This window comes from Amblyomma americanum, chromosome 3, assembly GCF_052857255.1.
Source record: "Amblyomma americanum isolate KBUSLIRL-KWMA chromosome 3, ASM5285725v1, whole genome shotgun sequence".
Taxonomy (NCBI): Eukaryota; Metazoa; Arthropoda; class Arachnida; order Ixodida; family Ixodidae; genus Amblyomma; species Amblyomma americanum.
In genome coordinates this window covers 168,493,220-168,637,398 of record NC_135499.1, presented here as the reverse complement: position 1 = coordinate 168,637,398, position 144,179 = coordinate 168,493,220, and the positions used below count along the sequence as shown (strand labels likewise).

Sequence of the window (144,179 nt, the reverse complement as noted above, 5' to 3'; positions counted from 1 at the left end):
GTCGAAACGTCTCTGTCATCTTGACTACACCTTTTTGGTTGGCGCTTCTTTATTTTCACACGTGCTCTCCCGACCAGACGAGATTTCGTAAAAACCTTAGATTTCAGGAGAAATCATATTTAAAGGCATGTTTTTTCTCAATTCATGACACAGACCTGAGACAAGCAGTCCCCACGCTCTATTAGTGTGCTCGATGGTAAGCACAGCTCACAGTGAAACGAAGCGTTGGCCCTTCTAACGTAGAATAAATGTACCGACCCCACTGACAAGAAGACTGAAAAATGGCTGCCTGCTTCGGGTATGGGAGCGTCTCAGATCCCTTGTCAAAACTGGAGGGGGGTCTGAGACCTCTCGAGACCACCCTGACTTCAAGCTCTGGTTCCAAGCGGGAACAGTTTCGCATGCGGAAGCACGGAGTGCCATTTAGCGATTGGCGTCATGTTTCATCGGCGCGGGGAAAAGCTACAAGCGGAAACGAGTGAATAAAGTGACAGCATTCACGGCTGCCATCGCAAAAGGAGTTGAGTAGGTGACAAATAAGTTCCGGAATTTATGGCCTTACTTTCAAAGTGGCTAAAAAAAAAATCTCGTTGTGTGATGGGAACCAGTTGCCGCTTGATATAGCAGTGATGTCATTAGTGAGAGAATTTCCAGTCAAGCCAAGGTAGCTTTTGGTCAAGGCGCAGTGGCTGCCATTTTGGCGCGCAGTTTTTTGTCAAAAGTTTGGAGCCCAGGGGGGTTTGCTTCTGGGCCGTGTAGGGTGGCGCTTGTAGCATCCGTTGAAGTCAAACTTCGCAGGGACGAAGACCACAGTTCCTCTTACCTCTGAAAGATTTAGAATGCTGTCAATGCGTAACCAGCCACACGGCGTGGCCCAGAAGCGAAACCCCTTGGGGCTCTAAACTTTTGACAAAGACTGTACGTGTGGCACGGAGCGACAGGCCGCACCCGTGACCATCAGTCGCCGTCTGCTCAAACCTGCATCTTCGAAGCTGCGCGCTGTACGCCAAAATGGCGCCCGTCACCCCTGGTGCATAACGCCTTGCCACTGCAGGAAAAGTTTCAGATCTGCCTCGCGTCGTCCCAGGACGATGGCGAGCATCATACGGCGACGCCTTTCATTTCGTTCAGGAAGGCTCGCCTCTTTTTTCCGTCGTTCGCGCCCGAGGTTGGCCCGTCACGTCTTGGCTGAGTTTGTCCCGCCTGTTCTCATCATCGTGTAACTGCTCGTTCGAAATCTCGAGCCACAGTTTGAGAGTATAGAGCAACTCGTGGTCCTTGCATCAACTCGCAGTTGCCGGCAAGGTTTTTGCGCCGTTGGTGGCGAGCAGAAAAGGTGGGAAAACCGCGGGCATCTTGTGTAACGTCAGCGCTCGCGATAGTTGCCGTTCGGTGTTTGCCGAGGCCTGTTAGTCCTCCTGTCAGCTCTCGCGGCGTCCTTTGCTGGCGAAACCATTGTTTACTCTGGCCCAGTTTGGCACACCTGCGTTTCCTCTTTTTTTGTTGTCGTTTTCTCCGCGCCTGCTGGTCGACTGGAAAGGTTCATCTTATCATGCCATTGAGAGCCGGGGTCACTCTGTCCACGGTGCTAGTCGCGGTTCTGCGATGTAGTGCACCTCTGTAGGAGATTTCTCAGACGTGGTTGTGCGTGCGTGGCCACATTGAAACCCAGTTGCTTTAGAAAGACTGTTCTGAAGAAATGTGCGTTGCCCTCGACTTTCTTCTCTTTGTTTTTATGGAAGACATTCACCGTGTCGGCTCTCTTGACAGCAGTTCCGATTACAGAATCTCACACCAGTCGAGACGCGCTGCTTTTGAACCGAACGGCACGCTTTTCTGCCCACCAGTTGGGCTATGGCGTTTGGGCTTTGAACAAAGGTTTGCGGGATCGATAGCGGACCCATTCTTTTGGAGGCGAAATTCTAAAACGCCCATGTGCACTGAATTTTGAGTATTTTCGAATTCAGCGCACGTCAAGGAACTTCGATCCTCCACCGCATGCCTGATAAACCGCAGTGCGGCGCAACAATTATTTAAACATTAACGAGCTTCTCACACTGAGTCATGTTCCCGTCGAAGCTGTCTTGATAAGCACCTTTTGATTAGTCACACCCGACCGCGGCGGCTGCGTTTTTATGAAGGAAAAACGCTAAGGCGCCCGTGCGCTGTGCGATGTCAGTGCACGTTAAAGATCCCCAGGTGGTCGAAATTATTCCGGAGCCCTCCACTACGGCACCTCCTTCTTCCTTTCTTCTTTCACTCCCTCCTTTATCCCTTCCCTTACGGCGCGGTTCAGGTGTCCAACGATATATGAGACAGATACTGCGCCATTTCCTTTCCCAAAAAACCACTTATATATAATTATTAGTCACACACGTTCGGGCAGTTGCTGACATCTCTGGCTGACCTGCCCAGGACGATCCAAGCAGACATATGTACTTCGAAGCGTGTGCAAAGATCAGTGAACATGGTCTCGATGTGTGCCGTCTTCTCTAACGTGAAAGTATTCCGCGAGCAATGCGCATTGCCGAGTGAAAGACACTGTAGCGTTGTTGAGAGAGTTCTTGGAGCACCCGCAGCTTTGGTAAATGTTCGCTGCAGGAATACACGTTTTGTCGTAATGTAGTTTCCTGTCAGAATAGTAGGGTGCTTTAGAGTAACGGAGACGCCGTTAAGTACTATTGCTTAGACATCTACCGGACCTGGAAAAGCTCTCCCAAAGATAGAACGAGTAGAATTGAGAAATGGGTCTTTGAACCCTCCTTGAGAAAAAGAAACTTGTGCCATGGCGTTCTTTGGCCAGAGATGCATTGCGCCATAAAAATTCACCATCATGACAATTGTCAAAGCTAAATAGGCTGGAAGAATAAAAAAGTCGGAAGAGTAAACAATGAATAAAAAGCTATAAGAGTAAAAAAAATTCGGTGTTAAATGATCGGGCCGTGAGACAAAAATGTAAACTGAAGTCTACTTCTAAAAACTTGGCACAACACGTGGGCGTGCTGACGGCAGCAATGCAACTCCAGCCTAACCGTCGGGGAAGTCAGGACGCGACTCTTTCGGGCCATTTATGCATGGTTTCGCGTTGACGGTTTCTTATTACGGTTCCACAAGTTGTCACTGTCCTTACATGCCGTGGAAATGCGAATTTAACCAAGTGACGGCCCTAAGCCGGTGATAAGTCTGATCAGGCGGCGCTACACGCTTCTCGACAGCGCGCTAACTAGTAGTTAGCGCGCTGTCGATACCGTCTCGGTTTAATACCTGTCAATACCGTCTCGGTTTAATCAGAACTCGGGGTCTGAATCCAAATCGCCCTTTGAAATACATTTTTCGTTTTCATGGAGCAAGAATACTTGCTCCAGGTCACTGATTTGAATTGAATACAGGATCAATCCGCCGCGGCGGCTCAGTGGTTAGGGCGCTCGACTACTGATCCGGAGTTCCCGGGTTCGAACCCGACCGCGGCGGCTGCGTTTTTATGGAGGAAAAACGCTAAGGCGCCCGTGTGCTGTGCGATGTCAGTGCACGTTAAAGATCCCCAGGTGGTCGAAATTATTCCGGAGCCCTCCACTACGGCACCTCTTTCTTCCTTTCTTCTTTCACTCCCTCCTTTATCCCTTCCCTTACTTCGCTGTTCAGGTGTCCAACGATATACGAGACAGATACTGCGCCATTCCCCCCCCCCCCCCCCCAAAGAATCAATTATTATTACTATTATCATCAACAGCAGCAGCCTTACTACGCCCACTGCATGACAGAGGCATCTCCCATGTCTCTCCAATTTACCTGGTCTTGTGCCAGCTGAGACCACCATATCCCCGCAAACTGCCTAATCTCATCCGCCCACCTACAGCTTTCTGCCGCTCCCTGCTACCCTTGCCTGTCTCTCGTAATCCAATTCGTTACCCTAAACTACCATCGGTTACCTTGCCTTCAATTACATGCCGTGCCCAAACCCATTTCTTCCTCTTGATTTCGACTAGGATGTTATTAACCCGCGTTTATTCACTGGCCCATGCACTCTGCCCTCTTCGGGTCTCTTAACGTTGCACTTACCATTTTCCTTTCCATAGCTCGCTGCGTTGCCCTGTATTGAAGTTGAATCCTTTTCTTTAGCCTCTAAATTTCTGCTGCATAGGGTAGTGCTGGTAAGATACAACTGTTGTATACTTTTCTCTTGAGGGATACTGGTAAACTGCCATTCATGGTCTGAGAGAGTGGGCCAAATGCGCTCCACCCCAGTCTTATTCTTCTAGTTGTTTCGTTTTCGTGGCCCGAATCTGCGGTCCCTACCTGCCCTATAGGTAGGTGCATTCCTTTCCGACTTGCAGCGCTTCGCTACCTATAGTAAACCGTTGCTTCCTTCAGAGGCTGTTGAACACTACTGTAGTTTTATGCATGTTAATTTTTAGACCCGCCGTTCATCTTTGCCTGTCTAGGTCATGCTTGACAGGTCGTTCCCTGAGCGACTTAGCGAGGCAATATGTCATCAGCGAATCGCAGGTTACAAAGTTATTCACCTCTTATCCCCAGCTGTTCGTAATCCAGCTCTCTGAATACCTCATGTAAACAGGCGGTGAATAGCATTGGAGAGATCGTGTCTTCCTGCCTAACACCTTTCCTGGTGTGCTCCATAAGAGAATCCAAACGTATTAGTGGGCGGCAGAGAGCTGGGGAAGTGGAAGTAGTTTGCGGAGATGTGGCGGCTGTACCTGGCGCATGACAGGGTTCATTTTAAATCTTTGGGTGAGGCATTTGTTGTGCAGCAGCAGACTTAGGTGGGTTGATGATGATGTCGGACCAACTGGGCACCAGCTGCGCAGTGTTGGGTGTGCGTCCTCACTCGACCACCGCGCATGCGCAGCATGTGCAACATGCTCCTCTGTGCTTATTATTGTTGTGGAGTAGTAACAAGAAGGGTCGTCTCGGGCTTTGTTCTGGCACGTATGCGGCGCGCCCAGTGCCTTGAAAATGTTAATAATAAAAACCACGTCACCGTGTAACCTCCGGAGCAGAGTACACAACTTTCTACTGCGAAAAAATACGTACTAACTGCGGCAAACAGAGAGTTGGATCTGCAGCAGTTAACCACTCGAACAGCCTGCCCTTCACCGTTAAATGCTTACCATCTCTTACTTCGTTCAAACGGTCCTTGCATACGTTCTTTCATTTGTACCTAGTCCTCTTTTTCTAACAAAGAACATCATTATGGGTTGTTTTCTTGCTGGGTTATTACTACTGTGTTTTTAAATCTTTTTGCTGATGATGTATTAATATTTGGTAATTGTTGCGGCGGCTATTGCTTGTTCTTTCGCCGTAATTGATGTTTATTCCCTGCATAGCTGATGTTTGCAAGTTTATCTACTTTTTCACAAGAGGTCCCACATAGCTTTCCGCTTCGGGACCTCTTTCTGTAGTACAAGAAAAACAAACTAACGGAATCTGCGTTGCATAACAGTGAATACCTTTTAAGTTACACAACAGTACGCAGAGGAACTTTCCTAGTAATTGTTAGAACCTGAGACGGCGCGGTGAATCACAATATTCTGTACCATCTGTGGAAGGTTGCTGGGCGAGCTCTTAAACGCGACGTCGAAACGGATCCCCTGTCTGGAACATTCCATCGGGCCTTAGCATTTTTGCAGTGTCGCAGAGACGTGCGTGGCGACGTTGCCTCTCCGTTACGTGGCGTAGTCATGACAGAACGCGTTTTATTTTTTATTTTTGTAACTTTTATTTTTTCCATCTCCGGACCTTGCAGGCTAGCGCCGTAGATGGAACCACTGTGCTGGTGTACGGCGTTCTTTTCACAGTCGATCATTCCTCCACCGGTGCATTCCTTTCTGCACATCTTGCGCAGCACTGTCTCCTCTGGGAGATGGAGAGGTGCTCTATACCTACGGTACTCGTCGTGTCCGGAATGCCCAAGTGGGCGTTGCATCCTCGCCCTTGACTGCGCAGGTGTCGCACTGTGCCGGCTGCATGCGTCGTCCTAACAAGCGTTGCTCTGTTGCACCAGCCGCCTCTCTTATTAGGTCTTTTCTTTGTTTTTCTTTTTGTTCTGCATTTCGCGTCTGGTTTTCTGGAGGAAGAGCAGCGGTGCCGCCTGTGAAGTGGCTGCCGTTTCTTTTTAACCCCCCCCCCCCCCCCCCTCCCCCCTCTCCCGAGGTCGGTTCCCACCGCCTTGGGAGTCTTATTGTTGCGAGTGTTGGAAAGTGAATGAAGCCGAGCAGTTCTCTCGGATCGAGTGGTGGTTCTGTGAGAAAAGGAAGAGGCGGTGCTTCTTCGCTATAGGGAGAGTGTGCGCTCGTGTGTCGCTTTTTTTTTTTCGCTGAACACGGTAGCTTTGGGTGAAACAGGAATGCAGTGGACGGGAGTGCGAGCGGTCTTGTTGCTCCTGCAGCAGCAAAGGTTCGTCGAAAGGAGTTAAAAGAGAGAGCGCAATTAGTTGTTGCCGCCCGTCTCCCGGTGGATTGCTGACTGTCCTGCGCCTGTCTGGTTGAGCAATCTGCTTCGAACGTTCGTAACTAGGGGTCTTGCCTAATACTCTCGCTGTTGATTTGGTATGCGAGTCGCCAATTAGCACCCTGCGGTGCTGTGCCGGTCGGTAGCTGTGCATTAACTTGCCCCGGAACGTGTTCTACTCCGGTCGGTAAAACTTGTCCCGTTGCAAGAATTGAATCGGAGGACAACAGAGGAACTAAGTGAACGAATAAGTGCTATGTTCTCTTCACTTCATCTACCTGTTTTCAACTTCGGTGCTTCTGTCCGCAGCTGCCGCGGTGGCTCAGTGGTTAGAGCGCTCGGCTACTGATCCGGAGTTCCCGGGTTCGAACCCGACCGCGGCGGCAGCGTTTCGATGGAGGCGAAACGCTTAGGCGCCCGTGGGCTGTGCGATGTCAGTGCGCGTTAAAGATCCCCAGGTGGTCGAAATTATTCCGGAGCCATCCACTACGACACCTCTTTCTACTTTCTTCTTTCACTACCTCCTTTAACCCTCCCATTACCGCGCGGTTCAGGTGTTCGCCGATATGTGAGACAGATACTGCGCCATTTCCTTTAATAATAATAATAATAATAATAATAATAATAATAATAATAATAATAATAATAATAATAATAATAATAATAATAATAATAATAATAATTCGTTTTTGAGGAAAGGAAATGGCACAGTATCTGCCTCATATATCGGCGGACACCTCAACCGCGCCATAGGGGAAGGGATAAGGAGGGAGTGAAAGAAGAAACGAAGAAAGAGGTGCCGTAGTGGTGGGCTCCGGAATAATTTCGACCACCTGGGGATCTTTAACGTGCACTGACATCGCACAGCACACGGGCGCCTTAGTGTTCTGCCTCCTTAAAAACGCAGCCGCCGCGGTCGGGTTCGAACCCGGGAACTCTGGATCAGTAGCCGGACGCTTTAACCACTGACCCACCGCGGCGGGTCCATTTCCTTTCCCCCAAAACCAATTATCACATACAAATTATTCCGGAGCCCTCCACTACTGCACCTCTCTCTTCCTTTTTTCTTTCACTCCCTCCTTTATCCCTTCCCTTACGGCGCGGTTCAGGTGTCCAACGATATATGAGACAGATACTGCGCCATTTCCTTTCCCCAAAAAACCAATTATTATACACCAATTTCTGTCCGCTTTGGAATAATCTCTCCCGCCGTCATCATCACGTTCATCTTCATTCACATCCAGAGCAACGTAATTCAATCGTCCTCGGAGCACTTTTGCTGTTGTATGAAAAATAGATTAGCGGTTGAAGAAACTGCATATATGCATCCCTCACTAGTACTTGCGTTGCGCGCAGTTTTGCTTCTATGACTGATGACGTTTGAATGAATAAATTTTTCGCTTGCGCGCCAGCAGCTCGCTATATAGCAGCCAGATCGTATATCGGAGGCACTTTGCATCATTATTCCGCTCTCGGTGATGTCTGCCAAGAGCTTTGCATGTGTGTCTTATTTTGTTCCGCCGGGACATCAGTCAACAAGAGCGCTGCCAAGAAAGCGCTGATTACTTTAATTCGTTCTTTTTTGTTCTCTGCTTTTCCTTCATCCTTGTGGTGAAGTACTGGGGCTGCGACTTTCTTTTTCTCTCTCCTTTTGGGTTGCAGTTGTCGCTTTTTCATTCAGTGCGCGCCTTGTTGTAGTCTCCCCCCTTTACCCCCCTTCCCTCCCCCGTGAAAAAGCAGCGGTCGGCGTGAGAGAAATGGCAATGGGGAGATCTAAGAGCACACACGTACGCGCGCGCGAGTCGGCACGTATACGGGTATCTCTCAATACCGGTGCTCCCACTCACTCGCACTGGGCGCTAATTTACCGTTACACGGACCGGCTTACCCGTCCGTCTTTCTTGCGCTTATTACTTTCATTCCACGCCGACGCAGCCACTGGCGCTTTTGCTGCTGCTGCTGCTGCTTCTCTGAAAGCAAACAAGTTTTCCCCAAGGGCGCGGCGACAGCGGCGATACTGATTCACGGCATTCGGCGCGGCTTTGCTGCGCGTAATGTAGCCGCTCTGTCCGGCCGTTTTTTCTTTAGTACCTCGTCGCGCCTCGTTTTAGTATCGCTATCAATCTCCAGCTGTTAGATATATCTAAGTTCCTCGTTTTGGGGGCCTGAGTTTGAAGGGCGCAGCACTTGTTGCGACGACTGATTGCGCGATCGATTTCTCCCGCGCTCTCGCGTCGCGTTTACACCCCTGTGCGACGCTATAATTGATCACGTTCGGCGCGATACTGGAAATACGGGGGCTTTATACTGCATCGTGCTGTGTGTTACGATTCGTGCGGATAAATCGCAGCTGTAGGAGGCGTGTTTTATTGATTATTGCGTTATTTTTTTGAAGGCGGAATGTTTATTGCGGCTGACATACTGGTGACAGATGTAACCGACTTGCGCTCGTCACGCACTTCGCGCTTGGTACTTGTTGTCCCGCATGCAGGCGCTAAGCGTCCAGCCATATCGTGCCGGATGCCGATCGATAAAGGTTCAGAACTCTGCGCCTCTTTGGGATATGGTTTCTCTCCCTCGCTTTCTCTGTTTGCACTCTCTGTGGTCGAGAAATACGAGACGCGTAAGCTCGTGCCTCCTGCCGTGTGTCTGTTGTGCGCAATGAGATTGATTTTTTTTTTCAGCCTGCGGTCAGATATCAGTATCCTTGACCTTTCTCTTAACGGGAAGCTGATACCTGTTGTGTCTGTATAAAGCGTAAAAACAGTTCTCCGCCGCAACAGTTGCCACTCGAAGAACGCATGATCAAGTATAGATTTTCCTCTTATACTGATTAGCCCATATATTCTTGCGCAGCTGCTTTTGCCTGTACCTCAAAGGCAGGAGGCAAAAACAATCCGAAGAAAAGCACATTATGAGTATTCAACCAGTGATTACTCCTTATTATGAGGAACAAGTACTTTGACTTTTTTTTTCTAGACTGTTTCATGTCCGTACGAATAAAACCCTAAGACGTAATAATAATAATTGGTTTTTTGGGGGAAAGGAAATGGCGCAGTATCTGTCTCATATATCGTTGGACACCTGAACCGCGCCGTAAGGGAAGGGATAAAGGAGGGAGCGAAAGAAGAGAGGAAGAAAGAGGTGCCGTAGTGTAGGGCTCCGGAATAATTTCGACCACCTGGGGATCTTTAACGTGCACTGACATCGCACAGCACACAGGCGCCATAGCGTTTTTCCTCCATAAAAACGCAGCCGCCGCGGTCGGGTTCGAACCCGGGAACTCCGGATCAGTAGTCGAGCGCCCTAACCACTGAGCCACCGCGGCGGGTACCCAAAGACGTACATTTGCAAGTTCAGTGCAAAAAGAAAAAAAAGAACTACTTCATGTGTACAAAGCGACTTTTTCCTTTCGTGCTGTAGCCGGCTGTACGGATAGGAAATTGGAATTGTGCTTTTCATTCACGTCACAGCAGTTTCTGCATCTCGGCCCGTGTGGGGCCTGCCCAGAAGCGAGTCGTTCTCGCGGACTCCGTAGAAGGGCCAGCCCCGCAGCAGTTGTAAGCGAGCGGTCCAGTTCTTTGCGCCAGCATCGATTGCGCTTTCGAAAGCAGCCTTTGTCCCGCCCTGCGTATCGCGTGCAATATTGCGCCGGCATTGTGATGCAGCGACGGCACCTATGGCTGCTCCTTTGAGCCATTCTTTTCACCGTCGCCACCTGGGAAATCCACACTTGCTACTTCCTCCGCGAAGTTCAGGAACTGCTCAGCTAGCATGAAGTGTGTACAATCGCTCTCGATATGAGCTGCAACTCACAGTGTGTGGCAAGCGCTCAGTTCACGACACAGTGAGAGCCCAGAGATGCTCGAAGGTTAAGCACTTATCTGATAATAAAAAAAAAAGAAAAGAAGAGTACCTCGAATGTTTGTGCACGTGTGAGTTTGTATAAATGCCTATTGATCTACAGAAAAGCGGAAATTTCAGCTGGGTCACCGAGGTCGCGTTGCAGGTCATATACTGAGCGCGATAGTACGCACAGTGACTGGTAAACAACCTTCAGTGGGCTGCTTATTAAAAAAATAAGCTAATTTTCGAATCTGTAACCTCCTCAGACCTGAGCTAAATTTCCGTTCTTCAGCGTTAATTAAATTATATTTCTCATGTCTGCAGGTGCTCGCATGAACGTATGGACAAAAAATTTTGCAGCCGCACTTTCAACGGGCCTTTCTCTGTGACCTGCTTTCAGCTTCATGTTTTAATGACAATAATTATGGCGATTATTTAGCTAAATACGTACGCGGCGGAATACACGTTTCAATGAAACTTTACTTGTTGAACTCATGGTTATGCAAAGGAATTAGCGTGAAAAACAAAGACAAAGGAGAAACCACACGAGACAGTTAACAGGCGCTAACAGTGTAGCGCTTGTTAATCGTCTCATGTGTTTCCTCCGTTGTCTTTTGTCACTGTTTTTCGCGCTAATTTCTTTACGAAATGCATCACCAACGAGCCCTTCAGCACGTTCTTCTCAATAATATCGTGAAGCGCGACAAACTTGAAAGTTATTCGGCGGGCTGGGGTCAAGAAGCTGATTTGGGCACAGCAACCGACTTGGAAGGAAGGCTGGTGAGAGCGCGCTTACCGTTTCACAATTCTTGCAAAAGAATTCACTACGTGGAAGCCATTACTCTTTGACCATGCTACGGTGCTGAGGCTGCAGAACTGACGCACTTCCTTTTCTTTCTTTTTTTAACACCGTAAAAGACAGATGTGCATTATAATGCACGCCTGGTCTGACGAGGATATGTGACGAAACACGACGCTGCCGAATTCATTCATAGGCGTTGTCCTGCACATTTACCCGCATTTCGATGGAGGCGAAATGAAAAAAAATAAATTAAGAAACGCTCATGTGCTGTGCGATGTCGGCGCACGTTAAACAAGGACCCCGGGTGGTGTAATTAATCCGCAGCTCTCCGCTATACGGCGTCCCTCACAGCCCATATGTCGCTTCGGGACATTAAACCGCGCATATTGTTATCTGTAGACACACGTGTCGACGCTGCTTCGTTTCTTAAATGGCCGTTACCACCCAATTGCAGTCCAGTCACGTCTTACAGGATCGTGAGGGGCTGAGGAAGGTGTCATGCATCGTGTGCGTATTCGACGTTGTGCGTACTTTTGCCTGAGTGAACTCCCTTTTTTACTTCTTTCTGTTTAGTGTGTGCCCGCATTTTCGCACTACTTGGACGCGCTATAAAAGACTGTGTGTAGTCTGGTAATCGCGCGTAGCTCCTTCTCTCGAGACGGCGAAAAGTCTTTGTGGGGTTGCTGGTCGCCTGAGCCGATGTGTATACGCGTTATCTGTGACACTGAGTGAGTGGTACGCGCATCTTCGTATTTGTGGGCAAAGGAATTGCCTTCCGAATAGATACACCACTCGTGATACGGGGCAAACTGGACCAGAAGCACAGCCCCCGACGCTTTCATCTCGCCTTTCGCAAACGTCCATCATTGTGCCCGCTGTTTTATTTCACTCGCAGCCGTTGGAAGCGCAGATATACTTGTGGTTTCCTCAGTACCGCCCTGGCATGCAGTGACAGCCCTCTTCGCATACGCTGCGCGCCCTCCCTCTACGGAGCGAAGAGCTGTTCATATGTCCATGCTTCATAGACGACGGCCACGTGTCACTAGGCTTTCGTGGGTCTAGTATATGCGTCGCATCCGCATATGTGTTCAGTATACCGAAGAGCGTGACTGGCTTTTAGTAGGCTCGTAAGAGGTAGGCTCTTGAAAGGGCGCACTTGCTAAGAGCAATCGCTTTCGGCGCTTTGAAAAGGGGCCGATCGTCGAGGAGAAGCGCTGACATTTGCGTCGTGCTTGCTTTCTCGCGGCGTATGCGCGCGCCTGCTGAAGAGGAAATACGGAGTCGTAAACCTTTCTTCTGTCTTTTCTTTCTATTCTCGCTCAGCGAGAGGGGAAGTCCTGGCGAGGTGTGCGCTGCGCGCATGGGGCCCAACTTGGCAGGCGTTCGCTTTCGTCGCGCTGCTGCGTTCTCCGTCTGCGTTGTCATCTCACGAACTGGTCGCTCGGTCGCTTTTCCGCGCGGTGAAAACGCGGCGGTTCCCCTGGCGGCGGCTGCGGCTGGGCCGGGCCCAGGAATGTCGGCACTGCGTGCGACCGCGAGCGTGGGCCCTGAATTAAGCGAGCGAGCGAGGGTAGACGCGCGCGCGCACACTTTTCGGCCAATGTTTCGGCTCGAAAGCGTGTGTGTGTGCGTTTTTTCCCCCCTGTTGGCGCATTTTTGTCGGAGTCGGGCGCCGCACCACGCGCGCGAGCATTGCCCCGCGAGACGGCGACGAGGTTGCGCGTCGGTTCCGGTTCTCGCGACTTCTTTCCTCGGGGTTTACTTTTGTTTTTGTCATTTCCCCGTGCAGTGATCTTTTTTTTTTGTTCTTTCCGGCTTTCTTTTCTGTCGTTGCCATGTTCGTTCGGGACGGAGGGACCAGGGAAAAACCGCGCACACATTTGCACGGATTCACCGTGTCCCCCCGTTGCCTCATAAATGTTTCTGTGCTGGATGTGGCGACTTTCTTAACAGAGCGAGGAAGGGGAAAGGAAAGGCAGGAGAGTTTGCTAGTTAGTGTTGCGTCTTGTTGACTGCCTGATAGTTGCATAAGGAGGAAGAAGAAAATTGTTAACGATAAAACGAAGTAGTGGCGACTGGCTGCATGTTTATGCGCGCGCGCATTCGACGCGCAGGCATCAGTCTTGCATTCTTGCTGGTCCTGCCTGGAGATAGGCGCTGGCGGGCAGAAGTGGTCACTCGACTTTGTGCCACCCAAAATGGCGCTTCCCGTATTCAGTGTTATTTGTGGACGTACAGCCGGGGACAAAAGTCTCTAGGACGCGTGAGCCGCATACGAGACCGACAGTTGTACGATCAGCGCCCGCCCGATCGAGACGACACCTGTGGAGGTGAAAGTAAAACTCTGGTTCTGTAGTGAAAAAATGTGATCACTGGCAAACATGGCGCCCATGGGCCTTCGGTGGTTTCCGAGTGTCCTGTAGAGGCTTTGCATACATCGTGCTGTATCTGTGCTCGCTGTTGCGACGAAGCATGAGCCTTCTAAGCATGTGTTCTGTGTCAGAGCGCAATCTAGGCTTAATAGCAGTGCCGTGTGTCGTCGATTTGCACAGGGGAAGTAACGGTATCCTGCTGAACGTTTATAACTCCAGGCGCGTCGTCTGGCCTTGGATTGCGTTCGCGTTTCATTCGATGCCGCAAGAGCGGATTGGCGTACACTTGTTCACGGAAGCGAAGGCTCTCGCGAAGCTTCCTCTTCGGGACTGACGCTGCCTTTTCTTCTTGGTCTGCGTGAATTTCATGTGAACGAGGTTGGCCGAAAACCATCATTGATGGTGCAGTACGCATAAACTGCGATAAGTTCTCTCATGAGCTTGGCACCGGTTTGGGTGCATTGTCCCAAGCATAAAATGCTGCGCGCTGCGGCAGTATTCGTCGCACACCACATTCGCAGATTCCTCATTTGCCTAAAACGATCTTCTGCTGTATAGCCATGTGTGCGCTGGCGTTTCACGGCCTGCTGCGTGCTGTGTAATGTATGCAGTTTTCTCGTCGTCGAGGCGATTTGGCCGCAGCCTGGGGCACCGCGGCGCAGTAGCGCCAACAGACTAGCGTTCCGCGAGCGCATGACGCATTTGTCTTACGTCCTTGAGTGCTTGACGAAAATATTATCAGCTCAGTTTCGTAGTAAGCGTGCTATGCATACGTTGCCAAAACTACAGCGAACCTCCTGACTCTATACGACTGCAGTGCCAGTTTATAATGTGCTATAACTACCGTGTATTCATTCTAAGCACGAATATGCCTGTGCGGGAGTAAAAAGAGGGAGTAAGGTGTTCTCTAGCGCACTCTACTTTATAAAAGAAAACGCGCTAAAGGGTAGCTTACTCCCTTATTACTCCTTTGCGTTTCGAGTTTACCCTCCCACCGTACTTCGTGAAGAGTACAGGCTAGACACCTTTAACAATACCGTGCACCGTGTTACCATTACTGGAGTACCGGTAGCCCGCCCACCGCCAGTCCGCACGCGTTGATTGGTCCCACTGCGGCAGGCGCACGCGCAGCAGCTGTCGGGTACCTAGCGCCATCTGACGTCCTCAAGGCCATTTGCGCATGCGCACTGACGGAGCGCGGGCTCCGCGGTACTCCAGTAACGGTAATGGTAACACGGTACACGGTATTGCTAAAGGTGCCTGGTACCTCAACGGCAGCGTCGCTGCTCACAGTGGTGGCATCCATTCCTTCGGGAAGGGCCATTTTGTGTCGCACCAATTAAGAGTGACACTTCTGTAGAAGTGAGCGTTGTAAAATTCTACCTGAAGCGGCTTCGAGGCACCATATAGCTTCACCTTATGCGGTGGAGGTCTGTAGAGAATTTCGACCTTGTGGGATTCTTATCGTTCGTGCACATTGCAATGGACATGGACCCTAAACCTGCCGAAATACGCTATTGGCAGGACAAGTTGACTACATGTATATCAGTAGAAACCAGCTCGCGCTGTTTGAGCATCACCCGTATGTCGAAGGTACGCCTCAACCTCCGGTCAGTGGGAAGCCGAACACTCGCATCATCGTTGTCTTGTTTTCGGAAACTTGCTCACAGCGAGTCGTTTCTGACCACATCCCAGATCGTTTTTTTTCTTCGCTCAAGTCGTTCATTCGAAGTGAAAATCCCATGTATGCAAGTTTGCTTGTACCGGCCTCAGTCCACGTTACTCGCTTTGGCCGTCTATCATTGAAGTCAGTTACCGGCAGTAGCGTCGTTACCGCCCAGATGCGTGACGCGTTTCAAGATTGAAGTCTTTATCTGTACTCCACTGACTGGTTAGTTGTGTTCAGATTTTGTTGTGTGCCAGTTTCTCGTAGGTGTTGTCGTATTATTGTCAACATTAGCGTACTTGGGGCGCTGCGGTTTACGTTTAGTTGTTCCCCTTGTAGAATGTCCGCGGTGACCCTTGGGGTACAGCCCCCGTCAAAAGTAAACAGCCCAAGGGGTTTGCTTCTAAGCTGTTTAGCGTGGCCCCTTGGCACATCTAGCACTCCAACCCTTGGGAGGATTGAGGACGCGAAGCCATTCCTCTTTAAAGTGATTATAGAGACGCTGAGGATGCATAACGAGGCACGCTCAAGGGGGCTTTTAGAGGCGCTGTACTGTACGCGTACAAAGGCAAAACACTGGGGTTGACGGAATAGTTATTATACACACACCATGACGTTAATAGAATAGTGCAAATACACCTGCGGAACACACTTTGTGCAACCGCTGCAGAAATGGAGGCTTGGGTACAGTCTACACCAAAAGTTGAGGGGCAAAGGTGTGCAAAAAAAAAGGGGGTGGGGGGGGGGGGGGTGGATCTCGGTACCACGCTACTGGGTCGCGGGGTATATAGTGCTATTTGTTCCCGAACAAAGGCGTTTCTCAAACTTTTGCTGCCGGCTGTACTTATCCTCTAAGACTAACTTCTTCCTGTAATATTTGTTGTCCTTCATCGTCCTGTTCTTCGACGCTCACCTGTGTAACTTAGACAACCTGTCCTCTTTCTACGCCGCTGCGTATGCAGTGTATGCTATACCACGGCCGGACTTGAGACACGGCGACGGTGTACGCTTTATGGAGACATGCGTAGTTTTTGTTATCCACGTCAGCCTCGACTGTCTTGTGGCTCAATTCAGCAGTGCAAACGCTAATGTGCTCCCGCGAAATGCGGACGCAAAGTCAGGTGCACGAAAACCTGGCGTGGAAGCCTTAGAAAAGGAGCCGAGACGTATCTTGCATTCCGTTTGTTGCTGTGTCGGGTTTTCGTCACAGCCCTTGCCCGAGATCCAGCGGAGGAGGCGTTATGCACGATGAGCCGTGTGTTTTTACGAGCGCGATATATGCCTCTGCACTGTTGCGAAAGCTAAATACGCGAAAAACTGGCTTTGGTCTGAAAAGGCTGCGTATTAGCCAATAGAAAGGAGTTTTCATCCTGCATTTATTGCGCAAAACTTTGGAAGCAGGGTTGCCGAGTGTGGAGGGATTGACATCGCTTTCCTTCGCAACATTCGCTGCCGATTCTCTCTATAGGATGGGAAGCACGTGCAGCAGCTATTGCATGGCATTGCGGCATGCCATTTCGCTATGGCATGGCATTTCGCTAGCGCTCGTACATACGTCTGCTGCGTAGATTTTCGTACTCGGAAGTTTTTAGCGAAGCAGCAACTATAGCTGCAATGCGTACTTTGCATTTACAGTCGCCGGTTTGCCTGGGCACGCGGCAGGCAGAAACTCGTCGCATCTAGTGTTTCGTCATGTCAGCTTTCTGCTTACAATGCTTTGGCGTCCTGGATGTAGTGTTATGCACTTTCCCGTAAAGTTTTATTATATTTCACATTTCAGAGCGCGTGTGACACACGTCAGACGCAAATTAGCGTGGGAAGAAAGCTTGTTTGAGCTAGCAGGTTCGTGATCAAGGAGTTCGGATGCAACTCAAGAACGAAGGGGCACATGCCCCTCAAAGGAGGACCTCCAGCCAATGGCGTAGACCGGTGGTCACAACATCGTGGCTGATTTTGTTAATCCGTGGTTAACCCTCCTGTAGTGTCAGGCTATCAGGTGGGAGAGGATATTAACCGCGACGTCATGGCAATAAGTGTACGTACCCAACTGGCTGGAGGGCCTCGTTTAGAGGTGCACTATAGAGGATTATGAGCTCTTTTTACAGCGGGATCTCGATCTACACGCTCCAAGCATCCTCAGAAACTCCGGGTTAATGTTCTGTGCGGCTGATTTCCCTATTAAATCGGATTAAACGTCATGGCTTCCGCCTTTTCTTTTTTTTGAACTCAACGCTGAGGTATGAAGAGTAAACCAAAGCGTGAAGTGTCTTTCAGTTAGTCCCGCGACGGCTTGCCGCCCTGCCATCGGCGGAGTGATACGTAAACCAAAGAGTCCAGGCGTATTTTTATTTTCGTGGGCTTAATTTGCGGCTATGTTGTCTGCGACTGAAACTTTTTATTCGCGAAAACCCATAAAAAAAAACAAAAGCGAAATCAACTGGTTGAAAAGCACTCCACGCATTGGTTGACTCCCCCTAATTTCGTAGGTGAGTTCAAGAAAAGAAAGGCGGGAGACAGGACATTTAACTCGATTTAATAGGGAAGTCGGTCGCAGATGACAATAATTCGAAGTTTTAAGAATGCTCGGAACGTGTAGATAGAGTTCCCGCGGTAAAAAGACGAGCTCAAAAATCCTCTTTAGCGCACCTTTAAGGGGGCTTGTGCGCATCGTTTCTTTAGTTGTACCCGACTATAGTAGCACAGAAGGGACGGGATGTACAAGCGGAAAGGCACCGCGTCAGTCCCGTGTATTTCTTTTTTCTTCAGTGCTGCGATTTCTTTTTTGCGCCGCAATATTTCTTTAATTAATGTGGGGCCGCATCACAGGTAAGAGTGCGTATTTCGGAGAAGCCCGGAAAATATTAATTTCCCTGTAAGAATATTCCTGATTCATATTTGTAAGTATAAAAATAAAACGAATTTCGGGACGCCATTTTCGCGAACACATGAGTGAGGCTTAAATTGCTCTTGCTATCAACCGTTCCTCTCTGCGCGTGAGTATGTTGTGTTGGCACATATAAATATGATGTTTCCACTTCCCGTTTTTTTTTCCCTGTTTCGCTCGTGCATCGAGCTAGTGGGAAGGAAAACGGTAAGGAATGTTGAGGGACGCAGAAATACAGCAACGTTGATTAGAGAACAGGCTCGCATTAATTGTTGGCATCTATATATATAGCGGAACATGTACAGTCGAACCTCGTTATAAACAGTTGTTTATAACGAAGTAATCACGATTCCCCTTGGAAGCGCGGTCAACACGGGCTATAACGAAGCTACGGCTATAGCGAAGTAATCGCTTGGCAACTGTAATGCGTAGTGCAGATAACCGATGGTCCCTTAGGGTAATAGAGCGAATTCCAAGGAAAGGGCTGAATAGAAGGGGCCAGCAGAAAGTCACTTGGGCGAATCAGAAGAGCGTTTGTCTGGGTGGCGCGGCCACGGCGGTTGAAGCGCAGGGTTGACTGGAGACCAGTGGGAGAGTCCTCTGTCCTGCAGTGCATGGACGTAACCGGGGCCAGTGGTTCTGATGATTATGATGTGATGCACGGACTGAATTCCGCATGGGAGCCTGTTCTGACTGTGTGGGCATTCCCGCGTGTCGGACGTGCCCCGAACAGTGATCGCTATGAAAGGGATGCCGAAGACAAATAGACCCAATCATTGTTATCAGTAATCTCTTTCTGGCTATAGCGACGTTTGTTCGGAAGCAAAAGACTCGTTTATCCCCGAGAAAATCGGGTTTTAAAGATATTCCCATCAGTCGACTCAAACTGGTGACGAACTTACCGAAAAGGGCAGGTTGTCACCATTTTGAAGTGAGTGGCGGTGTAGCGTGGCCTCTGGGATCCGTGTAGAAAATCGGTGTCGACGTTGTACCACGCCTCCGTTAGCGGACGGGGTTTCTCAGGAGTCGAAAGAGAGGTGTCCATGTGATAGGTGTCAGTGATGGGCTGTTGCCGCACCATGGGCATGTATCTTCTTATAGTGTCGGCTGTAGGCGATGTAAGGGGTGTAGGTTGGGGTGTACGCGTTTTTCTAAAGATGCTGTAGGCTGTAGGAGTCTTCAGAGGCGAGGGAGGGATGAATGAGAGTGTAGAGGCGACTATCAAGGCGCTGGGTTTCGATCCGAATGACGAAATGGGAGGTCAGAGGGTATAGGGCAGGAGGGTATGGCCCTGCTCGGTGGGTATATTCTCGAGATGGGGTGTCCACCCTGACGTTGCCATCGATGCGCTCGTGGCCGGGGACCCAGGTGGTGACGTGGTCTTGATTGAGTGTGTCTCCCATGATGCGTAGCGCTTGGCGCGGGACACGGCCGCTTGTATACGCTCGGGAGGCAGCTTGAGAGTCGGTGAATATGTGAGCGCGCTGCCGGGAGTGGGCGTCGCTCATTTTTACGGCGAGGGTGATGGCGGTCGCTTCAGCGACTGAGGGGTTTGGGGGCTCGGACTGGGGCTGCCAGAAGTTGGATGTTGGAGTTGTCTATTGCGACACAGGCGGGTTGGCGTAGGTGGTGATGTAGACGTAGACAGCGCTGGAATAGTGTCCGTACTGTCTTCGCAGATGCAGGAGTCGGGCTTGCCCCCTAGCCTTTTGGAGTTCGTTCGTGCATGTGTCTAGGGATAGGGCTTGGGTGCTGCGGTCGGCTGGGTGGAGAGGAGTTTTTATTCACGCGATGGCATAGACCTGCTCGTAGGTCGCAGTAGATTTAACAACAAAGCTTCCTTAAACGAGAGCGAGTTGACGGGGCAGTTGGTTTCGCGTGGTGAATAAACATCGCAACGCACAGCGACTGTTTGTGTCTTTTTGTCGCTGTGCCTTGCGATGTTTATTCAACATCTTTAAATGCAGTTTCCCGCTGCAAACCGTGGAGCCTTTGGAATTATTGAGGGCATTCATGCGCTGACTGACCCGTGCATACAGTTTGTGCACTGTGCGTTCTTTATCGGTCCGCGGTACAAGCATCCCAGAAGTTTTCGCTATACCGGTTGAATGAAGCGTGTTGCTAAAATAGGCCACCATATGCATAACTGGCTGCAGTTGCAAATATAGACTGCATGGTGAATATGTTCCCGTGTTATCAATAATCTTTGGTTTTGTGTATTCGAACAAGGTTTATTGAAAGCCTATAGGACTTAGTACCATTAAATATCGGCGCACTGCGAACGAAATCTTGTGAAACGCACGCCTCTGATTATGCTACAAAAGATAAAAACTAAGAAACGCAGTACCCTACAGGTGAGAAGATTTGATCTGTTGCGAAAGCGTGTGTCTTGGGCACAGAGTGCCGGTGTTCGTAGGATAAACGGTCGTGTTACTCAAGGGTTCCGTTTAACTAAAAATTCCTAAGGTGAAAGGTCTTTTTTTATGTGTGTGCGCAAAGTATAGCTAGTCCCGTCTGGCCCAGCACAAACATCGCTGCACGCGATGTGACGTCGTTTACTATGCATACAGAGCTGGGCGTTCCAGATAAGGGCGCCCGTTCTTAATCAAGAATGAACGCTCGGACGAAGCGAACTGCGCATGCGTGACTGTCGCGGGCCGAGTCATGTTCCGAGCCCGGCCAACCGCGAAGCGTGTCGCTGACTGAGCTGACGGACGACGCGTTCAAAATTATTGTCGACCGACGCGGTCTGCGTCTGTGACGTAGTACGTCGGGCGAGGAACGGTCCAGTAAGTGCCTCGAGTAAATCTAATTTATTACTGTTTTCTATACATATATTTTTTTTCCATGCGCGACGTTTGTCCTTTGGAAAGTTTAGGAAATATCTGCGCGGCCAGCTTTGTCAGTGCAACATTTGGCGCGCTTATTTGCTTTCTGTGTGATGGCATTTGCATATCTTCTCGTTACCGCCGAGCGCCGTGCGGCGAAGATGTTTCAGGTTCATTGTACACGTTGTCTCCATATTAAACGACTGCTGCAGCGAAGTACGAACGGATTTTATATATCGTTTTTGAAGCTATATGACTAAAAAAGCTTCGCTTTGCTTCACTGCTCGTGTCCTTTCCTCGGGCAAGACCTTTTCGCTCGCCGCGACTGCTTCGCTGAACTGCTGTGGCATTCGGTTGCTGGTGCTGGAGAGGTCGCGGGTTCAATATCCGGCCGACCGCTCGCGCCGGTCACGCTCGTTTCGATAAATGCGATACGCAAAATCTCCTCTACGCTGAGATTTCGCCGTACGTCGAAGAATTCCAGGCGGCCAATGCGCAGCCATTTGTTGCGATGCGCCTCTTAGCCGATGTCGTTAAGCTCTTGGGATATAGAAATGCGTCATACTTTAGCAAAAAAACGGGGACTTCTCGCCGCGAATGCGGTGGACGGTGTCGGCTTTCTCTAGCTGCAGCCATGGTCAGCAGCAGGGCGGTGCTCTTAGCTGCCTAATAAACGGGGTAAATGCGTGCGCAGGGCTGTGAACGAAGGTTAACAGCCTGTTGGCGGCGGAGGTCAGTCGTGACCACGAAACCCTTCGAGCACGGTGCTTTGGGGCCACTCGAAAAGAAGCAGCGGTAAAGAAACAGAGAAGGGTATTGAGTAGAGAATGAAAGAAAAGAAACAAAGAAAGAGGAAGAGGAGGGGAAAAAAAAAAGAAGCGAGACCGGTGGAGGTGCCCCGTCGAGTGCGTGCATCCGCCGCGAAGCGTGTGACACGACAGGTGGTCGTTGAAGAGGGAGGAAGTACATTCGACACGCTCACCCGTGACGGATTCACCGCGGCTGTCGTCGCCACCGCGTTATGGAATAAGTGGTTTTATGAAGCGTGGCTGTCATGGAGACTATCCGGTGTAGTACGTCCCGTGTGCACAGTCTGTTAGTTTCCTATGCTTTCGTCTCGCTAACAACATCGGCACGGAAGGAGTACCGCTCGCTCGATTTCTCGCTTTTCGCGGCACTGAGGGATACCACCGCTTTCGTTTGTTTTTATTTTCGCTCTAAGTTTTAAATCGCTTATCAGCAGTGTCGGTCCAGTGTAGTTGTCCTCGACACGAGGCACGCAAAAAATCTAGCTCGCCGCATAATTTCTAGCGGGTGCCCTACATTGCTGGCAGCCCTTTAGCAGCGCCGATAAAGACTAGGAGGGATGGGGGCGAGAGATATGGCGGGAGGAAGATACTGCTCTAACCAGTTAGTCTTGTTACATAACCTGATCACGTAACGCACACAGTACTAGATGCCCTGCAGCGGCGACATGCTGTGCGGAATTTTTTTTTTTTCATTTAGCCGTAACTAACAAAAACCACCTTTACGTGGCCTGTTCGCCTTGATTGGTCAGACGTGGAGTTAGCGTCGTGCCTCATTTTAATACGGAGAAGGAGGTCGTGCGCAAATACTTCGCTTATGCCTTGAAAGTGGTGTCACGGCACGTTAAAGGCCACTTAGCGCAAATGTTTTATTAAAACGACGCGGGAGTATACGCTGTGGTGTATAAATCTGATACGAGTTCATTGAACCCACTGCCTTGCTGCGAGTATGAGGCTTACTTCGTATATTTAGATAGTGCAGTTTCAGTCCGCCCTCCACACTCGCAGAGTACTTGACAGACCATATAAGGACGTGTTCTCACAACTTCTGTAACGTATACGACCGCCGCACGGGATTGGTCGGCAGCCTGCTAAGGAGAAGCGGTTTCGCCAGTCACCTGGGAGAGGTTTTGTGAATGGGCCCCCAGCTCAAGAAACTGCGCTTTTCGGATGTGACGTCTTATTTCGACCCAACAGCGGGGTATTGAAGTGAGAGTAGCTGGTTTTGTTAAATAAATACAGGCTCCATGCAGGTCTTTGAAAATCTTGAGAACCCTTGAATATGAAAAAGTATAGTTTTCGAGGGCCTTGAGAGTCCCAGAATTTCTAATGTATTAAAGGGAGTACTATCACTTTTTCCTTAATGATAGGTGTAGTGTTAAAACGCGCGAAGAGAGCAGCAGTGGGTGAGGAAAGAAATGAGAGTTCATTATATCTGAGCTGATATCTGAGTTACAGCACCTCTTTCTTTCTTCTTTCACTCCCACCTTCGTCCCTTCCCTTACGGCGCGGTTCAGGTGTGCACCGAGATGTGAGGCTATTACTACGCCATTTCCTTTCGTCAAAAAAAAAAAACGAATTTTCGAATTTCATTTTTTTTTTTCATAGGCAAGGGGAAAAAAGAGGCAGAAAGTGATCGGAGAAAATGTGATGCGTGTTAATATTCTGCAGTGTACGTGTTAGCGCATTGACAGAAACGCGTATTAATAAAAAAAAAGGCTTAAAAGCTATCGCAGCCATATAATGGGATGGGTGCTCTGTGAAAATGACCTATACTTTACGTGGTCGAAAAAAAAAAGTTCGAAGAGACGAGGGCACAGAAAAAGACGCACAGTGCACAGTTTTATGCGTCCTCGTTTTTTTAAGTGCTCTTTCTGTCCATATCACTAGCTCAAACCTGACCACTTCGATGTTGTAGATGCACACTGGAGCAGAAGCCACGCGCGGGTGCTGTATGTACTGTTACAGGTTCACACGCGGTGGCCCACTGTTTTGGAGGAAACGAGGCAGCGACCCTGTTTCTTTCTTTCCTCTAAGACGCGCAAATGGGGCGCACAAAAAAGGCCGGGTTTCGAGTCTTAACATTGCGACGTGTGCCCAGAAACGTTAGGAGTTAAACTCTGAGCAGTTACGGTTGGTTGAAAAATAAAAGGAAAACAGCAGAAACACGTTAAGCGCTAGGCTGTTGGCAGCCATGCCGTCGCCTCTCGACTGCACGGCATCACTCTCTTCCAACCCAGTTTCGGTCAATAGGCAAGGGTGGTGAGGCCTGTGGAAATCCGTGATCTGTGCCGGCACACCTGTTGCCGCAGAGCGGTCCCGCCTGCCCTGCCGGTTTCACTGGCGTCGTTGACCACGAGGTGCGGATGTGCAGTGCAGAATTCTGCTTTTTCTCCCCTGCTAGCTATAGGGCGCTCGGCTGCTGATCCGGAGTTCCCGGGTTCGAACCCGACCGCGGCGGCTGCGTTTTTATGGAGGAAAAACGCTAAGGCGCCCGTGTGCTGTGCGATGTCAGTGCACGTTAAAGATCCCCGGGTGTTCGAAATTATTCCGGAGCCCTCCACTACGGCACCTCTTTCTCCCTTTCTTCTTTCACTCCCTCCTTTATCCCATTCCCTTACGGCGCGGTTCAGGTGTCCGCCGATATGTGAGACAGATACTGCGCCATTTCCTCTCCCCCAAAACCAATTATTATTCTCCCCTGCTAGCGAACCGGTGGCTTTAGCCTAACTTTTTTTCACGCGTTGTGACCTGTGGGAGATATTTGTTGCAGGTGTATGTAGATGAACGAAGAGACGTGGCATATAGCAAGCCTTCGAGCTTGTTAATTAAAAAGGCGTCCGTTTGCAGTGACTGAGGGCGAAGGGCCGGTTGCTTTTTGTGGACAATTGAGCTGTCATTGTTTCGGTTTTGGCAACTATGTTGCTGACCGGACCGCCTGACCGTTATGAATGACAATTGAGCTGTCATTGTTTCGGTTTTGGCAACTATGTTGCTGAGTGGACCGCCTGACTGTTATGAATGACCTTGGTCTCTCTTTTTTTTTTAAATGTTCCTCGCTCGCAGACGAGATGGCCAACGGCCGCTTGGAGCGCTTCATCCGTCGCCACTTCCGTCCGGGCTTCGTGAAGCTCATCACGCTGCCCAAGCGCGGTGGCCTGATCCGCGCCCGGCTGACGGGCGCCCGGGCCGCCTCGGGCGACGTCCTCGTCTTCCTCGACTCGCACTGCGAGGCCACCGACTTCTGGTGAGCGCCGTATCTCTCGCGCCTGCTTCGTGTGCCGTTGATATATGTCTCAACTTGGGCTCGGCGGTTTCGCTCGTTACCCGCGCGACGTGGAGCAATCTGAAGCTCATTCGCCGCAAGGCAGCGTAGCAGGAGCCTTTTGTATAGGCGGTGATGTATAGGAAAGGGGTTAGTCGAACACCTACGCGCTGGCCGCCCTCATCCGGTGTACGCTGCGTAGCAGCGAAAACGACTCCCGCGATGACCTGTGTGTGACAATGTGTCGCGCGTATGCACGCGGGAACAAAGAATGCCTCTTTGTTCTAGCGGGCCCCGCCGCACCGGCGTCGGCCGGCTGGGCTAGGTGTAGGCGGCAGCGTCGCGTTGCGAAGGTCCGAACTGCGGAAGGCAAAAAGAAAAACGAGAGATCCCGGCCACCTTGAACTGGGCGACGCGCAGCGGCCGAGCGGATTAGTTTAATCCTCGGGAGCGCAGGCTTCCTCTTCTGCGGAGCTCCCTGTGTGACGATACCTCGGACGTTGCGCCGTAAAACCTCGCTTCCGTTACCGCGCTAACCGGTGCGCTGAGCGGAACGCGGAAGTCAGTGAGCCATAACCTGCGGACATTGCCTGCAGCAGTCTTCCCCTACGGGAACCGGGTTGGTCTGAAAACCAAAGAAATAGCAGACGCTTTAGCATGGCTAAACGCGCAATATCGTGCCGTATAGCACAAGTTACGATGTACACTTAAGGTCCTTGTGTGCTAAAGGCCTTTGCCCGGAATGCCTTCACCCTAAAGGCCTTTGTCAGCAATGCCTTCACCCTAAATGCCTTTGCCCGGAATGCCTTCACTCTAAAGGCCTTTGCCATAACGCTTTTGACCTGAAGGCTTTTACCTTGAAGGCACTTGCCTTGAAGACCTTCACTCAGGTGCGCATAACCAACTCGCGATGTCACGCCCTGAACGGAAGGTTAAAACTAATTTTTTTTTTTTTCAAAGTTTAGAACTTGATGTTTTACAGCTCTCAGGTTTCCCACAACCCGGGGGGGGGGGGGGGGGGGGCAGGGGCAGGTGGCCGCCCGCCACAAAACAGGCTTCAAGGACGGACATACGTATGCCTGAAGTCGGAAAATGGGCCTAGTAGTGCTACCGCACTAAAACCAAAGCGGGTGCGTGCCTGGGTCATTAGCGTAGCCGTCGCTCCAAACGTGGGGTCCGTCCTAAGCCGTATTTGACCGACAGAGGTCGCGTCAGAACCGTGCGCAGAACGTGCGTTACTTGGAGCGCCGTCTTTTTCGTGCTCGTTAGTTATGCTGTATATATTTAAGTATGTCACGCCCTGAACACATGGTTGAAACTTCTTTTTCAAAGTTTAGAACTTAACGTTTTAGAGCTGTTACAAAGAGTTTATAAATTTCGCGTCCTGAATACGACAGAAAGGACGTATACAAGTTCCCCCTCTCCATGAAGAGATGAGAAGTAATATTTTATTTATAAAAGGTTGAGAAATATTTCCGTGCTCGTGGATAGGGGTGCGTGTTTTTCGTGGGGTTTTGTGAGGCGAGGTGAAAGGTGCTCCCTCTAAAGTTCTCACTTTCTACGCTGCTCTAGGGATATGTTTATTTCAGAAGTGTACGCTGTCTGCATTCGTGGACTGCCACTCAGTGCCCCGCGCGACCGTGGCCGATGACGCAAGAGTTGTACGGCATGTGCGTCTTCTAGTTTCGTCCGTTTCGGCGCACAACGGTTGCAAGAACTGCTTTAGTTGTAGCACTAGACAGCGCTACTGCGCCGACTGCCAGAAGCGCACCCTCAACGTCGACATACCGCTCGCTATGGTGTGCACGTTTAGATGGACACTGCAGTTCAGCAAGCAGCATTGCGTCGCGCAGATTGGAAAGGTCTGTGAGAGGCACCACCATGGCGCGGAATCCGCCTCCCGCTGCCGTTGCTCGACAGGAAAAAGGTGGCAGGAAGGAAGAGGTATTGCGACGCCGATCGCGCACATCGTGTCGTCGTCGGCGCGAGTCTTGTCTGGCGCCCGAGGCGCCCGTGGGTGATAGGTGGAGTTGTTTTCCGACCATTCTTAAAATACATCCGTGTTTAGGGTCAGCCTCTGGTGCTTCTCTTTTTTTTTTTCCCCCATCATCTTTGACCGCTTTGGAGAAGTGGTGCGCTGCGATCTTATATCGTGAGACACGTTATTTTATTTTTTTTATTCGTCTTTATTTCTGCATAAAATAGGCCTAGCCTTGCGGCAGAAATGAGGGGCGTAAGTGATTAGGGGACCACCGATAGGTATGCCTTAGCCTTACTGCGGCGCGCAATTTCCGACGAAAAGTTAAAATGGCTCTGCATTTTTAACTGCCGCTTGAAAGCGGAGCGTCTCGCTCGTTTCGGTGATCCATGTGCCGCTCCCGGTGCCTTCGGCCGTGACGTCACGAGCGAACTGACTTTGCTGTGTCGCCGTATTTTGCTCTTCGCGGCACCTCGAGTCCACGGAATCTGCGGAGTGGGGAGGAGCGGGGCCAGGCTTCGTGCCGGGCGAAAGGCTAAACTGGGCACAGAGGCGTTGGAGGGTCTATGTGCGAAGGCAGGGGAAGAGGGCAGTGGCAAGGGCGTCGGAAGCACAGATTAGTGAACAGAAAGCGGATGGTGGAAGGCGAGATAGATAGAGAGAGAGAGAGAGAGAGAGAGAGAGAGAGAGAGAGAGAGAGAATTGAGAGCGTTTAAAGCTCTCCGCTCGTTGGGCGCAAATTGGGGGAACGCGATTCTCCCGAGACGGCAGACGACGCGCCGGCGGAATGCCGGACCCGTCGAGAAGAAAACCGCGACGCGACGAAACGGCGGCGACCGGCATTTAGAGGGTTCAGGAAAAGGAGGAGAGGAAAGTAACGGGCCGCGCTTCTCGCTTCGTCCTTTTCTTTCTTTTCCTTTCTCTTTCTTCATTTAATTTCAGTGCCCAGCTTCTTTTTTCTGCTTCCCGAGGCTGCTGCTCATTACCGCGATTTTGTCTCAGCGAGCCGAAAGAAGCAGCGGCCGTGCGCTCGCCTGATAACACTAAAGCGCTGTCTCGGATGCCTTTCTCTCATTTGTTACCTTTTAGTCTTTTTAAGCGGCATCCGCGAGGCGCCCCAGGGCCGTCCAGTGCGAGCACGACCGGAATTAAAGACGAGCCTTGCTCGTTTGTCCTCGTTTATTTTTTTCTTTCTGGCACACCGCTAAAGGGCTTCTTGCCGGGCCTGTCTGATAGCTTTCGCGCTCGCTAGGCGAGTACGCGCGAGCCAGTCAGTTTGCGCGCTGACGTGAGCAGTGGAGTATGATTCATGAAAGAGCATGGTATATGCTCTATAAGCAGCTAGAGGTTAGAAGAAAGGGCACCTGCTGGCATGGTTCTAACGAGCTGCTTTACAAGTGGGTGCATGCGACGTATACGACGAGTGCACCTTATAATACAGTATACAGTTGCCGGACTTGCATCTGCATCTTCGAGAGGAGTAGAATAATAATAATAATAATAATAATAATAATAATAATAATAATAATAATAATAATAATAATAATAATAATAATAATAATTGGTTTTGGGGGGAAAGGAAATGGCGCAGTATCTGTCTCATATCGTTGGACACCTGAACCGCGCCGTAAGGGAAGGGATAAATGAGGGAGTGAAAGAAGGAAGGAAGAAAGAGGTCCCGTAGTGGAGGGCTCCGGAATAATTTCGACCACCTGGGGATCTTTAACGTGCACTGACATCGCACAGCACACGGGCGCCTTAGCGTTTTTCCTCCATAAAAACGCAGCCGCCGCGGTCGGGTTCGAACCCGGGAACTCCGGATCAGTATTCGAGCGCGCTAGCCACTGAGCCACCGCGGCGGGGCAGAAAAAAATTGAAAATTGGTTTTTTGGGGAAAGGAAATGGCGCAGTATCTGTCTCACATGTCGGCGGACACCTGAACCGCGCTGAAAGGGATGAGATAAAGGAAGGTCTGTGAGAATAAAGGAAGAAAGAGGTGCCGCAGTGGAGGGCTACGGAATAATTTCAACCACCTGGGGATCTTTAGCGTGCACTGACATCGCACAGCACATGGGCGCCTTAGTGTTTTGCCTCCATCGAAACGCGGCTGCCGCGGTCGGGCTCGAACCCAGGTACTCCGGTTCAGTTCCCGAGCCCTCTAACCACTGAGCCACCGCGGCGGGTATATAGAGTCTGGTAATTTGGGAGAAAAAGAAAATGCAGGTTGGGACTTTGAAATTTGGGAAGTTCTACATTGAAATGCAGTACTTGTGTACATTTGTGTGCGTGCATTCATTGCGTGCATGCTTATATGTTGGTTTACATTTTCAAGGGTCTCCTGTTGAGACCTTACACAAGGGATGTGGGCATTACGGGCCAAATACATGTAATTAAGATCAGCATGAAATGTCGTTGAGCAGCTTGAATGCTAGTGGGTTTATTCTTACTGCAAAAGGCTCCTAAGAAATTTTCAAGTTGCTTTTTCTTGATTTGCCATATTGTATTCGCTTGTTCTGTTTCCTTTTGGCTACATTCACTGTTCTTCCAATTTTATTGTGCAAATTTAGACTATACATTCATTTATAGGAGGTCCCATTACAGCCTTAAGCTCTGGGACCTTCTTCTGTATGGCTTTGTGTAATACCAGTCTTTTATGAATAAACATTCTTCTTGAGTACAGTGCATGATTAGATCTTGTTGATCAGGCCTCTTTACAGAAAGTCATTGTTGTATTATATTTCACTGTGCTGCTGATCATATAAATGTCTGGCTGTTGTGTATATAAGCTTTACACATTTACCTAACAAGCATACAAAAATTTAGTTGTGAAACCTGATACAAGCTTTCTGAAATCAAAATCTTTGAAATAAGAGTAGCAGATGTGCTCAACTTATACTTCAAAAGATAAGGTTCCTTTGAGAGTATGAATTATGCCTTGCAGTGGTTGGGATGTACCCTCATTTCCCTTGAAATCAGTGCATCTTTTATGAAGCTATATTTGCATGATCTAGCTGGCATACTGTTTCAGAGTGGTTTGAGGGGAGCATTTAAATACAAGGGACAAGAAATTTAAATGCTCAGACTTTATAAATATCAGGAGTAAAAATTTGGTTGAAAGTGCAGGGCACGGAAATGCAGTAATCTTTCAGACAGGTGTAGGTTTTTTTGCATTTGCATTTAATTCTACAATATTTTGCTGGCGTGATTGCAATGTTCATAACAAAAAAATTGAGTATCTTTCCAGACATTTATAGTGATTGCAGTTCTGACGAAGTAGTTTGTTTATTGCATACAACCTTGCTTCTTGAATCTGAAACATTTCATTTTCTGGGACAGAGTTTACATCACCTCTTCGTAGCATAGCCTAATTTTCATGCCCTATAGGGTGTGGATGGCTGCTAGATAAAAATAACATGATGTAGTGGATCTTAAAAGCCAAATACTTGACAATAAGCTGCCAGAGGGGTGATTGTTAATCAAATAGAGGTAATATACTACATCTGTTGCCCTTCATTATTTTTATGAATTCATAGCATGCTGTTCACTTGGTTATTTTTTATTTTTTTCACATTTTAATCATCAGACGGCATCTGAAAGCCAATATCAAGTGCAGTACAAGGCAACATAAAATGTTTCTTTTGTCCCTTCACTTTTATGTCGGCTTTGGGCTGTGATAAAAAAGCTGTGTTGCATGTTGCATTCATGCTTCACATAAAATGTGAGATAGGATATGTCTCATCCTTTGATGCACTTGCGTATCAGATGCAGGAACAACTTCTATAGACACCAGATTCAATGATTTGATGTTTTCATGTGTAATAACCAAAGTCTAAATGCAATAAGGCAAGCATTCTGCTAGGGATGCACTTCCATTTGGCTTTGATGTTGGGGAACATTAAGGAGATTGCAAGTCCTTAAGACATGTGCCAGGAAATTTTGAGTGCATACTGTGAAATATAGTGATACAAAGTTGCACTCTCTCCTACAGCATGGCAGTTCAAGAAGCCTGCAGTAAAAGTGCATATATGGGGTTAGCCTTCACACTATCTAAATGTGGCCTGCACTATTTTGTACGGGGCGTGTGTGGCATTCAGTGCTAGAATACTACGGGGAAGATATGTGAAGGAATTATTGGAACTAAGGTGAAACCTTTATGATCTCACTGTATAACTCCTGTGGCTCAAAAAGTAAGCATGGGTGATACCAAGGAAAGGGAAAAGGAAGGCATATTCTGCAATGTAAGTGCATTTGTAAGCATCATCAAGTGAATTATATGCAGACTGGAAAAAACCTATGAGATATAATTTTTCTTTTCCATCTCATTTGAACATAGGCTGGAGCCTCTGGTAGACCTGATAAAGAAGGACCGTACGACGGTGGTGTGCCCAATCATCGATGTGATAGATGACAAGTCACTCCAGTACATGGGTACCAGCTCGGACTTCTACCAGATTGGTGGCTTCAACTGGAAGGGAGAATTCATCTGGATCAATCCTCCCGAGGCCTGGAGGAAGGCACGAAAGAGCAAAGCGGACCCCATGCGTTCCCCCACTATGGCAGGGGGTCTGTTCGCCATCGACCGCAAGTACTTCTGGGAGAGTGGCTCATACGATGGCGAGATGGAGGGCTGGGGGGGCGAGAACCTGGAGATGTCGTTCAGGGTAAGCTACAAGTGCTATGGGTGGTGGTTTTCATAGGCATGACAGCTTTTTATTTGAAAGGCTATGGTGCCCATTCCTTTTGGCTGCGTATGAAATGTCCTGAAGACATTATCCCCGTAGAGGCAACATTGCCATAGCTTCAAATGGCTGTGAAATACTCTTGCTGGCCCCCTTTTTTTATGCAAGATTGTTAAGGCTTCCGTTCTGCAGAAAATCCAGCGTTGACATAGTGAGTGAAAAGTCCCTGGAGAATCTAAGTGGGCTTTCAAGGTCATGTGTCCTTGTGGCATCATCACAGCCTGTCCATTGGATTGTGAGCAAATGGGCCATTGTGGCAGGTGGCAGCTAAATTAACGATCAGTCACGAGAGGTTGCTCGTGGAGAGCAACCTGTGTCGCACAAGCCCCACTGGTGGCAGCACCTGCCATCGCAGGGCAATGGCGCATCTCTTAACCGCTGCACCACTGAGTCGTATTATGACTCCCAGGGATCTTTGAATGTAAAGTAAAGAATGACCAGTTCTGCAAATATGGCCCTTAACCTATTAATACTATCACGTCATACCCTTGAGGTAGAGCTTAAGTGTCCCCTCTAATTTGTATGTCTTACAAACCCGCATCGCATGCCTCGTGGGTTTTGTTCTGTCAGCATGGTATCTGTTGCTATACTGACTGTAAAGTTGTGTTATTCTTTATTCAAAAGAAGAGGAGAGTGCATTTATGTGCATGTTATCAAAAACAGTAGAATAAAGTGTGCCGATTTGTTATTAGGCGAAATGAACAGGAAAGGTTCAGACGCAGAGAAACAGCATGATCGACGATGGGTGCTTATTGGCCTCTTTCTAGCAGTATGAACAGTTTTGTAACAGCATGCATTGGTGGCAGCTACATTAAATTGAACTTGTTTGATGGCAGAGCAACATTATCATCTCCAATAATTCAGTCGCATATTAGTTTTAATTGATGGCTGCTTCTAACTACTGTATTGAATGTCTGAAAAATCGGCTACCAATCACATGGAAGATGGAGTGATGTTGCCAAACAAGCTGCTTCTTTGAGGTCTGTAATTAGGCAGTTTTTGTTGTGCATCTGCAAAAGCTTTATGTAAGTAACAGGTGCTTGTTGCAATGCAGTGATGCTCATCTTACCAACGACAGTTTTAGCGGAGCGTGGCTAACACAGTGCCCAAGAAGCGTAGTACAGTGAGGTGCTATCTAGTGAGAAAAAATCATAGGACTTCAATGCTGGACTGAAAAAACTTTTCCCTGTGCTGTCAGTGACAGGAGTAACTGCATTAACAGAATTTGTTGTTTGAAGGAGGAAAGGAACAAAAATAAGTGAAAATGTAAAATCCTAAACAAAGTTGGACAGCTGCTTCACATGGTGTCATTGCTATGACGACAGCGCGCACCATATCTAGTTAGATTTAACACCTAGAAAATTTCCACTTTATGTGAAGACCAGTGACGATTTGTCACCTAGGTTTTTACAGAGGGTAATGCACGAATTGGAACTCAATGCAACCATTTAGATTGAGGTGCAACACATGAAAGAACATAGCGGTGGCGCTGTATTTGGTCCGAAGCAGGTGGGCAGAGTGCCACCATGTTGAGATCGCTACAACTGCAAGCACTGCAAAGGTTGCAACGTAAACTGCATGGGTTTGCATACATACGTAAGACGCAAGGCTCACACTTCCGTTTGGCGCATGCATGCTACTGCCCCCACAAGCTACTATTTGCATATGCAGAGCTGTTTCGAATGCATAGCTAAAACTGTTTATTGTCACTTAATTTTCTGAAGTATGCAGTGTTGCTACTTGCCCTTTATAGCTGTACTCAGTTTTGGAGTCATACCGCGATGGTGGCCTAGTTAGTGGCTTGACACTTGTATGCGGGAGAGGTGTGGCTCGATCCCCATTGCAACTGGATTCTCACCGGTGATGCAGTTTGTGGTGTTCTTTGGCTAAAGTTGCCCTTGCACCACTGAAACTCATCATGATCATCAGTTTTGGATTCATCATGTATGTGCAAGTATAGCTAAATAGTATGTGCTTTATGTGCTGGAAAAAATTGATGCTGCCACGTTAAACAGAATTTATTGTATCAGGCATCAAAGAAGACATACCTACTAACACCAAATGTGTTTTCTGCTTACAAGATGCATGACTAGGACAGGGTTTAGCATGTGATAGCAGTGCAAGGTAAGAGTAACTTGCACTTAAGTTTATGTAGCCACTTGAGCCTGTACACTTGGTTGCTCAGAATGGATTTTATTCTTCTCATATTCCTGACCCCACTATTTTTGTGTCAGTTTGTTTGAGCATCATATTAGTTCATAGCTTAAAATGGTGCCAAAAGTAACGCATTTTGTCGCTGTTCTAAACTTTGTGTTGCCTCTTTCCAGTTACAAACGGGAAAACAGAAAGCATATTAGACTTGTAGATATCTTGACAGTGGCTGGGAGTTCTAGATAGCTTGTGGTACTTTTTAAGTAGCCCCGACAGTGCCAAAAGGATAAAGGATTTAGGATAATGGGGAATTGTGGTGTGGCAGTGTTTTGATTTATTGAGACCATTACTTGTTTTCAGATCTGGATGTGTGGTGGCTCCTTGGTGATTGCCCCATGCTCGCACGTGGGTCACATTTTCCGCGACTACCACCCATACAAATTTCCAAGCAACAAGGACACGCATGGCATCAACACTGCCCGGCTGGCGGAAGTGTGGATGGACAACTACAAATACTACTTCTACCAGAACCGCCCGGAACTTAGGGTGTGTTGAATAATTAGCAATGCTATTGGTTTGAGAGAGGTAACGCATGGTCATTGCCAGATACTTCACAGTAAAATTAGCAGGGTGTTTAGTGTGATGCACTGGCAGTCTTTCCATTTCACTCGTTTTAGGACAGATATCTCCTGGGGAAGGTTTTCCGTCACATAGCTGCCCTGGCGAAGAAGGCAAAGCAGAAAAAATGCAAGAAATCTTCCATTCCTCTCTAGACAGAATTAGTTAACAGTATTTTTTCGGTAGACTTGGTATATATATTAAGCACAAATTGCCAGTCACCAAAAGCAGTAAACTGTGAAGTCACTGAGAGTAGTGTCTTGCAGCATTGCAGCATAGGCCAGTTTTTATTTTGTCACTGCCATAGTTGCTGGATCATTCCCTTGGAATGGTGATCATCACTGTATTCGATTGCTGCAGTGTAATCTTAATACTGTCTTGCATTTCTGAAAGGGCAATATCTGTGCCTTGTAAATGTGACGGTACATTGCTATAGTCGGATACAACTCATGAACAAAGCTGTAAATGCCCCTCAGAGAAGACCCCGCAACCAATGGCCTTGACCAGTTCATGACATTATGGTCAATCCCCTTGTACTTGCTAGCATGATATAACAGGGGTTTGGAAGAAGAAAGGGGAATAAGCACAGTTTAATTGATTAACTGTGGCATCATGAAAAATGGTTGACACCATTGGCTGGAGGGCCTCCTTTGATGGGCACCTGCCACTTCTTTCTTGAGTAGTATGCAACACAGTAGGTAGATTGAATTATTATTTAGGGTTGAAAAATTACTTTATTAGCTTCTGGATGTGAGAATCTGCATTTTTCTTGCATATTTTTATGCACAGAAGGCCAGTATCATTACAATGAAATTGAATGAATTGCTGGCAAAAGTTCCTTTGAGCATTTTGAGTGTTTAGTGTGTCAGACTGAAAACCGTTTACGTAATGCTAAATGAAAATAGTATGCAAATGCCAGCTCTTATTTTTTTTTTCTTGCCAACTGTGCATGTGTGGTTAAGAGTCAGAGTCCAGGGCTTCCATTGGCCTGTCCAGGGTTTGTGCAGATTGAATCCATGCACAGGCAGAGGAAGAGGGGAGCAGCACCTGAAATATTCCCCCCCCCCCCTTTTTTTTTTTTACCTGACTGAGAACTTAGTGCTGTCCTGTGTATTGAAGCTTAGCACCTTTATTATGCTGAATAAAACCAGGGATGTTATCAAACTGCATTTGTAGAGCATTTAGTTCAATAGCTCACTATACCTATGAACTGACCATGAGTTTTTTTTTTCACTGCAGAAAATGCCATTTGGTGACATCTCAGATAGGAAAGCCCTCCGCAGCAAGCTGCAATGCAAGTCTTTCAAGTGGTACCTGGACAACATATATCCCAACAAGTTTGTGCCTAGCGAGAAAGTGTTTGCCTTTGGAAATGTAAGTGGTGGTCCCACTCTGCACTTGCTTTTCATATGCAGCAGTGAGAGTGCAAGGGTGACATGGAATCAAGAACCCTTTCTATTAACTGTACAATGACAGTGTCATATGGGCACCTTTTTGGCTGTGGAGGGTTGTCTCTATTGAATTTGTGAAGATGTATTCATGAAACTACTCAGGGACAGTAAGCTGATGGTGGCCAACAAATGCAGCAGCCTTTTATGAGGCCTCTCTGGCCTTGGTAAGTTTTAATGGTGGTAGCGCTCGTTTACCCTTAAGGCTGCCTGTTTGCCATAGGTACAAGACAAGTGCTGATAGAAGTGGTATCGACTTTAGTTGTTGCAGCATCTACTTAGCAGTGCTTAATATATGCAAAACTATGAGTATTTCTGTCATTAAATGGGAGTGAAACACACTTAGGCTTAGTGTTTGCAGACTGAGGCAATTCAGAGGCAGCTGATTGTATATTATCAAAATTTTCTTTTCACTTATTGTATGGCGAGAAATGGTTCGGATCAAGTAATGCCCTTTTTAGTCACAGGTAGAAGTAAAAAAATTTGTATTTGAGGTATTCAGGCATCAGAAAAGAGCATTTTCCCTAAACTGCAGATGTGGTGGGCGGCATTTTAACTTCCCATATCAAGTTGCTTGTTTTAGCCTAAATACTGTTTGTGTCATTTGATAGGGGACATTGTTGCAGTTAGGCTCTCGTATGGGGAGCTGTAGTAGCTGTGAGTGTGTACAGGCTACTGTGGTCCTGTTCCTTTACTTGTCTTGTGATCTTTGATTCGGGTGCGAAATGAGCAATCAGAGTGCAGAATGTTGTTGTGTCCTGTATTCCATTCCTGTTGTGTCAAGTTTGTTTCTGAGCTGTGCATCTCTTTATCTTTAAAAAATTTTTCACCTGCTGTGAACTGTGAAAATTTGTAAGACGTTCCTTAATGCTGGTCTAAAGAAAAAGTAATCTTGATGGCAAGGCAAAGCTACTGCACCTCACACATTCTTTATTTAAAAAATTTGTTGATACCACTATGAAAAAAGATATGGACATTTAATTGTACCAGCAGGTGTCGAGTATGTTTTTATGTAGGTGCGAGCTTTCTGACAGCGGTGCATTGTAGCCTTGAATTGCCAGGTGAAGTTACAGACCAATCAGGGTGTGCAGCTGATTAACAGGTCCGAATTCCTGTGCTTCTATGTTTCCAGCATTTTATTGATAGTTGCATGCATGGGACAATTTGCGATCTTGAGCATATTGAGGTACTGCATTTAACAATCACCGGTGTAGTAGAAGATGAATGGATGCATGTTTGGTGATGTAATGTGCTGTTGTCATATTTTCTTGCAGGCAAGGAATCCAAACACAGGCATGTGTCTAGATTCCATGAGCCACAACTATGACAACACTGAACCATTGGGCATCTACCCTTGCCACAAGGATACCAACAGTGGTGGAAACCAGGTAACTGTGAAGTTTTGTTGCTGTATGGGCAATTGGAGGCAGCTGCCATTCGACAGAGGTTAATGTTCAAAAGGTCAATGTAAGAAGGTTCTGGCGAGCAGTGAAATTTCTTTTCATCAGTATAACTTGCTAGGGCGGGTAAGCATGAGATCACTTTAATTTTGAGGAGGTTTAGTAGGGACTTGGAAAAAGGGAGAATCCTTCCAAGCATATTTGTAAACTACAGGTACATTAACCCTTACAGTGGCGGACATTTAAGGATTTAGGTAACTAGAGAACAGATTTGTGTACAGATGGTTCCTGTCTTGCATCTCAAATTCTTTTCGCTTTAACAGACTGCTCCGATGGATGTAGTGCTTCATGCCAGCGCAAGTGTATGACCAATCTTCTACAATATGCATAGATAGAGCAATACTCTTTCATGTAGTTAGTAATAGGATAATAAGAACGGAATTTCAGTTTGCACTGCATCTTGCAAAGAGGAAAAAAACTTGTTCTGCAGGGTTTTTAAATTGCCTTCAGTGACATACTGGTGAGAAGCAACCTTGAGTGAATTCATGTCAGACTCCAAAGATTGACTTAAAAGTGGCACTTAGGGTAGTGTGAGAGAAAAATGGGCTATGCATTTCCTTGCACTGCAGCCAAATTATATTTTGGTTGCTTGCTTGTTAAGCGGGCATTGGATGTGCAAAATTATATATAAGGCACAAATGTGGAGAAGCTGCCCTTGCAGCAAATTCTTGTTTTCTCATGCAAAAGTGATAGTGCTTTGAATACTGCGCTGTGTTGTTTGAAGAATGAGCATGGGTGCAAAAAATTACTTCATCCTTTATGCAGAGCAGTAATGTCCAGGAGAGGAAACAACCCATTTCGTGCGAGCATGTGCATGTCATAAAGTGTATACTAGTCACTGCTTGACATCACATAAAGTAGAGGCATTGATAAAGGCTTATATTTACTGTCGGCACCAAAGGTTCATGGAATGCGTGTTCTCAGAAAAAATTTGTTGTGGCTTTGCCTCGCGACCTGGTCACCTGGTATCTTTAAGATACCAGCAGGCGCTAATTGCATTCCTCATACTTTGACACATTTCAGGTGACTTACTTGCATGGCTGCACCGAAGTTAATTTTTTTCTGCACACCTGCATATCAGGAACCTTTGCTGCTGGATAGTACAGTCTCTGGCAGTGCAGAATACAAGATTTTCTTGCTGCATCTTTTCATGTGAATAAGCAAAGACTTGCCACTGTGCACATATTAAAGCACCTCTTTGTGCTTTAAAACATAAGGCAGATTTTTTGTGGCAAAAAAAAAAAAAACTCATATGAAATGGCTATGTGCAATGTTGCGCTGTTGGCTTTGGACCTAGGTTGCTATAAATAAGGGGGGGGGTCTTACAATTTCTTTAAAATTTCTGGCACAATTGTGATCATAAATACCATGAGAGTGTGCTTTTTTATGTGTGCAATTAGAATTTGAATAGTCAACTAGAATATGGGTTATAAGGAGTTTTTTGGTTTTAATTGGGCTCTTTGTTACAGGCTGTTAGCAAAAAAATGTTTCTAAATTATTAGAAGTATTTACGGAACTGCATCACCCAGGATGCACTTTATGCGGTGTTGCTGTTTATACACTTGCCTCAGTGAAAATACATTGGCAAAAAAATATATTAATGGAACATACAAAATGGTTTGGCTGGTAACCTAAGAAAGCAATGAATTAAATTTGATGCATAATGTTAAAGCCATTAAATATAGCCTCACCGCACAGCTCTGCTGCTCCCAGATAAAATGGTACAAGCTCATTCTACTTGCCCAAGGCAAACCAGAGAAAAAGCCCGTAAGGCAGAGAATGTATTTGTAGAATCATAGAGAGAAAGGCACTTGAAATCTATGTGCACTTATCAAGTCGGGGGAAACTGAGTTGCGGGAAAACGGCTGTAGCAGTGGCTGCACTGCTATGATGCCATCTTGGAAGGTGTTACCGCATGACAAGCTTTCAAACAGTAGTGAAATTGTGGCGGCTGGGGAGCAGTTCCGGAATTGTGATCGTGTGACGTGGAATGTCAGTTTGAAGCTCACACTTAATTTTTCAGCCACGTGACTCTCAAAACATTCTTTTTTTTCCCTGTGCTTTGGGATTGTTTTGAGTGTGGTCATTTGCGGACATATATTGGAAAGTATATTTATAGTGCAGCAGGAAGTTAGGTGAGCAGATGAGATAAAGAAGTTTGTGGGGGTATGGTGACTGCAGCTGGCAAAGGATGGAGCTAATTGGAGGGACATGGGAGAGGCCTTTGCCCTGTAGTGGATGTAGTCAGCCTGATGATGATGCTATTTATAGTGCGTAAAAAATCATCTTCCTCTCGATTTTTTGCGATCTCAACGGCCGCATCTCTCCTTAAGTGCCTCAGATGTTATTGTGCTAAGTCATATAGTGCAGCTTATGATTTCATTGTATTCTTACTTTGCGGTCTTATACATATATAGTATGTGATGGGAGTTACGAATTAGGGTGTAAAGAGGTGGTTGGGGCATGCTGAGTTCACAAGCATTTTGCACGCAGCTGGTGTCATACACATGGCGGCACGAGATTCGCAAGGAGGACAGCTGTGCAGAACTGGGAAGTCATCCATCCGAAGGAGACAAGACTGGCCGCAAGGTCATGATGGCCCCGTGCGGAGAAGGAGCGGAGTCTGAAGAGCGGCAGCGGTGGGACCACACTCGTGGTGGCCCACTGAAGCATCGGCAGACGGGTCTGTGCATTGAGGCGGCCTCCACTGAGCAGGATGCTGTGCTGGCCAAGCCTTGCACTGGAGGCCACAATCAGGTCTGGTGGTTCCTTCACTATGCCCGGCCGCAAGTGGATGTGCTGCACAACACAAACTAGGCTGAGTGGTGCTTCCGTGTGTTGTTTCAGATGTGTGTGTGTGAAGGTTATAGACACTGGTGCACATGTGAATGACTTGCTCATGACGTCCATTCTTCTCCTGGCTGCCGCTGTTAGCCATTGGAGCTGAAAATCGCGGTGGCAGTGATACTTTGCTTCACTGAGCATTTGTGTATGTAGCTGTCAGAGACAATTGTTGTGAATTTATACTTGTTAGTTGGGATGAGTTTTCTCTTTTTTTTTTATCCCTGTTTGCATGTTGGTTGGGTGATGCCTCAAAGATTACTTCCCAAGACTTGTGGCTGTGTGTTCATTGTTTCTGACTTTTTTTGAACCATTGAAAACAGCTGCTGTTGAATTTAAAACTTTTTCATACATATTATGGACAGCATTTTTCTGAGGTTAAAGTGAGGAACCGGCAGAATGTGTTTTCTTCAAGCAGCACTAGCAGCAATTTCTGAAATGTATGTTCCTGGAATAGCTGTGCCTGATGTGATGATGAAACTTACTGCTCCTGCAACGTCTACGGCGACTCATATTTGTTAAATTGCAGTGTATATTTTCTTCTTTTTGACTAGAACTATTTGCTATAAACATTACATTACTTGCTTAGTGAATGCAAAACATTTCTTTTTATGTTTGCATTCCCCTGAGCATTTAATTCTGATTCTTTTGGTTATGACAGTCGTGGCTACAAACATTGGTGCACGGTTCTTAAAAGTGAGATGTTCTTAATGTTTGCCCAAGGCTTCCTGTGCTGTCTATGCACCTTGCAGTAGATAAAAGCAGTTGGATTCAGAAGGGATTCCTAGCTAAGCACCTGGCTGCATTTTGACCACTGTTCATAAACACTTCTCCTCCTTCTGAAAGTTTTCATCCGAGGTTTACTGACTGACACAGACGTCTTTCTTTCCTTTTAAATGGGGGTCATTTTCTGGTTCTTGCAGCCAAGAGTTCGTGTTTTGGAGCATGCACTCAGTGGTGACAGTTGAAGCTTGCAGAAGATGCTTTTTTGTGCACTTATGGTGTGTTGCCATAGCATTGTATAAATTGCAAATTTTTGTACATTTTCTTGCTTGCTTAAGCTTTGGCTTGTCTTTTTTTATTGCATGTGTGCCTTGCTTGCATGCAACTGTCATATAAACTATCTTCTTTTTTTTGCCTGTGCTACTGCTGCTGTTTGCAGAAGGCTTGTTCTTCAGGTTGCGTTGCACAGCAACCTTGGTCAAAGTGTTGTTTGCACGGCCTTGCTCTAGCATATTTTGGACTACAACTGAGTGTTGGAACATACATTCACAAATGTTGGAACATACATTCCAGTGGTGCGGCCGTGCGGCAGGCTGTTGAGAATATTTGAGGGTTGTAAGGCTGTGCGAGTACTGCAGGTTCAAATGGATTGGAAAAAGGTACTCTTTGCTGTAGCTTTAGAGTCTGCTACAGTTGAATGAAAATGTTAGTCTTCCCTGTTTGAATGCAAGCAATTTAATAGTGTTCTGAGGAGCTTCATGGCATTTCTAAATATTTATGAAAGTTGAGCATATTATGGATGCATAACAAAAACATGAGAGTGTTGCAAAGGTTGGACGGGTCACAGTGTGACTAGAAGTCAATGTATATGTATGCTTCTTATGTGGTGTGGGTTGCAAAACAAAAACAAAAGTCATTTTTTGAACTCTGGGTTTCACATTCGACAAAGTGCCTCAGTGCAGTGGCATAACATAGTATCGTTAGAAGAGGGGCAATTTGTTGTATCGGATGAAATGGCACCACATTCATTCTTGTGGCAGGTAGTGCCACGCTAGTGTCTTAAAACTCAAAATGATGAGATGATGTATTGGATCAACTTTATTGCAGCTGCATGGTTAAACATTCATCGAGGCTCTATTAAGCTGATGGTATTAACTTGTAGTGTATAAGGTTGCGAACATTAATTGTCCGTAAGCTTACCTTAAGCCGCTCAAGCCTTCATTGTCATGAAGATGCTAGAGATTCTAGCTTTTTAAAAATTGGAATCTGTGTCTTTTTGCCTTTACCTGGCCGGTATGAAACTAGAGTAAGGTTAAAATGGTGCCGAAGGTGCTTTAGCTAAGCATAGACCCCTGCTGTACACTGTGAAAGTTTTTTTGAAAGGTATGTGAAACGAAGCTGAAAGAAACAAAATTACAAGGGACATTGTTTTGGTATCCAAGAGAAAGACTTTTTCTGCTGAAAGCTGCAGCTGCGTTAAGCTTTCTGTCGCTGTTATTCTTTGTTATTGATAAACTTATTGTAACAAACAGTTAGTTTATCAATGTGTTCTTTGCTGCAAAAGTTTTTCAAGTGCTTCTTACTGACTTATTTATGGAATACTGGTTTCAATTGGCCTGTGCTATATGCAGTTATACTCAGATAATCTTAACTGCTTGAAGGGGGGGTGCTGTCAAAATGAATGTTTGCATGCAAGAACAGGCCACTAGTGCTTTGCTTTTAATTTTGGGCTGGCTCCATTGTATGCATGTAGAATTCTGCGTGGCATTTTCTGTACTAGTAGTAGTACCTCTTTTATTTGTGTGTGTGTGTGTGTGCATGCAAGAATAGAAGTGAAGCTTTGTTGCTTCTATAAAACCATTGGGCCTCTTGCAAACTGGTGCTCTATTGCTCTTCATATTATGAAGACAGAGGTGCATCTTTTAGCATTTTTCATGTCAGTGCTAAAGTTTAGAGAAGTCTTTTAGTTGAAATTACAGTAGCTAAAGGCAGCACTAGAAATTGTAGTTTAGTGTTGAAATGTGCGATACTAATGTGTTAACCTGGTTAGGTTTATGTTTCCAAAGGGCATAACTCAATTACTATTACACAACACTTTTATGAACAGAAACATTTTTGTACAGGCCAATTTGCCAATTTATTACCTTGGCAAAGGCTGTTTACCTGTGGAGTGATGCTGTTGAAGGGGAAAGCTGGCTAGTTAGTGGAAATGCAGACTTAACAGTTTGGATAATGCTTGTGGAAACAGCAGATGTACAACAGGATAACACACCTTTACTTGTGATGCTTCATGGTTTCTAGCGATATGAGCTTACATCAGTCGTGAAAAAAAAAAAAAAAGATGGCTTCCTTGCAGGTTGGACTGCAGTGATGACTAGTTCGGTAACCAGCTAAGGTTATGGGGGTTAAGGTACTGAGATGATGTAGCATGAAGCTCCAGTGTGCAAATGATCCTGTTGCACTGAGCAGGTAACTGATGTTGTGCTGATGGCTTATTGGACATTGTCAGTACTGCTGTTCTTATTTAGTCTGTCATTTTTGTCAACAGTAGACAGGTAGCAGTGATAGCATCTTCTGCTATGCTAACTGGAATGCACTGAAAGAGTACCGATAAAAGGTCAAGCACATTTAGTTTATTGGTACGAGTTGGCATCATTCCTAGATTGTGGAACCAATGAGTGCACTAATTTACTGGTATACTCATACAAACTGGGCATTGCAGCATGCCTTTATAGTATTTGCCATGCAGGACTGGCCATAGTTCTTTGGATGTTTATGAAGGTGGTCAGGAAAGCTAGTTTTCTGTTTTCAGAGGCTTCAGCAGCATTTTACTGTGGCACAGTTGGTTTAGAATAGGCCTCGAACAAGTTTGTTCGCAGTTGAATGCCACCCACTTTTCTGATTTCGAATGGTCAGAAGGCACCGCAACTAAATTTGGCCAGTTTTACTGTGTTTTTTCTGCTGTCAGTGCAGTATACTCATTAGCATCTACCTCAGTGCAGCTTAGGGACGCAAAGGAAAGCTATATGCAGTTTTTACGGAAACTTCGCATTTGAAGAAAAATTAATCCTGGTACAGGAATCATGGCACTTTGCTAAGTAGTGTTGCAGATTTGCGAACTTACTCTGTGCTGTCTTGCATGGGAAGCAGATTAAATGCCTTTAAAAGCATTGCACACACTGAATGCTTTTAAAACTGCTAATTAGCTCTGAATTACCTACCTTGGTGTTTGCTTCATAAGTTGTGTGCAATGTGCTTCCATTTATTTTATGCAGTTGTATCCTTGACTGCATTCTTTCGTTTTTCATGCCTGGTAATGAGTGTAATTGGAAAGAAATTAACAGAAATGTATACTCATGGTTAGAAATGTGATTGGTTAGCTAGTTTAATGAAACAGGTTTTTCTTTGCTTTCTAAAATTATGCCCCGGACAAAAACCTAAGGTGTCATTCTGCCAGTGTTGTTATTTTCGCATTCATTATTTTATGAATTCTTCGGTAACTTGCGTACTTCAATATGTGGTAATGAAAGTGAAAATCTGTTAGCTAGTGGTTTCTGAGTGAAAACTTTTGTGGCGTTATTGCAGCAGCTTACTCTTCCAATTATAAACTATCAGTGCTACAGTTGGAGGTATGAATGAGTGCATATATTGTGTGCAGCATTTGTTTCGAATTTGCAGGTATATTTATCATTCAAAAAGTGGTTGTGTCACTTTCACATAAAGAAAAAAATGTATTTTCTCACTAGCAATGGACCAGCAATTGTGTCCTGCGTGCGCTCGTGTGTTTGTGAGAAATGCAGGCTGAGGGCTTTCCATACTGATGCCTTTAAGTGAGATTATAAGAAAAGCCTGTGTATTTTTTTGCTTTTTTTTCCCCATATAGTCACTCTGTATTTTCAGCTGCATGTCAGTGCTGCTGTACTGTAGGTCATACAAGCGAAGAATGTGTTCAGGTATGCAGTGCTTACTTTTAGGCTCGCCTTGTGCTGTATGCCACTAAGAACGATAGCAGTGCAGGTCTTACTGGCTACACCAGTTCTGCGAGCCACGAAATACTCTGTGAGAATTGTGGAAATGCATTGTTGGGGCTGGCTTATGCACTGTCAAAGGAGTATTAGTGCACAGTGCTGGGGAAATACTCTGTGAAACTAAGCCACTCGAACATGCGTTATAAACATAGTTCACATTGCGAGCAAGCCATTTTCCCAGAATCGCATTTTGGATAATGATGTCTTTCTTGGAATATTAAGCTTTCATCACTAGAGGCCCTTCTTGTTTGAAATGTATGCTCGCCTTGAAATGTCAGGGCTGTGCAATGTCAGCAGATTTAACCTCCTGACATCATTTGCTCCTGAACTCTAGTTTTCTATTGTGCTTGACTTCTCAAACAGGTTAGTATCAGCCTCTGTACGGCCGTCAAGCAGGCGAGTGGAATTTTCCTGTTATTGCTGAATAGAAGCCATACAAGTGGTGTCGAACTGCTTTAATCTTCGGCTGCCAATGTGGCGTTCGCTTCCGATCACGTGCCGCGTTCATCTCGAGCAGACTTCTTCCTTGCTCACTTTCAGCGCAAGGCACTAGTCTTCAACAAATGTCTTTAAATTCTAAAATAAGGCTATTTGTGCCTCTTTGTGCATTTCAGGGCATCATCTAATATGCACATTCAGCGTCTTCATTTAGCGACCACTTATCAGTCTAGGCTTAGACCAAGGAAGCTGAGTCAGCAACGGCATTCCTTCTCTCAGGTGCCAAGGTTCCTCTTTTCATCAGTCTGCTCGCGTTGTGCATCGCATTGTTGGATGTTTATCTGTCATTGCAGCACCAGCTGCTGTTAACAACCTGCTGCAATGACGCATTGCCCCAAGCTTCAGGCTGTAGTGAAGTCTGTAAAACGGAGGGCAAAAGCAAAAAAAAAGAAAAAAGAATGAACTGAGGTTTAACCATCATTGGAGAGCCTCAATTTAACCAGAGCACTTAACTATAGTTTCGCTGTTACGTAAACTACTTTGGGACATAGAACCGAGATAACTAACGCATGTTTAGGTTTACTGCACATGACTGACTATTCACTGCATCAGCATGTGCCAGCTGTTTGCAAATGACCACGACGTAAGTGGCTCTGCCTCCAAACACATGGAAGCCGCGCATTAGTGGGCAGTAGCAGGTGTATGTGCCCTGGCGCTCAGTGGGGTGCAGCGCATTGCCTGCTGCTGCATTTGTTCCTGCCGCAAGGCACCCATGTGCGAAGTCGACGTCCCACTGCCTCATTGCTGCACATGCAACTTGTGTACAAACGTCTTTTGTCGTATGACTCGCCTCTTAGGGACATATATTGTTTTATTAAAATTATTGCTATCGCATATATACATGCAGAGATGTGTACATAGCCATCTATTTTGAAGAGAGTTGAGAAAATAAAATTTCTTTTTCTTTTGTTGTTATTCCTGCCTGAAGTCCATTGTCCTTGTGTCCTGACCCTTAGGCCTTTGTAAACACAGCGTGAAAAGGACAGGATGAACAGGGAACACTTAGGTAATAACAGGACAGGTGCTGTCATGTTGTGCTGTTATCGCTTGTCTTTTTGTTAGCTGCACCTTATTCGTTTGTTCTCTCGCCCGAGTTGATTGATTGAGCATATTCCCCTGCCCCGCTGTGTCTGGGGGCTGGAGTGGAGTATATCAGCGGGCCAGCTGGGGAGGGTATCTTTTGCACAGCCATCGTCATTGCCTCGGCGCACGCGGCGGTTGCAACACTCGTCAATTCTTCCCACCTTTTACAGTAACAGCTGTTAAGGCCATGTTTCCTGGCTGCACTGTCGGCGTCATGACACAAATTAGCGCAAGGAGGACAGGGGAGAGGGGAACAGTTACGGCGCACCATGCTTATTGGTCGGAGCACTAGTGATGTCACAGTGAGGGAGAAAACAGGTGCAGCGCACCACGATGATTTGTTCTACCCCTCTCCTGTTTAACTCACTGCACCTGTCACGCTGGATGCCCACCTTGCTTATATGGATTAATGAGCAACCGTGTTCAGAAGTACTTAACACTGCAACTGCCATCAGGGTTTCCCAGCTACAGAGCTGTCGCTGAAATTTGCATTACCAGAAGGGTGAAATAGTGAATTTTTTTTCTGCTGCACGCAGCAGTGATGATGGCCCAGTTGTTGTTGCCGCCTCTGAAGTGATGACCCATACCGATGGTTGGGGATTGTGGGGATTGACCAGGGTTTGGTACAGATCCAAACAGGAGAAAAGTTCATCCAGTATCTCAAGCAGCTCATAAATAAAAATTGAGGAATCTGGGGAAACAAATGATAAATTTTGAGAGATTTTGAGGAGATTGGATTGAAAATCAAGGAAACAAAGAGGTGAGGGTTAAAAGTAATTAAAAAGTAATAAAGAGTTGGAGGGGCCCCTGTACTTTCATCTTCTTCGTACAGCCACGTAATACTCCCAGAGTACTGAAGGATTATGTTACTACTAAGGTTGGAGTATAGCACCTGGAGTGGCAGCTTAGGCAGGATCGAGAAGGTCACGTGACGTGCACTTCTGAGTGACTGGTGCTATACAGCCGCACGATTTTCGAATAGCGCACCGGATGGCCAGAATTCGTAGCACCACAGCGCCGAACGTAATCGCGTTTACGTTTAGTTAAAGGTCAGCTGAGCCACTTTCTGAGACTTTCACAATATACAAGGATCCAACTCTGTATAGACTTTACATAAAGCATGATAAGTTTCTTTGTGCTAGCATTCAGGATGGTGACATAATTGACGAATAAAATTAAGGCTTCTTCTCACAGCACCGGAGGGGTGCGGAAGAGCTCGCTGCGATGTTACGGACGGTAAGATCTCGAATTTCCAGTGCTGTCAACCACACTGCCGTTCCTCATTGGATGCTGCCAAACAACGCTCAGTGGACTTTTTGCCTTCGGCGGCGTTGGTTTTCTTCCTTCAGAGGAGGCATTTATGCATTGGAAATGCACCGGCACCGTAGATGACGTCGTCATGCGCTCCATACCTGGCACTGTGCGCTGCAGAGAAGCTTGAAAGCCGCCGCGATGTTAATCGGTGATTACGTCACCATTTCAAATGGTCGGCGAAAAGGACTTAGCATACTGTACCTGAAAGTTTCACACATTCGACCCCTTTAAGTTCTTCGAATGCTGAAACCCTCTGCAGGGGCTCTTAACCAACTTATTAATTGACTTACCTCTTTCCTGATGTCTGCTTCCACTGGTATTACTATAGGGCGATCATTGCTTATACCTCAAAAAGTTATTTTCGAAAATTACTAGACTTCGCTTAAACACCTAGTATACCCCCCCCCCCCCCCCCCCCCCCACACACACATACACAATTGTATACATATTTATAATACAATAGAAACACTTTAGCCCGGCTATCGGCAGCGCAATCATTCTTGTGGCATTTTCGTCTTTTTATAGTACAGAATTATTTTCGGGAAGGGTAAGGAAGGTCAGTGATCGAAGTGATGTATAAGATCTGCACCAAACCCTGGCCAATCCCCCATCTATTCAGAGGCAACTACAACAACAATTTTGACACAAGCATCCAGGCCTGCGAAACAACGATGGCCGTTTACTGTCCTTGCAAGCCTGCCCTGAACAAAACGTCAAGTTTCGCCTCTCGCAACCTCCTGTGCGGAATGCTTGCTCTGTGGCCGCCGTTCCCATGCTACCTACGGCCCGCATTGTCATTCGCACCGACGCCCTTCACGTCACACGCCTACTACGACGAGTCAGTCGCACCCCAGAAATCTGCCAAGACATCCATCGTCTAGCGGCACGCATCCCGCAGCAAATCCGTATTGAGTGGGTCCCGCGTGACCTCCTGAGTGCACAAAACCGCGCAGATTCTGCGACCCGCATTTCGACCCCAACCTCGTCTTTGCCTCGAGTCCTCACTCTGGATGACGCCACCCTCCTTTTAACAAGAAAGGAACACCTCCGGCGCCGCACACGTGCTCTAATCCCTCCGTGTGCGGTAACCCTCCCCCGTGGTCTTACCCGTGCAGAGGAGGTTGCGCTTCGGAGGATACGGGTCGGGGTTGCCCTAACTCCAGCTGTGACACGCAAGTGGCCGCATTTCAAAGACTTATATGCCCTCCCCGGGTGACCAGTCTGCAAGATCAGAAACTGAGGCGGATATCCACCACCTGTTGTGGGTTTGTCCGGCGCTGAAGCCGACGAGAATTCGGCACCTGGCGGCAGTGGGTCTCTCATCGGACAATCCGGATTCCTATATTACCTGGACACAGGGTCCATATCATCGTATCACTACTTGATTTCATTAGACCGGCCTACCTTTTTTCATGTATTTCATTTATTTAAACATTTTCCTCATCTCTCATTTCATAGCCTTTATGCCCTGAGGCAATAAACATAGCTTGAAAAAAAAAACAATGTACAGAACGTGGTCCTTATTGGTACGGTTAGAGATTTTGCTGGAAGTCCCGCGGTGCGCGAGATAGACGAAAAAGAAGCCTGAAGGCTACTCCTACACCTGCGCACGTTCTGCACACGTGCAGAAGAAGAAGGGGATGCTTATTCGGTATGTGCAGCAATGGCGGGCACGGCTTGGACGCTGCACCCGGCGCTGCTCTATGAGAAGTACGGCACCGTGCTAGTGCAGTTCTGGGAGACGGCTGGCCTGGACGCCTTTTTCCGTCCCATACGCCGATTGTCCACGTCCTTGGGCGGCACACTCAACTGCAGCATCGGTGCGCTCCGGAGCAGGAAGTCTACTGCAGTAGGACTACATCACTGCTTGCTCGAGATCAGGTCCTTCTCGGAACACGCTGCCATAACCAGGGCAGATTGCAGTCTGTCGGAAAGCTCGGTTGCACCGAGCGTGTCGCAGGCTAACGGCTTGTGTTTGCGAAGCGACATGTACGCCGCCAAGCGGGAAGAACGCAAGCAGCGCAACCAGCCTTCTCGCGTGCAGGCTGCTGCTAACGCTACGCGCCAAGAAGCTTCTGTTGAGGAGCCGTTCAGCTCGGGACGTAGCTCCGCCGCCAATGACATAGCCCCTCCAACGGTCGACGGCCGCACGTCCAACGACGCGACACTTGGACGCTTCAGTCGATCGTCTAGTCAAGGAAGCAGCGGAAGCGTCAAGGAGCCGTCATCAAAGCACGCACCTTTAGGCGCGGTTCCTCTGAAGGGCCAACCCGGGTGCTGCGAAGCGCCGACTCGGAGCGTACCCGCAGAACCTGGAGCGGGCTACGCATGGCCCCGGCCATTACTACCGGATGATTCTGACGAATCTCCCGAGGCATCGGTGGCCGACAACACTGGTGTTCTTCCCCTGTTCGGTGTCCGCAACATGCCGACAGTCCACAAAAAGGACAGCAGAAGAAGAGCGCCGTTTCGCCCTAGACGCAGCGAGGATGATTCGGACAGTGAAATTGAAGCCATCGAATTGGACGTCCTGAAATGGATGACGTATGAATCGCCTGCCGAATCTCGCGGGGAATCGGCGCCACCACCGTCCCTTTCAGATGAAGGTCGTGAGATCGGAACCGCAGGACACCTTAATACGCCAGGGCGTTTCTTTGGGCAGCTAAGCAGTACTGAGAGGCTAAACATCGAGTCCAGTACGGTGCGCCCCGCAATTGCTTATGAATCATTATCAACGGAACGCTGTGCGATGACCGAGGACTTCATGCACCTAACGAAGGAACATCTGCCACAAGTATTGATTATGGGACAGGCCGATGATAATCCAGACGGAGGAGGAGGCAATAGAAACCACGGGCTCTGGACGACGATAATTGAATTCGAAAATCAAGGTTCATCCCACGAGGCTACTCAGCAGAGCGAATTAGACCTTGAAGAAAAACTGGCTGCTTGGGACCCTTCTCAAGAAAACAGCTACGCTTTGTCAACTCCAGGTCATCTAGAGCTGCTTGACCAGGAGGTCGCAGATCCAGAAGCAGCCAAGCTTCACACCAGCCTGCCGCTCTTCAATCACGTACCGAGCTTACAACAGACCACTGTCTCAACCATAAGTTGAGAAAAGCCCTCCCTTCAGCGACCACGGATCTTTGTTTGTACGATGATCTGAATGGATCATCGAGGAACCGGAGAAGGGCGAACCTGAACCTGTTCATGGGAAACGAATAGAACGCCGACACCAAGCGGGAACTATGCAGAGGTTCAAGAGGAAGCCAGCAGTTCAGATGCCCAAAGCCACGACAGCCACATCAGTGTCATTCGTTCATCCGCAACCACAAATGAAAGCGCTCGAACCTTTCGACGCTCAGTGCGACAGCGCTGTTCCGACTTTTACTGCGTCGAGTACCACTGAGACACAACTTTCCTGTGAGAAGCCCATGGACACGCACAGTATCGACGCACTGCAGGAGACCACGGAAAGGTTCTCTGTTGGCTCGAGGCTGACTTCGCCGCCCAGCATCCAGGCCGAGGACGGACAGTCACAGCTCGTTGAGCCCATAAACGAGTCTGGGACGTCGGAACGTCGCACCACGGATACCAAGAGCAAAGCTCAGCTCTTAGACGACGCCCACAGTACCAAGACACCGGAAACCGCTTCACATGGCCTGGAGGTGTCCGTAAGCGGGAACGGCATCGCTCCTCTTGGCGGCTTTGCACGTGACGGTGAATACCGAGAGAAAATGGAAGCCGACACCCCGGCCAACGCCCATTTGGGCGCACCACGGAAACGCAGAAAGAAGCGTCGCAAGCACAGAAAAAGGAAGAGCCTCCAAAAGAAGCAGCTAGCGAAGATCAAGAAAAAAGAGCGCGATGCACGCAAGGAAGTGGAGAGCGAGAGCAAGGAAGAGCATGAGGGAGGGCGGCCCAGCGTGGTACGTCCTCTGCTGCCTCGCTCAACCGCAGAGTGGCCTGTTGAGTGGACCTCAGGATGGACCTTGAGCGGCATTGGCGCTGGCTTGCACCCTGGTGACTTTGACGACGACGAGGTGCAGCTTCAGGACACCGGTGACGTCACCATCCGCATCAGGACCTCCACGCGCTCGAAGGCGGCAATGGTATGGCCCTTCGGACCCTGCTGAGATATGGGCCGACCGACGGCGGCCCTGACCCAGGTCTACAGGCGCAAAATTTTCTCGCGCCTGATAATCCTCGATCGATGTGATGATGACTCTGCATCTTCGACCGTGTAGAACACCGCGAACGTAATGAAAGTGGCCAGGTAGAATAGATTTGTCGATACTTCATTCACTTGAACGCGTAAACTTACCCGAGACCAAGCTCCATGTGGACGCTGGAGCTCAACGGCGCGCAACTGCTAAAATATGTGTGCAGGCGGTTGGTCGTGCTGTTTTAAACGTATGCGGAAAACTTTTGTATTCAATCGCGAATCCGCGCATGAATGTTCGTTGCATTATAAATGTTCTATTAGTGCGATAGCACTTATAGTGTGCATTCCCCGCATTTAGCCGTGTGTGTGTGTGTTTGGCAGCCTGCTTTGGGACAGGCTGCTTTGGGTCAGAGTGCGTCAGAGCCGCCGAATGCGTCGGCGGTTAAGCGCAGTTGAAGTATAGAGGGTCTCGCTTTGGCCGACGTGACGTTGCCGTGCAGCGCGCTTAAGAGAGCCTGCGCTTAACCGCTAACCAACGTATTCGGTGGCGGCATCTATGGGAGCCACTGAAACTCCCCGCGCACTCACTGAATAATAATTAAAAAAAGCCTAAACTGAGGCTTGGTATAGAACCAGGGCCTTTGCTGTTTGAGGCGGAGACGCTACCACTCCGCCACGACGGCTCGAATAAATGCGCATCTACTGAATACACTCTTCCGGTGCAGAAGTCGCCGCGCTATCGCTACGTATATCCTGGCCTAACAGAGCTAGGGCATGAGCAATTTTTTGGGCAAAGGTTTTATGTACAAGCCCTTGGAGCATCAACTCCAATGCCGATCCTCTCCAGTATGTCCCTTCCCGCTCTCGTTTTTGAAAGCCTACTCAGTTGCATCACCAAGTGCGCCTCCCGCAGTTCTTGTTGTGCACTCCTAATCCCAGCAGCCTTTCGGTAGACACATTGTTAGGCAACCCAAGGGCCGCCTTATACGCCTGCCCAATCGTAGCCTCCACCTTACCTTTCTCCGTCGAGTCCATCTTCATACAAGGCGTCGTATACACTATTTTGCTGAGCACAAACGCCTGTACCAGCTTGCATATCCTTTTTCCTTCACCGATCGCTTACGATTGGCGATTCTCCTGATCAACCTGACGGTAGCATTTACCGTATTTTTAAGCCTTTCCAGGGCCTCCCTATTCTTCCTGTTAGTCTGCAGATACAGACCCAGGATCCTGATCGTTTGGACCTCAGCGACCGGTGCATCCCCCACTTTCACCTCTAGCGGTGGTGGCGGCTTATAGTGCCTCGCATGTATCCCTCTTGGTTTATCCCTAAGCACAAAAAGCTCGGACTTGGGCTGAGAGCACGAGAGTCCCGCCTCCCCTGCTAGCTCCTCCACAATATCCACTGCCTGGTGCGTCGCTCCCCTTGTTACCCATAGAGTAATGTCATCCGCATAAAATATATGCTTAAGTCCCGATATCCTTTCCAGCCTCGGCGGTATCTTGATCCAGGCGAGATTAAACAGGAACGGCGATAAAACCGACCCTTGTGGTGTCCCCCTGCCCCCCAATGGGAAAAGATCCGATTTAAATTCGACTACAATCTCCGCAGTCCTACCTTCCAGAAATGATCTAATGTACCGGAAGATTCTACTCCCCGGTCCTATGTCCGATAGGTTCCTTAATATTGCCTCATGGGTAAAATTGTCAAAGGCCTTAGTGAGATCGAGTCCCATGATAACCTTGGTGCGTTGATAAATTAGCCCTGAAGCCAATCATCGTTTCAGGTATCAACTCCTTGTCCTCCACATAACCCTGAAACCTGTTGAGGACCACATGCTCCATCAATTTGGCCAAGTAGGACGTCAGCGAGGCGGGACTAAGATTCTCAATAGAGACATTCTTCCCTGGTTTAGGAATAAATGTAATCCTAGCATTTTATTTGTAACCCCGTCCGGACCCGCTGCCGATGTAGTACGAAGCTGCCCCATTGCAAACTCCACCTCCGCCACCGTAAAGTCCGCATGTAATTCTAGGTTTTCCTTTCTCGAGTAATCCGGCAAGCAACTGCCCGTCTCGCCGTTTATGTAACGACTTCAGAGTTCGTGAATGAAATCCTCAGTCGTGTCTTGATACCGATTCTTTGATACCGATGATACCGATACAATGTTTACTTTTCATGGTAAACATTGCCCTCCTCTGGGTGCACTCCTGTAGCAACTACCCTCCTGCATGGAAGGTCGCATGATGTGTATTACGTCTGCGCTCAAAGAGAGCAAAGACGCCATCGCTCACGCCACAACTGAGCCTTTAACAGCTCTCCGTAAAAGTATCTGTACTCAAACTTTTCTCATTTTGTGGTTTTCCTTAGATGCCATGTACATACATCATCCCGAGACAGCATATATGGCACATGTTTAGACGAAGTCTTTTTCGTGCCGGCTTACCGGCTGCCTTGAGTCACGTTTATTTCCAGCGTTGTAATTTATCCACCTAAACAAAACTTTATTTCACTTTACACACAAAACCGCCAAGAAAAAGTATCGTGTCAGCGGTATACTGATCCCACTCCATACAACGTAGTCCAGGAAATTGTCTCTCGGAACGTTTATTAGTGTGCATATGTCCCGCAGTGCCACTACGAAGGTGAGCACGCCCCGACTAAAGTTCGAACCTGGGTAAGGCGGCATGGGGGCGCTGATCAGCATACACGCCATCCGCCAGTGTTTTCCAGCAAACGATGTTGTCTTGGCCGCTTCTTGAACTCTCCAAACTCTACATACGTAGAGAATGCAAAAAATGGTTACACCACAGTTGTGTGTCCTCCTGGGAACTGGAACGAGTGCTGATGCGAGAATATAACTGCAAACTCCTAATCAGCCATCAGGAAGACGAAAGGCGTTCGAAGTCAGTTAGCCCACATTCGCAACTCCACAGAAACCATTACGCTACGCCCGCATCACTCTTGGAGTCTGTTCTTCTACACAAACGGGCTTCTGACACGACGGCGAAGCGCTACTACTTCACTTGGTCTAACCGGCTCGCCGAGTTCGTGTAAAGCTTGACCTTGTGGGTGACCTTGGCAAAGCCACAAAAAAATTAATATCGCCGCGACTGGGATTCGAACCAGCAGCAGGGCTCTGAGGCGAAATGAGGAGCCTAAGTGTATGTGTTGCTTACCTATCCACGCTTGGAGCATGTCACGAACAAAGTTGTTGAACTGCAGTTGCGTTTTGGGTAGCATTTTAGGACTACTTGCGAATGCTGCTGTAGTCACAGGTACATCCAACCCGACCTACTAAGCTGCCAGCACGCACGAAAAATGCCCAGGCATGCCGAAAAGGTCAGCCAGGCAATATTCATCCAAGCGTTTAAACGTTCACCGTGCACAACCGCACGTCTGCATGCCCAAAACAATACCCCCCCCCCCCCCATGTCATGAACTTTACTACTCATAAAATGCTCTCAGCGCGCCCCTTTTCCTTTGTCTTTTTTTCTTTATTTATTTATTTCCTTCTTTTTTTTCTTTCCAAGCTGGAGGCACAAATGGGAGTGAGAAGCCGCATCACGCGGCTTGACAAAGCTCCCATCCCTTACACATCTTCGGCAAGTCAGTGCAGGTACAGTGGCGAGAAACAAGAACTTCATGTTCCTAGTTTACAAATTAAGGCGAATTGACACAGGTAATTGCTGTAATCACCAAATCAAAAGTTTGAGGGAAATATTATGATCATTGCTTCAAAGAACCAGAAAATCAAGAGAATCAAGAAAATCAAGATAACCCAGCAAACATTTCGCAATGATATCACGGAACACATGCACAGGGTTGTTCGCGCTGATCGACAGGGTCGGCCAGGAGTTCCCAGGCCGCAGGGTCTGCATTTGAGCAGTATATAGTCAGGCAGTGCTGACATCCCCGAAGCTCAAAATATCTGTAGAGGGTAGAAGTATTGTTCTAACGTCTGAGAACCCTGATAGCTTTATCCGCATCTTAAGTCCCAGGATATACGGATGAAAAGCAGACCCTGTGGCCTGGGAACTTTTGAACGACCCTGTAGATCAGCGTGAACTCTGCGGAAAACTTAAAAAGTACGCACATTTTTCAGGACCGTATGTCTGAGAAAGATTAGGCAATTTTCCTTTATGTTTAAATAAAGACGAAGCAATTAATTCGTTTGAGAGTTCAAATTTATTTGTTTTTGAAGGTAGGGTATGCGAGAATTTTTGGAAAGCATATTTAGAGCGTGGACGGGGCACGCGCTAGTGTTCATTGTGGCGTGTCATACGATGTACTTACGATGTAACTGGGACTTGCTCATACATGTCGGTAACTTTCATAATTTGATACTTGCAAAATAAATGACTCGACGGAAATCTTATATGGATATTCGTTATAGCTCTTGATAGCCTTTCTGCAATATTAGAAGTTTGTTTTTATTAGTAATTATTCTACTGCCCCAGACTAGATGGCAATAAGTGTGGAATAAAACAACTTGGCTAATCAAAAGCTGCTCGGTAAGGTGCGTTTGCATTGGAGTTTCCCCAAGGACGCCAAGCACCCGAGCTGACTTAGTGTAATCCACAATATGATCCCAGAGCATAAATTGTTTAAAATGCACAGCTGGTGTGTTTACTATATCCGCTGTCCTCTTTAGTTTTTTTCCCGTTGATCATTAAAACATTTCTCCGGGACCATACATGTAGCTTAGGCAACACAGTGTAACCTCTCCGAACCATCTAGTCAGCGTCCATTTCCGAAATGAACGAACTCGTATCGTCTGCGTATGTGCTATATTCTACTTGTCTATATTTGGAGTATGTCGTTGATGTAAACATTAAAGTGGCCAAAGTATTCTGTTCTGAGGCACCCCATGTTTAATTTCGCATTCTGATTGATAGCTCCCGGTATGAACGGATTATGTATGGCCGCCAAGATAATTTGTATGAATTTAAGTGCTTTATCGCGGACTCCGTATACTGATAACTTATGTATGAGGGTCAAATGATGCATCCTGTCAAATGCAAACTAAACTAAATCAATGTGTTGACAATACAAAATGCACAATCGGCAGTACATATTGTTGTTACCCCTACTTTACAAGCGTCTTTCTTTTTAAATCTGCGCGAATCCTTTGACTCTAAGCATAAAGAACTTTGACGAGTTAGCAGTTATACTTTTATATGCAGCTGGTTTCCTGTATGGCAACCAGGAGGAAAGAGAGGAGATTAAAGGAACCAGCAGCCGTGTAACTGGATTGAATAATAATTGTAATTGCTTTTCGGGGAAAGGAAATGGCGCAGTATGTGTCTATATATCGTTGGACACCCGAACCGCGCAGCAGAAAAGGGATAAAGGAGGGAGTGAAAGAAGAAAGAGGTGCCGTAGTGGAGGGCTCCGGAATAATTTCGGCCACCTGGATTGAAAAAAACCTCAAATATGCGGTGCGTCCAAGACACACACGCTGATCTCGGCCGGCAAATGTTGCTTATTTCAGCGCTTTTCAAAATCATGGACTTCACCAGAGCGATGCTCAAGGGTTGTTTCATCTGCAAAAGAAAATTCTTGTTACTTTAAGTGCACGGGAGCAGTGACAATGAAGTGTGCATTAACAGCATGATTTTCCTTTACGCACCAAACCAGCACGACAAACTGCGAGCAAAAACGCACCACGGACAAGTGTTATTCTGAAAATTGCAACTTTTGCTCTCAGCGTACGGAGACGCAAAATTTTTGCTTAGTGCTTTTTTTCTCCTTTGGAATGATGCGTAAGACGCTAAGAAGCTGCATTCGAAAAAAAAAATCGAATCGGCGGTTGTCCCCTGACCCGCTGCGATGGCTCAGTGGATAGGGCGCTTGGCTACTGATCCGGAGTTCCCGGGTTCGAACCCGACCGCGGCGGCTGCGTTTTTATGGAGGCATAACGCTAAGGCGCCCGTGTGCTGTGCGATGTCAGTGCACGTTAAAGATCCCCAGGTGGTCGAAATTATTCCGGGGCCCTCCACTACGGCACACCTCTCTTCCTTCTTTCACTCCTACTTTATTCCTTTCCTTGCGGCGCGGTTCAGGTGTCCAACGATATATGAGACAGATACTGCGCCATTTCCTTTCCCCCAAAACCAATTATTATTATTGCCCCCTGTATTCATAGTGTATCCCACAATCGGAGCAATGGCTACACCGTGTAATAATAATAATATTCTGTAATAATAATAATAATTCCAAAAGATGCAGCTAGTGAAGGAAAAGAAAAAAGAGAGCGATGCATGCAAGGAAGTGGAGAGCGAGAGCAAGGAAGAGCATGAGGGAGGGCGGCCCAGCGTGGTACGTCCTCTGCTGTTTAGCTCAACCTCCTGATGAGTGGACCTCAGGATGTACCTTGAGTTGCGCCCTGTAGATTTTGACGACGACGAGATGCAGCTCCAGGACACCGGGCCGGGCCGCCACCATCAACATCAGGACCTCAATGCGCTCGAAGGCTGCGATCTTATGGTTTTTCGGATCCTGCTTAGAGGTGTGCCGACCGGCGGCGGCCATGACCGAAGATTTCCGGGCAAAATTTTGTCGTGCCGGGCTATCCTCGATTGAGGTGGTGATAACTGCGCGCCTTGATGTTTGGCCGTGTTGCACACAGCGAATGTAATGAAAGCATCCAGGCAAGGTATATTCGCCGATACTTGATTCACAGTAGCGCAAATGAAACGCATAAACTTACCCGAGACCAATGCTTCTTTGGGTTATGCAGCTCAACAGTGGACAGCTCCTAGAATATGTGCCCAAGCAGTTGATTCTGCTGTTTCTGAAGTATGGGGAAAACTTTTGTGTTCGATTGTGAATCCGCCCATTAATGTTCGTAGCATTTTAAATGCGCTTTTTTATTTCGCATGCTTGCTACGGACAGGATGCACACAGGTCGTGGAGCTAGTGTAAGTCAAATAAATTGTTTGTAGTGAAGAGTGCGTCAACTTCGCATTTTGTGTGACGGTTTAAGCATGTGTGACGAGGACGGAACTGGAAAATTTCACTTTTTTGTACTCGCATACTTTTGCATATAGAAGAGCTAAACTGCGAAAATTCGCGACACCTAATTGCATTATGTGTTTTCAGTGCGATATATCTTTAGCAGCTGTTAATACCGTTGTCCGAAGTGATGTCACTTCCGTTTTCATGGCGTCATTTCCTCCAGCCAGTTAGAAGTATTCGGCCTGGAGGCGCGTCGTTTCCCTCCAGCCAACCAGCGAATTTTATGACCAAGGACGCTTTTTTTCCGATGAGGCTTCTAAGGTTATCGCATTCAAATGTAAGATCACCCTCCAGAGAAAGGATCAAACTGGACTAACTAATTAGCGCCAATCGTCGCTCACATTTGTCAGAAGAATGCAGTTTTTACCAGTGAACTCTTGTTTTACAACTATTCTATAACGTACTTGTTTTTGTGGCATTCGGAAGTATAGTACCTACTTTGTTTAGAAGTCGCGAGTGACAATATCGGCGAATGTCGTCATCTTAATCCACAACATCCCGTGATCAATTGCTTCGAATGCTGTAATCTAGGCTTTGCACAGTCGTCTGAGGTTAACTTCGTCTCAAGGAGAGGTTTTATAGTTTCACGAATGACGAAACACTGACGCAGTTGCAAGCATGCCGTCATGACCTTGGCATACGGCACTCAAAAGCGCAGCTGACTAGCACACTGCCCTTACTGGTATGCACTACTAAAATTTTGCGCCTGAAAGCGCGTGGCACATGATCGCAATAGTTGGCTATCCCTTCCATTACGTGGCGTGCGTTGTACAACTGAGGTGCATTGAAATGCCCCGCTGTTTGTTTAATTCACGATCGCTGATTAGGTATGCAGTAAGCATCGGCGTCCGGTAGTGTCCGGTTCGCAATCTTGTAGTAACGGCAGCGAATCACTTTAGCCGCTGCCTTTGGCTGCCGCTCCCGCGTCAGGATGCCCTTGCGGTTTCCGTACACCCGGCCGACCGTCTGCGCCGTCATAAAGTCGGCGAAGTTCCACACGTGCTCGCCGAAAAAGAAGCCGCTGCCGCGAAGCTCGTCGAAGGCCCGGTGGTAGCAGCCGAGGGCCTCCGTCTGGAAGTCCTCGGTGAAGACGAACGCCGGGTCGGCGTGCAGGCCGGCGATGGCACCGGCCCCGTACTCGCTGATCATGATGGGCTTGCGGTAGCGCGTCCACATCTTCTTGTACTCGTCCAAGATCTGCAGCGCGATGACCTCGGTGGAGCCGGTGTCGCTGTACCAGGCCGGGTAGTTGTTGTGCATGATGACGTCCAAATGGTCCCCCTGCAACGAGCCAGAGTGCGCGAGTGGACGACTCCTTCAGTCAAAATTCGAGAGTCTGAATATGAGTGCCTGAATACTTTTTGTCTTTTTGCAGTGCTGAGCATACTATACGGAACAAATCACACAAAAACGATACAATTCAAACTGACACCGGAATGACGCATTAAAATTTAGCGCGATTAGATAGTCTTGTTGGTAACAACTGTTTCGGGAGTGCGTCGATTTCAGCTCGAAAGTACACTGTCGGAAACAAAAGGGCCGTATAACACTAGCGCGTCGGTTAAACTTGATTGCCGCGCCACTTCCTAGCGGCGCTTACTGTAGACATATGAAGAGGCGACCGTTTTCATCCAGAGCCTTGTCATTTCGCTCGTTTCAATGCGTAGCACTGTAGCTTGGCCTAAACGTCGAAAGGCGCCACAAGAGCTTCCAGCCCTGCAACAGCGAGTCACCCGACAGTATACATAACGGACCTCGTCTGTTTTTGATAAACCTCAGCTATTATTTAGTGTTTGTTTCTGCATTTAAATGTTGCCGCTGCGCTAGCGGGAATAGTTATAGATGAAGCTAAATACACGAATGGGAAGATTAAGCATTTGACCTGTCAACTGAAAGCGCTAGCCACGTTAATGGCTGGGAAGATTTATGGTGTCAAGAACCGCGTTTATTTTACAGAGCAAGCTTTTATTAGCTTCATCAATTTCGCTTCGTGGGCGTCCGACGTCCATGTCCACAGCAGACCTGCCTCTGTTGGCAGGCGGCGAAGTGGTGAGAGGGAAATTCGTTGCTGCATTTTTAGTGAAGAGGAAATGTAGTAGAGAGAATAGGGAGAGATGGTGTGAGGCACCCAGTGGCGAGACGGGCGGGACTTCCACGGACACGACGGCGGCAACCTCCTCCCCTACATCCCCTTCCCCCCTCCCTTGGTCCCCAAGAGCGATGCCCAAAGGGCCAACATACGTCGAGACCAGTATCCCCCCCCCCCTTCATAGCAACAACCACTACCACCACCACCGCGGTCCCCAATGTCGAAGGGCGGAGCTGCTGGACTTTGTACATATATGGTATGAAACCCGACGAGTCTTTGCGGAAGGGGAATGGTGCACAATGCGACGTGTACTGCAGTATACATGCGCTGGAGCGCTGGAAGGGAGCTTAGTAGTTTAGGCCAGAATAATATAAAAATGATTTGCTCTCACACACCAGCTAACATTCGTACGTTCGCGCTACACACTCGTAACCGTCCCGTGAGTTGTTTTTTTTTTGTTCCTATTCTCACCGCCAGGTCTTCGTAGTACTTCCTGTTGAGTGCCGCGGTGATGGGCCGCGTGGAATCCAGCCTGCGGACGTAGTCCGTGAGGTGGGCGAAGTACGGTCCGGCCGGCTTCTGGTTGGAGTGCGGCTCGTTGGCCACCGACCAGAGGATGACCGAGGGACGGTTCTTGTCGCGGTGCACCAGCTCCCTCATGCGCTCCTTGTGCTGCTCCAGCATGACCTCGTTAAACGAGCTGCGCCACACAGGTCGAATGGTGTCAACTCTGTCGCATCTGTCAAGTTCTGATTCGATAAAGGCACTCGCGCAAACTGCCGCACTGCTTGGGCGCACTGCCATGCGTCCAGCATGGACTCAACTCGCTCGGTCATCTGGAAACAGAAGCTAAAATGCTCTAGAACCATTCTTGAAAGATGTACGTACTGTCACGGCGAGGACAAAAGTCTCTACGACGCGTGAGCCGTAGCCGATGCTCGTATAGATGTGTTTTTAGCCGGTTGCTTCAGGAAACACAAGTGGCGGTGAACGTTGGACTCACATGCTACAATATCTGGGAGTGAAATTAGATGATCGCTGGAAAACACGGCACCTACATATGTGCAAAGATTTCTTTTTGAACTCCCTGGAGACTTTTTGTCGCCGATGGTACAGATCGGAGGTGGTGGTCGACTACTACACAAGGATGGCCATCTCATGATCTTGCGTGAAGAACAGATAATCAATTATTTATCAGAGTTCACAGAGCCGATTCCAAAGAAAGTACGAAGCACACGTGACTGGCGAGTGTATGGTGAGATGAGAAAAAAAAAATTCGCTTGGATACAGCCGCCGCGACTGCTTCAGGAAATGGGTAATGGAGATTTTTCGGGAGAGGCCTGTATTCCAAAGTAGATATAATTTGATTATAGATAATAGGAATCAACTGTTCTTCTTCTTCTTCTTGTCCCTGTTCCTGTGCTGTTTTTCTTCAAGGATCAACTGTTCCTGACAGCTATAATTGTGGGGCTTCTGTCAGCCCTCGGCATACTTCAGTTTATGATCCCGCCACTTTTCGAGTAAAAAAATCGATGTAACCATTGGCCGCATTTTCCTTATTAGAGATGAAATGAGAATACAGTCACCATGTGTCACATCACTGAAAACGACGACTTCAATATAGCGGTGACACTTGCGGTGGTTAATCGCCAGACGCGCAAGCGAAAACATCTTGACGAGGGCACGAAAGAGTAAAATATCGTTGTGAAATTACTTGAAAGCGAAGGCTGTGGCTACTCTATAGTGAGCCTTTTATAATAAAAGAAAAAGCTGATGAGCGCATATTTAGGGCGGCACCTCAGAACCATCGTACTATAGCAAAATGTTTGACTAAATCGGGTTTAGGGGTACTTTTCAGCAAACGAGTATGAACGTTTCGGAAACAGGGTATCCGTATTATAGCGCCAGAAGTTTGAAACTGCGGACTCGCAGATGGCCAAAGGGAGTCAAAAGTTCCCAGGCCACCGGGCCTGCTTTTCGGCCCTCTAGTGCGGCATTTCTGACACCCACAAAGCTGAAAGTATTTCGATGGTGAGCAGGAGTATCTTCACCCCTGAGGATCTATAGGTAGCTTCACAAAGGAGCTGTGTACAGGAGACCTCGGAATTATAGACAAGTATGACGCAAAAAAAGCAGAGCAGCGCACTATGTCACATGTCATCGTACCAGCACCGAGGAAACCATGTGAAGATGTGAGCAAACGGAGCAGCCTGTTGCGCTCTACGTTCAACCATGTGTGGAAAGTGGGGAACGAGAACCTTGCTTATCGCATATGCGGTAGGTGCCGAGTTCTACCCTCAGTGCCGCCCGGTACCCACTCTCTTCTTCCAGTGAGCACAATCCTTCAGCTAGGCTATGGCTCAGATCCTGTGGGAATGCTAGGAAAATCAATGCATCTTCATACAGGACGTTGGCCAAGCTGTCCTTGAGGCATTAAAAACACACCATCATCATCTTCATCAGCATCATCATCATCATGTCTGCCTACCATGACAGCACAGCGCTTAAACGCAGACGTACATCTAACTTACTTCCAGCATTGTTTCCACAAATCGTGCGTCGATGCACGCGTATTTAAAACAGTGCACTCTTCGCATCTGTTCGTAGGGTTACTTGTGTTTCTTATCTTGAGCTCTGTTAGTTTACGATATTCGATGGTACGCACACGGGAGAGACGCTCTCTGCTTAAACTTCTGCTCAGGAGAAGAAGGCATTCGCCACTAGGCTATAGTTTACAGCGCCAAGTGATCGAACACGCTACAACCACGGGTGAGGCACAGCGGAAGACGGTCTCACTCACGAGAGTACCACGGCGGGCGCCTCGTCGATGACGGCAATGCCTTGAGCGTCCGCCTGGTCCATTATCTCCTCGGCGTACGGGTAGTGCGACGTGCGAAACGAGTTGGCGCCCAGCCACTGGATCAGGTTGAAGTCCTTCACCACCAGCGCCAGGTCGAGGCCCTTGCCACGGATCTGCATCGAGAGCCGCCGCCCGCAGGTTCATGTTCACCTTCAGTAAGCATGCACTCTGAATATAGCGCGTTCTTTTCTTCGTTGCACTATACGGTACACAGCTGTCACGTTCAAGTTTATATATAAGTTGAGATATAGCTTGAAGGAATCTGAACGCCAGGAAGCACGCAGCAAATCAATGATATGAAAGTGGGATTTCCTAGAGAAAACATTCAAAGATATTTTTATTATTATTATATGTTACAAAAATAGCACAATGCACTTCTTGCTGCGCTTTATTCAACGAAGGCTGCACAGCTTCCACAGCCGCAAGATTTTTCCGAGGCATGGTACTCCCTTTATCAAAAGTTTGGAGACCAGGGGATTTAGTACTGATCCACACCGTACAGCTTGTAATGCATCCTTAGTTGTCAAAATCTCCTGAAGATAAGAGGATTTTTAGCCCTTCCTACTACAACGAGTAGGACTTCTACGAATTTTACAGAGGCCCCACTTAAAAGCAAATCCCCTGGGCTCTTAAGTTTTGACAAAGGCGTATATAAAAGAATGAACGCAGCTAATGCACACATTCCTCTTCAGATCGAGGATGGGCCATGCAGGATATTCAGAACACGAGTTATGGTTGCCAGTTGTCTCCCGTTATGTTGCTAGTGTCCCCCCCCCCCCCCTCACCCTACTCGTGATAATGGCTCATATAGTGGAAGCGTAGGTACAATGTAAATTAAAAATTAAGAAAAAATAGAGGCGATCAATTCGTTTGTTGCAGAAGAAATGAGGATAGCATTCTTCTTTCAGTCGCCAATCTGTTCGAATTCCGAGTTCATTATCTTTCACTCCCCAGTATACTCCAGTTCTGATTCTATTCCAGTTCCGACTACGCAACGATACAAAATGTGTCACATTGTTAGTTTGCGGTGACTGCTCAACCACGGTAACGGCGCAGTGGTGCAGCGGTTAAGCGATGCGCCACCGAGCTGGCAGCGGCTGTTTAAAACACAGCCACCGGTGAGGCTTGTAAAATCCAGGCTGCGCTTCCCGAGCACTGCGAAAAGAAACTGTGTTGTCGCGTCTCTCTTTCGTCCTTGTTGCTTCGCGCTGCCGCTTTCCATGATTTGCATACATAGCTCTTTTTGAGGCTTTCTACTTCGGACGTAGGCATGCTGCTGCCCGAAGCATTTTCTTTTTCGTCATTATCGTTTTTCTAGCGAAAGATACAACGGCCACGAACTCGCACTTTCGCCGTGCTCGCATTCCAACCGTGGTCGCACCGCACCACGTGACTGGTCACGTGACCAACCGCGTGAAGAGCCACGTGACAACAACTAGCCAGGCAACCAGACTAACCTGAACTTGCAATGAAGATTAACCAAGGCTAACCAAGCGATGCCTTAGCTTTCGCTACATATATCCTGGCATAGCCGAGCTAAGCCACTGCCAATGTTTACTGAGTCATTCTTCGTCCGGCATCTCCCTCCTGTCCTCTACAAGTGAAGAGAGGCAGGTGGTGAGAGGCGGTGGGAGAGGCGGATTGTTGACAAGTGGCGGGTGGAGAGAGGTAAATCCCCTAATCACCACCTAAAGCAGACAAGCTTTAGGCAGACGCCGCCGGCGCCGCCGGACAGTTTTCTCCTTCACGGCCCTCCCAATGCTTTCGCATTAAAATAACGCGCTTTTGCAGCCATTTTCTAATCACGCAGCAACGCTTTTGCACGCTGTCACAATTCGTATCATGCTCATGCACGGATGGCGACTGACGACGCGAGCGCAACGCGCGTTGCTCTCACATTTGAGTCCTCGTGCTTGCCGAATCCCATCAGGTAGAAGGGCTTCCCGTTGATGTGCAGGCCTCCACTGCTGACATGCACCGTGCGGAGGCCCACCTTCTGGTAGTAAACATCGGTCGAGTCGCCGGCCGTGGCTTCCACCTGCAAAAATAAAACCTCACGTTTTTGTCCGAACCCCTTCAGCGCTGAGGAAAATGGTCAGTTACCCACCAGTGCGGATGCAGAATCCATCCCGAAAACTGCGTGTTAGAGGACCTTGCTTGAATGTTAGAGTCAGTTTCAGACAACTATTCGTTATAGTGGTGGTGATCATACAAATAACTACACCGAAGGCGACTGAGCCGAGGCGGCTGACTTTTCGACGTATACAATTAAAATAAGTAAAAAAAGTGGTTTCGCATTTCTAGCAGGCAGGTTGCACCACGCCTCCAAAAACTAGAGGGAGCACTTAAGCTTCACGTTAACGGTTTGACGCGATAACGAAATGGATTAACTCTCATATATGCAGAATGTCATTCTCTGCTTTACATAGGGCCTGGGAGACCTCAAGTCCTCATACCGCTCACTGCGCTGTGGTGCAGCGGTTAAGCGATGCGCCACTGCCCTGCGATGGCAGGTGCTGCCATCGGTGCGACTTCTGCGACTCAGGTTCCTGCTCTTCCCGAGCGACCAGTCGGTAACTTTTGTTTGGAAAAAATTGCGCACCCTTAGGCCATGGACTGAGAAAGATAGGACAACACAGCGCTGACTTCAAGTACTTCTTTTATTGCAGAGCGACACAATATATATAGGAAAAGTGGGCGGGAAAACATGGGGAGCTGCTGCTGGGCTTGCACGTGACAGAAAGATAACTAAGTTAAAAAGGACACGATCTTTCTCAGTCCATGTCTTAAGGGTGCCCTGTTTTTTCCAAACATGAATTACTAACTAGCCGTTCGACCACCCTTGAAACAATTAACTGCCACCTGCCATAGTGGGAAGTTTTTTTCACTCTCCAGTGGGCAGGTTGTGATGACGCCGCAAGGTCAGGTGACCTAGGTGGCCCACCTGCCTGTCTCCTAGGCTGCTCTTTGGGCATCACCTGCCAGAGTTATGATCGTGATTTTTCGCTTACAATACCCGCACCGGATTTTCTGGATAACGAGGCCGTTAACGCTATCGGGTTAATAAATGCATGACTTCATCATCGTATTCTATCTCACCTTGGCCGTGTAGAGGTATCCCGGCTCACTGTGCATGCCAACGGGCCACCACAGCTTGGCGCCGCGCACGGTCAGCTTTCCCGCACAACCCGCCGCCGTTGCGGCCACGTCCCCGCGGTCGTCCAGCAGGGTCACCTGACAGCTGAGCGTCTCGTTACCGCTCACCACGTCGATGGTGAAGTCCACACTGGCTGGTGTCATGCAAGAAACGAAGCTAATTGTTTAATCATTGTATACGTTGTTGTCTGGTGGTGTGTGGATCAGTTGAAATGTGATGTAAGAGAGGTCAAATCTGTACAGCGTCTATAGACCATGAGCCTTTATGATGCCTTCACACTGAGAGGCAAGCGCGTGCCTCACAGTTTAAGCATGTGCGTTTTGCGTGAATACACGTACACGCCATGCAACTTCACTGGCATGGAGCTCTTGTGGTAAGCTTGCCGAAATTTTACACAGAGGACGCTCTATAAAAACCTTAAATTTTGTTTACAGAGGGCAAGGCGCGGTGACTTTCACGCACCCAGGTCTTCCGTGGCAGTCGTGGTCAGAAAGAGCACGTCATCTATGTAGTCGCCGGGAGTGGTGTACAAGATGACGCTCCTGTGGATTCCAGCGTAGTTGAAGAAGTCGAACGGCACATCCAAACGGTAGTAGCCGCTAGGATACCTGCACAGCAGTAAACGGTGACGGTGGCGAGTCGACACATTCTATGTCATTCAAACACACACGGAATTATGTTACTGGAAACTCCAGACGGCGCTCTTTACGTACCGTTGGAAGGCGTTTAGTCTAAAGCCTTTCATCGGGTGGTACTCTGAAGATGCTGGAATTAATTAATTACCGTGTCCTCTTTTGCGTCCAAATATCTTCATTTATCTTTACACAGGCAGACAGATGCGCAACCATCATGCGCAACCCTGGGTGATCTGAAACGAAGAGTGATCCTCACCTGGCGGTGTTGTTTGGTCGAAACAGCGTGCCCTGGGGAATGGTGTCTTCAGTGAGGGTGTTGTTCACCGCGACGGTCAGCAGGTTCTTGCGTCCGTAGCGCAGCACTCCTGTCACCTGAAGCAAGTTGCGGCCGCGTATGAGGCAAAAACTATGTATAGAGTCAATGACTACGGAGCTCGGCAACTGCAGACATTGGGCGACTCTCACCGCCTGCCATTACCGCTATTATAGAGAAGCCGAAAATACTCACCCATCGCAAACAGAGAGCAAAAAGACGCAATATGCGACACGAAAAGACATGGAAAAGACTGCTGTACAAAACTGTTAGGTATTTTTCAACGCTTGTGCGAGTCTTTTCTTGCACTGCGTGTCTTTGTGCTGTTTGAAAACGGATTTGCATTAACGCGCCCCTGCAATAAGCAGTCCTATGTGGCTTTCACTGCTCTGAGACCTCTCCCAAACACCGCAGCACTTCGCTCTAGCTAACAATACGGAAAGGCTTGCTATGGGGTTCTTAGCTACACGTATGTAAAATTAGCTTGCTGCACGGATGCGTGCACTTTGCTGTATGGCTCCTTGAATCTTGCGAGACAGTGGTTTCACTCAATGACTGAGTAATGTTTAAGATGTCAGAAAAGCGTAGCAATATATTAGATTTATATCAGTACGCCTTGGATAATTTAGCTTTATATCTTTCATGGTCGATGATTGTTGCATTGGCCCCGCCTACGCGTCCGCTAACGCGCACAACGCCGTGCTACCTTCAGGTGAGGACGCAAGAATGGTCGACATATAGACGCTGCGTGATACCTTAAAGGTGCACTAAAGAGGAATCTGAGCTCGTCTTTTTACCGCGGAAACTCGATCTACACTCTCTGAGCATTCTTGGAAACTTCGAATAATTGTCCTGTGCGGACGATTTCCCTATTAAATCGAATTAAACGTCCAGGCTCCCGCTTTTTTGTTGAACTCACCTCCGAAAAGGAGTCAGCCAAAGCGTGGAGTTCTTTTCAACCAGTCGCGTGGCGGCTCCGATTTCGTTTTTATTTATTTTTTTACGTTTCCGTGAATAAATGGTTTCAGCCGCAGACTACATAACCGCAAATTAGGCCCACGAGAATAAAAATACGTGTGGACTCTGCTGTCGCCGATCGCTACGTATATCAGTCCGCCGATGGCAGAGCGCAAAGCCGTCAGGCGGCTGTCTGAAAGGCACCCCACGAGTTGGCTGACTCCTCTTTTCGGAGAAGAGTTCAAAAAAAAAAAAAAAAGCGGGAGCCAGGACGTTTAATTCAATTTAATAGGAAAATCGGCTATCAGGACAACAATTCGAAGTTTCTAAGAATGCTCGGAGTGTGCAGATCGAGTTCTTGCGGAAAAAGACGAGCTCAGACTCCTCAATTTAGTGCACCTTTAAATGCAAACAGCGCCGGCTCAAAACAGCACCTCCTCAATATCAGTGGCCCGCAAATGACCGGTTTGCAGATCGAGCTGCTATTACACTTTCTCCCGGCCCTTCGCATCTGCTGTGCCATTAAAAATGTACCGATATATATTTAAGTTCTTTTTTCTTTTTGTTAAGGCTGCTCTTTTTGGGGTAACCGCAGCCATGGTAGTAACTCCCGCTATGATGTAACTCAACGCTTCCCGTAATTGGCACATCATCTAGGTGCTTTCAGAACCATTTACTTTTTATGCTCTGAGATAATAAATACCTTCATCCTTGCTCCCCCCTCCCTCACCCTAAAACAAAAATAAGAAATAAAGACGAACAGTGGCATCCAAGGGTGCTTCAATGCGGAGTCAGTGAGCAGACCGGCACTGAAATCAAGAATGGCCTGCACAGGATGAAAAAAAAAAAAGACAGCAAGCACAATACCGCTGATTCTTCGACCTCTTTTTAAATTTTTTTCCCACGTATGTTTCTTTTCTAAAACTAGATGTCTGGCCCAATTTACGGCACTGTTTTTAACATGTGAATGCGTGCGCGCTGAACTGGGGAGCGCACCTCGGCTCCGAAGGGCAGGTGTCCGCCCACATGTGCCACCACGGGGTCCCCGTTCAGGTACACCCGAGCCTCGTAGTGGACACTGCCGAAGCGCAGGAACACGCGGCCTCCTTCGGCGGGAGTCCCGTGCCGCTGATCCCAGCGGGCGGGCACGAAGAACTCCACGTCGTACCAGACCCAGCCGACGAAGTCGCGCAGCGCCTTGTTCTGCGTCACGTCGTTGAAGCTCGAAGGCACCGGCATTGGGATCACCGGCCCCGTCTGCGCACATGGTCGACCGTTGTTTGCAACGAACCCAGTGGATTAACTTTGAGCTGTGTTAAAGGAACACTGAGGACGAACTCAAGTCGGCCTGTGTTGATAGATGGCCATGCTGTAATGATAAAACACTACTTTCACTGAAAACGCAGCTTTTATAAGCTGGCAACATCACAAAGGGAAATTAACGTATCGCCCAGGCCTTTTCCGCAAGCAAATTGGGGTACGTCAAGGTTGTTTAATGCGTAAGCATTAGGACCTCCGTTAGCGGAAGACGTGTCCGGCGTGAAGCCTTGGGGAAGAGGAGGCAAAGTGGAGAGATGAAAAGGTGGAGAGGAAGAGGGCATGCGGAAGTGGAAAGAAGGGAAACGGCGAGTTGGTGAGAGGGTGTTTCACTGAATTGCCGCCCTCTCTCTCTTGCCGCCTCCCCCTGCCCTCTCTCTCTGGACCTTTCAATCTCTCTATTTTGCCGCCTCTCCCCCGAGGCTTTACACGCCGGACGCCAACGTCGACACTTCCCGCTAATGGGGGCTCTAATACTAGACACGTTTAGTTGGCCGTACGGAACGGGCTTGCGTACGCAGGAGCGATGCGGGTCGCGAGTGCGCATGCGCAGAACGTTCCGTACCGCTTGGCCGTTTGCGTACGTACGCACGTATCGTGTTGTTGCGTGCGCGCTACCGGCATGTTACGGGATGCGTTGACAAGATGGCGGCGCCCAGCTCGCCCGCTTCGGAATAAATACATGTCGCTGCTACATTCTTCGCCAGGATAGCGCGCTCAAACAGTAGCGGTTAGTGTTCCTGTATACATGAACACTAGTAGCGGTTCGATTTTATTTCGCACACTCACCCACACGTAGAGGTATAAGCGATAACTAGCCCTTGTTTTTCAGATAATTTGGCGATTTTCAAGCTGTTAGGACTAACTAAAATGCACTGTATTTTCCTCGTAGCAACTATACCTGGCGAAGCACTTCTCTGGCTTTTAGTCAATTGTTACATTTTCTTATGCTTGCATAGTTTTTCTTCTTGGAACAAAAAAAAAAGACTCCTAATGCAGCCAGCATCGTTACCAGCAATTACGGATGAACATTTCTACAACCCAGCGTTGATATGTTTTGAAGTCTTGTCACTAGATGGCACTACTGTTTACACGTGCGAATGAGGGACGCTACGGCACGGCCAACTAAAATTGTCTTCTTTACACTATTCACAGCGTACGAACATGACGCCGGCAAACTTTTCCCACAGGTCACTTCTACTTCAATTGCATGGTGGAGTGCGCGGAAAGAAAACACATGCGCGTTCAACGCGGAACACCTAAAAAATTTCTGCATTAATCCAGACGCACAGTAAGGGTTAATGAACAAATACTACAAAATGACGGAAGTAAAAAGCAGCGATTTTAGGCGTAAAGCTACTAAAGGCGAAAAAAAAATGCCCGAAATAGGTATTTGTTGGGGCTCTCTTTTATGGAACATCTCTGCTACACTCTACACACAAAAGGAGTATAAATAGCTGTCCTCAACACACTCCCTTTTAAAGGGCAGGGTATTCTGCCCAAGGCCTGGGCAGATGCAACGAGTATTTCAACAGCGAGTAAAGATTACGTACGAGTTGCATATTTGCTCTGAATTTAGGCTCGTAATATGTTGTCTCGTCCACACACTCACATCACGCCACACACGCACACACGCATCAAGTACACGTGCGTTCACAAACCCGTGCACCCCCACGATGCTGATAACTTTTACTGACAACCCAACACTACGAACACTTATGGAGCTTGTCTTAGTTTTATGAAGTATTGCGTTCTCTTTCCCTCTGACGACATCGAGCCAGTTAGGATATGCAGGTGGTATATTTGCCACAGCCATTATTTCTGTTATGGAAGGGACGTGAAACGGAGCTGGATCAAATATAGTTATGGTCATCCCGTTTGTATCTTCTTAAAGCGGCAGAAACGTACGCGGCAATGGCGGAGACAAGCCATGACTCCGAGACGATTGTCGTGCAGACGTGCGCTTCACCGGGACTCCGAGTATGCACTGGAGACCCCAAGAAACATGTTATTTAAGTAGAGACGACGCCCAAGTCCACGCTATCTCCAAAACCTTGAGATTAGCTCGGGACAAGGGCCGGCCAGGCCGGCCGTGACACTGTCTCGGAGCGTAAAGCAAACTACCTGATAGGCGGAAACACAACCATTCGCGCCCTTGATGGGTGCTCCGTTTTGTAGTCTATTTTGAACGATAATTTCACAAGGAATGCCAAGAGTGGGGAGCTAGACGCTCTGAAAAAGCGAATGATGCTGGCTTAAACGTTCTTTAAGGTGTTAGTGCACTTACAGCTTTTTGATGATATTGACGTGAAGAAACTCCTTTATCGTGAGACGCTTTTGTTATTGTGTTAGTAGCACGCTACTGAAAAAAGATTTCTTCTTTCTATTTTTCCTCTTGCGGAACCTTCAGTTCAGGGGAATGCAGCAACAGAAATGCTAACATCAGACCAGCCTCAATTGTTTGGTTCGGCCTCATATATCAGTCAAGCTCGTTCGGAGCGCAATGATGCAGTGCGGCACCCTCAGGAATATAGGTTTTACTGTCATAGATTTTCCTTATGAAAAAATGTGAAACGATTTTCAAGAAGTTAAGATCACCTTTTCAACTGCGGAGGTTGAAATGGTCCCAGTACGCATCACGTATAAGCGCTTGTTCTTCCGTGCTGCGACAAAACGTCTGTACGTCCCAATTCTATTACCCAGCCTAACTTGGATAGTTAGTTAGTCGCCAGTTTGTTAGGACTTCCAGGCCCATGGGCCCGTGCACAGCACAGAACAGAACGGACGTATAATTTAATGTCAAAAGCTCAACGAATTATACATAAATGACTAATGTTTGCATCCGGGACTATCTAAGCGTTCTATGTAACGTATTTATGTGCCTCAACTGCCATATACTTGAAAGTGCTTTCTTTGCTACGGAACGTCTCTGCCGGCCGCTGCACGCCCTTTCTGCTGAAAGTTGGCACGAGACTTGGCGGTGCAATTCGTCCCTATCGCTGCAAGCAGCTGGTACGAGCCGCGATACGACGCCGCGCGCGGCAGTAGACGAGCTAATCCTCACAGTCGCTCAAAGTCAGTTGCCAGAAGTCCCTTCAAGGCATCGGGTGTGAGGATTCTTTTTGGAGGAGAGTCTTGCAGCGCACGTGGTAAAGGTAAACCGTCGGCACTTTTCTTCAAGAACTCCATCGAGTATACTTACCAGCTGCTTCTTTTTGAAGCCCAAAATGTCTTAGATTTTGTACATCGGTAGATATCTAGAAACACCGGTTTGTATCATTTATATTTCTACCTAACCTTCTGTTCTCGTAATCATGTACCTTGGGAGTACGAAACACCTGAAGGGACAGCTGATTTTCAGGCAGATATCGTACATCCAATTTGTAAAGTATTCTTCCGAGCATTGTCGATGATTGCGAACTTCTTTTTATGCCATTGATCCAATGTACTGCTTCACTTGATAGCGAGGCTGAAGTTCGTTTGAATAGGCCCTAGAACCAAGTAATTGTGTTGAATTACTGCGGTGCGCTAGCAGCGCCCTGCTTGAACGTGGCTGTGGCATTTCAGATTCCAGCTGTGACTCTGAGGGGATGCTTACGAAGAGTTCGTGCAAGGTCGTACAGCTGGGCGCAGCAATGTCGGGCATGGCGGATGGTTATGCACGTAGTGAAAGAATGGAGAAAAATATGTAAATCTTCAAACACTCGTTGGCGCAATTAACTTATTATTGCAGCTTGTTCGCAAGTACAATATTTCACGCCGGCAACAAGACGAGTGCTAATTGTTTCCTTTTTTAAATGACCTGAATAAAACGCCAGTCTGTGTAAACGCCTCAAGAAAAATTCGGTTTGTATCCTGTTTTGAAATTAAGAAATTACTACGGTTTTTACATCTCAAGTTAAAAACAACAGAAGCTGAAAGCGAAAAGAACATCCTTAAGTACGTTGAAGGACTCTCATTTTCAAGCAAAACCCAGTTATTCACGAAAAGTCCCCATTTAACACTTTCACCGCAATTGGGTTAAAACCGATGTCTGCTCGGAAACTTTTCCAAAGTATTTTTTATTGCAAGCAGATGGACTGAGGCAGCGTATGAAAACCAACACATACTCTAAACTCATATTAAAAATATATCTGTAGTTAATTACTGGTAAACTAAATAATGTCAGGCACGTTTAAGCTGTTTTAACCCTTGTTACTGAAAGGAAGGCTTCGTATGACAACGAAGTCTATACCAGTGCCCGGAAAAAGAGAGCCTCCAGAACATGTGGCATTAAGCGTAATCCTTCGCCAAAGCTGGCGCCTAGCATTATAAAGGACAGCTGTGGTACGGAGAAGCAGTTTTTGTAGTTAGTGTGCATACATGTCCCAAAAGGCTCACTCTGGACGTAGAAATGATATCCATCATAGTGAACACTGGAAGAATCATAAGGAGCAGAAGGTAAAAAAATAGAAAGGAAAGCGTCTGGCTCAAGTGAATGCTTGGTTGCTGTTATCTATAGTTCTTGTACCTTTGTATAATCAAAGTATTTTATAGCACTCCACAGGACGGCTACTAATAATTAATTTTTGTAAAAATAATACAAAGAATACAAAGAAGCCCGAAAGTGGAAAGCTCTCGCGAAACGTTCGATTTCTATTTAATATTCTGCTAAAAGGGCGCCCAACTTTTACCCGCAAAATTTTGGGAAATCAAAAACTTGAAAACGAAGGTGCGCCTTTTTTAAATTTATCGTTCTGGGTGCAACCATGTTTTCAGTGGGCTGTGGCAGCAGAATTCTGATTGGCGAATTTCACAGAAGCAAATTACTGCGCATGCACAGTACAGTCCATGAAGCACGTGCGCTCTCCATCAAGTTGTAAACAGCGAAAAGATCTGAAGTTTTATGCGTAGAGCGCAGTGCCGAAACACGCAGCCCCAGAGGACCGAGCATTCTTCAGCACTCCTGTTGTAGCCTGCAGTGCCTTTTCGTGCCACCTGCCTGCGCTTATCGTCATTAGCTTCCGCGCTCTGTCGAAGGCATGCCTCAGCTAACTGCCCCATCTCTCTCACCTCGTGTGTGGGCAAATTGATGGAGACGATGGCGCGGGATCGGCTGTCCGAATACCTCGAACAACACAACACCTTCGCGGACACCATGTTAGGATTTCGCCCACACAGATACGCACAGGATGTCCTGCTCCAACTCGACCGTGAAATCTTGAACCCCATCACCCCCCCCCCCCCCAACGACAAAATTGTTCTCGCGCTCGACCTGAAAGGAGCGTTCGACAACGTAACCTACGAGGTCACACTTGAGTCAAACTCACTGCGGCACCAATACCTTCAATTACGTGAAACAGTTTCTCACGGACAGACTATCCTACATCCGAATACAGGACGAAGAGCATGGGCCTTTCCTTCTCGGCAGAAGGGGGACTCCACAAGGCGCGATGCGGTCCCCTCTGCTATTCAACATAGCCATGATGCGCCTACCTGCCCTGCTGGGTGCGGTCGAAGGGGTCGAGCACGCGCTGTACGCCGACATCTCCCTCTGGGCTACGCAAGGATGCCTAGGGGACATGGAGACCAGCCTGCAAACAGCCGCCAGCATAGTGGACCGCTATGCCCGAGACTGTGGTCTGCAATGCTCCCCGCAGAAATCGGAATTCGTGCATCTGCGACCCTCGCGCACATGCTCGACACAAATTCATCTCTCCTTGCAAAGTGGTCCCATTCACGAATCCAAGGAAATCAGAGTCCTCGGACTCTTCATACACAACCAGCGACGCTGCGACAGAACACTCGCCAAGCTCCGGCAGGTGGGGGACAAGGTGGGCCGCATGGTCCGCCGGGTTTCCAACAAGCACCGTGGGTTACGATGCAAAGACACCTTGCGGCTGGCGAGCGCATTCATGACCAGTCGAATCTTGTATTCGACTCCCTACCTCCACCTGCGGAAACAGGAGGAGGATGTCCTTGAGGTCATCCTCCGCAAAATCATGAAACGAGCGCTGGACCTCCCGGTCTCTACCTCTACCAGCCACCTCATGGCACTGGGGATGGTGAACACTTTCAGGGAGTTTCGAGAGGCCAACCTCAACAACCAATACACTCGTCTCACAAAGATAGGATCGGGTCATCGCCTTCTAGCCCGTCTTCACATCCAGCAGACCCAATTCACAGAGGAGAGAAGCCGCCTTCCCGTACTTTGGAGACGCGCCCTCCACGTGCGGCCTCTCTCCACCAACATGTCCAAAGAGGGCCATAATGGCAGGCGCCTGGCGCGGGCGGAAGCCTTGCACCGCCATTTTGGGAGCAAACCAGGAGTCTTCTACGTGAACGCCTCCGGCCCGGACCCCAGGGGATGGTACACGGCCGCGGTCGTCCACGAGGGCAAAACAGTAGACGGCCTTACTTTCAAGACCCAGTCAGCAATTCACGCAGAAGAGGTTTCCATCGCCCTGGTAGCCTCCGACGCCTCCTCCAAATACATAATCACCGACTCGCGAGGGGCTTGTCGAAACGTCGAGCAAGGGTGGGCTACTTCCCTGGCTTATCGCATCAGCCAAAATTGTGCACCGATCTCTTGTTTGGGCTCCTGGTCACCAAGGCCTCCGCGGAAACGAAGCAGCCGACGCCGCCACCCGCGCGCTCTCTCTCCGGGCATTTCCCACGGGACCCGACACTGACCAGGACTCCGATTTCAATCCGGTTCACACTTTTAAAGAAATATGCGATTATTACAAATCCACGCACCAAGCTCTTCCCACCCTGTTCAAAGGGCTGGGGAATGCCTACGAGCGGGTACTCCTGCGCCTGCTCACTAACACGATGCTGTGCCCTGCAACTCTAAAGCATTTCGATCCTCAATTCGACGGGCGGTGCTCACACTGTGGGGAGGTGTCTGACACCTACCACATGATGTGGGCCTGCCAGCAGAACCCATCCCTACCCCCTATCCTAAATCCCACCCGAGAGGACTGGGAGGCGACCCTGTCCGGCTGCTGCACCCTCGAGGCCCAAGGGGCCTTAACGCAGCGCGCCCGGGCTGCGGCAACCGCCAATGGGGTGCCTGACTAGGCATCCCACCTAGTGGTTGTAAGGGCGTGATTCTTCAGGTCACGACCCCCAACACCTCTCTCTATGATTAATAAATGTTTTCACCACCACCACCAGCTAACTGGGCGACGCCGAGCGCGTCTATAGGCAATGAACGTTATCAGCCAAACCGCGCGCCTCTAACGGTTCAGAATATGTATGTCGGGCGTTTGTATACCGGCTCAAGTGGCTGAGGGCAGCAGTTTTTAGGAGCACAGTGGAACAATTGCAGCGCGGTCCTGTAAAACTGCAGGTTATCTACAATACGTTTGCATCTTCTCTATTGTTCTTTTTTATCGGATGTATTATGACCTTATCATGTTTCGATGAGCCCCTCCTGATGAGTTATCTTGCGTAAGCCCGCCATAGATATTGATAATTGAGTGCGAAACAACTCTGTCACGTGCGGCCTATTTACCATGTTTCGAAACGTTCGCTATGATGCAAGTCCTGAAAGCTGAATGTAAGCCGTTATCACCATCATGTGACCACATACGGCTGCCAGTGCAGGCAATATGTTGACTCTATCAGGGCTTTGTCCGTTGAAAGGAAGGAGCTGTTAAGTTCCTGAAAGTGAAATTGTTTTCCGCGCATGACTGCAGCCGGAAACTACGTAGGATGACATTTAGGAACAGTTACCAGGATATAAAGAGGTAACGTCGCGCACTGCAGATGTCTGAATACATTCCTCCCCATCTCGCATGCGAAGGTCTTATATAACATTTCCGTTCAACAGTCAAGAGGATGGAAAGAGGTGCTCGTTAAGACATACATGACGGAATCCAATAGTCACTGAAAACCAAGGATCATAGGGGATGTCTATTTTTTCCCCTTTAATTTGTAGTTTTCACCAATGGGAGAAAAATAAAAGCTCAAGAAGAAAAAAACCACATGCCAGCGGTGGGGTCAGAACACGACCTCCGAATTTCGCGTCCGGTGCTATACAAACTCAGCTACGGCGACGGCTGGCCAATCTTCGGCTTTCGGGGGGTATTTAAGTGTAGTGTAACCGAACCCTGAGAGTGTTCACCAGCCCCCGCCCACTTTGAAGAGGGACTGAGGGGGGTTAACACTCCATTTCTGGACGTTTCCCACTGTTTAAAGGATATGCTCTTCTGGGTTCCTGGGATTTTTCCACAGCAAAACCTAAAAATAGTTTTGGTCAATTTTATCACCCTTAAACCAAGAGGCCTGGGCTCACACCCCTGACGGCGTCATTAAGTCTGGAGCACATATAGTGACCGTGCCATCCACACATCGTCGCTGCCTGGTATTCCCCGTAGCCTGGCGTGATCATTTAAATAATAAATATATAACTAAATTCGGTGACTTGTTGGCCACTGCATACCGAGTAATCCAGGCACCTCTTCCGCAGGATAGGGTCGGCGGGATAGGTCTGAAGGATAGAGCTATAGGGTTGAGTGACGGGATCAATCGACCATTGTAACACCTCCTCGAGCACGTCCGTGTCTCCACACGGCACAGCCCTGTCGCGTAAATACGAAGAAAAAGGAAAACGTCGCCACTTTTATCTGTGGAGGAGGAAAAAAACTTAATTCGAGGTCAGCACTAAAGCCCCGGTGAAAGGCAGCGCTTGCTCCGCTAAGGACCGTTGGTCATTTGCAGAGTTTGAGCCAAGCCAAGTGCTCCATGCACGAGAAAGTGGAGGGTAAGGCACACTTCTGCACAAAACGAGTTGCGTAATAGGTGAGAAAGAGGGCAAACAAAGTTTTCTGGTGGCGGAGCGATTAAAGCTAGTTGATTTCGCTACTTACTAGGTTGATCCTGAAGTCACCCTTTGTTCGGCACTTGTCTGAGACGACACAGGCTCAGTTTTCTGAGGATGCAGTTCAGTGCGCGCTTAGCTTCGTTGGTCTGTCCCATACCGTTATTGATTGCTAAGCCATACCTATGTGTCTGTTGCACAAGACCGTTAGAAGTGTATTTTGGCAATTCATAGGCGACTATGCGGAATCATTTCGGTTAGTGCGCCTTATTTCGACATAATATATGTTGTATACGGTGTCCGGTGTCCATTCAACACTCCATGAAGGAAGATCGCAAAGTAATTGATCAGAAGGGACAGCTTCAGGATTTGACAGGCGTTGCTCGCATAGAAATAAACGGCAGCCATTTTGAGGACTTTCAGCACGCCTTCGTGTTTGCTATGATTCCATCAATAACAGGTCATTATACTTGAGCCTGTGATAATCCCGCAGAACCCATGTCATCTTTTGTGAACCGGCCAGCGGGCTGTTCTTGCATACTCCACGTTATCAGTGATGTGCTGTAGATGCATTATCTCTGAAGAGTTTGCTGCTGTCTTCCGACGTTCTTGGATAGAATATCACCACGCTTTGTCCTCTGAAGTGGCTGCGCGCGTGCGGGCCTTAGTATATTACCACGCGTTTTCTTTTCCGTTTTATTATTCTTCAACGTATCGGTTAATTGCAGGTCAGCAGATTAAATATATTATCTCACGCTATTGTTCGATAGACGCTGAGAGAAGCGGAGACAGATGGCAATAGTCCGCTTTGGAACAAGCACATCTGCGAACAGCGCGTGCGAGATTACTCGCACCGGCAGGAAGGGCGTAACGTTACTGGCACCCAATTCGAAAACGTGTCTATCTTGGGCACCGTTTTTGTCAACGCCTGTGCCACCACGAGGCTAAGCGAAGGCGGTTAACAAATGCCTTGTTATATTTAACGAACAAATGCTTTGGACCGCAGAGGTCGTCTAATGGTTTAAGCATCCGCCTCGGATGCGGGAGGTGCGGGGTTCGATCCCCAGTTCCGCCGGGTACCCACCGATGATACAATGGGTAAAAGATTTCCCCTCGCCTTGTGCTCGTCTTCTTTAGGTTAAATGCTTGAGAAATGGGTCTCTGGCCCCACCTTGAGAAGAAGAAAAATACCTTGTGCCATAGCGCTCTTTGGCCCCCCAAATGCCTTTGCGCCTTAAAAAATCACAATCATCGTCATAAATGATTTGGTTAACAAATGCTTAACGAATGCTTTGTTATCAATGCGTCACTTTTTTATGCACTCTTTATTAGGCTTGTTCTATATGTATATGCATCTCAGACAGACGTGCGCAGGTCTCTCCATAAGGGGTGGGAGGGGGGGGGGCGGAGAGGTCGAAATTTATGGTAGCGCCCGAAAATGCGTTCTGGGTGGCAAGGTACAAAATAAGGAATAGCAGGAATATATGGTTCATAATTTGCGCCCCACTTCCCTGTGTCTATTAGGGAAGCCTGTACCCTTGCACACCTGCACCACCCCCCCCCCCTTTTTTTTTGCGCACACGCCTTTGATCGCAGATTTACCGGTTGTTTTTTCTTTGCGCGCGAGGTGAGAGGCGGAGATTAGGGAGGCAGTTCCCTCGCTCTGCGTGGGCGCTTCAACCGCGCCTTGTGGAAAGAGATAAAAAAAAATGAAAGAGCGGGAGAGAGAAAGCAGTGCTAGCACGGTCTAGGGCGTGCCCGAGTGGGTGTATAATATATTTGCGCTAGGGACCGTGTACGCCTGCACACTGCGGACGCCTCCCTGCGCGCACCACATTGGAGAACGTGAGGTAAGAAGGTTACGTTTTAATAGCGCTATATCCTCCCCAGTTTCTCATATCTGTCTGGACAGGCTCGATTATCTCACCGCCGCTGTGCTTAGGTTCGGGCAGGCTCATGAAGGTGTTTGGTTTACGGGATTTAACGTCCCAAAGCGACTCAGGCCATGAGGGACGCCGTAGTGAACGGCTCCGGAAATTTCGACCACCTGGGGTTCTTTAACGTGCGCTGACATCACACAGTACATGGGCCTCTAGAATTTCGCCTACATTGAAATTCGGCCGCCGCGGCCGCTCATGAAGATGTCCGATCACGTTCTATTGTACCTAGCGCATTTTCCCGGGCGTTAATTGTTCTGGCGATTTGTACTGTATCGGTAATTTTCACGACCTAGAGAAGCGCATCACGTAATTCAGTATGGTGGCGTTACGAAGCTAGGACTACTCCTATAGGCAGCGTAGGTAGAATTGCACTTGCTTTAAAATTTCGCGATAAACTCGCTCTTGCTTGCTGGTGATGGGAACCTCGTGTGAGCCAGGATTTTGTTTCTGGAGGGAGTAAAGGAATAAATTAGGGACAACAAACAAATCGCTGTCTGGCGTTTGAAGGCGGCCAGCGTGAAAATGGGGGGGGGGGGGGGGGGTATACGCGGTCGACGCGTGCTTTCGAGAGAATTTAAAATGAAAGATATTGACGGTGTATTGTGCGAGAAACAAATGAAGGACATAACATTACATACAAGCGCAGTTTTCTGCATCTAACACTGCAGGTAAGCACGACCCAGCGATTTTGCTTTGCGCTTGCGCAGAAAATATGCTAGAAAAGCTTGCTTTAGTCACCCCACTGGCGCTTGCGGTTTAGCTGATAAAGGAGCGCCCTTCTGGGCCCCTTCGAGCTGATGCATTTTATTGAAAACTTGCTTCTTTAATAATAATAATAATAATAATAATAATAATAATAATAATAATAATAATAATAATAATAATAATAATAATAATAATAATAATAATAATAATAATAATAATAATAATAATTTTTGTTGGGAAATGAAATGGCGCAGTATGTGTCTCATATATTGTTGGACACCTGAACCGCGCCGTAAGGGAAGGGATAAAGGAGGGAGTGAAAGGAAGTGGTGCCGTAGTGGAGGGCTCCGGAATAATTTCGACCACCTGGGGATCTTTAACGTGCACTTTAACGTGCGTGAATACATATTTCTAATAGTGCGTACTGATGGAAAGCGATAACAATGAGGTCGTGTTTTCTGAGCGTTTTTTTTTTTACAATTACTGGACGGAAGGCATGAAATTAACGCGAAGGCTTCTGTGACAAAAATCCTTTCGTTCGATTTGATTTCATCCTTATCGTCAATATTTCTTCAAAAGGGGATTGTTGGTTATCTGCACTTATTCGTATCTAGTCTTCGTATTCGTATCCACTTATTCGTATCCAGAACTTATCACGTTCAAATGCATGGCAATATCGATTCTTATTGTTACTCGTCTGACTGTTCCAGTCAAGGTGAGGGCACTGGACAATAGTGTAATGCAAATAATGCAAAGAGAACAAGAAAGATATGTAATCAACTGAAAGCACCATATAACTCCAGGTGAGGGCACTGGACAATAGTGTAATGCAAATAACGCAAAGAGAACAAGTAAGATATGTAATCAACTGAAAGCATCATATAACTCCACCTCCATTTCCATGGATAACAAAGAACTTTATCACCATACACGCATGCCGTATTCAGGACTGTCAATAGGCACATTACGTAGACAGCCATGCACAAAACTATTCGTGCTTGGAAGGTGCCCGTTAGTCATACATGTGGGTTCAGCGATGCTAGTTAAAAATAGCTCCTCGTATTTGCATAGGCCCAAGCTTCTAGTTTCGGTAAATTATCTTTCTTGAAAAATAGGTTCAGTGCACCATCATGATCCTGAAAGTGTTCTACAGCGGGAAAACTTGCTGCTTCCATGTTCTCTCTGTATTTGCTGGCATCAGACAAATTATGCTAAAAGCGTGCCAATATCTATGGAACACTGTCATTGAGGCATATCTTCTGTAAGAAAACTATATGACAACAATGTCTGAAAGTGCCGGCGAAGCGATCGCAACGGAGTGAACGACATGGTTCCGCTATAGGCACCGCGCGTAATAATAATAATAATAATAATAATAATAATAATAATTGGTTTTTGGGGAAAGAAAATGGCGCAGTATCTGTCTCATATATCGTTGGACACCTGAACCGCGCCGTAAGGGAAGGGATAAAGGAGGGAGTGAAAGAAGAAAGGAAGAAGAGGTGCCGTAGTGGAGGGCTCCGGAATAATTTCGACCACATGGGGATCTTTAACGTGCACTGACATCGCACAGCCGATCCTATTTGTAGACTAGTTAGTGGCGCTGCCGCAGCATGGAGTCAATTTCGCGAAAATTGCCATATTCTTAAAAAAAACGCATTCAACATCGCGTGATTTATTTCTTTAAACGGAAAATGCCGCTAAAGAACCCTCTCCTCTTTCCAGTCAATAATAATAATAATAATAATTAGTTTTTGGGGAAAGGAAATGGCGCAGTATCTGTCTGATATATCGTTGGACACCTGAACCGCGCCGTAAGGGAAGGGATAAGGGAGGGAGTGAAAGAAGAAATTAAGAATGAGGTGCCGTAGTGGAGGGCTCCGGAATAATTTCGACCACCTGGGGATCTTTAACGTGCACTGACATCGCACAGCACACGGGTGCCTTAGCGTTTTTCCTCCATAAAAACGCAGCCGCCGCGGTCGGGTTTTTATCTTTCTGGTTGAATGATAAATAATTGGTTTTTGAGGAGAGGAAATCGCGCAGTATCTGTCTCATATATCGTTGGACACCTGAACCGCGCCGTAAGGTAAGGGATAAATGAGGGAGTGAAAGAAGAAAGGAAGAAAGAGATGCCGTTTTGGAGGGCTCCGGAATAATTTCGACCGCCTGGGGATCTTTAACGTGTACTGACATCGCGTTTTGTTTCCATAAAAACGCAGCCGCCGCTCTCAAGTTCAAACCCGGGAACTCCGGATCTGTAGCCGAGCGCCCTAACCACTGAGCCACCGCGGCGGGTCCAGTCCCTGGTTCAAATTCTCATTTTCATTTTCAAATTTGCAGCTGTAAATAAACGATTGCCAGATGTTAATGACATCACAGCTTTGTCATCCCAGTTCTTGATTAGTGTTACGTACTATTCAAGGCTCTACAATAACCAGCGTGGCGCAGCTTTAACTATATGGGTGAAAGTCGTGGTGAGATCGGTGTATTGACTCCAAAGAGGTGACGCCGCAGAATCATCGCACGAATTCCTGATTTATCGATGTTGCGGGCGTGATATTGTGTACCGATTCTGGCCCGCCATTCGCTTGACATTATGAAGGTGCGCTTCAAGTTCAGATGTCACGCCAGCAAAACATATGATTTATCTCTGCAGATGAAAAAGCGCCAAATAGGGTGAGAGTGAGAAATTTTGGCCGATTTAAATTACTATACTGGTTAGTTCATAAAATAATAACACATATACTCTAAGCATTCGAGTCAGAGACCATGGGGGTGTCACACAAAGCATCGGACGCCCGAATTGGTTATCGCATCTCATTCATTATCTAGCCATCAATTTCAGCCTTCTTTCTCAACTGTGAAAGCAAACAAAGGCGGGAATCATATGTGCACGGCGCCGGGTCCAATTCTTGTCTCTATTCTTATATTTCTGCACGGTTCCAAGGAAACGCATTCTGTAGCCGATTCCTACCCGCCGCGGTGGCTCAGTGGTTATGGCGCTCGGCTACTGATCCGGAGTTCCCGGGTTCGAACCCGACCGCGGCGGCTGCGTTTTTATGGAGGAAAAACGCTAAGGCGCCCGTGTGCTGTGCGATGTCAGCGCACGTTAAAGATCCCCAGGTTAAAGTGTACTAGTACACTTTACCCAGGTGGTCGAAATTATTCCGGAGCCCTCCACTTCGGCACCTCTTTCTTCCTTTCTTCTTTCACTCCCTCCTTTATCCCTTCCCTTACGGCGCGGTTCAGGTGTCCAACGATATATGAGACAGTACTGAGCCATTTCCTTTCCAAAAAAAAAACAAATTATTATTAATTATTATTATCCGATTCCTATGACCAGACCGAATGTATCTAGCAGAAGTTTGGTTATAGCCTGGGAGTCGTATTGACAGTGCCGACTACAGAGATGTCCACACATATGCTAAAACTGCACTGCTGTTTAATGAACTCTACACATCTTGGTCTAATCCGATCACTTCTCCACTGATGATATTATTGCACGGAGTAACTTCTCCCGGCCACCTGACCCCCTTCACTTAACTTGCTCAAGGGACCGCAGAGAGAGAAAAAGAAACAGTGCCCCCCTCCTTCTTTAAGATAAAAACATCCCTGCACATGGCTGAATATGATGACATGGTGTGCACGTGTATAACACGCATACTGACCAGTGATAACGGCTGCTGAAACCATTTCTTCTGGAAGCCCTCCTCGGGGTCAGAATCGCTGGAGGCCCGGAAGTTCCAAACTCCGTCCAGACGCTTCACTTCCCGGCTCTCAGACTCGCGAGGGTACAGCACTGACGCTGCAACGCAATACGAAGAGAGCGCCGCGATCAGCGCCGAGGCACGCAGGAAGGATTCCGGACGCATCGCAGCCGTGGCATCCAGCGACCACCGCAGCTGCCTTGCTTCTTTGCGGCCGACCAACAACACATCGGTGGAAATTGGAGAGCCCGTATCGAGTCTCGGAGCCTGCGCTTATCGTCCCTCTTGATGCTTCTATCTCCCTTCCTCTTTTCGGTGCCCTTATCGCTTCTTCAGGGAACCCCGCGCTGTGCGCGGACGGACTCTTGCTTCGTGTCTCATCTCGATGCTCGATCTCTCGCCTCATAAACACGATACCGCAGTACTGCAACGCTGATCCTTCTTGCATCGTATTCTGCTTGCGATGAAATTGGCTTAGACTGTAGTAGTTCAAGCTCTGATTTGTATTAGTCTAGCTTTTTGGATCAGGGAAAATTTTATCGAATAGTCACACTTCCTGCCTTGTCCGAGCCCCTCCGGTGCTTCGGCGGGCCAGCCATCGCCGCCGCAACTCATGATGGCATCGCGATGTCGCTGCGTCCGTCATCTGCAGCGTTGGTGCAGCAGGTTCTCATATGGGCGACGTCATGAGTTCTTCATTTCACCGGCATCTTGGTAAGAAAATGCAGTGCAAGAAAGTTTTGAACATTGCTTTATATAACGCTGTCGCTGATCGATGCAGCAGCTTTGTGGAAATCGAGTTTCAGTGCGCTGGTTTGGACAGTCTTTGACTTGCAGAATTAAAGTCGAAAGAGGAAGAGGAGGAAGAAACTTTATTGTATTATGGTCCAACAGTGAAGAGTGGGGCACTCAGTCCAGGGCTCCAGCAGCCTGTGCCACTATTCGGACCCGGTCCACCAGCTGTTTAAGAACATGCATATATAATTACTGCACGAACATATAGCAGAGTGGGTCAAAAAAAGAATTAAAAATAATAGCGCCCAGCCCGCACGAACAGTGAGAAAAGTTTGGTTTGGTTTGTTTTATGGGGTTTAACGTCCCAAAGCGATTCGGGCTATGAGGGACGACGTAGTGGAGGGCTCCGGAAACTTCGACCACCTGGGTTTCTTTAATGTGCACTTACATAGCACAGTACATTGGCCTCTAGCATTTCGCCCCCGTCGAAATGCTACCCTTCCGCGGCCAGGGATCGAACCCGCGTCCTTCAGGTCAGCTGCCGAGCACCACAACCATTGAATCACGACGGTGGCAATGGGGAAAGTTTTGGGACACAATGCTGCTTTATAGTTAGGATTTTACCATTATACTGGTATTAATTAGATCACTGCATAAGTAAATGTCTAATTTAAACTTTAAACCAATATTTACAACACAAGATATAACATTATTTGTTAATATTTAACATTAGCACAGCGTTTACTGAAAAATGAGACGTTTCTGCAGCGCACATAACAATTTTGCAAAATTAATGTTATATTCGGAGCTCCCTTCCAGTGACAACATTGACGCCCAAAGGATGTCCCTTCGAAATAGGACATGCTGATATCCCCAGAAAGTGCGGAGAAACTCCCGCAGACATGCCTCACATATCCTTTTGGTCGCACTTTCTGTATCCAAGGGAGGTCTGTATAGGAAGTCCCGGAGGATTTTCGTAGGTCTTAACAAGGACATATTGGTTATTGGTCAAATAACGGAAAATTTCACCGAGGATTTTTATGGACCCAAGAGAAGAAAGCTTACTCGACTCACGTGAAAAATATTTGCGAAGGATAATTTACATTTACAAGAGAAATAACTACAGCTAATTACAATAGTGTAGTAGCTTGGCCCAGTGCTGACATTTTTACGGGGGGAAATCTGCATAGCATGACACGTTGTTAAGGCGAACATGTCTAACATCAAGCGTAAGCACATGCGGCAGAAGACAACAGTCACGGACACCAAGGAACACATGGGAATGTTTCTCTTTTCTTGCATTAATTTGCAGTGTTGATTAAGGGGAAATTAGTGTAATTATTTTATCGGTGAAAAATAAATAATTGAAAACCAGCAGCAAAAACAACCACATGCCGGTGGGATCCAAACCCACGACCTCCTAATTTCACGTCCGGTGCGGCGGCGGTCCACTCTTCTAACCTAACCTAACATTAACAGTAACCTAACGTAAGCTTAAGAAGATTGGATAGTCGCCGCCGTAGCTGAGTTGGTAGAGCACCGGCAGTGAAATTCGGAGGTCGCGGGTTCGGAACCCACCGGCGGCATGTGGTCGTTTTTCTGCCACTTTCTAACTATTTATCTTTCAGCGATTATATAATTACACTAATTTCCCTTGATTAATACCATATTAATACAAATAAAAAGAAACATTTCCACGCACTCCTTGGTTTCGGTGACTGTTGGCTTCTTTCGCAGTAGTAGCTAGTATGAGTGTCATAAGGAAATCCCCATTTCCGTTTCCTTGTCTGCTCAACAAGCATTTTCGAAACACAGATCAGGCTACAAGCCAGAAGTTACGCAGCTCCAAAATATTGAGCACACATCCACAGAACGAATAATTTCTACGAGCTTATATGCACCAAATCTAAGACCCTCGATCCTTTTGGCGCCAGTGACTCTTTTTCGTTAAGCGAGATCATTTCATTCAATTATGAATCTGTGATGACGCAAACGAGAACTGAAAATTCGAGGACCTCCTTGAAAATATCTTCTATTAGAAAAAAAAGACAAGAGTACACTCTGCCATCTTTGTCGCAAACATTATGCAAACGTCATCATCATTATCGTCATCATCAGCCCGACTGCGCCCGCTGCAGGCCGCTCCCATATCTCCCCAAATTACCCTGTCCTGTGCCAACTGCGGCCACCCTATACCCGCAATCCACCCACCTAACTTTCTGCCGCCCCCTGCTACGCTTCTCTTCCCTTGGAATTCAGTACGTTACCCTTAAGGGCCATCGATTATCTTACCTTCCCATTACATGCCCTGCCCAAGCCCATTTCTTTCTATTGATTTCGAATAGAATGTCATTAACCTGCGTTTGTTCCCTCACCCACTCTGCCCGCTTTTTCTTTTCATAGCGCGCTGCTCAAACGTAATGAGACGTAATTGAAGTAAATTTCCTCGATATCACCAGAGCGGGATATCCTCTGGATAACTTGTCTGGACATCTTTGCAAAAGGAATATGCCTATCAAGTTAGTGTCCGTATAATGTCACCCGAAGGGGTATCCACCGGATAATCAGGACATCTAAAACAAGAACTTGCTACGGCCATCCCTCGCCAGCACTGAAAAGTTAGCTAGGATATTTGGCTATGATTTGATACCCCTGGCAACTGGCTGTTTTCACGGGGCTGGGACGGGCACATTCCTCTTTTTTTTCCATTTTTTTTAAACTCTAAACGGTCTTGGAAATGTAAGCAAGAAGGGTGAGGGGTTAATAGACGAGAAAGAAACAAGGGGAGGGTCGCTGCAAGGAATTTACCCACTTCGATCCCTTTCCTATCCCTCATCTCAATTACAGGAGGGCAAAAGAGCGCGATGATCTGCGTGTCCCCCCTCTTCGACTGTCATTTCTCTTGTTTTAATATCACCATTTCCCCTACCCCAGCCTGGCGCAGATGCTGTGATACCACATAGCTCGGCTGACGCGAATGGCGCAGGTTTGATCCCGGCCGCAGCGGTCGCATTCCAATGTTGGCGAAGTGCTAGCTGCGCGACGTCAGTGCACATCGAAGAACCTCAGGGGGCCGAAGTTATCCTGAGCCTCCATTACTGAGTCCTTCATAGCCTGAGCCCCATTGGGACGTTAAACCTCATAAATCACAACCACAAACCACTCAGCTCGGTGGACAGTTGCATGCGCCAGACAACTTTCTTTTTCGTCAATAACCACGCTCTCTCTCTCATTTTGTTTTCGGCCCTGGGCTGAAAGTTGGAGAGGGAATATAAAGGGCCGGTCGGGCAACTGCTTATGGGTTTTTCGTAGGAGCTATAGCCTCGGTCAAGGGTGGGAACAATAAATATATTGGCATACACAAGCAAAAACTTTGTACAGTCGACTCTCGATACTAATTCGAACTCTAATTATCGAGTTTTCATTTTTATAACTATGCGGAGCCCGAATTGAGGGAAGCCTTTTTAGCATGCTTGATGTTGATGGGAAAAAATTAGGACCAGGCCTTAAGTTCAAATAAACCACGCAGATATTCGATCATTAAGCGAGCTCGAATTTATCGCAGAATGGGAAAGATTATAGTATTTACTGCACTCTTGCTAGGTGTTGCGGCTAAGCAGCCAGCCCACAATCAATACACTTGCGAAGGGCCCTGCAGAAGAAGTCTTATCACTGTGCAAGGCGGTCTAATCAAAGATGCCGATAAACGTAGTATTTGAAAAATGCTCGCAAACGCGCGAAAATTACTAAAACTTGCCTTGTGGCTCCATCTTTCCTTGAGATAGACAACTACACCGCTCTTCTGCCAAATTTGGCAGCGGTATCTAACCAAAACAAAAAAGTCGACTCTGATCTCGACCGCTGCAGTGGAGAAGGCGCTCAACAGCTCGTCTGCGCTGTCCGTTCTCGACAAAGTACTAATCTCTTTCCCGTTCAAGTGGCCATCTTATCGTCACCGCGGGGAGCAGCAGCTACCTCCTACCGGTATGATGTCAAACCGCTAATGTGCGAGCGCGAGCTGCTTCCTCTTCTCCCTCTCTCGTTCGGATGGGCGCTACAGGTTTCGAAGCATATGGTTGCTTCCGTGACCGTTTCCCCTCTCTGTGCCACCTGTTTCGTCCCACCGGCCTCTTGTAAACAACACAGGAAGACGTGTAAATCGGGCTCGGAACGCTGGCGTGTGGTCGGCTGAGTTTTGTACGCTGAGAACTAGCTACCAGTGTGTTGAATGTCAGAGGTTTCATCGCAGTGTGGCGGTGTTTGTTTTTGTTGGACGCGCAAGACGCCGTAGCAGCTGACGTCTTCAGCGATGTCAAATAAGAGGGTGGCCGTAAACTCTCGTGGTGCTGGCGACTGCGAATATGTGTTACTTCAAGACGCAACAATGTGGGCATGGTTTTGATTGCTAACATTCTGGTGCTGCGCCTTGACTGCATGTGAACCTCGTGTTTTATTTACATTGTTGCTCTATGAAAAAGGACTGGCCTCTAGTGCAAATGAGTACTGTTTTCGAGATTGCAGCATTGACTGAATGGGAGAAGGAATAAGCGCATATGTTATTCAACCTTTTTCCCTGTGTTTAGTACTTGAGACATTTCTGTGTATTTTCTATAATTATCTTAACTGACTGTTTCAAGACAACCTTTCTACAGGGCTCGGGTACGTTGATTGAACGAGCGAAGATACGCAAGAAATAGTGCGCTTGAGCATAGATGTTATTTGATGGAAATTTCTTAAAACTCTTCATCTGTAACAGCATTCTTATTGAAAAAAGGACTGGAAAGACCGCATTCTACACACGATTTCCAGCAGAGCAGTGCTGAAAATGTGCAAAAACCTGTGTCGGTAGAGGCCTGCCCATTCATCTTCTTTACTTGAGCTGATGGGAACAGCTGCTTCTGTCACATGTGACTTATTGCCATTGCAGCTTGTGCGGCTGCAAAATTGAGTACACGCCAGCTACAGCTTCCAGCGTCATATGTCATCCGTTTGAGTGCGGCACTCATAAGAGTGCCCAGTGTTGGCTTAGTAGATTCACCAGTCATTTCTTTCCACGTTGCATATCCTGAGCCTGCATTACTCTCCATGAAAGAATGCACATCGCTTATTTTACTCCTCAGGAATGACCTCTCTTGAATAAGAGGAATGTAGGTGATGTATTTGATTAAGTGCACAGTTTGTTGACTGTAGTTGTGGTCTTTTATCTCTGTAGATAAGCATAAAGTTTGGCTTAGTTTCAAGAAGTCCTGCAGAATGGCTCAGCTCTACTGCTGACAGCACTGTCTGATGATGCATATCTGAGGGAAAGGGTATTGCTGAGCAGTGTCGGTGAATTGAGCAGGTTCATTAATTGTAGCACGGAGCAGTTCATTTTTAGTGCCAGGCTGATCAGAATGTAATGGTAATGTCAGGTGTGGTGCATTCTTGCCAAATAATTAAAGCTAGCATACACGCAAGTAAGTTCAAGTACACACTATAGTTCATGTTTTCGTTCTGCTGATATCAGTTGTAATTGTTTTTATGCTAGTTACCTTACTGTTAATGTATCCTGCGCTCATATGTGGCATGAGTCAGGTTTGTGCGATGACCTGTGCTGTCATTATTCATCCGTGGGCTGGCAGGAAGATGGAGCCGTATGATCGCGACCTGAGCGGCGGCCAAGACCTGCGAGGGTTCACCCTTGGCTATGGATTGGCCCAGCTACTCGGACTGGGCTGTGTCCTGATGGTGGTGGTGTGGACCAGCCACTACATGGGCGGCTTCTCTGGGCCCAGCAACCCAAAGACAGAGTTCAACTACCACCCCGTTTTCATGGTTCTGGGCATGATCTTCCTCTATGGGAATGGTAAGCAAACAGGCGTGTGTGGATAGAACCTGCTCCACCTGCTGGGTAGTCAGATGTTGTGCCCAGATGAGTGTATTCAGGAAATGTTCCCTCTATGCAAACAGTGGGTGAATGAATGCAAACTGTTTTTAAACACTGGCTGGCTGTAACCCACATATCTGACAAATGGGTAAAAAAAAAAAAGCACTATCTTCCCACGGCATTTATTAAGAGCTCATTTGAACTCATTCGTGTTGTCTTTTTTTCGCTTCATTGCCATACTTTGCCTTTTCTTCTCTGGCTGACTTAGGATAGCAAGAAAAGATCTGAATTATGTGCCGTATGGTACCTTAGTGTATGGCTTTAATTTTTTTTTTGTTAAAATGTGTGAAATAATTTTCTGACCACAGCGGCCAAACAGGAGGCAAATGAATTACGCACAAATGTCATTTGCTACAAAGGACATCTGTATATATTGATCCTTGCCATAGTGAATGCACTGCAGCGGGTGCAAAATGCAAACCCGCTCATGTATGGCGCAGTGGTAGCACACGCTAAATAACACCAAATTATTAAAATAAGATTGGGTCTCACCAGTATTGTATCCATATGTCAGAAATGTGGACATAAAAGAAATCAATCAGCTGAATTATGTGGGGTCCAAACCATATGATATTTGAAAAAAAAAAAAAAAGAATGTGTTTGTGATCTATCTGTCCTGTGGTGATGTGGCTGCCTGGTTGTGGTATCTTCTGCAGCTTGGAAAAAGGCAGGCCCCCTGGTAAAAGTATTTCTCTCTTCTGTGATACACAGATAGCTCTGCACCAAATACTTTATCAAATTTCATGGACTTATCTAATTGCTGATGGGGGGACGAATTTCATAAATATTCAGTCACTTCTGCAGCAGCTATCACCTAGATGGATACCGCATGACTTCACCTGGCTTTGTCGTTTTGTCGATACACTGAATGCGCAAAGCAGGTTGTGATGCTTAAAGAGACTCTGGGGGCAACTCCATAGAATTATTACGGTCAGCAAAAATTGATTCTTTGGCTCTGGGTATGTTACCATTTGTCTTGAAACAGAGATGCATTTATGGCTGAGAAAATTGAATTTAAACATTTACCTGCCACTCAATTGAACCTCATGACATTTACACTGAAAAGGGCCATTTTAAAGTGAAGGATGGTAAAGCATACCCTTTGGGAGTCGCACCCGAAATTGCGTGTCGACAAAAATAGTTTACTTGCAAAATCGGCCAGTGATGGTGACAACTGTATGCCGTAGGGTGCCGTAGTTTGTCGATACAGGCCAACTACTGTTTGAATTCAGTGTTCCTCTAAGTATCTCTTAGCATGTGTTGCACTTAGCACACTGACAGGCCAGCTCAGTGTTTTAAGACAGCCCAACAGTGGCTCAATGCATCTTTCACGTGAGTGCCTCTTGCAACAGCAGCTGCGTAGTGTTTAGTGATATAGAGAAAAGGCTCACTCAATGAACGTTTACCCTCTTCAGAATGTTGGAGAGAAATAAAAGGTGCAATCTTGAACGTTACAAGCAATTAGAAATCACCTCTGATAGTTGTCACACAGGTTGGCTTAGAGTGATCTTGATTTTATAGACTTTCCTTGCACACACTGGCTCATGTGCTGCTCTTTATCCTCAGTGCACTTCTTTAGAAGCATGCTGCCTTTCTCTACAAGCATATAAACTGGCTGGAACAGTAATGAGCCATTATTTTTTCATTTAAAACTAGACTAAAAGGGGGCCTTCTTTTTTAACCGGGATGAAAATTTGAAAAAAAAAAAAATTACAAGCTGTTCCAGCAAACCCATAGAGGCGACGTCTGAAAAGATGCAAACGTTTTAAATAAAACCCTGTGTTTGGTGCACGATGGCCTTTGTTACATGCTATAAGCCCATAACTAGCTGCTAATTCAGTTGCTTAACTAAAAAAATGTTCTGTTGATTGAAACACTGGCAACTTCCTTTATGCCAGTGTCTGTCTATTTCTGCTTTTGCAGATGGCTGTGAAATTTAGAATTTGCTTTACTAAAGAAGAAATTGCAGATGCACATGCTTAAAATGCTTGATGCAACCGTTGCGGAAACATATTCCGACCGATTGCCCAAAAGAGCTTGTGTTCTGTCGAGGCGGTCATCTTCTTCTTCATCTACTAGGGTTTCCTTCATATCCTCCTATTTTTCAGGCTTACCTGGATAACGAAACGGGGTTACCCTATCCTTCTACCTGTGCTGTCATGTATGCAGTGCACAAAAACAGGGGTGGCCTTTCTCGTTATCCAGGTCAACTCTGCAGGACAGACGCAACAATGTTGCTGCAAAGTGTGGATGCAAAAGGGGGTGAAAATCTGCCGTGCAATCCTTAGAATGCATTTCTGTCTTTAAAAATTGGCTGCACGTTAATATTTCTGGGCCTGCATGCAGGCATCCTTGTGTACCGTGCCCTGAGGAGCGAGCGCAAGTCACGCCTCAAGCTGCTGCATGGAGCCCTGCACGCTCTGGCTTTCCTGTCTTCTGTGGTGGCCTTGAAGACTGCCTTCGACTCGCATAATCTGGCCAGCCCACCCATTGCCAACCTCTATTCGCTGCACAGCTGGATGGGGCTGCTTACCGTCATCCTCTTCTCCGCACAGGTGACTCCGTTGGTTATGTTTTTTCCAAAGTTCGAGCTCATGTTTCCTATTGCTTTACCATTCAAGGCTACCTATACTCTGATCAGCCGAATTTCCGGCATCTCAGCATCATGTGTTGAGTAAAAGCATCTGTCTCGGTGTAAGTCTGCATTGCTCATGATGGATTTCATTCCTGGCACTGAGAGCTGGTGATGGGGGTGCACACTAATGTGTAAAGTTTGCATAGGAAGTATCAAGTGCACAAGGAAACTACATTGCAGTCATGTTTATGGCACAGGAGCGACTTAATACCATTTTAGTTCTTGTCCATACCCAATCAGTTATGGTTGTTCCACTGACATTCCTTATTACGCTTGGGGGATTTTAACAGATAGGCAGCTGAATACCTTTGTTGCCAGGTTTATTCTTCATCATTTACGTAGTCCAGTGTTTACACAGGGCTATTACTTCAGCTTATTGTGGGCCTGAAAGATTCGTAATGACGTGTTAAAGAAAAGGATGCTGCTCCTATTTTAATGTAAATCAGTGTTTGCTTTTTTTTTATAGCAACCTAGACACTAAATTGATGGCTGTGAGAAAATACATCGATAGATAATTCAAGGGTATGCTTTCCTTACTTTTTCAAGTTTATTTATAGTCTGTTTTGCATTGTAGAAAATTTTCAATGGTTGTGCTTGTTCCCATCTGCTATGCACAAGGGAATGATTTTATATTTCTTGTGGCAAGGTGTGACGAACAAAACAAACACGTCAAATTATTTGTTAAGTGCGGATCTTGTTCAGACAGATGCGCAGATATCAAGACAAAAGAAACTCGTGGCTTTTCATAGTGTGAAATGAGGTTGATGATGAATTTTGCTATCTGCTCATGAACAGGGGTCGTTCCATTGCTGAGTGATAAATACTGAGGAAAAAAGGTTATTAATACGCCATGTGCAAAGCATTTCAGTTCAAATGAGTCATCTAGATGCGATGTACAACGAAATCTAATTAATTCAAGCTTGCTTAATTTGTACTTGCACCCGCTATGGTGGCTCAGTACCTTTGGCATTCGGCAGCTGATCCCAAGGCAGGCTTCGAGTAGGGCTTTGGCAGCCATGTTTTAATGGAGGTGAAATACAAGATCACCTTTGAGGTGTGCGATCATAGTGCACGTTAAAAAACCCCAGGTGGCCTAAATTAATCTGGAGCCTTCCACTATGGCATCCCTCATAGCTGGTGTCGTTCTGGGGCATTAAGCCTCACATTTCAGAGTTTGAACGTCCAGTTTATTCAAACCTTTTTACTTTGAACTCTTTGGTCCCTTCAATATGAAATGTATTAAAAAGGCTGCTCTCTTTACTTACAAACAAGTTTTCATTTCCGAAGATCAAATTTTTGAGAGTCAGCTGTAATTTAGAGGCTGTATTTGTACACCTTTCATATTGTTATGTGACGGCAAGGCGGTGACTGAGATGAGATGACAGATTGTTACAGGATGATTTAATGGCAGACAGCCTGGCGCGCACACTCCTGCCCGCACCACTGCTCAGTTCGTCGCTTTCTAGTCTATCAAAATATGTATGCACAATGATAATTGTGTGGAATAAAATTCTTCGGCAGCAATTTTGCGGACAAGCAGCTGCTCAGAGTTGGTTTTGTTTGTAGCCTGGCCTCGCGAGTTGGAACTGCTGAGAGAGATGTGTGCCTCACGTGCGATTCTTACTGTTTTTGACTTCTTTGACATTGCTTGCATGTCCTCATTTTAAAAAGGCCATTTCTTTCTGACCTCTGCCACTGCAAAAATGTTTGTCTTAGGCTTTTATAAATGGAAAATCTCTTAGGCGGGTAGGAGCTGTGTGCATCCAGGAGTAGTTATAAAAGTGAACGCAAGAGGTCTGTCACCTTTTCGCGCACTTTAGCGTGCACTCCCAGACACCCTTAGAGCGTGTTGGGGTAGCGGTCTCGGTCTCAAAGGAGATGCCCTCGACTCAGCGTGGCAAGCTCAGCCAGAAACCAGCTAGTACCAAGTGAGAAGGGGGTTGGTCGTTTGGTGCCCAGCTCACGCTGGTCGCAAGCCAGAGAATGGGTCAGAGTCAAAGGTTCATAAACAAAATGAAGTTTATGCAGCAAAGAGACAATACAGAGAATTCCACAATCACTCGTACGAACACATACAAAGTGATTTTCAATAGAGTGCAACTCGTGCAAAGCAACACTCGAGAGAAATTGCAATACAACAAAATGCCTTGCACCTAAAGTGCACTAATCCAAGAGAGACAGACAAACAAAACACAATTTGTTCACCGGGTACTGCGACAGTCCGACGACCTGAGGAACATGACAAAGCCTGCTGTAGGTTGGCGCACGTTGCCTCGCTGGTCTATGGCTGGACGAGTGGTGTTGACCCGGGAGTCAAGCGGGCGCGCTTCTCCGAAGCTTGAATGGCAGCTCGGGATGACAGACAGTGGTCAGTGCCCTTCATTTATAGGCGTGTTCCACATCTGTTTGTTCTTTGCGCCAAGGCAGGCGAGCACATACACACAGTATCAACTGTATAATTTCCTTCTCCTTGTTGTGCCGAGTGTGCGTCCCCATTGGTCATGCATAGAAACTAGTTTCCAGAACCTTTCAGGGCCTTCTCGCAATGTGCCGCCACTGGTGTGAGAGTGAAGGGGAGAGGGCGTCACTTAAGCACGCTCAAGACTACGCCCTCTCCGTCGACAATGAGTAGAAATTACTCAGACCTTCTGGAGCAACCCACAGTGCACGCAGATGTTTCCTTTGGCGCCGTGCCGGCGAACAAAGTGGTAAGGCGCTCTCTGGTTAGGCACTGTCTGGGGTTCCTTCTCCACTGTTGCAGATTTTTCTATGGCGCGCACAGGCGAGATTGCTTCCACGCTGCGCCGGTTTTTTGAATATGCGCCGAATTTTGTGACAAGGTCCCACAGTGGCATCTGAACATGCAGCGCAAAAGATGTATAGGTCACAGGCTTCTTGAAATGACTCACATATTGGTCACATCTGGTCGTTGAAAAGACTACAGTATTCATGTAGGTACCTGCACCTGCATCTCTGTAGTCCTAACCTTAGCTGTGAGTCTTTTGTGTGAACACACATGAAGGCACATCTAAGGGTCTATTAGCCATAGACTTCTCTATAATGCGCTATTGAATGCCTTTTGAATCTCTCCTAATTCTCTTGTCATTTTGTGGTAGTCACTAGCATTTGATTGTACTTGGGTAATTCTGAGAGAGTATTCACTGTTATTAAAGCGTTATTAGAGTGGTAACAACTTGTCTAGTTTAACAGACAGCTCTGTGTGCCCTGACACCATTACAGGGTGTCCATAATTTCAGATGCTATTTAATAAGGTGGAGGCTTTTGCACAAATGCGCTCCTCTCCATTAGATGCTGGTATCTCATGTACTATGGACTCAGTGCCATCTATAAAGTGCCGATATTCATCAAAACTTATTTTGATATGTGAACCTGTTAAAAATGAAAAAATCTGTGATGGAACATATGTAGATTTTACTTCATTATGCAGTGACATGAAATTATTGCTGCCACCCTAAAAAAATAATATCCATGAAGAGTGCTCCCCATGTTAAAATGTATGGGACTATGAGACACATGGTGTGTTCCAAAATCATGGACAGTATATTCAACCCCGATATATTCTCATGTATCGGTAATACAGCTGAACCTCGTTATAACAAAATTGAACTGGCCCGGCGATTACTTCGCTATAGCTGTACCTTCATTATAGCCTGTGTTGACAAAGCTTCTAAGGGAATCGTGGTTCCTTCATTATATCCCTTATTTATAAACTGTTTTGTTACAATGAGGTTCAACTGTACATCCATACCTCAGAAGTTAGTCAAAAATATTTGTGCTAACTTTGAATTAAAAGAAACGCTTTAAATATTTGAGTGCAAAAATGGCACCTGTGATGGAAGAGTGTTAATGGTACCTGCATTGTATACCCATGAGCACTCTCGCTAGTATTTCCTAGCTATGTCTGCATCAAAAACATAAGACATTTCTGTTGACATTGGTGATAATGCGAGTGTGGCAGGGTGATTTGAATGGCTTTATGCCTAAGTGTGATGAACAGGGTGGTTGCATAAGCAGGCAGTTATGACCTTTGATACTTGCATGATATGCAAGTTTGTAGATGCTTCCTTGGTTCTCTTTACCCACACAAATGCAATAAGTCATTATTCATTAGCAGCCACCCTGGACTCTCATTAATTTGAACTTCAGTTTTCGCAAACCCACACTTTGCTCGCATCAACATTAGGTGTATTAATGTTTTCTTGTAATTTGAATCATGCATAATTTGACCAAGGTTTTTGGCCCTCTCTGAGTTCTATTTCAAGTAAAGCACAATGTAATACTAGTATAATATTTGTTTAGTGAAAGCTGAAATGACTGAGTGTATAACAAAGAATCACACACCTCAGGTGGGGTTGAGCTCAATTTATTACATCCACAAGCCATATGCGTTATGCTGATTATTAAGCCTGACGAAATGAGCAGCAGGTCATGTTGCGACAGTGTTGTTGTGACTATGCAGGATCCACATATAAACTTCAATCCCTTGAGAGGCCGGTCCCTCAAGGGACACGGAAACGCTCTTTGATTGGCTAAAGTTGGAAGCAGTTGTGGCTTTGAATTTCTACAAGAAGTACAATGGTGCAGTCACATCAAGCCCGATTAGCTTTGCAGTATCATAAATTGCTTTTTCAAGTTAAAAGCACAATTCACTTGGAAAAAAAAAATTTCCGTGCTAATAAAGCCATAGTCATCCTTATGAAATGCATCAGGAAATACATATATAATTTTGCTCATTAAAAAAAATAATCAAATATTTGATCCTTGCTTTTGATAGCAGCTGCTATACAACTGCAGTGATGTCTATGTTTCTTAGACGCCACAAGCGATTTTTCCCAGACTGTAAGAACATCAACACTCTTCGCATTATTCGAGGCTATTCAGCAAGAAATAGGGTTGCCGAATCAGCTATGTTCCAGTAGCTGTGCACACATACATTATTTTTACAGGGCTGGTCTAATGCTGCTTTGCAGTGTAGCTGAATGGCACATCCACTTTCACTACTTCAGCCAATCAGTGAGCAATTTAAGGTATCAATCTCTCGAGGGACAGCAGTGTGAACATGGGCCTGGGCAGTTTGTTACAGTTCCTACTACTATTGTGTTGGCTGCTTGCACTTGACTAAGGTTGTGCCGACATTTGTGATCGCTGCAGCTGCTGTGTGGCTTTGTGGCCTTCCTGTTTCCTGGTGTGCGCCAGTGGCTGCGAGCACAGTACCTGCCTCTGCACGTCTATTTTGGCCTGGCCATTTTTGTGCTGGCTGTGGCCACTGCTCTGATGGGTATCCTGGAAAAGCTCATCTTTGTGCTGTGAGTCCTGACTGGCTTCCTCTTCCTGCTGTAATGATATCACTATGGTTGTCTCTTTCAGTTGCATTCTGTTGTTGATAACTTTTTGAGGACCCCTGTTGCCGTGTGAGGCAGCAGTTTGGTGCATCATTTAGTGGAATGAGTGACAGATAAAAATTCAGGCAACATAATTGTCAAAGGAAAAGAGATGGAAAGAGCAAAAAGCATATCTGTAATTAACAAAGAAATAGAGACAGAGGCAGATCAAGCAGGACACCTGTTGGGATTAACCTTCTATTCTAAAGAGCTTCTGTGGCACTGTCTATACATGTGTTGCTAGCTGATCAGTTGAGAGAGAGAAATTTTTGAACAACAGCAAAAACAGTCTTGAAAGGTTGGCAAGAGTAACATGTCCCTTGCTAGAGCAACATTGCGCATTATAGGATGGGAGACAGAAATTTCTGGAATGAGAAAAGGTGATAGTGACAAATGCAGTAAGCTGTGCGCATACACTGTGTATAATATAGTGTAAAGGAATGTATTGCGGCAGTCTGAATACAACAGACTGAAACACGAACTCAGCTTATGCGCGAACCTATTACCATGTTGTCATCAAAAACCCTCATGGTTACTAACTTCGTCTTCTAGTGGCTCAGTATTTGTAACACTACCTCCGTGACAAAAGCATGGTCCTGGTGCTCATTATGTGGGTGAGCTAGAGATGAAATACCGTATAAATGCAAGTAAGGGCCGCACTTTTCTTTTCCTGATTTAAGGACCAGTTTTCAGGGTGCAGCCCATACATGCGATCTGGGAAAAAAAAATTTTTTTTAAAGTAAAAACACACCAATCAGGGAGTGAGTGGCATATGTTCTGCGTTCAATCATCACTTGTGGAGTATTTCGACTCCGAGCTGGTGCTGTGCTCTTGTGCATGCTCATCCCACAACAAGTCGCGCAGCATGTCCGCTGTCAACGCGTAGACGTTGTTCCGCGCTTCCATCACTTAGCAGGACAGCTCTTCTTCCAGTTCGGGAAACTTGGACGGCTTGCCTCGGGAAGCGCGCTTTCTGCAGCTTGTGTTCCTGAAAGTATCCTTTTGGTTGCACTATCATCGGACGCACTTCTCGGCCAGGTTGAATTTCCTTCCCGCCGCACGCTTGCCGTGTTCGACAGCAAACTCCCAGCCGTGTCGTACTTGCCCATCGTGCTAAAACTGCCACGCTCGGTGGCAGCACGCGAAAGCCACAACTACTGTCAACTAACACGCTACCACAACTCCCGTGCCTTTTGACAGCCGCAAAAGACTGGAGCTGGTGGTACTGACGCCAATATGGACAGCGGGAGCTCGCGGCGGAGGAAAATGTTGACGATGATGATGATGATGAGTCGCGGCTTTGGGGACGCCGTCTATGGGTGGTACATGGAAGCTCCCATGCGCGTGCGTCGCCCCCGCTATCAAGTGCACCATTGATCACAGCTGGAGCTGATTGCGGAGGCCACGGTGCATGCATTTCGAAGGCTATTCCTGCGTAGGTCGTGGAAAGTTTGGGTGCGGCCCTTACAGGGATATTATTTTTTAAATAATTTCTTTGGGAAAACAGGGTGCGGCCCATGCATGGGTGTGGCCCTTAAATGTGTTTAGAGGGTAATAGGGATTTAGGCATGTACCATGTGCAGTTTCTGGGGATAATGTAAATAGATGTGGATTTGGGATGGAGTGGTGTGGAACCTTATATGTGATGTTAGTAACAATACATTATAAAGGCCTTCATGATATGACTGAAGATTTCCATGCTGGCCTCATGACAGACGCCAGAGCAAGTTGGATCCTGGACAACAGTGGGCCTCATGGTGGCGATGGTCATAATAGCATTTTTGAAAGTTTGAGGAGGTGGCGAGCCTGTTACGAGCAATATACCAAATGATGCCAGCTCAGGTGGTTGCAGCATGAGAATAATTGTAGAGTCATCCGCAAGTAGGCAAGAATGGGTCATGGCTGAAATTGAGATGTGAGGGAGAGTAACTAGCGGAATCATGGCAAGAAGAGTTGCAGGCGAAGGTGACAAAGGGGAGAGTAATAATAATTCTTATAAGTCTGTAAAGTCTGACAGGGGAAGCTGAGAGGGTGGTCAATGAAATTTCAGCTTCTTCTACACCTACTTCTAAGTTACAAAATTTTATGCTTGTACTACTGGAGAATATTTCTTTGCATTTCCTGGAACTGAGATGAACAGCATGACCTCTTCTTTTGTGCCTTCATGCTGGGGCCAGAAAAAGACTTCTCTACCACATATTTTCATTCTCTTTAAGCTTGCTAAGAGGAGGATAGCATCATCTTGTTTGAGATTCTCTTCTGCGGTCCTCGTCACACAGGGTTCAGTTTGGTTTCGGCACTCACGTGGATTGGCTCTGATTGGCTGGTTTTCTGCTTACTTTCTTCAGCCTGTTGCTGAGTCCCTGTTGAAGTCTTGTGCCTCAAATCTGAAGCCTTAAGTGGTGCTGAACATAGATCTCGCATAACCAGAAAGAGGTGGCAGGGAAGCTCAGTGTTGTCATCCTTTTTCCCACACCCTGAAAGTTGCCTAATTTGTGCCTCGCATCCAACGGAAATAGAAGTAGCAGAGATGACTGTAGCACCAAACACGATTCATGTGACACTGTGTATGAGATCCTGTTCAGTTGCAGGATGGTTTATGTAGGCCACTGGGACGCTACATTAGTCATAGCCTGCATGAGCGTGTGGTGTTGGTAAGTCAGACATACATAGGAGCGCATCTAGCAGTAAGCTGCATTTCTTGCAGATGCACACTGCTTTTCAGAGACACAAATGTAAGCAGGTATGCAAAAGAGAAAGCATCATTAGAACTTCTTCAAGCCTCGCCCTCACAGATTAGCAAAATATGGCCTTTACACGTGCGTTTAGCCTGACTTAGGTTGAACTGTTAGATAAAGAGTTGGAATTTCAGAATTTGGCGCGACCTGTTGATTTTGGAACTTTTTGACTGAGTGTCTGTTTGTCGGCATGTGCACTTCTATTGACAAAAGGACAACAATGGTTTTGTTTTCCTGTAAACAATAGTTGAATGTCTGTGTTTGTCTTGATTTCTTCTCCTCTCTGTCTCCTCTGCTTGCAAAAGTTCATGTTTTTGATCACCACTTTAGGCAGTAATATGTGGCTACAGACTATGTGACAGCAACTGCTGCAGTGTGGAAAACAGTTTTCAGCTGCTTAAGAAGGCATGTCACCGCACCATGGACAAGAATAATTGCCCCATTGACAAGTGACGGTTCTCGGTTTTTCCCAGCTTCCTTCTAAGAAACTATGACATGCTGCCTCTTCTTGGTATTCAATGCACCTTTTTAAGCTGGCTTCTTTGCATATCTATGACTCTCCTCTTCTGCCCTCTCTTTCACTCGATTGTTTGGAAACAAACCACTAGATTACAATACGATAGCAAGGCGGTCGAGTTACCGTGCACTAGATTACCGTGCACGCACAAGTTTGTTGGTGCTGGTGCAAATGTAAGTGAACATCTCTCACTTCGCATGTGTACCGTATTTTCTGGTGTATAAGTCGCACCCCCCTCCAAACGCAGTTTTTCTGAAAAAATACACAAGTCGCACCGGTGTGTAAGTTGCACCTGTTCTTCATTCAGAAAGAGTGACGAAAATGCTTGCGGCGGCCACTGCTTCTACACGCATCCCGTGATAGGTTATGCTGACATGCGTGCATGTACCGCCCAAAGTCTAGACAGTACTTTTCAAAAATGATATTTACAGACTGCGTTTGCGCAAAACCATCGAAGCCTTCTTCCTCTGAGTCGCTGACAAATAAAGCAGCAATTTCAAGTGGGAGTTCTGCAGGCGCATCATTGTCGTCTTCAAAATCGCTGCTGTCCACTTTGCCAATATTGCCACTACTCGTGAACGAGATCAACCCAGCTAAAACTGTTTTTGTAGAAATGGAGTCCCAAGCGTCGCTCACCCATTTGGCCACTGTTCCAAATGTCGCGCGCCTCAGGCGTCCTGTTTTTGTGAAGCTGTGGTCCCTTTCAGACATTCACGACTCCCACAAGAGCAGCAGAACCGCTTGAAAACTGCGGTTAACAGAAGTATCGAGCGGCTGCAGCATCTTAATCATGTCGCCGGATGGGATGACTGGGACGCAGTTCTTGGCACTAATCTTTTTTTTTTGATGAAGTTGGTGATGTGCGCCCACATACTGTCTATCACGAGCATGCCATGCTTCGCATGAAAAAATCCACCAGGTCGACATGAAAAAACTTGGTCGAGCCACACGCTAATCATATCTTCATCCATCCATTCTTCGGCTTGGGCCTGTACCACCACTGCGGGAGGAAAAGAGTCATTCGGTAGTGTCTTCCGCTTAAAAATCGGCATGGGAGACAGCTTCGTACTGTCCGCGCAACAGGGGAGAACAACGGTGAAGTGCGACTTCTCGTGACCTGTTGTCCTGACCGTTATAGTTTTTCCCCCTTTCTTAGTGACTCTTCTCACAAGGGGTTCATCAAAAGTAAGCGGGACTTCGTCCATATTTATAATGCGGCTCACGCTGACGTACTTTTTCTCGATTTCTTATTTCACAAAAGCACTGAACTTGTCCAGTTGTGCCTGAGAGTCGTAGGGGATCTTCTGGCACATTGTCGTCTGAGCACACTTAACCAACGTTTTCTGCCGCATAAAGCTGAATCGCCACGACGGACCGCGCTTGAAGTCGACAGTATTAATTTCTTCTGCAAGGGTTTTCACGTTGAAGTAGAGTTGCACCGTTGACAGCCCCCTGCCTTTGGCTCGTTGCTCGAGGACCCACGCGTGCAGACAATCCTCGAGCTCTGGCCAGCGTGCCTTCTTGCCGCGGATGGCTTTCTTGGTAGACTTCATTGTCTGGAGCACACTGGTGGTTTTGTGTCAGTCTCGGATTATTTTCTCGCTAACATTGAACTGCTTTCCTGCAGTCCGGTTCACATGTTTCTGTGCAAATTCAACTGCACGCAGCTTGAATTTCGCGTTGTAACTTTTTTGCCTTGTATGCGGCATTATGGTTAGCGAGAAATAAGACACAACACTTGCGAAGCACGCCGCAACAATAGAGAGAGCTCAACGATCAGTGCAAAATTGATGATATGGCAGATGGAAGTGACGCAATTGGAAGCGACTCAAAATTTGAAACTTATTATTGGCAAGCTATCATTTTAAATATAACTACATATTTCCCCCTTCGGCCTAAAATTGTATGTAAAAATGTATAAGCTTCATTTCGTTTTTGCAAGCCAATTTGATGTTACTTCGAGTTTCTTCTGAAATGCAATTACTGTGCATCACAGAAGGTGGCGCATCATTTCTTTGCCATGTAAAAATTGCTAATTGTTTGGCCTAACACCCTGAAGCGACATATGGGCTATGAGGGACACCGTAGTAGTGGGCTCTGGATTAATTTGCACCACCTGGGTCTCTTTAATATGTGCTCACATCGCTTAGCGCACGGGCGCCTTTTAGGGCACAGACCGGGCGCGGCAGCCGCGGCCCCGATTTAATCCATACATAAGTCGCACCGACGAGAATTTCAGAAAAAAACCGCGATTTATGCACTGGAAAATACGGTAATTGGCATCTCACTGAAGCGTACTGCATCTGCGACATTCATTTGCTTGTTTTTTTGACCCATTTTTGGGTAACAAACAAATTTTTGCACTCTCCTCAGAGGGCACCACACCTTGTGAAAAAGGCTAAGTTTCTGGCCAGAGCAACAGTGTTGTTTGCTGGGATAAAGGCCCATTGGATATCTCTAATTCAGGTACATTGGTGTGCATACTGGAATATTCATAGAAGCATGGAAGCGTTGCAGCTTGGTTCTGGTTGTCTAGACCATGTGGTCATTCTCTGAATAATCACTACAGGCTTTCAGGTTTTGCTTTCAGTATGGCAGTCAGCAAAAAGATGCTGTAAATCTGTGAAACATGTTTGCAGTTGCAGCTTGTAAATCACTGAAAGGCGCAGTTACTCTGCTCCTAGCATTTCAGCAGCCAAGGAAACTTTTACGAGGGCCTTACCACATTGATTTGCTCTTTTGTATCTCCCGCACCTCATGGCCCGCTGTATTGTTCCGTGCGCCCTACACTGGTAGTGGGGACTGTTTTTCACCTCCATACGGCAGCATGAGTCGGAGGCATCCATTTTGGGCTGCCAGTGTGCTTTCTTCTTGTGCATATCAGCAGCTGAGCGGGCAGCATGGATTGTGACCAGCTAGGATAGCGCTGGACGACAGGGTTTTTGTGGAAAGAGGGTGTGAGCTCTCTGAAAATTCACCGGCATCTTGTAGCAGTGCGTGGCGAGTAGGCAGCATCTTGAAGAAATGTACGCCAACAGCGAAGGGGACCAGCGCTGGACGGCAGCCGAATGTGGTAACGCCCGCCAACATCAAGTAGGTGGAAGCCATGCTTTCCAGCCCTATACCCAGTAGAGGGCGGTTTTTCGGTATGCTGGCTGCTCACCAAACAGTCAAGAGTCACCGATGGATCTTCAGAGAGCTCGCACCCTTCCTCCACAAGAATCATGTCATCCAACACTGCCCTTGCCAGTCACTATCCATGCTGCCCGCTGGGCTACTGACATGCACAGGAAGAAAGTGCACTGGCAACCACAGAATGGATACCTCTGACTCGTGCTGCTGTCTGGTACTGAAAAACAGTCCCCCACTATAACAGCGGGTGCAACGAATGACACGACGGACCATGCGGTGCAGAAGATAAAAAAAGTGCCGATTAATACGGTACGGCCCTCATGCATGCTACTTAATTCTTTGCCCGCCCTCTCCTTCCTGATCTAGGGATCTCTCTTAAATATTGTCACGGCTTGCATGACGTAGAGGCCGGCGGCGAGCACAGGTGGTAATAGCAGGAGCACAAGAACACAGGAACAGGCAGGTCCGCCAGCAGCAGCGTCGTCGTCGGCACGTGGCAATCGCGCTTCAGCTTTCTCTTCGTTACACTATCTCCCCCCATAAAGAAGCATCGTCCCAATGCTAACCCGAGAGCAAAAAAACACTTGGCGGAAAACCACACAGGGGCCCAGAAATCTTGCTGGCCGATGTAGAAGGCAGTGGGAAATGCAGGCGATTATCGTGCGTAATACAGCTTAAGCCGGACAACGTGCACAATTTCAGGGCGGGGGGAACGACGAGATGATGGTTGCATTCTTTCGGGCAGCACCTCGTAGTTCAGGTCCCCGATGCGGCGAAGAACCGTATACGTGCCAAAGTAGCGCTTCATGAGTTTCTCAGAGGCCCTCGACAGCGTACCGGCGTCCACACCCAGACCTTGTCTCCAGGTTAAAAATGGACGTCACGTCGACGGAGATTGTACCGACGAGCGTCTGTATGCTGTTGGTGCTGGAGGCGGAGTCGAGCGAGTTGCCGAGCTTCCTTCGCGCGCTCGCAGGCTAGACGGGCATCATTGACAACGTCGACAGACGGCTCGTGTCGCAACATAGCGTCAAGCATTGTGGTGACCTGTCTGCCATGCACCAGTTGGAAAGGGGACATACCTGTCGTCACCTGGACAGCGGTATTATACTGTAACATAGGGCAGTACCTCGTCCCAACTGCGATGGGCGACGTCCACATACATGGTGATCATGTCAGCCATCGTCTTGTTCAGCCTCTTCGTCAGCCCATTGGTTTGCGGGTGTTACGCCCTAGTTCGGCGGTGGCTGGTGCAGCTGAGACGGAGGATCTCCTGTGTGAGCTGTGCCAGAAACGCGGCACCCCGGTCAGTGATCAAAATGGCAGGGGCACCGTGACGGAGCACAATACACTCAATAAAAAACTGAGCTGCCTCAGCAGCCGTCGCTGACGGAAGTGCTCGGGACTCGGCATATCTGGTTAGGTGGTCGTTGGCTATGATAATGTACCTGTTACCTGACTTCGACGTTGAAAATGGGCTGAGAAAATTCATTCCGATTGTGTGGAACGGAGCATACGGTGGGTCGTGCGGCTGGAGAAATCCAGCTGGTTGTGTAGAAGGTCTTTTCCGCCTTTGGCACTCTCGACAAGTTTTTACGTAGTGACGGACGTACTTAGGAAGTTATGGCCAATAATACTTTTCTCGAATACGTGCAAGTGTTCGGCTGTAGCCAAGGTGACCAGCTGTAGGATCATCGTGACAAGCTTCGGCCACCTCGGCGCGCAAGTCTCCTGGCACAACAAGGAGCCATGACTACGGGCTGCTGTCGAAGTTCTGCTTGTACAATACGCCGTGCAGAATCCGCGTCGGCAGAATACGCAGGAAAATGTGGGGTACCACGTCTTCGTGGCCTTCCAGGTGTGCCATCAGCTGACGAATCTGAGGATCATTGCGTTGCCGAGTAGCCATATCTGCCGTGTCCAATGCCCCAAGAAAGCCGTCCTCGTCGTCATTATCGCCCCCTGGCGCCGGATTCACGGGGGCTCGAGACAAACAGTCAGCATCATTATGTTTGCGGCCAGATTTGTAGATGATGGTGACGTCGTACTCCTGTAGCTGCAGGCTCCACCGAGCAAGGCGGCCTGCGGGATCCTTGAGATTGGCGAGCCAGCACAGCGAATGGTGGTCGGTAACGACGCAAAAAGGGCGACCATACAGATAGGGTCGGAATTTGGTGATCGCCCAGATGACAGCGATACACTCTTTTTCAGTTGTCGAGTAATTTCCCTCCACCTTTGAAAGAGCTCGGCTAGCGTAGGCAATAACCCGCTTGGCGCCATCCTGGAATCTGCCTTTTTCATTTTCCTGTGCTGCCACCTCGTGTCCAACGCTGGAAGCTCACTGGTAGGGTACTGCGCGCCCAACCCGGCCGGACTGAGTGCTGCTGCGGAGCACGTTATATTGGAATCTGTCAACGATGGCGTGTCCTGGGCAGCACCTGGTGCCTGGAGGATTTCTAGGATTGACTGATGGCTGGGTGCGAAGTCCGAGGCAGGCTGCTGTGCCCACCAAAGAGCAAATTATTCAGTATCTCTGATCATCCGACATGTGATGCGAACGCCAGCTGAGCAAGGGCCGCCGCTTCAGAGATGGAGGCTACATTCGGAACATAATGTTCAATGAAATATCCCCGATCAGTGATGTTGGCGTTTTCCACTGTATATGCCTGCTATCCATGAAAGGTGGATACTACATCGTGAACGCCGTAGCACAGAAAACGACTGGGGACAACAGTTTTCACAAGCAATCGTTGTGCTCAAGCGCTGCCGAATAGCTACACGAGCTATAAAAGCACAACCGTACTCGCAACATGGCAGCTCTGCTAGCATTTCACTTTATTTTCCCACAGCACAGCACTGCATAGGTTAAACAAGCATGCGCGTCCATAAAGACGGGCGCGAGAGGCGCACATTGAGCCATTCCGGTGATACCACGCAGAGCTCTTCATCATGAATATGATGCGAACACACGCATAATGCACCTTCTTCTTCTGCCTCTTAATACATGGCACATACCCACACGAGGGGATTGGACATGGTGTAGTGGCACAAAGAAGGAAATTTCCATAGGAGAATATGACAAAATTTTAGCATCATGCGTGAATGCTCTCGTAGCTTCTTTTTCGTTGTCCGCTCTATCGCGTGTTGAAAGCGGCCCACAGCACTTGCCCACTTGGCCTTCTTGCTTGAGAAAGCAAAGAGCGTCGGAACGAACTCTAGGTGCAGCGGTGACATTCGAGGCCTTCCTGCCCATGAACAAAACATTTCGTGATAGACTGCACATGCATTTAAACACAGTACCTCATCCGTACCTGTCACAAAGTGATTTCCACACTGTCTTGAAGTGCTTGACGGTGCCCAAGGGCGGCCACGATCGTCGAGCCGGTGAACTGCTTTTATCTACGCCTCGTGTCGAAGGCAGTCCCGGGAAGCGTTCGGAAAGCGAAAAAATCCGAGTTTGCTTCCCTTTACATATTGGGCACTGCAGTCGTATGCAACACATGTCGTTGGCGTCGCCAAATGCGTCGCGCTGAACTCCCGACGGCTGCAGCAACGCACCCCGCGTAGGAAGCCGGTTTGTTTACACTTCCACGGCCGGTCTCGAGTTAAGCACGCGACACTTCCAATTTGTTTCGCGACACCGCCGCCAGGGGATGGGCGCATGCGCAGTCGCGTCGTGAAAAAGGCAGGTTGCACAAGCACTGCCACTAGTCCTTGGTTGCTGGCGTCCGTGTGGAGTTCAGTGTCGGCGTCTTGATCGAAATGGCCTAGTACGGGAGGCGCTGCAAGGGCGTGCTTTAATTGGTGGAATGCTGATTGCTGCTCCTCGGTCCACTCAAAGGCGACGCTATCCTTAGTAAGGCGGTAAAGTGGCGCTGCGATCTGGGTGAAGTCGCGAACGAAACGTCTGAAGTGCGCGCAGTGGCCGAGAAAGCTGCGAACAGTCTTCTTGTCGGATGGTGGAGGGAAGGACTCTACGGCAGCCGTTTTCTCTGGATCTGGCTTCACACCCATTTGGCTGACGACATGGCCTAGGAACTTCAGCTTACTGTATGCGAAGCGTCACTTCAAAGGCTTGAGCGTGAGTCCGGCGGTCAGAAGAGCTTGAAGAACCACTTCAAGGCACACAAGATGGTCAGCGAAAGTGCTGGAGAAGATGACAACATCATCCAGATACATGAGACACGTCTGGCACTTCAGTCCGGCGAGCACAGTATCCCTGACTCGTTTAAATGTCGCGGGTGCTGTACATTGGCCAAGTGGCATGACGTTGAACTCGTATAGAGTCAATCCGGTGTTATAAATGCGGTCTTCTCGCGGTCGCGCTCATTTACTTCAATCTGCCAGTGTCCACTCTTCAAGTCGATGGACGAAAAATAGCAGGCATGATGGAGATGATCGAGAGTGTCGTCGATGCGAGGTAGTGGATACACGTCCTTCTTGGTTACCTTATTGAGTCGCCTGTAGTCGACGCAAAATTTAAGGGTCCCATCTTTTTTCTTGACCAGTACTATGGGGCGGCCCACAGACTGTTGGATGGCTGGATGACGTCATCGTTAATCATTTCGCGCACTTGCTCTTGTATGGTTTCCCTCTTCTTCAAGGAAACGCGGTACGGTGGTTGGCGAATCGGGGGCATCGCGGCATCGACAGTAATTCTATGCTTGGCGACGGGCTTCTGGCGAACTCGGGATGTCGTCGCGAAACAGTTGTGGTAGCGATGCAAAAGAGAGAGCAGTTTGCGTGTGTGGAAAGGCTCAAGCCTCAGATCGATGTCCAGGGGCAACATTGTAGAGTCACATGACCTGGGTGGGGCCTCCTCCTCAAGTAGCGCAACAGCTTCGCGAATGTCGCTAAGTTCATCCAGTTGGGCTATAACTACCCCTTTCGTCAGGTGCTGCAGTTTGTTCCTGAAGCTGGTCACTAAAATGTTGGCACGCCCACGTTGAACATTGGCGATCCCTCGCGCTACACGAATGCCCCGCATAAGTAGCATTTAGACACTTCCTTCGAGAATGCCTTCGCCACATGCGGTTGTATTGACTCGGACCGGAAGAAAAACTGTCGACAATGGCGGCAAGTGAACATGGTCGGCATCAACTTTCATCGCTGCGCGAGGGGGCCAAGGAGGTATTGGCGATGAAGAACGTGTGCGGAGGGTCAACTGGTTCCTCCCTACGTCGATTACAGCGCCATACTCACGGAGAAAGTTCATGCCAAGAATAACATCTTTGGAGCAATTCTCCAAGATCACGAATGTGGCTAGGCACATCTCACCGTGAATTTCAATGCGGGCATTGCACTTGCCAACAGGGTTTACTAGGTGACCTCCTGTGGTACGTATGGGCGGGCCGTCCCACTGGGTGGTAACCTTGCGAAGACGCCGAGAGAAGTCCCCGCTGAAGACCGAGTCATCGGCACCGGTGCTGACAAGCGCCGTTACATCGCGACCGTCGATTAAAACGTGTACATTGCTAGAGGCCACAGAACAGTTTTCGCTTCCAAGGGTGCCATCAGTCGAGTGGGGACATTCAAACGTAGGTGGAGGTTCTTTACTGCGTGTAGCACCGGCAACGCCACCTCCAGGCGTCGCCATACTTAATTTTCCCGAAGTGGCGAAAGGCTCTCACGGCGAGATCCGCGAGAAGGGGGCGATGATCGGCGAGGGGGTGGCGACTGGGAGGTGCGAGATGGAGCTGACACTGGCGATGGAGAGCATCGAAGATAGTCAGTCCTGTATCTCGCGGGGTTGTTCATTGTGGCGGGGGCGCATATCAGCCCGGTTTAAACCTCGAAGGTCGAGCTCGCGGTGCGAACAGTAGCGGTACATGTGGTCAGGCTCACCGCAGTGGAAACACAGCGGCCTCAGGTCTGCAGTCCTCCAGATGTCGGTTTTCCTGCGGCCCAGCGGTTCCAGGCATGCATCAGACGGTGGCACGAACTCGTGGCATCGAGAGCTGGAATCGGCAGTGGTCTGGTACTGACGATGTATGGGAGGTGGACGACGGACCGCGGCGGCGTAGCTCAGAGATGGTTGGTTGGCTGCAGCTACAATGGGTACATCTTTGGACGCCAGCGTGTGTCGCAGTTCGTCCCGAACAGCCGTCGCGATGGAGACAGATGCAGGCTGTTCAGGAGCTGGGAACAGCCTTCCCAGCTCCTCGCGGACGACATCTCGGATAATTTCGTGAACATCGGCGAGGCCAACACCACTCAGGCCAGACGAAGCAAGACTTGAGACGACAGGAAGGGCGCTCAGTCGCTGAAAGTGACTGGTTCTTGTCACCAATGCGTGCTTGATGTTGGTAGCTTCAGCGACGAATTCGGCCACTGTGGTAGGAGGATTGTGGATGAGGCCTCCAAAGATGTCATGCTGGACACCCCTCATCAAGGCCCGCACCTTCTTCTCTTCAGTAGGCCAAGGGCCAGCGCGGGCACTCACACGCAGTACGTCCTCGACGAAACTTCTCACGCTCTCGATGGGAGCCTGGATACGAGCATGGAGCAGATCTTCAGCATGCTGTCGCCGGTGCTGGTTTGCGAATGTGCGTACCAGTTCGCTCTTGCATGTCTCCGCTGATGTTAGCGAAGCCTCGTGGTTCTCGAACCAGTATTTCGCTATGGCATCTAAGGAGAAGTGCAGGTTCTGCAGACATTGGTCGGGTGTCCACCCATTATGTCGAGCTACCCGCTCATAGTGCCGGACCCAGTCTTCAACATCATCAAGTCCATCGCCATGGAACGGGGCGACAGATCTTGGGGTGACAGGCACGTAGACGATCCTCGGCGCAATCGCGGGGCCGGTTTGTTGTAACTGGGACGGCATGGTGGCGTTGGTCCTAGATGGCCTCGATCCCTGGGGCCACTCTTCAAGTCCGAATTTCGGCGCTTGGCCTTGCTGACGTCGGCTAGCGCAAGTCTCTGTTTCTCCCGAGGGCTCCAGGAAGACCCGACGGCCAGGGCTTAGTACCGGGCTCGAATTGCGAGGCGGGGTGCATTGCATGAGATGCATTACCCAGCACCTCCACCAAATGTCACGGCTTGCTTGACGTAGAGGCCGGCGGCGAGCACAGGTGGGGATAGCAGGAGCACGAGAACACAGGAACAGGCAGGTCCGCCAGCAGCAGCGTCGTCGTCGGCACGCGGCAATCACGCTTCAACTTTCTCTTCGCTACAATATGATAGGTTTATCTACGAAGATTTTGTTGTAAAGGGCTGCATTTTACTTATTTACACCATTGTATGGCAAGGTCTTCAAGAAGCCTGCTACTTTTCTAGCTGTTGGGCAAGGCTTCATTCATGGCAGCCTTCTCAGAGTGCACACATGTTTGCTTGGGTTCATGTCGCTTCTTATAGGGACACTAAAGACAAATATTAAACGGTCTCTGGAGAAGGTGCTTGAGGTTGGCTGTAAAATGCTTGCATTATGTAGAGTACAGGCCACCGAGCGTTCATGCCGCATACAAAGCCTCAAAAGCAAGCCGATAATTTCCAGTACATTTTAAAAGTTCCTGCTTCCACGCCTCGCGGCGACCATCGGTGCAAGGCTTTTGCACCTAACCTGACATAAGACATCATGTCGTGCAAGTAACCTCAGCAGCCAGGGCCTGCCATCCTCCTGGCCAGCCAGCGGAATAATAATAATAATAATAATAATAATAATAATAATAATAATAATAATAATAATAATAATAATAATAATTTATTGCCATGGCTGTTTGTGCAAGTAATGTGGGAAGCGAGGCATGCAAAGGGGTTGGCAAAAAGAGCCAACTTCTGCAGTGCTTGCTAGTATAATTTACGTATCAAAAAGCAGGTTGATTTCAAATGATTTTGCAGTTGTTTTAATAAAGTGGTGAGCACCAGGTGTCATAAATAAAGCTTCGGGCAGGGGTGTAACTCAAATGGGCTAATCAAGTTATTGACCATGGTACCGACTTAATGAGTCTGGCATCTGGTTACGATGAACTGATAATGTGGACGCTTACTGTGGAAATTCGTGTGATGCATAAAAATAACTTTGAGGCATGCTGCTTTTGAAACTCGTTATGTTAAAAAAAAAAAAATCTAAAGTGCCAGCGTCAGGATTATTCAGCCAACCTTTGGCTAACATGGAACTCTTGGAGGTAAAGAGAGGCTGAATGGCGTTCATTTTAACGTTGTCTTATTCACTATGGAATGTAGGTCTTCTGCATTCTGTATGCATCTCAATTAATAAAACAGTGCCGGCCAGACAGGCTTTCTTATAGCACTCCTGGAATCATAGTTTAGGTATGTAGGCATGATGTGTCTGATATTGAGAAGATACTAAAACAATATTTAGGAAAATGGTGTCTATTAAGAAGAGTTCCCAGTGGAAAAACAGAATAGGTATTTGTTGCATGTGACCCAACTATATATGATGCTGTTGTGATGTGGCTCATCTTTGGAAACACATTTTGATCGCATTGTTTGCTTCTGGTGCTTTGTTTCTTCCTGTGTGCAGGAAATCAAATTACCAAATGCTTCCTGGGGAAGCAGTGCTGGGCCACATGATTGGGCTGTGCCTGGTGTGCTTTGCCGCCATGGTGGTTTACCTGACCACCCGGACGTCGTACCGCCGAACACCCCTACCTGAGGAGGCCACCTTGCCCCTGCAAGCGCACACACCTACTGATTGATGACACTGATGAGTGATATCTCGGTCCTAATTAGCTTTGAGAACTTCACTCTGATCTGGTTTCACACTGGTAGCACGCACATTGATGATCTTGGCGATCTCTTAATGAACTCTGAAAATGCAAATGAGGTATCTTGGACTCACCGGACTCACTCTGTTTATCTAAGATATCACTTACGTTTGTTTTTCAAAGATGTAACCTAATCAAATGATCTTTTGTTTGCATGTGCTGATTATGTAAGGCTGTGCTCAACAAGGGTGATTAGTTATTTGTAATTCATTCACTTGTGACAAGGTCCTGTTAGTATATCTTCTCTGACTGATCTCTTTTGTGTTTTCTCACTCTGTTAGAAATTTTTTCTCTTCACATTGTACACTTGTTTTGTGCTTGACAGCATTACTTCATTGAATGCCACATCGAGGTACATCTCCTAAACATTCCATTGTTGCAGGTAGAAAGGACTGTCATGTAGTATGACATTTGAAATGCATTTGGAAATTTTTATTCAATGTTTCTCCTGAGGTTATCTGTGCTTTCATCAAAGAAATCAATAAGATCATAAAACCATGATAAAAAGCCTTGGAATGCTTTTTGAAGAAAGTGAGGGCTGCAGGAACTCCAACTGGAAACTTTAAGAGAGACACAGGTTGTGTCAAATTATTCTTTTAATGTATGACTGAGTGCAGCTTTTATTTAGAGTTAGGTCATTTTCAACTTGTTTCATGCATAAATTCATTACAAGCTCCATGCAGTGCTGACACATAACTTATTTTGGGACAAGTCGTCTACTTTTGTCAGCATGCACTTTTCCGTGCAAAAAAAATTGTACTGTATTGTTTCTTGATCAAAAAAATTCTAAAATTTTTTGAACAAATGATCAATTAGATTCCGTTATCAGGCCATAATACTTGGGGTTGCTTTTCAAGGCACTTGGCTAAGTCGATGGATTCATTTCGTGTACTTTCTTCGGCCTGCTACTGCTATATATCAGCATAATGTTGCAAACACCTCGATTCAGCATTCCTTGGAAATATGGGCATGTTGATGCACATTGGTAGATGAAACCATAAGGAGAGCCTGACATGAGAAACTGACCTGAATTGCACCACTTATGTTTTGAAGAGACTCCCATCTTCTACATTTACAGTGAAATTGACAGTTTGGGTTGTGCTTCAGAATAGAACTTTGAATTGTTAGATGTTGGTGGCCACTGAACAAATTTTGAGCACACTTAGCAGAACACTGCTGAATAATCTTGACTTTCTTTTTTTTTTTCCTTTGTTTCTAGAGCTAATAAGAATTGGCTTGTTGCTTCATTTGTTGATGTCTTAACAGTTTCCATCATTTCTTGTGACTTTGGCCTCAGCTCATGTGACCCATTTGCAGACTTTGCCTTTTTACAGAGTAACTTGAGAACAAAGTCTTGTTTTGTGTGCCTCTGTCTGCTTCAGTCATCTATCTTCCCAGTGTGTTTTTTTTTGTATGCAAGTATGTTTCTTGGAGTTGTAAGTATACATTCAGTGCCAAGTTTATCTGTGTGGTTTAGAGTTGCCTGCATGCTGTTGAACTTGTGTTTTACATTTGCTGTGTGTGCCTTTGGGTCTTGTTGCATGTATTTGCTGATGTCGCACAACTATTTAACTTTAATGTTGTCTGTGACTAGTGGCCAATAATGGCCATACAGTAAGGTATTTTAATAATTATTTGGCTTGAAAGACTTGTTTTCTAGGCAAACATTAAAAATGTGCTACAGGGGAGACATTGCAAAATGGCCTTTGTGTCCTAATTGGGTTTATTCTGCTTATTTTTTGTTTTTCTTTATGTGGATTTAAAACATAGCTGGCATCACAGGATAGGAAAGGACATTTAGTCAAAATGGCTTGTGTTGCAAAGCTGAATTAAACATCAGTGTCTGTAAATGTTTGTGTAGCAATGCTGTGGTAAACTAGTTGATCTCAGGATTTTATTTTTGGGAATTCGTAAATGTGTTTTCAGACAAAAATGTATCGTACCTAATGACTTTTTCTACTTTGGGTTATTCCATATAACTCACTTGGAGTGTTAGTGTTGTTAACGACACATGCTATATTAGATAGAAAATGCTATGTCGTACTAGTCTTTTTGTGACTTGATTCTCGTGAGGAGACACTTTCTGTTTCACACAGGGACCAACTTGCAGTTCTTGTGCTGTTGTGTCAAAAAAAAAAAAAAATGAGTGATGAGTATCGCTTATGATCTTTGGCTGCTAAATTGTTTCTGATGATCACAAGTAACAGTAATTGCAGATACTGAAATAGTAGCATCAACAGCAGGGTGATCACTTACTGGTTGATGCCATTGCAGATGCTGAGTGATCCTTTGGCATGACTGTGGCTGTTGAATTTGAGATGAGTCAGCTCAGTGGCTCTGTTTAGGTAAACATTAGCTTATAGTGCTATTTGTAAGTTGTTCCGGTTACTCATTTTTCAACACATAATAGGTTTGACTGCATGAATAATTTTTAAAGTCAAAGGTGTCAAAGTGCGTGCATTGTTGGGTGCATGTCAAATTATTTAATGTTTTGTAGCGCTTTTTCAGTGTTTTCCAACTACTTAGCAGCTGCTTGGACTTGCAGTGCACTTTTGCGGGAAAGCAGCTTTCAGATGACCCGCCTTTTTGGTTTTGGGGGGCTGTTAGCTCTCCTCCTTTTCTGAGCACCTTTCTTCACTTATTATTTTTTTTTTATGTTCTGACCACATAGATTTTTATCGGCTTTTTTAATGATGCCTATTTTACGTCAGGTGTCATTCTCCCAGGCAAATGTAGTGCTTGCAATCGTGGGCATTATTTTTTGCACCTTGTTTCAGATGTATATTCATTCGTTCATCAGATAAGTACTTCACCTTTATTTGGGAAAAAAGATACACATATTTCATGTTGTATTTGGGTGATTAACTAGGTATATCTTCTAACCAACATTTTCGTTTGTGTAGTTGATGCTCTACATGGGCTATTGCGATTAACATACGAGGTCTCTTTTTAAAGTGTCTGAAAATTTAAATTCGTTAACCAAGGGCAGTGATGTCTTACTCCCCTTCAATGTACTCCTGTTGGGAGCTCTTGTGCACGCTGAATGCCAAGTTCCTCCCTCTTTCCATATCTTACTGCAAGGTCCACTTTTTGGGATGGCCATAAGCTGCTGTTCCATGTTGCCTGTTATCTCCTTAATGATCTGAAATCTCTTGCCTTCCAGATAAGACTTCAGCCTTTGGAGTAGTGAGAAGTTCCAAAGAGACAGATCTGGGTTTTAGGACGGCTGGCAGGCTTGAATAACGCCATGCTTTGTTAAATACCTATATAACGTGATGTGATGTGGTATGATGAAGCTTGCAACATGCTGATCAGGTTGCCTTGCCACTCTTAATGTGATGCTGACTTTGTGCACCATCTCGTTCAGCATGTTTAATTGCCGAATGAGCAGACAAAAGTGAGAGTGATGACTGATTCATCCACCATGAAGCCACCACCTAGGGATTGCTGAATGAAGCACAAACTGAGGCACAAGTTTCAGAGGTATTAACCCTTACTCAGATACTTTCAGGACAGACTTCCTATGCTGGGCCTTACAAATGAAGCTATTGATTTGGTGCAGCTGCTACATTATTTTCTTCTCAAACATAAGTATTTTTTATTTCCACTTGTTTCCCCTATATACTGGTGAAGGCTACCATGCAGTTGTCATGTTGATGTGCTGTAAAGTGTTACAATTTGTGATATATGTATTTAAACATGTTATAACATGTCATGTCTTGTTGATAAAAAAATAGTGCTTGTACTAACCAGCTGTGATGTGTTGTAATAATAAGTCATTTTGTATGAGGAGCCTAGTCTAGTCGCAGTGAATGTTGCTTCTCTGTTATACATGGTATACTTTACATAATTCTCTTTGTAGATGCATTTAGACTTGATGTTGCTTTGCAAGATGAACGAGGTACAGCAACGACCAAAATGATGACACAAAGATGTTAAAATTTGTTATCTTGGGATATTGCCAGTTTTACATAGACAGCTATTTCACCAGAATGGCTGTCGTAGTTCCTTATTCCTTGAGAGTTTAACCTGCCCAAAGACCTTCTCCCTTTGCTTTTCTCTTTTTCTCCTACTACTATTAGTGTGTAGACTGTAAACTTTCTCTCCTTTGCACTAATGTTACATAGCCTTGTCTTTTGATATTGTAATTTAAAAAAAAAACAAGAAACTCATTGACAATGCTGTATTCTTGTCATCACCACTGTTTCTTTGTAGTATTATTTTCTTAGTGGCCCATTTATGCAGCCATTTGATGTACCATGTCAATTTTTACATATAGTGCAGTCATACGTATTTTATTTCTAACAGTCTTTTTCTCTTTAATTTGCTGTTGCATAAACTATTTAATTATTCTGAGATTTGCAGTGCACTGGCCATGGTTGCACTACATAAAAATGCATATCCTGTGCTTTCACAAAGCACTTGTGTATTGGAGAATTACATTTATTGAGTGTTATTTGCTTTAAATGCTTCATGCTAGTGAAGACATCACATTATGCTTGCAGATAAGTTTCTTTGTCCAGGGCTAACTTGGAAGCTGTTGCCATTTGCATGCTGTCTCTGCTGCATAGACACAGAAAGTTGTCTAGTGTAGTAAATATCTTAATGACAATTTGGTTAGGTTATATTTTGTTGCTATACATAGACTTTCACTGACCTGATTATGTATTTGAAATGTGCGCTGGATCTTCAAGCTGCTTTGGCACTTGGGTATATTTTATATTCACCTCTTATTTTATGTTTCACATCTTGACAGTTCAAAGAAAGGGTATCTATCGTGAAAGACTGATAGTGTCAGCTAGATTTGCCCTCTGTCAGTTTAGTTACATCGTTACTAATTGATTTTTTTCTGAAGAATTGATTCATAGTTTATTTTTAATTCTGCTTGTTATTTTCCTTACCATTACTAAAACCTTTTACATTAAACCTTTTGCATGTTTGTTCTTAAACTGGCTTTATAGGTGGGGCTTGCTAGGATTCTGCATCCCTTGTTTTGACACTTTGTACATGCACATATCTTGTTGTTGGATGCACATTTTTCACTAACCATACTTACGGTACGATCGTGTGCTGTGTTTTCTTATAGATGTCAGGAACAGTGCAACCTTAACCAAATACAATATGTGCAAATTAAATGGGAATATAGTTAGCAGAAGATCAGGGTGCAAAGATGTAATTAACTGGGCAAAACAGATATCCTTTGTTCCATTTAGTGCCTTTCTTTCTGAGAAACATGGCTGTGCATTTCCTGTAGCCATGGGCGTGCCTATTCACACCGTGTGTGTGTGTGCTTATAATGCATGTGTGACCAAAGTATGTGATTTAGAAAGCTTATTCGCATCAGGGCAGTGCCCATGATCCATATTTCCAATCTTGTCAAGATGACGGTCTGGACAGAGCAACCTCTGATTTTAGTTTTGGTGGCAAAATGCGATATGTCACTTATTTTCTTGTGCACTCTTAACAATAAACAACCCTGTTGGATGGTCCATCCTCAAGCACAGCACTGGTGTCAGTCATGATAATGCATTCGCATATCAGCAAGTTGCTCTATATGACTTGTTCTCACTTACAGATTAAGATTTTGTTGCCTGGTTTCATCTCTTGTTTGCTGCTGCAGCACTGGTGTCCTGGCTCTTTCATTAAGCACTAGCTCGCCAACGACTTTCTCTGGAGCTCTCTGAGCATAGCTGGCAGTTGGCATGAGTGAAACATTGTGTTGTATACTGTAGTTGTCAGATTTCTTGAAAAAGAGCTCACATTAATCTTCCGCTTGTCCTAATACATGATGTTGTCACGAACTGTTGTAAGATCGCGTGGTCTATGCAGTGTACGTGTTTGGCGTCGCTTTTGTTGTCACTCTTGGTGTATATGCTGTTGATGCAAGGTTGCTTGTGTGGTGCCAGTGTCTTTCCATGGGTGTTGTGCTGTGTGCTAGCTGTTTTAGTGTACAATAAAAACAAAGTGGCAGTGTGTCATATGTCCATACGGCTCTCAAGTTCTTATAGTTAATTTTATATAGACTGCCCCATGCAAAGCAGGAAGAAATGCACAGAAAAGGTTATGCTTTCTTTGTAGGACCCTGTGGGCATATTTAGCAACATGATGTGGCAAGTTAAGCTGCTTTGGCTGTCATCAGTCTTGAGTGTGCTGGTCGATATGGCTGTAAACCTTCAGTATAAAAATTTTTTAGTCGCTGCTTTTTTGAAAATCCGTGCAACACTTTTTGCACAGATATATAATGTAACTTCCACTGATATCACGTCACTGTGCTGAGAGCAGGGCTGTTCGATGTATTCACTCAGCGGCCAATGGAAGCAGAGCATCAGAGAACGGGCCTGGCAAGTCGCGCATCTGTGCTGACCGTAATCGGATTACATGCAAGAAAAATACACACAAATGCAGGCAGTGGATGGCATTGCATGGCAAGCACTTCGCAATTCCAGCGGTGGTTCATAAGGGGCATCGCTGGCTGTTGTAATGGCAGGAAGCATCGAGAGGGAAGTTTTCAGCATTGATCACTGTACAATTAGTAATACTTGCTTTGGAGGTCTAGAGAGTGCATAGTTTTTTAAAAAGACAGCACACAGTAAGAGGCAGGAAAAGCATGGTTGCTCCTCTCCCTCTTGATACACCCTCTTATATTCACTGGCTGTGAATAAATTACAGTGCAACTTTCACTGGCATCCACTGTGAATAAATTACAGTTGCAAGTTTCACGTGTCCCCTCTCTTACTGTGTGTTTGCTTTCTGGCAATGAGTTTTTTTATGAAAATAACTACAGATTGCCTTAAAAAATTACCTTGACTTTGTGGAAAGGAAAGGGCTCAGTAACTGTTGCTGGATGGGTGTCTTTTCTTTCAATTTTTCCTTTTGTGTGTGTTTCAAATCTCTGCCTGCAGGCAGCAGTGATAGTGGCACCCCATGACTTGATCAGCTACTGAGAGTACCCCAGGTCGAAATTATTCAGGAGCCCTCCACTATATGGTACTTTTCACTCCCTCCTTTATCACTTTCCTTATGTTGCAGCTTAGGTGTGCACCTAGATGTGAGACAGTTACAGCGCCATTCCATTCCTAATAATAATAATAGTTGGTTTTTGGGGAAATGAAATGGGGCAGTATCTGTCTCGTATATCTTTGGACACCTGAACCACGCCGTAAGGGAAGGGATGGAGGAGGGAGTGAAAGAAGAAAGGAAGAATAGGTGCCGTAATGGACGGCTCCGGAATAATTTCGACCACCTGGGGATCTTTAACGTGCACTGACATCGCACAGCACACGGGCGCCTTAGCGTTTTTCCTCCATAAAAACGCAGGCGCCGCGGTCGGGTTCGAACCCGGGAACTCCGGATCAGTAGTCGAGCGCCCTAACCACTGAGCCACCGCGGCGGGGCAATCCATTTCATTCCTCAAAAACCAATTTTCAGTGACAGTGGCTGAGCTCGAGCTAGTCGCCCGTGCCCTTTCCTCTTCATTCTTCCATCAGTCACAGCAGCAGGAGTATAAGCTGTCTCGCATCCGGTGGGCACCGAGGTGAGGGAACGCATGAAGAGTAGGAGAGAGGCCGGTAGTGGAAGGCTCCAGAATAATTTCGGCCACCTTTGATCTTTAGCATGCACGTACATACGTTGCACAGCACACAGAAGAAAAATAATAATTGGTTTTTGGGGAAAGGAAATGGCGTAGTATCTGTCACATATCGGCGGACACCTGAACCGCGCCGTGAGGGAAGGGATAAAGGAGGGAGTGAAAGAAGAAAGGAAGAGTGACGTGCCGTAGTGGAGGGCTCCGGAATAATTTCGACCACCTGGGGATCTTTAACGTGCACGGACATCGCACAGCACACGGGCGCCTTAGCGTTTTTCCTCCATAAAAACGCAGCCGCCGCGGTCGGGTTCGAACCCGGGAACTCCGGATCAGTAGTCGAGCGCCCTAACCACTGAGCCACCGCGGCGGGGCAATCCATTTCATTCCTCAAAAACCAATTTTCAGTGACAGTGGCTGAGCTCGAGCTAGTCGCCCGTGCCCTTTCCTCTTCATTCTTCCATCAGTCACAGCAGCAGGAGTATAAGCTGTCTCGCATCCGGTGGGCACCGAGGTGAGGGAACGCATGAAGAGTAGGAGAGAGGCCGGTAGTGGAAGGCTCCAGAATAATTTCGGCCACCTTTGATCTTTAGCATGCACGTACATACGTTGCACAGCACACAGAAGAAAAATAATAATTGGTTTTTGGGGAAAGGAAATGGCGTAGTATCTGTCACATATCGGCGGACACCTGAACCGCGCCGTGAGGGAAGGGATGCAGGAGGGAGTGAAAGAAGAAAGGAAGAGTGACGTGCCGTAGTGGAGGGCTCCGGAATAATTTCGACCACCCGGGGGCTTTAACGCGCACTGACATCGCAAAGCGCACGGGCGCCTTAGCGTTTTGCCTCCATCCGGTGGGCACCGAGGTGAGGGAACGCATGAAGAGTAGGAGAGAGGCCGGTAGCCGCAGCCGCCGCGGTCGGGTTCGAACCTGGGAACTCCGGATCAGTAGCCGAGCGCCCTACCCACTGAGCCACCGCGGCGGGTAACACACAGAAAAATGAAAACTGGTTTCGAGGAAAGGAAATTGGCGCAGTAACTCTCTCGCATTTCTCTGTGGATACCTGAACCGCGCCGTAAGGGAAGGGATAAACGAGGGAGTGAAAGAAGAAAGAGGTGCCGTAGTGGAGGTCTCCAGAATAATTTAGACCACCTGGGGATCTTTAACGTACACTGACATCGCACAGCACACGGGCGCTTTGCGTTTCGCCTCCATCGAAACGCGTGGCCGCCGGGATGGAATCCGGGTCCTCCGGCTGAGCCACTGAGCCATCGCGGCGGGCGCGTCGAAAAATTGTCAGCCTTTTGGTCGTATGCAAAGCGGATTCTAAAACGGCGTTAGCTGCACTTTAGCCTTCTGCAGCCTCCGTCATCGGTCACTTTTCTTAGCTGGACAGCGTACCGAGTTTTTTGCCGAAGTATAGGCGGCGCCAGCACGTGCTACACGGAACGCAGCTAGGGACCTTCGCCTCGGCAGGAAGCCGCAGCTGCCGCTCCGTCTACCGCCACGTCGACGCAGCTGCAATAAATTTTGTCGTGGTCGTTCAGTCGACCGCGACTGCAACCTGTAGCGTGTGCTGGCGCCACCTGCTCTTCTTCGGCACGAACCGGCGCTGGGGCGCTGGTCACGCGCGCCCCCTCTTCAGCTAATAAGAGAGCACTTTTGGATGCTTTTGAGTCAGTGTTGCCGCATTGGCCAGTTGGTTTTTCCGCTGCGGTCGGGTTCGAACTCCGGATCCGGATCCGATCTGGGAAGTCCGGTTCGGCTACTGATCCGGAGTTCCCGGATTCGAACCCGAACGCAGCGGCTGCGTTTTTATGGAGGCAAAACGCTAAGGCGGCCGTGTGCTGTGCGATGTCAGTGCACGTTAAAGATCCGCAGGTGGTCGAAATTATTCCGGAGCCCTCCACTACGGCGCCTCTCTCTTCCTTTCTTCTTTCACTCCCTCATTTATTCATTCCCTTACGGCGCGGTTCAGGTGTCCAACGATATATGAGACGGATACTGCGCCATTTCCTCCCCCCCCCCCAAAAAAAAACAACTTAATATTATTCCCAGTTAGCTTAAAATTCCCATTTTTTTCCCACAGATATTTTTTTAAATATAGTAATTTTAGAGTGAATACAGCCAAGGTAATAGATATAAGAATGACTAAAATAAAAAAAATACAAAGCCCATAAATAATGAAAAGGGCCGGATTGTTCTTGATTGCATCATCGTCAATCACTACTTCGTTTTTATTAGTTTTTGCGTTTGGAGGTTTGAATTAAAAGGCATATGCTTCCACCTGCTGGAAGAATCTCTCGCGGGTCGTTCTCATGACGTATAGGGGAGGTCGTACTGTACGTATACGCTTGGACCAAGCACTGGTACACCAAGACTTCTTCTCAATGCGCCGAAGTCATGCAGCGCAGCATCGTGGCTTGTAAGGGGCATCAGGCGCCCGTCGGCACCCGCACGCCTCCAGTCGTCGTCCGCTGCGCAAGCCGCGGGAACCGTGGCTAGAAGCCCGATCACAACAGGACACGTACCAAAATTGTTTACTGTTGACCACAGGGGCAGTAAACGTGGGCATATGTAGCAGTACGATTAGGCGATCGAATGCAGCCATATTTGTAAGGAACCAAGGTGGAGAGGATTAGGAACTATCGAAATAGAATACAAGGGCACGTATATACACAAAACGGACGACAATACGAAAATAAGGTTTTAATAAAGGGGCGGGAGGCCATGCTCAGGAATGTGCGTTGCTAGTTGTTACTTTTAGAGGTGATGGGAAAGGTGTATAATCGCAGCGCTGTGCTCGACCTCGAGGTAGGCCACTCCTTATGGGACGGGGAGCAGCTGGGCTACTTCCATTTCCTTTCTAGCCTCTCCTGTATAGACCATAGAAATTTTCGGGAATTCCTTTACAACAAAATGCGTACATAGGGGATTGTGTGGCTAAAGTGCTGGGAGTGGTTGGAAGCAATTAATGGAAGAGTCACTGCCACTTTAGCTGGAAGAAATCCAAGGACGCAGCACTCGGAGCCTGAATGGACCTGAATGGGCCAGGGCTCTGTATCCAAGGGTAGGCATCAAATTAAAGGGAAACATAAAGCCAAATTTCTTCTCGCTACACTAGTCAGGCCGCCGTGATAACAGCACTTTCCCTTCATCTCTGCACATTTTCCGGAGAAAGCACATTTAGAACACCGGTCTTTAGAGAAACCAAAATTTCCCACGTTTTCAATGGCCATGAAAAAAAATTCCATTTTTCCATCAGTGGCTCGATTTTTCCACGTTATAGAAAATTTCCCGCGATTCGGCAACACTGTTTTGAGTGCTCCTATTCTGCCAACGGAATGCGCCGTAAGTGTTTAGGTCCTCGGCTGCTGAGACCAAGGACGCGGGATCAAATGCATCCGCGTTCTACAGGGACCAGTATACCATTACACGGGCAAACCGAACTGAATGCGCCCTTTGAGCTCCACGGCCTCAAAGCGGCGTTAAGATAAAGGCAAGGCGCAGGGCCGAGACAAGGTCGCGGTGATGCTTCTTGCTAGAGTTCCCGATTCGGCATACGTGCACCTCGGCTATATCGACACCATCTGGGAAGGTAAACCACTCTGTAAAGACTGAAGAAACGCCCTAGTCACTTTCATACCTCAATCGGGTAAACCCATCAGCATTGACAACCTGCGCCCCATCTCTCTTATATCATGTGCAGGAAAGCTAATAGAAAACATGGTTCGAGGTTGCCTCTCCTCGTATCTTGAGCGCATACGTACCTTTGCTGATCCCATGTTTGGCTTCAGGCCTCACAAAGAGGAGCAGGAGGTTCTACTACAACTCCATCGTGAAGTAATACGGCCCGTCACTATGCACGGCAACGATAATGTCGTCCTTGCCTTGGACCTAAAGGGCGCTTTCGACGACATTAGCCATAGTGCTATCCTTGCCAATCTCAACACCGCCCACTGCGGTGGCAGGGCCTTTTCATACATACGACACTTCTTGTCTGATAGAAAGGTTCTGCTGCGCATTGAGGATGACGAATGCGGTCCCTACCTCGCGGGCACGAAAGGCACGTCACAACGGGCGGTCCTCTCGCGGTTCCTTTTGAACATCGCCATGACACGTTCCAACAGAGCTGGCTCGGATCCCAGGCATGCAAGACGCGTTCTACGTCGATGAAATTTCAGTATGGGGCTCACAGGGGAACCCGGGAAAAATGGAGGCCTGTCTCCAACAGGCCGTCTCCGTCGTCGACTCTTATGCGTCGGCGTGCGGGCTCCAATGCGCCAAAGCTAAATCTGAAATTTGCCACGTCAAAGCCAACCTCAAAGACAAGACACGCATCTGCCTGGCCCATTCAGGGGCACCCATTCGTGAGGCGAAGGAAATCAGAATCCTCGGCCTGTACATTCACAACCGCCTCAAAATTGACGCAACTATATCGCCATACTCAGAAAGGCCGGCGAATTGGTTGGACGGTGGATTCACCGCGTCTCGAATAAGCGTGAAAGACTGAGGTGTAGGGATGTGCTTCGGCTTCCCCTGGCCTTCGTAACCAGCAGAGTCCTGTACTCCGTCTCCTATCTCCGGCTCACGATGCCGAGCGCATGCATTTAGTAATACGGAAGGCCATCAGATGGGCTCTGGACCTCCCAGTCACCAATCCAGTGCGGGTTTGACAGCCCTTGGCGTGATCAGCTCGATCCAGAAGCTCATGGAGGCCCATGTCGTAAATCAGTATACTCGGCTTGCGCAAAGCTGTGGCTCCAAAGTCACGATTTGGGACTCACGCTCATTCACAAACTCAAATCCACCAAGTCCAGAAAACTGTACAAGCCAATGACTTCACCGCAATAAACGTGCCTATGTGGGTATGCAGCCTTTACAGAGAACTATGAGAGCGGGCTTTCCACCGCCGCGGTGGCTCAGTGGTTACAGCGTTCGGCTACTGATCCGGATTTCCCGGGTTTGAACCCGACCGCGGCGGCTGCGTTTTTATGGAGGCAAAACGCTAAGGCGCCCTTGTGCTGTGCGATGTCAGTGCACGTTAAAGGTCCCCAGGTGGTCGAAATTATTCCGGAGCCCTCCACTACGGCAGCTCTTTCTTCCTTTCTTCTTTCACACCCTCGTTTATCCCTTCGCTAACGGCGCGGTTTAGGTGTCCGCCGATATAGAAACAGATGCTGCGCCATTTCTTGTCCCCAAACACCAATTATTATTATCACCAAAAAGGTACCATTTGCGGTCTCAAATATACAGATCAAACAAATATTAGGAACGGAAAATTTGTGTCGGGCAAAGCGAACACACGTTGGAGTTTATTAATGAACAAAGCATCAAACTTAATAAGTAAAATATTACCAAAATTCTTAATATAACCCCCTTCCGAACTCCCATGTGCTCCGATATCCAGGTAAGATTAGACCTGTATTGGTTGGGTGGACTCCCATGTAAGTCCGTGCATTTCAGAGCTGGATGTCTAAGGAGCGTTGGTTAATTTCAAAACGGTTTGGCGTTAGCACAGGTACACCTGTTCACAAGATAATCGCAGGTGCCGACTGCAGAGCAGGGGCAGAATGATCTTTGCACAGGTTCTGACCTGTGAACTTGAGCGGTGGACGGGCAAGAATGAGCAGTCGCGGTATACCGGACACGGGAAAGCCAAAAAGTAACCACATAATGTATTTCATGCATTAAAAGGGTAACTAGTAAATATCATACGTTTGTTAATTTTACCGACAAGAAAGATCTTTCCTTCTAAGCACCCACGCAAAGTTGTTCTCACTCACCCAACTGACGTTTGTTAATTTTACCGACAAGAAAGGTCTTTCCTTCTAAGCACCCACGCAAAGCTGTTCTCACTCACCCAGCTGACGTTTGTTAATTTTACCGACAAGAAAGATCTTTCCTTCTAAGCACCCACGCAAAGCTGTTCTCACTCACTCAACTGACGTTTGTTAATTTTACCGACAAGAAAGATCTTTCCTTCTAAGCACCCACGCAAAGCTGTTCTCACTCACCCAACTGACGTTTGTTAATTTTACCGACAAGAAAGGTCTTTCCTTCTAAGCACCCACGCAAAGCTGTTCTCACTCACCCAGCTGACGTTTGTTAATTTTACCGACAAGAAAGATCTTTCCTTCTAAGCACCCACGCAAAGCTGTTCTCACTCACCCAACTGACGTTTGTTAATTTTACCGACAAAAAAGATCTTTCCTTCTAAGCACCCACGCAAAGCTGTTCTCGCTCACCCAGCTGACGTTTGTTAATTTTACCGACAAGAAAGATCTTTCCTTCTAAGCACCCACGCAAAGCTGTTCTCACTCACCCAGCTGACGTTTGTTAATTTTACCGACAAGAAAGATCTTTCCTTCTAAGCACCCACGCAAAGCTGTTCTCACTCACCCAGCTGACGTTTGTTAATTTTACCGACAAGAAAGATCTTTCCTTCTAAGCACCCACGCAAAGCTGTTCTCACTCACCCAGCTGACGTTTGTTAATTTTACCGACAAGAAAGATCTTTCCTTCTAAGCACCCACGCAAGGCTGTTCTCACTCACCCAGCTGACGTTTGTTAATTTTACCGACAAGAAAGATCTTTCCTTCTAAGCACCCACGCAAAGCTGTTCTCACTCACCCAGCTGACGTTTGTTAATTTTACCGACAAGAAAGATCTTTCCTTCTAAGCACCCACGCAAAGCTGTTCTCACTCACCCAACTGACGTTTGTTAATTTTACCGACAAGAAAGATCTTTCCTTCTAAGCACTCACCCAGCTGACGTTTGTTAATTTTACCGACAAGAAAGATCTTTCCTTCTAAGCACCCACGCAAAGCTGTTCTCACTCACCCAGCTGACGTTTGTTAATTTTACCGACAAGAAAGATCTTTCCTTCTAAGCACCCACGCAAAGCTGTTCTCACTCACCCAGCTGACGTTTGTTAATTTTACCGACAAGAAAGATCTTTCCTTCTAAGCACCCACGCAAAGCTGTTCTCACTCACCCAACTGACGTTTGTTAATTTTACCGACAAGAAAGATCTTTCCTTCTAAGCACCCACGCGAAGCTGTTCTTACCCGACTGGCGCTGCACGGCTTCAAATGTCCTGTGTATCGTGACTTTTGTTTAAGGGCCGGCTCCTCCTTACCTTATCACGAAACAAGAACAGATAACCGCGTCGAATATAAATCACATCGCAACATATGCGCTTCACACAAGAGGCAAGATGAAACGGGAAAAAAGAGCCAGCTGCTGGGAAGCGCGGCACTGTTCGGTAAACAAGAGAGAGAGACGGCGTTTCCTTCCGGTGTACCGGGTACTAGTGGTCGGTGCGTGCAGCGACGCGTTCGGGCGTAACGAAGAACACGAGGGGAATAACAAAGCCGAGTGCGCTGGCCAAATTTCCCGAGCCGCGGGAAATCCTACTGACCGCCTTCCTTATTTGGGAGGGGACTACGGTGCACTGAACTTGGCTCATCTAGTTACGTGCAGTACGTGCAGAGGCGGCCGGATGTGTTAGCCGTACTTGGCTTATTGACGCTCTCACGCCAGGCGAACAGGATTGGAAAGTTCAACGCATTCTTCTTCACTGCAGGCCGAGCCAAACGCTGGAGGGCCTCTACGTGCGCGGAACGCAGACTGTTTACAGTGAGTTAAGGACTCGCGATTTGGCTTCTCAGATCCAATCGTCCAAGTTGTAGCTTCACAATTACGCAGTTACGTCCCAGAGAGTACGCGTGGGCTTAATTTTGTGTTAGTGAACACTAGCCCAGCTGCTGGGTTCTGGGAGCTAGGTTAATGTACACGCACTGTTTGATTTCTGTTAACTATGGCTAGGGAGGTTCGGAATAGCACTGGTACTAGTACGTTTCGCGCGCGTTACGGTGCATTTAGGCATGCCAGCTTCACTGTACAGTACTAGTATACAATATGCGTTTCGCTGTTTGATGAGCTGCCGCACAGTATGTACAGGTGATCCTAGCAATTAACTCGCAGAATCAACAGCGCACAGCGGCTGGTAGTCTGCTGAGACAACTTCGTGGTTATTTTCTGCGACAACGTACATGCCCACTTACAGCCTCACAACGTCCACCTTCAAAAATGTTTTTATTTTCTTTTGCATCATAGCGACCATTTCAGATGGTGCATGCTCAAAGAAAGCAGGCGATCATCAGAACCCGCACGTACTCGTCATCTCGAGCCAGGCCTGGACAGGCAAAGTCTTCTTCTCACGCCGTGCTGCACCGAACAATTAAACAGGGACTTTCGGGAACAAAGGCCGCCTCCGTGTACGGGGATTTTCTTTCCCCACAGGGCGGCGACGGCGGCGCTGTGCACTTCAACCCTTGCAGGGACGCCTTGCCCCCGTGGTAGCTCTCAGCTGCCGATGCCTTCGGTGCCGCCGCCTGGCTCGGGGGCACCGGGACCCAATGAGCCGGTCGGCAAACAGGGGAGGCTTTTGCTAATTGGACGGCCGTTCTCGTTCTGCTTCTTGGGCGCGGACGCTAGCTCGCCGTGATTCCGTTCGCCGCCGCACCTGCTTCCAGATCCTCCTGCTTCCTGTCCGTTTGTTAGCGCCGAGCGCGTCTGATCAGTTTGTCCTTCTGCTGTTCTTGTGCGTCGCGCTTGCAGAAAACAAAAAAATCGAGAGAGAACAAGGAAGCAGTGATAGCGAGCTGCGATGAAAATGCGTTGTTTGCGTTCCTCGTTCCCAGTCCGAGGATGATTCCGCTTATAGCGCCTCGTGCGTCGGCCGACGGTGCGTGGACAATAAGCGGACGATATACGACGGCCCGCCGGGAAAGTTTCGCTTGTTTACCTCGTTATAGACAATGAAACGGCCCCTCTTTCCCAGCCGACGATCATTCTCTGGCACGAGCTTGATGAGGCTTTTGGACGGCCGTGCCCTGCCTCAGCATTTTTATTCCTTCTTTGCTTCGCCGTCTCACTAAGCAGTGACGTGTACGCGAGTCCCGCGTCGATGAAGCGGAACGCGACGCGAGGCATGGGTGGTGCTTGTGCCATTTGCACTTTTCTTACTGAACAATTAGGCTCGCCAGCTGTCCTAATCCGCTTGGCCCTGTCAGTACTGCGAGCCAGAAAGAAAACTCTTCCTCTCCTAACTCTATAAATAAGTGAAAATGCTGGCTTGTCCAGAACAGCCAGACATCAGCGATATTCGGAGGCCTTAATTTGGCTTCTCCTTTCGTGTGGTGGAGTGATTAAGAGATGAACATATTTGCTGTATTTTTTCACTTTTTCATTCATTTGAGTATTGATGCTGTAAAGAAGTTAGTAATTACTCCTTTCTTCAATAATCTAGAAGCCTTTGTAACCGGTGGCAGCTCTTCAACGCAAGCCGTAAGGAGGACAGCACAGCTTGTAGGCTCATGCTTGTGCTACACCTGGATTACCTTACTGCATAAAATGCAGTACGGTATTTCTTTATGCAGTAGGTGCCCTCTGGTTGCATTTCTCTTAGCGGATCTCCCATAAAAGCCCATGCATCATCTACGCTTACAAATACGTGGGCACTCCTCTCTTTTCCCTTGTCCAGGCGAGCTTAGCGCTGCATTTCTCTTTCAGCTTCTTGCGCCGCTTTGTCCTTAGCTGCTAATGATTTAGGGAGGTCTGACCTGTTGTTCTTTTTTGTGTGTGTGGTACCGGCATGTGTATTATTTGGGATCCTGCACTGTAATGTGAATGCGACATATTCGTGGGAAGAGCGAAACGAACATTTAGTGTGGCGAGCAGGCTATTTCTTTCTTTATTTTTTTGCCTGTCCAGATCCATATTCATAGGGGCCTCCAGCACCTTTATTTTTCGCTCCTCCTTACCATATGAATCCATTATTGCCATCTCATTTTATACTTGCCCCGTTGTCATTGCTCACCTTTCCTTTTTTGATTGTACCTTGCGCTTCAGTGTGCCTTCGGCAGTGCCTGTTCAATCTTGAAATCGTGAAATCTTTAAGATATTTCACGCTTACGGGCAGGCTTTCTAGCTTTCTTTGGCGTGCTCCTCAGTCATACTGAATACATTTCAGGAGGGCAGGAAATGGAGGTTATGAGCGACCAATGCATGCAGTGCAAGACTCGATGGCGCTACCAAACACTCTGAAGTTGTAACGTTCGCGAAAGAGGTCTAAACGAAAGAAAACAAAACCTTCTAGGTAGATCCGTGCTAAACATCGATTGCTCTACTACATGCAACCTATTCTTATTATTTTATGTAGTAGTAACCTTCCGCTGAGCTCCTTTTGTCGGAGCTCACATTGAAATCCGTGTATTCCCCGAGGCCGCTTTCTATACACTTGTAAATACATGACTGATTTTATTTTATCCAGAGGAGGTTGCATATCTATTTCTTGAGGTGGGTTCTCATTGACGCCCATGTATTGCGGCTCTAGCTACACGAGGGACGTTGCCCCGTCTGGTGGCGTTCGACGTCCGCACATGTGCACAGTATGAGAGCAGGTGTAGAGCACAGATAGACTGACCTTTGCACAGCTGCGCACTCGAGCGCAGTTGTTGAGCAAAGGTACGAGGGTTTCAGCAGCTTTAGGTCCGATGTGGCGAAGTGCAGAGAAGGGCATCCCATTGGGTCATGGCGCTGAATAAGGCGTAAAGGAGCAGAGTTCGCTATTTGGAGCACGTTGAGCGCAAATTGAGCATCGAGGTTCGTTGCGTAGTACATTTTGACTAGAAATTTGTCTGGATGTCCCTAGACTGCTCAGTGGGGATGAGTTTTTCTAAAAGCAGAGAAGAAGCCTAGCGCCGGTCTGTGATTATGCACGTAAAAAACGGCGTACTTTACTTGCGCTACAGCTTTTCAACAGCGCCTGTCTATTTTGGGACCAACCCTTTCGCCGACACGAATCTAGAGAGGAACTTCGCCGCGGTCCGAGTAAAGGAATTCGCCACAAGTGAAGAGGCCGGCGCGTGTTCTTCTTAGAGAGAGCGGACAAAGAGGAATGCGAAGAAAGCCAGTTGCTGGTCAGTGTTCGCTAAAACTTCTCCATCGGCATTCGCATCCAAGCCGCGCGGCGGGCGAAACTCTAGCACAGAGGCAAGGCGCTGGCGCCCATTGCTTGCACCCTCCCGCGTTGTCCGCAAGACTTCGGAAGGACCGCCGGGCGAGTCTTTCTCGCTAATTAAGAAGGGGTTTCGCTCGCTCGCGGGCTACTCGGCCTAAGTGTCTGTCCTCGGGGGAAAGAAAGTTGAGGACCGTGCGCGCGCGTGCTTGCCCCGCGACCCCGCGGCTTGTTTGTGGTCACTCCTCGAAAGGCCGAAGCGCGACTTCTTCCCCTGGCGGGGCTTCTTTCGGGGGCCCAACTCCCGAATTCCCCAAGTGCCCGATCGGCCTGATTGACCGCGCCTCAACTCTGCTGCGCCCGCCAGCGAAACCAAGGGTCGGCACTTAGATCTTAACCCTGATCACTTGTCGGGAAAGGGAGAGCGCACACACACAAATACCTGCCCAGCGGAGGTGCTGATTACGAGATGGTAATGCGCTCTTGAGCTGCCTGGGCTTCCCTGCGCGTCCTCTGACTGAAACATTGTGCCTCTTTGGTGGTATCTACGACCAGTAGAAAAAAGCAACGGGACAGCGGTCTCGCTTGTAGTGTGTTTTGCGAAGTCTGGCGTGGAATATAGAGGTTATTTGTTTGCTGCCCCAGTACTCGCCTATGGGGCGCAAAACTTGGAGGCTAACGAAAAGTTATGAACTTTAAATTGAAAACACCGCAGCGAGCACTGAAAAGAAAAATCGTAGGTGTACTATTGAAGGCCGGACAGAGGGGAGAATGGATTAAGACAAGGAAACGAGTTAATGGTATAGTAGATGAAATCAACGAGAAACGGGCATGGGCAGGTCATATAAGGCAAAAGAAAAAAGGCAAGAGTCCGAAGAGTAACGGACTGGATTCCTAGAGAAGGAAAGCGTAGTAGGGAGCGGCAGAGTGTAAGATAAGCGAATGAGATTAGTAAGTTTGCGGGGATAACGTTGCCGTAGGTGGCAAAGGACAGGGTTAGCCTCATGGTTTTTGCCACGCCTTTGTCCGGGCAGTACCCGTAGCTAGGCTGCTAGTGTTGATGATGATGAGGAGTTGTTCCCTGTAGTATGGCGTTTTTGTAAGCTATATTGCTCATATTCAAGAAATTTACGCATTAATTGATACCGTGAAGAATGCACGTTCTTTAATCAACCGGTCAATTTCCAAACAACATTTACCGACAAAAAGCAACAAATACGGTCTAAGTGGCACGGAGGTATCCTCGGTTAAGTCCTATAAATACCACTCTTTCAGGTAGAATGCTGCTTGGTCTGCTCATGTAATGACTAACGAAGCCAATCGTATTGTTTGTTATACCTCCGCCGAAACTCATGACTCAAGTACACCTCGGTCAAAATACTGTCGTACCCCCATTTCTCTTATGTAAGTTTGAATCTGTGTCCTCAAATTGAGGTCCCCGTCGATATAACCTTTCCAACGCCGTCGAATTAGTTAAAAGTCGCTCCACTGGATTCTTTTTGCTCGGACTGTTTTTGTTACTTTAGTGTCACCATTATTAGATCACAGGCCCACCTGACCAAGGCAGCGCGTTTCTTGACTTGGTGTTTGAGCCATTCTGCCAACTCACTGTCTAGCCAGTAGCATTAGCCATCCCATAGCCGTCTGCCCTGCAAATAGAACAATCTGCCATCGACGCTTCACACCTCTCCAATCCCCTTCAATGCCAGCTTGCCATTGATCGTGCCATCATTTGAACATCTGACCTGTCTCTCCTGTAACAACCAATACCCTGTACACTTCAAGTATCAATAAAAAATATTAAAAAAAAAAGAAACCGGCCTAATTAGGTCAGTTTCTCTCCATTTCGCGTTGTAGCAATGTTTGCGAGATCTTTTTTTCTGGTAGTTATTTCATGCCTTCGTAAGTGCACCTAGACGGAGCAAGAATTCAGAAACGACCGTTGAAAACTTTAATGATTTGTGGCTGGTTCTGCTTACCGCATGGCGAGCGGTGAAGCATCGTTGTTTGAGAATCTTACTAAGTGAAATCTCCGGATGTCGCCAGTTGTTTTTTTTTCTTTCAAGCAGCAGTGCAATTGGGTGTGGCTTCGTGTGGTCGAACTAGCAGAATTACACTAAACCTCTTTAAACAGGGAGTGCTGTATCTGACGTTAATGACTTTTGCTCGAAACGATCTAGGGGAAACCCGGAACAGCGCGGCAGTAAGAAACATTGTGTGGACACGCATAGTGTCCATTTGTTTCTTACTAGCCACTGCAATCTTCATTGTTCAGTTCTAAACCATGGAGAGTGATTCGAGAAAAAGAAAGCGTTCAATCTCAGCTATAACCAAACGACCAGTCGAAGTCGGTTGCCTCAGGCCCCGCATGTAACAGCTCTGGTAATACGACCACGAACAATCGATAGCCGAGAGAGGCCGTGGCAGCGTTGTCAAATCGTTACAAACGATTCAGCCATCGCTAAACGCCAGATGACGAAACCGGGCTGACTAAATCAGCAAATCTGACTCGAAATCATCTTCAAGGCGAGTACACTGCGCTCCTTGTTCATAATTCATGTAAGATTGATACGGCTTGTGGCACTTTGTGAGCAAAGTAATGTCGGCTGCAGCTATTTGAGAGAGCCAAAAAACCAACTACAGACTACAGCGAAACCAAGTCAAGCAAGAATTCCGCATGGATATAGTCAAAACGTTGCATTTCCAAATGGATGTTAAAAACAAATCTATCGCTGCTTTCACACCCATGTGTTCGAGGATAAGCTGACGCGTGCATACCTTGGATGTGATTTAAAATGTCACGAACTGACGTCCATTTGTTTGGAGCACCCTTCCTCACACCGAGCCTCTGGCGAACAAATTTTGAGCGTGAAGCAAGCTTCATATGGCGACAAAATTTTTTTTGCACTCCAACCCTTTTTTGGAGCTGCAGCTATAGAGCCGCACGCCACCGCCCATTACCGAACAGCACGCAAGACGCACGTGTGCTACACGCTTGTTGTATGTGCCCAATAGGAAAAGGGGTAAAACAACGTCGAAGAAAAGCTGGCAGCTGTAACCAGGTTTCGATTAGAATCTAAAGATACGAGTTGACCTATTCTTATTCAGATCGATACACGGTCAATGGCACCGATCAGCGGGTGGGGAAACGATTTCGCAGAAGAAGGCCGGCAGTCTGCAAGGACCTTCCGAAACGCTGGTGCGATAATGGAGCCTTCAGACTCCAACGGCCGAGATTTTTTTTTTTTTTGGGCCAGTTTGCTGTGTCCTGCTCTATCTTGAGGTCGTCTTCGCGAAGGCCATTCGGGAAGCGATCGGTTTGTGGCGTGCAGAGCCGCTTAAGAATTGTTCTGCTCAGCGCTTTAGTCAGGTGGCGATGCGTTCTTTATTTTTTCTTTCTGGCTTTGCGTGACCCTGTTGCCAGTTGACGTCGTTGCTATAGCTGCGACACAACAACAGGTTGAGTAACTATACATGTCACGGTAATGTGGTTTGTCATTGGATAGTTAAGCCGCAGCGGGCACTACCCAGCGAAGTTCGCAAAGACTGAGGTCTCTAAAAGTTGAAATCTCTTCGTCTTAAATATTGTTTCGAGAGACATGAACAATGTATGTTATATCACTGCGCGTCGCGACACACCTGTTTCTTAGTTGCTTCAAGAGGATTTTTTATATTAGCTGGAGAAAGCGAAAAACGGCACGACTGTCAGCTTAGGAACTTTTCGATCACTTGTGGCATGTTATGCAAATGGAAAGTTTATGAAAAATTAGCAAATGTCTACGTGAAACGACTCAGTGTGGCTGTGTGGTCTTCAACGGCGAAAATTTTCGAAATATATATGCAGGTTTCCTAAGTAGGCATGTGGCTGCATGGAATGGGATTACGCCTTCTGTATGAAATTCGTTTACACAAGAGGAGAGGTGAGGGTTTTCTCAACACGTTCCACGGAGAATTAATACAAATTCGCGTCTGATATCTGCTGCGGGAATATACGAAGTAGGTGCAGAGTTCTTTTCATGTTTTAAGCCTCCTGAGTGGCAAACAAAAGAGATAGACTCAGCAGCGGGGAACAAAAAAAAAAAAGAAAATAAAGGTAGAGTACCAGCCTTAGAACAACTATAACGCAAAAAGGAGGTCATGGTTGTTTGTGCTCTGTTCGTACCTCTTCTTTCGCTGGTGTGTTTTATGCAGTAACAAAATATTCCCTCAATCAGGCCCAAAAATTCTCATTTCAGGCCCTCTTTCCGTCAATAAGCTTGAAAACTCAATCTGCTTTGAAAAAATAAAGCTATTTCGGCACTTAAACGTCCCTGAAACTCGGGAAAAATTCCCTTTCTGCCAAATTTTAATCCCCAAGTTTTCTGGTAAAGGGAAAATTCTCCGCATATAACACCACCGCTCTTGCTGCCCGTTGCAATAGCGCTGCCTTTTCCTCATTTCCTTGGAGCGTGTACTAACCGGCTAAATTCAACGCCTTGATACTAACAGAGGGAGACACTTTCATAAGCGACTTCAGACAGAGCCGGGGTGTCATAAAGATGTAGTGACCTTCTAGTCACTGGTGTCGTTGGTCGAGCCTTGGTAGCAATAGAAGTCTGAAAAAAGAAAAAAAAATGACGGCCAATTTAGCGTGCTTAGGCAAAATGCGAATTAGGTGAGATCGCAATTCGGTTTCAGTTCGGGGATCGGTTTTCAAGGTCAAGCAGGCTTCAGACAAAGATCGGCGAAATCGGATTTAAGCTCCGCCTTAAGAGTATGAAGCGACAGCGTTAATGAGTTGATGTCCATATATGCAGAACTGGTCCTTCTCTACCTTTATAGGTCCCTGAGAATCCTCATATCAATCCTGGCGCCGTTGTGCAGCGGTTAGCGATGCGCTACTGCACAGTGACGGTAGATGCCGCCACCGGTGTGGCTTGTGTGACTCAGGTTGCTCTTCCCGAGCGACCTCTCGCGACCAATCATTAATTTAACTGCTACCCGCCACGGTGGGCAGTTAGCTTACTGTCCGATGGGCAGGTTGAGATGACGTGACAAGGTCACGTGAACTAGGTGGCCCACCTGTCACCTGGGGGCCCACCTGGGAAGAGGCTCTGAACAAACAAATATCGTTGAAATATGACATGGGGGTCATAGCGCTAGCGCCTTAAACGTGGCCATATAAATCTCCTCGTTGAGCGGTTCACGTCAGACAGGATTAAGGTATGTAAGATATGCGGGGTTTAACGAACCGAAGCTGCAGATAGCGGCTATGGGAGACGTCGTAGATGAGTGCTCCAAATCAATTTACAACACCTGAGGTTCTTTAGCCAGCACTGACACCGCGCCGCTGACGGGCGTTCGCACATTTAGACCCTACCGAGATACGGCCGCCGCGGTCGAAATTCGATCCCGCGGCGTTGGGCTCAGCAGCCGATTGCCCTCGCCACTTAGGCACCGCGGCGAGCCCTCAGGGGGAGGGGGAAGGGCCATTGGGTGGAAGTCAGAATACGGGGAGAAAGTGGGGCGTCTATATTAACGGCCTTGGAAAAGCCCCAGAAGGAGGGTCAAAATCGAGCAATGAGCGGAAGCTGCGGGTGGCTGTGCGAGGAAGAAATTCAGCTCTGTGATTTTCTAAACCGCAACAAACAACGCGGGAATTGTATCCAGAGCTATAGTATCCACCTCTCAACTGTCGTAGGATGAGCATTGTTTAGCCATATTTCTGCTTAATGAACGAGCGTTCTTACTTGATACTATTGCTAGCAACGAACATGTAGAGAGCTTAACAAAGATTTACAGCATCACTGTTTACAGTACTGATGCACGTGGAGGGACGCGAAATGAATGTTGATTCGGCCTCTGATGTGGAGGGCAAGCTGTGTGAGATACTATTAGAGCTTTTAGTTTTGCTGCACGGCTTTCATTTCTCTTAAAATATGCGTATAGAAGACACCCCTTATGACGGTAACGGCGTTCGCGTGGACTATTGCACGTGACATCCCTATTAAAAAATGTGTACAGGTTTGAATAGGAGACAAATAGGATTATGGCACATTTTGTTTAACATTATAGGATGAAGCTTCTTAAGCGATCCAGCCTTTGAGTGACTCCTTAGTGGAGGGCTCCGTATAACTACTATTACACGTGGTTAATTACCGTGCACATCACACAGTGCATGCAAGTCGTGGGTTCGAACCCGCCGACTGCGGTAGCACTTCGATGGAGGAAAAATGTGAAAATTCCGTGTACTGTGCATTGTTAGTGCCCGTTAAGAACCCCAGGTGGTCGAAATTATCCGGAGCCCTCCACTACGGCGTCCCTCATAGACTGAGCCGCTTTGGGACGTCCATCCAAAAAAGCCAAACCAAATGTGCCATAATCCTATTTCCTCACCCGTTCAACCCTATATACATTTTTCAGTAGGGATGCTATCTTTCCTGTCATTGGGGGCACGTCGGCTTGAGAGGCTCTCTTAACCAGCAGCCCCGTGCCCTTGTGCGCTACAAGAATCAACGTAACACTCTTTGTTACCATAGGCTTGTTTATAAAAACACTCCTGGAACCTTTGCGGACAGATAAGCGCATTCTACACGATGAATTGAGCTGAACGTCGTGATAAACCATGCCTTTGTTTGCGCAAATAATTTAATGAGCTTTCGTGCAAAAAAAAACCACCGTATACGCGTTGCCAGATAATTATACATGACCGTTCGCTCAGCAGCACTTCATAACGGCAGTGGGTCGATATCGATAGTGATGGCGATATTATATCCAGCAATTCTGGACAAAAGCATTTTTAAACGAGAAACACTTTGTGAACCTAATTTTTTCATATAATCTAAGATTCACTACAAGAATCAAATATATCCGCAGATCACCTGATGACATTCTTGTTATTTTTTCTATTAACGTTTTTGCTGTTGTCAAAAGCGTTCCCTATTGGTTTTCTGTGGCAGCCTTAAGTGCTCAATGCGATCGATGGAAACACTTTAAAAGAAAGATTTTGCTACATATCAGAAGAATGGACCATTACTTTCAATATTTCTGTAACAATGTCTTACAATTTTTCAATTTTCAAAGGTTTGGTCCGAGAATGCTGGATTTATGAAGTCTTACAAGAGAAACCAACGCGCTGTACGCTTGTCACAAAGCAGATGCGGCAAGCCAAACAAGAACTTACCGGGTAATGTAATTTGGGCGTGGGGCCCCAGTTCTCCCGAAAGACATTTCGCATGCAGTCGACTAGTGCTAACCTTCTAACCACCTGGGACTGCACGGCCTGCCGCGCGAGAGATGGTGCGGCATTCTTTCGCACAGCTTTCGTACGGAATGACGAACGCTGTTCCCGTGTGGTGACCTTGTTGCCAGAGGTGGTGCGGCTGTCAGAAGGGGTATCACACTGCTGTCGCACCGGTCTTTCCTTTGGTCTTTCCAGAAACCACTCCTCGGTCGTGGCTTTGTTTGTTTCATGACCCACCGCGGTGGCACAGAGGTACGTAATGTAAGACAACTACCGAACCCGAAGTCGTGAGCGATCCTGGCCGCGGCGTTTGCGTTTCGATGGCGAAGAAATGCAAAAACAACAAAAACACACGCGTACCGAGGTTTCGGTGCGTGTCAAGGAACCCTATAGTGGTCTTACTGTGTGACGATAACTTTCTCCTATTCCTTCTTTTGTCCATTAATCATTGGCAGCTGCCACCTGCGATATCAGACCTAAACAATGTTGTAAGCAATGTGTCGTCAGATTCATAAGCAATAAATTAATCCGGCGAAGCCACTGCGTCGTGGCTTATGGCCGTTACTTCGTATTTAAAACATAAAGGCTAAGTAGTTAATAAACAATTCTTTAAATTATTAATCAGTCCAGACTTAAACTAGGCGTTCGCACTCAGATATGCGACCTTAACTGCCGCGAATAAGGAATCTTAGAGTTCTAGAGGCTGTGCTTTCCGCATGCGTTATGCGTTATGCATGACAGGGGCAACGCAAACAGTATACGCATATATAGCCGCAGCTTAACTTGCGACCGGTAAGGTGACCTCGGAGCTTCCATAACGATTGAGTGTAGGTTGGCTGGTGGTCAAGAGATGCATCTAGATGGCAATAGAAACGATGGGAATTGTCAAAATCATCAAATAAAATCCACTACAACAAAATTAAATCCATGTCCGTTCCCAATATCTTTTGCAGAAAGATATTTTACGAGCGGCCTACGTACTTTGTGCCTGTTAGTTCACCAGTTGCTCAAGTTCACCAATTCATTAAGTTGACATTAAGCGCAAGCCGCGCTAAGGTCGCCGCCAGCGTGTTGCATGTCGTACTGAGTGCGACTGTATACGCACCTATAACTGTTTGCCTGGCCATATAGGAGCGCCCAGGACGTTTTCACGTACTCGTGTTTCGACGGCAGGCTCTCGCACGGGCCGCTCGCGCCAGACGGGGTGCGCACGTATGTGTCGGCCTGTTGCCGCCCGTTTTAATCTCGTTTCCACCGAGAGCCGGGTGCCTCCGCTGTGACCGGAGTTCGTCTCTAATTAAATTAGAGCCCTCGTAATCGGAATCCGCGGGAGAGCGAACCGGCGCACATACACGTGGGAAATGGGGAAAGAGTTGGCTCGGTGCGGGGCTCCCAAGTTCCCTGGGCGCTTCCCGCGCACAGGTCGCGCCGTTCGACCCATTGTTCCTTTCTTTCCCGGAACGCGCGCACGCGTGCAAGGTGGTTATGCGCTCTTCCCGCGACTTTTTCTGTTTTTATTTCTTGGTACACCGCTGGGCGCGTCGTACGTGCAGTTGGATTTTACCCCCCCCCCCCCCCCCCCCCCCCCACTCCACCCCCATCCTCTCTTGGCATTTCTTTTCAGCTTCGCTCTCGGAGGCGGGTTTGCATCGCAACGACAGCGCCTTTCTGACAGGTGCATTTCCCGCGGCGAATGGCTCCGTGCGCACAGGCCCCTGAAAGATTCACATTTCACTTCTGAATAGGAACCTGGTTCATAGTATGCACGGAGCGAAAGGTCGGGACCTATTTGTCAAAATTCGGAGCTCACAGAGATGGGTCAGATAGCAGGAGAATCAACACAAAAATATTGTCATCCTAGAAAGAAGAACATAATCCGTGACATATTCCAGGAAAAACGGTAATTGAGGCTACGGGCACAAAAATAATGACGTGTTTACGCTTCCAGTTTCGTCGCAGCTTAACGGAAGTCCCGACGTGCTGATGCCGTAATCGTAGCCGCAGGCTCATTTGCGACGGGATGTGCCTAGCGGCCACAAAGTACCTCTGACAAGGACAAGACTCAAAGCTTGGCTCCGGCTTCTCGGCAGACATTGATATCGATCCGGACGCGAAAGGCTCAGGCGCCCAGCGGCTCCGTGGAATTGGGCCATAGTTCCGCATTCGATCTCACGTATACGAAGGCAGGCTTTCAGATACCATTAGGAGAGTGTGGTCTCAGAGGCGGCGATAACCTTACGCTTCGCGTTAACGGAGCTTCCTGGCCAGGGTTAGCACTTTGCCTGTGTTAGCTGGTAAGGTCGGTTATGATTGCCCTTCTCTGCCCCAAGTCAGTGGGACGAGCAAAAATAAAGACGCGAGTGGTATCCGGTCATTAGTTTGAAGAAAATGGTATATTTCTTATGTCCTTTTCGAGCCAGGGTGGCGAGATGAAACAACCTTTTCATTTTATTGAAATAAGTGTTGCACCGCGAATAAGGGGCACTGGCACTGTCAGACACACATATATCCCGCACATAGAGCTAACTATCAACTATGCTTATTTTTAGCGAGCCTTCGTTCTTATATCCCTTTCGCTCCCTTACCACGTAACCTCACACGTATCCAAGAATTTCACTTCTGTTTTGCTCCTCCATATCAGCGCGGCCTTTTAGTTGGTTTATTATTTTTTTTCGCAGAACGCTTATATGCACCTCAATTCTGGAATGACCGAGGCTAGGAGTTGCTCAAGTATACCTGGTTGAGATTGTGAAAGCAGAGAAGACGCCTTTAATGCAAGGTGAAAGGTGGTGTTCTACAGATTTCTACTGATCGTTGTTTTTTAAGCGACCAGAAAGACATTGGACACAGGCTGAATTAACCACCTTTATGTTGTTAAGAGAGAAAACATTAAGGGAGCTTAATCCCTCCAGATAAACATTGACACTGAGTGAGGAAACTGAAACTATCCCAGGGTGGAACGCGGTGTCAAACGGCATCTAAATTTGCTCATGTGCCCCCGTTTTCCTGTTTGCTTGACCTCTGGTCAACGCAAAGC

The 144,179-nt window shown here is 47.3% G+C and overlaps 3 protein-coding genes across 7 annotated transcripts in view; 2 read left to right on the top strand and 1 right to left on the bottom strand.

The window, feature by feature from the left end:
• Window positions 1-46,336, top strand: part of LOC144125370 (polypeptide N-acetylgalactosaminyltransferase 1-like) — a 48,816-nt gene extending 2,480 nt beyond the window's left edge. Inside the window, exons 3-8 of the mRNA XM_077658693.1 lie at window positions 24,739-24,919; window positions 31,249-31,576; window positions 34,166-34,351; window positions 35,663-35,797; window positions 37,146-37,259; window positions 39,825-46,336. Coding sequence (XP_077514819.1) covers window positions 24,739-24,919; window positions 31,249-31,576; window positions 34,166-34,351; window positions 35,663-35,797; window positions 37,146-37,259; window positions 39,825-40,148 — 1,268 coding nt within the window. The 3' untranslated portion in view covers window positions 40,149-46,336. The remainder of the gene's footprint in view (window positions 1-24,738; window positions 24,920-31,248; window positions 31,577-34,165; window positions 34,352-35,662; window positions 35,798-37,145; window positions 37,260-39,824) is intronic.
• Window positions 46,337-58,835: 12,499 nt separating this feature from the next.
• LOC144125367 (beta-glucuronidase) lies at window positions 58,836-85,739 on the bottom strand. Its single transcript, XM_077658687.1, has 9 exons — window positions 85,455-85,739; window positions 70,012-70,272; window positions 68,002-68,117; window positions 67,573-67,718; window positions 67,053-67,243; window positions 65,851-65,991; window positions 63,894-64,066; window positions 61,565-61,793; window positions 58,836-60,285 (listed from the first exon to the last, which is right to left on the bottom strand). Exons 1-9 carry the CDS (start codon window positions 85,656-85,658, stop codon window positions 59,815-59,817), a joined length of 1,932 nt encoding a protein of 643 aa, XP_077514813.1. The 5' UTR covers window positions 85,659-85,739; the 3' UTR covers window positions 58,836-59,814.
• Window positions 80,876-121,287, top strand: LOC144125368 (transmembrane ascorbate-dependent reductase CYB561). 5 transcript variants are annotated; one of them, XM_077658690.1, is made up of 5 exons: window positions 80,876-80,988; window positions 91,850-92,073; window positions 94,501-94,709; window positions 99,962-100,116; window positions 115,064-121,287. In XM_077658690.1, the coding sequence occupies exons 2-5, from the start codon at window positions 91,854-91,856 to the stop codon at window positions 115,236-115,238; spliced, it is 759 nt and encodes a 252-aa protein (XP_077514816.1). In that variant the 5' UTR covers window positions 80,876-80,988; window positions 91,850-91,853; the 3' UTR covers window positions 115,239-121,287. The 5 variants fall into 5 exon arrangements, with proteins under 5 accessions (XP_077514816.1, XP_077514814.1, XP_077514818.1 ...); XM_077658688.1 differs by lacking the exon at window positions 80,876-80,988 and adding an exon at window positions 86,004-86,207; XM_077658692.1 differs by lacking the exon at window positions 80,876-80,988 and adding an exon at window positions 90,069-90,212.
• Window positions 121,288-144,179: the final 22,892 nt, after the last annotated feature.

Coding starts and splice junctions, on each gene's coding strand:
- LOC144125367 (XM_077658687.1), bottom strand. CDS start 85,658: ATGCGTCCGGAATCCTTCCTGCGTGCCTCGGCGCTGATCGCGGCGCTC. Junction 68,118..70,011: donor ACCTGCCCTTCGGAGCCGAG/GTGCGCTCCCCA, acceptor AACTTGCTTCAG/GTGACAGGAGTGCTGCGCTA. Junction 65,992..67,052: donor GATACCTCTACACGGCCAAG/GTGAGATAGAAT, acceptor TTATTTTTGCAG/GTGGAAGCCACGGCCGGCGA.
- LOC144125368 (XM_077658688.1), top strand. CDS start 86,107: ATGATGGCATCGCGATGTCGCTGCGTCCGTCATCTGCAGCGTTGGTGC. Junction 92,074..94,500: donor GATCTTCCTCTATGGGAATG/GTAAGCAAACAG, acceptor GCCTGCATGCAG/GCATCCTTGTGTACCGTGCC. Junction 94,710..99,961: donor TCATCCTCTTCTCCGCACAG/GTGACTCCGTTG, acceptor TGATCGCTGCAG/CTGCTGTGTGGCTTTGTGGC.